The following is a 134604-nucleotide window of genomic DNA, read 5'->3' on the forward strand; positions in this document are numbered from 1 at the left end:
TAAACATCTCCCATTATGCTAAAATTTAAATAATCCCTAATGTCAATATTCATGTCTGACAGAGCTATGCAGGTATGTTTTTAAAGTCTTCTGTGTTAGTTGTTATTGCCTGTTCTTTGCAAACTGTATTAGGGATTTAAAGTCTTGTTCATTAATTAATTTTTTAGTTTGCGTGTTTGTTAATTTTACCAATTTAAAAATTTTCATTACAATAAATAAATAATTAATAGTAAACCCAAAAGTATTACTTTTTATTTAAGTCAGATCAGATACCACTGTTGCACCCCATCAAGCAAGTAGATATATATGAAACAATCAGTGATGGGATGATTGCCTTTTAGATTCTTAGAACTTCATAACTGTTTCTGGCAAAGTAAATTTAAAGTTTACATATGTTACTTATTTCTCTATATTCAATAACTCTGGTTAAGATGGCACTGTTGATTTCTGTGATAATGTTCCTAACTTTTTTTTATGCATTTTATGGTCTTGCATTATTTGGCAATTTGTCAATACTCATAATAAGAAATATGTGATTTATGAAATATATGTTATGCCATCTAATTCTAATAAAGAATTATGGGTAACTGGAACCTATCTTGGCAGCATAAGTCTCAAGGCAAGTACTGTGTCTAGACAGAATCCCACACCATCACAGGACACATTTGCTCTCACTGGACCAATCAAGAGTCTCCAAACAACCTAATCTCTATATCTTTGGGATGTGTAATAAAGCAGATAAAACTCTCAAAGACAGGAATGATGAATAAAAACATTTTATGATATTATAGCTTATTCAAGTTAATCACTTACCCGTAGATCATGGATGACCAGCTGAAGATCATATACAAAAAAGTTCTGATACTGAGGAAGTAACACAACTAATAGAAAGGCAAGAATTGTAGGCACAAGCAGCAAGCTTTTAGTCAAAGGAGCCTTATCTGAAACAAAAAAGAAAATAAGAGGTAAAATAACTGATTACATTTGAATACACTCTCAAAAAGATTGATCTTCATTGTCCAATCAACAGAATAATTAAAAGAAAATGCAAAGTATATGATAAACAAAAAGAGGAATACTGTATATCAAAAGAATATATTGTATACAGTGCATAAAACAATATTCATTTCCATGTTGGAACATGAATATGGTGGCATGACAGCTGTTTCAAAAACTAGATTACAGTGTGCTTGATTGTTAACTTTGAGAGTGTCATGATTTTAAGGTTTTTTATGTGCAGAATTGATTCTTGGTGCATTTCGTTTTACAATACAATTTATTTTTGTATAGCCAAAATCACACAAGGAGTGCCACAATGGGCTATGGGCAATGGGTTTTACTTTATTAATGTTATTATTTTGTCTACCCTCAACATTATTTTGTTACGTGTAGGCACACATTTTTAGACTCATTTTTGTTAGCAAAGCTGCCAGTTGGTACTATGTAACAACTGCAAGTCACAATGCATGACATCACATTTTCAACTGTACAAAACTCAGCATTGCAGATTTCCTGATTGTACAAGGTTTTGAACATTATAGTTAATCCAATGCAGTTTAGCTAGCAAGTCTTTCACTCAGATAGGGCTTTTTGCAAGTTTGATTTGACTACAGGCTTTGATTACCGCCTTGGGTTTTGACAATAGGTTGTTTTTGACTTTCGCACTGTTTTTTGAATATATTTTCCTAGACTCTCGCCTTTTTCAAATTCACATCATTTTCTAACTTTGGATGAACAAGGAGGAGTGATAGGAAGACATCATGGGATACTGTCAGGAGGCCACAAAACCACAAGATATGGAAATAGCATGGTGTTCTCTATTCTAGTATTCTAGATGAAATTTCTCAGAATCTTCCCAACTATTAATCTACCTATTTTGTTTTAATACCCTCTAAGGCACTCTTTCTGGTGTCAGGGCATAATGTTCTCTTGCAGACCTGCTTTCACATACTGCCATATCATGGACCTACTTTTTACAAGACTGAATCTATTTAACACTCAGAGGCTGGAGCTAGAATTCTCATTTAATAAGATCAGAAAAGACTGGGAAATTGCCCACTAGAAGTTCTCCCTTTTGGGTTTATGGAATAAACACTGTTTTTAATATATGTACCTTCTTTGGCATTATCCTGAGTGCAAAAAGCATCCCCTGTTACACTAAGATATCTAAAGATTAATTTTAATAAAAAAAGTGTTAAAAAATGTTATAATTTGGATATTACACCTCTAGCTTAAATCAATATATTATTTATTATTAAGACACATAAAAAAACATGCTTTACATCACGGCATGTTGAAGGATGGAAATTTTTTTAAATACAGTAAAAACCACCCAACAACTAGCAGCAGCACACAGGAAAAACATATGACTAACTGTAACCTCAGACTGTTAGAATAAAGCATTGACACCTACAACGTTCGTCACATCACTTATTCCCATAATATACCTTGCGAAGTGCGAATTTGAAGTCATCAGTCTAAATAACTTGCATGGCATTGTCAGGAAATCAGATGTAAAGTGAAACTGCACTTGGATTTTGGATTATGAATGTTTTCTGGCTTTATACAAGGCTAAAAGTACTTGTTCTGGTGTGGATACCGAGTAGTCACTCCTCAGCATCAGCTGTTCCTGATCAGTTTGGTTAATCGTGGCTTTTTGAATCACCCAAGAACAAAACATAGTCTTTTCATATGTAAAATGATTTCTGAATTTCACTTTCTAATGTAGATGAGGGTCTATTTTTAAAATGCTACTCAATTCTAATTGTTCTTTTTGTAGCCTTTCTACAGTATGACATTTACACTTAAATATTACATTTTTCATGAATTAATTTTAATTTTCTACCACTGTGTTCATAAATTGACAGATAAAGATTTTTATGAAGTTATCTTATTATGATTTTTTTTTCATTAAATAATGAACAGTTTGGTAATCAAAAACCACAATTTTGACATCAGCAGGCTTAGGCCATTCAGCTATTAATTACTACTAAGAAGACAAATAAAACTACAACTAAATCAATATCAGTATTTTACAATTTTGTTCTATTTTCAGCCTATGATAGAATCTCCATCCATCCTTTAATCCATTTTCAAAAGGCTATTTATCAAGTACAGGGTCAGGAGGAGCAATAGCCAGTCATAATAGCACAAGGAGCAAGACATGAAACTCATGTACACACTCTCACTCTTAATTTACTTAATTTAATGTTGTCAATGAACTTAATGTAAAGGCATCTGTACAAAAGACTTTTGCCCAGAATCAATAATGTTGGCCTGACTTGTGGTACACTACTGAAGTAACCAGGATGTGGCTGACAACAGGCAGATGAAACCTGCATTTATCTGGAACTTTATTTTTGTCTCTTTCATTATCAATTAATCTTAACTTTACTTTATTAAATCATCAATCAGTTTAGGGTAATATCTTTGACATGGGCTTTTATTTTAAATAAAATGATTAATGAAATGTCAGTGCCTGCTTCAACCTTTAAACATAAAACTGAAAATCTGTTTGCACATATTGGTTGTTCATTCACAGCCCAAATGAACAATGTTTTTCTAGTTTTAAGATATTTTTCAATTATACTTTTTATTTTGTTTTTTATTTTACTTTTTAGTTTTTATTTAGTTTCATTTTTTTTACTTTTTGTAAATCAAATTTTTATTTTAGTTTTTTGCTCTTTATTGTTAGTTAGTTTTAGTTTTTCTGCAATTAACTTTTAGCTTTGTCACATTTTATTAATTTTGCATTACTCAAGGTAGCACGGTGGTGTAGTGGTAACGCTGCTGCCTCGTAGTTAGGACACCCGGGTTTGCTTCCCAGGTCCTCCCTGCATGGAGTATGCATGTTCTCCCCGTGTCTGTGTGTGTTTCTCCGAGTACTCCGGTTTCCTCCCACAGTCCAAAGACATGCAGGTTAGGTGCATTGGCGATCCAAAATTGTCCCTAGTGTGTGCTTGGTGTACGTGTGTGCCCTGCGGTGGGCTGGTGCCCTTCCCGGGATTTGTTCCTGCCTTGCACCCTGTATTGGCTGGGATTGGCTCCAGCAGACCCACATGACCCTGTAGTTAGGATGCAGCGGGTTGGATGATGGATGGATGGATGGATGGATGGATGCATAACTCAACAAAAATGTCCACATTTGGAAACTGTGTTACAAGTGTAAAAACATAGTATTTTTCATAGTGGTCAAACTAAATATTATTATTTATGGCATACCTGTAAACATAATACATAAAATTGAATTACCTGTGACAGAACTGAATTTCCTCATGATAAAGTGATTTTTTTCCAGTATTGCTTTCTTTGCATTAATGGATTTGGATTGGAATTACTATGACAAAACTATTAATTATATTATGTTTTCAACGTTTATTTTGCATTGTGGAATTTTACTACTCAACTGTACATCAATCCTTCACTATCTGTAATGACGGCATACAAAAGTATTCTGCTATACTTGAATCCAAATTTCACTATTCACCTCACAATACAGTATGCCACAGGCACACATGTCTCAAGGCATTATTTGGTGTTCTCCCTGTTGAAAAGTGCTGTGATTTTGTTTTTTGGCTTTTTTTGCCATATTATTAATTGAAAAATGCTTACAAAGAAAGTGTGGAAAAAGACTGCAACTGCCCTTTCGCCATCCTCTCCTCTTGCCACCCAAATGCAGTTCAGTTTTTCACTCAGTAAGTAACTTTTTTGTTTTTATTTTAATTTGGAAAGCATTACATCCATTCGTGAAGTTGTTTAAAAATGTTCATTTATATCATATATATACCCCTTTGAGTGTAGAAGGAAACATAATTGGTTTCTGAAAATTATTAAAATCGTGTTTATATTTCTACTGCAACTAAACATTGTGGCATATGGCCGGTCGTTTATCCTGGCCAATACCCCCAAGCCGCCAGATGGAGCCCTCCCTGCAACATGGAGGAGCCCGGAAGACCAGCAGGGAATCCTGGACAATGGAGTTTTTATCCACAGCCCTGCTGGATGCCATGGGGGCCGCTAGAGGACGCTGCAGGAAGGGACAAAGACTATTAGCCCTACGCCCCGGAAGTACATCCGAGTCACATGGACAAGAGGACTGACGTGCTTCCGGGGTGAAGAAGAAGACTTTTTATCTGACCCGGAAGTGATAGGCGATCACATGGACTGGGGGATTGGAAACTCTTCCGGGTCAGGGACTATAAAGGACTCTGGGAAATTCCAGATGAGTGAGCTGAGCTGGGTGGAAGGGTGGCAACGTGTTTGGGAGTGGAGGATTGGTTTATTGTGTTTAATTTAATGAGTATTATTTAGAGGAGGGTGCTTTGTGAACTGTTTTTGAAGAATAAAGTCAACATTTGGACTTTTACCTCGTGTCTGGCGTCTTGAACAAGGGTTCAAGGGAGCGATAGTGCCCCCTATCTGTCACAACAATTATTGTACTATTGAGTTTATGAAGTGTTAAACAAATAGGCAATTTGTGGCTTAGGTTCTTCATATTATGCAGAAATTCTTAGTGGACTGTTTTCAATTTGTGTTGATATTTGATTAATCTGGTCAATAATTAACTTCCAAGAGCACTAAACTTTCTTGAAGTTAATACATGAAAAAATGAATTGGTTTTGTCCCCTTTTTGCCATATACATTTCAGGTTTTGGATTTGCTGAAGTACACCAATTTTTCTTGGTATTTGGCAAGCTATTCTTATACCTATAAAATCACATGTAACAGTTTGTGGAAAAGAAAAGTCATGAAAAATGTAAAAACTTATCTGAGGAGAAGTATGTTATAAGTATGTTTATTCAGCATGCATGATGTGTTCACCTAATTAATCTTGAGCATAAGAATGAGCTGTTAAAGTTATTAGCTGATTATATCTGTTCAAGCAGCAATGATCAAACCAGTATTAAGACACCCACTAAACACAAACATATACTCACAAATTATGTAAGTATTAACATCCCATTGGCAAATAATAAATCGGGTACAGGAATTAAAGTAGAAAAAAAGTCCATAATGTTATATTGGTTTAACCTTCCTTTTTGTTCATTTGTGTATTGCAATGAATGTAACAAACTGATAAATGTAACATCACTTCTGCTAGAATTCAACTTTTGTTTTGTTATCATAGTCAAAGGTAGGACCTCTTTGCTTGGAGGAATGTTAGACTCATTGACTCGGCATCTAATCTTTGCATGTGCGTGAGTTACAAAACGTAAACAAAGGCAAGATGGCATCGACATATCTTGAGGGAGCAAAGGAAGTGCAGAAAGCAAAATAAATACTCATCAGACGTATTTTCAGACTCTTAATTTGGTGAGAGTACTCAAGAGATCGAGTAGGAGAGTGAGGAACCGGCATCACCTGATGGAACCCCAGCCAATGAGCTGCCAGCTGAGTGCATTTGTGCAGCCAACACACTTATGGCAAGGTTCGCTTGGGAAGAATACCCAGACATCGATTCGTGGGAGCCAGCCTGGCTACCAGGCTTCACAAGATGGCATGGCTTGTTGTTGGACATGACAGATTACCAGCCGCTCGACTACTTCAGGCTGTTCTTTCCTGAGGCTGCCTTTCAGCTACTGTCAGACGAGACAAACAGGAATACCAAGCAATTTTTTGAATTGTGGGCTGTGCTTGCACCACATTCTCGTTTTTCAAAGTGGAAACACACAACGAAAGATGAGATAAAGGGGTTTGTGGCATTCAAAACAGAGATGGAACTATACTGGCTATATAACTTCAGGGAGCACTGGTCCAAATGTGTTTTTGTACCCTGGTGGCTTTGGACTGGTTATGCCGCATGATAGGTACGTGCTCCTGTCGTATCGAACATATCAAAGCAAGTGCGGACATGAAAAACCGTTGCATGTCCGCACTTTCTCGCGATGGAACGAGACAATGGATATTTAATATTAGCAGAATCCATCAGTCTTGTACGGTCATGCTTTCATAAAACACTATAAATTGGTTCGTTTGATGTGACATGTACTTATTTGTGATTTGAACTTTGAATATAATTATTTATTGAGGAGCAGTACTACGAAAAATAAAATCAGAGGACACAGTTTATTTATTCGAGTTTGAACAAAAAATCTTGTTTCAAGTAAGTACAGGTAGTCCCCAGGTTACGGACATCCAACCTACGACATACAAATGAGGCCGCAGCTGCGACTCATGCACCTCAGTAACTGCCGCTCCGTCATCTTCGGCCTGGGGACGCTGCAAGCGTTGGCTGGACAGAGGCTGGAGGGGGCAATTTTGCTGCTCGTGCAGTGTAGCATCCCTTGGGCAGCTCCCGGCGGCAAGTGGTTTCACTGCCCGCCCACCACACACGGCTGCCCGTTCGTTCTCGGTGGGCGGCTGGTAATGCTGCAAGTGGTGACCCGGTTGTGGCTGAACGGAGGCCATTAAGGGTGAACGGGGCAACGGTGTGTAGCATTGTAGTGTGCCTCGGATGGCTGCGTGTTCAATGGGGGCGGTGGTGCGGTAGACACTGCAGGCAGCATACTGTAGTGGAGGTGACTGTGAGGTCGGCTGGTGATGAATTGCCCCTCGCTGCCCCCATTCATTCTTAATAGCAAGCCTGCTTGTGCTGTTACGCACATAGCAGGAAGATGTCTCTTGTCAGTACAGGGTGGTCCACATCTAATTATGCAGATCCAGATCGTCTGGATGACTTTGATTTATGCAGGGACGATTTCAGTTCGGCATGAAGACGATTCTTCGTGTCGTCAGTTTGCACACTTCTTGATGGTCCGGGATTTTTCAGGTGATTTTCTATGTAATAAACTGAATAAGTTTTAGCGTAATGAAAATTGCATAATTAGATCTGGCCCACCCTATACATCAGACATGCTGACGACTGGCGCCTTCATGCTGTGATAGTGTGTACAGTGCTGTACAGAAGAGCTCATCAAGAATGTCTCTGAAACACAATTCTGATGCAAGTGCTGGTGATATAGTAAAGAAGAGAAAAACCATCACCATTGAAAATAAAGTAGAAATAATAAAAAGGTCAGAAAGAGGTGAAACGCCATCATTCATTGGCAGAGCACTTGGTTACAGTCGGTCAACAATAGCATTTATTAAAATAATGTACCTGTTCCGACTTACAGACAAATTTAACTTAAGTACAAACCTACAATCCCTATCTCTTACGTAATAATATGACTGAACCAAAAAAGAAATGCAGACAGTACAGCTAGGACTGTTTGTACTTATTTTGAATTTACATATTTATTTCATAAATGTCAGAAATGTAAAAGAACTACTCGTATTTTTTTGGTTTAATTTTCGTTAGTGCAGATTTCGATATTAAATGTTGCACAAGATAATGCCATATTCTGTAGTTCTTTTATCTTTTTCAATCATTATTTACAAGTGAATAAAATAAAAAGTTTGATATCTAGTGAAATTTTTAATATCGAGTACTGTACAAATGTATTAATTTGAGTAAGTAAAGTAAATGACTAGGAGGTCGACAGTTTTAAAAGTTTTTGGTAAAGGGGTCTGTGGCCGAAAAAAGTTTGGGAACTCTTGTGTTAAACCATTGCTTTGTGTTCTTTTTTTAAAAAGTGAGATTTTGGAAAAATAGTCAGCCCTGGGAGAAAAGAAACAAAAAAATAAATAACTCAACCATAAAAGAGTTAAAAATGTGTTTGCAAAAAATCTTATTGATCTAGCTTGATCTTGTTATTAGGATATTAATTGTAGCTTAATAATTGTAATTACCTGTGGTAATTATTTGTACTAATGAGACTAATGAAAAAAACAATTAAGGAAAACAGGTCTTATTTATTTACTTAAAATTGAAGTAAAATAACACAAAAACATTTAAAATCAAAGTAATACTGAGATCAAACAGTGCAAGTATGAGTAAACCATTTCAAAGTGGCCTACAGGATTTACACAAAAAAACTGCACTAAGACCAACAAAACTATTATAATGAGAGCATTTTAAACAGACACTTACCCTCAAGGTAAACAAGATATGAATCCACAGGGAATAAAACACTAATCATAACTGAACTATTGAGCATGAACATTACAGTCTGTACATAACATAAAATGCTCTGCTGGCACTTGTATTGTGCAACATAAAAGCAAGAACAAAATCTAATATACTGGACTATAGTGTAAAAAGTCAAAGTTATGTCAAATACTGCACAGAAAAAACAATAGTATTTGTAAACAAGTTCTGTCATATATTGCAGAAAACAATTTTATCCTCAGGCCATTTTTAAACAAATTACTAACTTCAAGCTCTCTCCAATATTGCAAAAAGATATCAGAAAAAAAAAAACTTTGACTTGAAATAACTTTCTAACCTGTTGCCACTATCTGAACTCCACAAGGACATCATATGGAATTTCTAATTCATAGGGTAAGATCTTCAGCATCTCCTGCAGGTGTCAGTGTCTCTCGCTTATTACCATATAAATTACATATAGGCACTCACTACATGTGCACACCCTCCAATATATCATATGGGATTCTGGTGCTACTGCTAATCCTTTTAAACCCTTACTTGTTGGTAAATGCTTCAAAATATATAGAGCACTGGTAGTCATACTCAATCCTGGGGAAACATGTGTCTGCAGATTTAGGTCAATCTGTGGAGAGGCAGTCTATTAATCTTTTCCTTCAGTAATTACCTCAGAAATTATGCTATTTATTATTTAATTCTATGTGGCAATGGTAAACATGCTCTATACAGAGCAGAAGTAACCTTGTTAGACATGCCTTGGCAATACACAGATGCATCCATTACCAAAACCAAAAGGAAAAACACAAGGTCAGAATTTGAAATTGTAAGCCAAAATTACCTTTAAATCTAGTCAAAGTTGTCAGTAATGTTTTGCTTAACTGTTGGCTAATGTCATGCTTTTTCTATATGGAACTGCAGAGTTTATGTATAGCATTTCCAAACAATTAAATGACAGAGAACAACCGGTAATGATGACATTTTAAAGATCGCATACCAATACTAATGGAAACACATGTCATGTCAAAGTAGCACCATCACAATGTTCATTAATAAGTTATCTCTGCAATTTATTACTCGAATAAACATTCCTAATTTAAACTGAGCTTCTAAGCTTGCTTTTTTCCACATTCTAACTGAATTATCCAACACAATTTTCTTGTTTTTCAAAGGCATTTATTAATTACTTGCGTGAAATATAAATGATGATTCTGGCACTTATTTATTTTGAAATATTTTGTTTATGTGTCTGGTTGTCTGAAAATAAGCCCATAGCTAGAAATAAGGGAGAAGGATGAGGCTAGGCTGGTAGAAAACAATTTTCAGTACTGTCTATCTTAGCATTTATTCGTAAGCTGCCATTATGTATTATTCTTTCTTTTCATCGTGTCAAAAAAAAAAAAATAGTAAAGCTAAAAAATACCTACAATGACTTCATGTTCAACACATATGTTCTTGTGGCTCTGCTGGTACTAGCCCCATTTGCAGGATATTCCTCCCTGCTTATTGTAGGTATGCACAATTAAATTATTTGTGGTACAACTCTCATAAGGGTATGGGTGTGCTAGGATAGTGGAAGGAAGGCCCGTAGGGGAAAAATGTGCCTTACTTTGTGATCTCTTCTGTGGATAGTGAATAGAAGTACTGTAGTTTCTAGGAAAAAAATTATGAGAAGACTGAATGTTTACTCATAAATTAAAGAACAGAAACCTTAATTCATTGCAAAGCACTGGCTACAGGTGATACATCAAATCTTAATCTCATAAAGCAAGTGTTTGTTTTTTCAACACTAGCATTATGAGAGCAGAGAATGAGAAAATATGTGAACTAAATCTATCCTTCTCTCCTTCTTATCTGAATTCTTCAGTCCAAATGAACAATTGTTTCCTGTGGGTCAACATAATTTATTTTTATTTGTTATCAACTTTAGTCTGTAAGTCACAATGGTGCCGACATGGACCATCTAAAGACAGTTTTGGATGGGAACTTAATTTGCATTTACTTGCATAAATATTTTTTGCATATATTTACATTAACCTGCCTTTTCCAAGTGCTTGCCTGGTTTATAATAATGTCCTGGTGTCTCTGTTGCTGCATCCCCTACATTTCTAACATCATTTTATGTTGTCTACAAATGTCAGGCTGTCAAGAGGGTATTGGTGCAACAGCATCATCAAGACAAAACAGTGCAGAAAGTTGTCCCAAGCAGAAAGAGAGTACAGTAATCCCTCCTCGATCGCGGGGGTTGCGTTCCAGACCCCCCCGCGATAGGTGAAAATCCGCGAAGTAGAAACCATATGTTTGTATGATTATTTTTTATATATTTTAAGCCCTTAGAAACTCTCCCACACTGTTTATAAATATTCTCCGCACAGTTATACAGTAAACCCTTGTTTATCGCGGTTAATCCGCTACAGATAAATGAATTTCCACGAAGTAGGATTCTTTATTTATAAATCTAATATTTTTGCAGTTAGAGCATAGAAAACCTGTTTACGACCTTCTAAATACGTTTTTTTAACATTATTAGAGCCCTCTTGACATGAAATAACACCCTTTAATCAAACGTTTAAACTGTGCTCCATGACAAGACAGAGATGACAGTATCTTCCTCTTCAAAGTGCGCGTAAGGAGCGGAGAATGTCAGAGAGAGAGTAAAGTAAACAATGAAAAATCAATAGGGCTGTTGCGCTTTTAAGTATGCAAGCACCGCGATAAAGCAGCGGCAATGAAGGGATCAATGAGAAGGTAGCCTTTCAGCATTTTTTACAGGAGCGTCCCTATCTTCTAAGCAAACAGCCTCTGTGCAAAAAGCCCCTCTGCTCACATCTCCTCCGTCAAGCGCAGAGAACGTCAGAGAGAGAGAGAGCGCGAGATTAAAGCAAACAATCAAAAAATCAATAAGTGTGCTTTTGGACGCACCTCGATAAAGCAGCATTTCTTAGAGGAGCATCTGTATCCACTAGGCAAACAGCTTCTGTGCAAACAGCACCTCTGCTCACAATCCCTCCGTCAGGCGCAGAGAATGTCAGAGAGGGTGAGATAGAGGCAGAGACAAGCAAACAATCGAGCAACGCGCAGGAGGCATATCTTATAGCAGTGAGGAGTTTTAGTTAATATGTAATACGTGCTCTGATTGGGTAGCTTTTAAGCCATCCGCCAATAGCGTCCCTTGTATGAAATCAACTGGGCAAACAAACTGAGGAAGCATGTACCATAAATTAAAAGACCCATTGTCCGCAGAAATCTGCGAATCAGCGAAAAATCCGCAATATACATTTACATATGCTTACATATAAAATCCGCGATAGAGCAAAACCGCGAAAGTCAAAGCGCGATACAGCAAGGGATCACTGTACTTACCACACTGGTGGTAACATGGACGGTTCTGCATATGCTACTGTAGTGTCTGATTGGGGATAGAAGAACCTGATGTGTGCTGCATGCCACAAAAGGGCATTTGGCAGGGGAACAAGAATAAGTGAAAGAAAGAAAGGTTCAGTGGAAAGAAAAAAGTTTCTGAACGACCCTTGAGAGCAACTGTTTCTGATGTTGACAGGGATACATGACCCTTCATCCAAAAATGTAAAGAACCCAGTGGGAGAATGCTAGAAGATGCATACCTTCAGGTCCCACACATAAATTTACTAGGCTGGTCTATCTCTTTTAACAGAACAGTCTCGCTGGAGACCTGAGACAAGTAAAGAGTTAGAGGTGCCGAAACATCAGGTCAAACTGCCACCACAGAGAAATTATACCTGTTTTCCCTTGAGTCCGTACTGGCCACCTACAAATTGTTAGAACTGGCCCCCACAGCTTCTCCACCCACACACTTAGTACCAGCTCCCCTCAGGGCTGTGTACTGAGCCCAGTTCTCTATGCCCTGTACACTTATGACTGTACATATAATTACTCTAGCAACACTATCATCAAGTTCGCTGATGATTCCACCATGGTACGTCTCATAACTGGCCAGAGGTTGATTCGGCTGTCAGACGGAAAGGACTCAGCTGGAAAACAGAAGTCAGGGTTGAAAGAGATACAGATGGAAGTTAAGATGTGTAATATTACAGCCTAACAAGCTGCAGAATTGTTGTTTTTATGTTTATTTGTTATTTGTAATCTCTATCAGGTTATATCTCTGTGTAGTTATTTCAGGTTAATAAATGTATAATTTTTGATACTTTTCAATCTCTCAAATAATTTAGAGCCATGTTCTTCAACTGGTGGTGAAATTTTCTGCTGGTCCGCGAAAAAATTTCATGTTGAGGGGTGAGCGGGACACTACACGCAAAAACGAGTATAGGCAAAGTGTGCAGCCACCAAATGCCAGTATTGTGTAAGCTCACCTGTCGACAACACGTTGCAAAAATTCTTATTTTTTTGATGTTATATATTATTTGAAATTGGGAAAAAATTAATTCTCACTTAGAGGATCTGTGCAGAAATTTTTCAAAACCTGGCAGGATCTAATCAATAACATTTTAGAATAAGCTTTTAAAGCACTGAGGAAGCAGATTCGCTCACCATTTTCTTTTATTTCTTTTTCTTCTCCATTAATCTATATTCACTTATTAATTTATCTATTTACTTATTTTTAATAGGTTTAACTTTTATTCTGCTGCCCATGCTCTCTTTCTCAGGGGTGGGGGTTGATTTGTTGCCAATCCTATTCTTGTCAAATTGATCTATTTGTATGGAATGTTGTGTGATTTCAATAAAATAAAATAAAAAATTCTTATTTTATCGCTCTTGTGCGTATTGTTTTCTAACATTGTGTTGTGGTATATCGGAAAACAAGTCATTTTTTTTGTAAAATTTGAAACCCTACAAAATGGAGACAAAAAAAGTCAAACAGCAAAACCTTTTAACCTCCTTTAGTAGAGGCAAGGACAATATTCAGGAGAAAAGTAGTGATGGTACCGAAAGTATACCAAGTACTAGTGTTGATACTTCGGAATGTGCAATACAAACCAAAAAGAGAAAAGGAAATTTTGTTAGGCATTACAATAAGAAGGAGTATTTAAAGCTTGGTTTCATTGTAGCCCCTGGCAGTGAACTATCGCCATGGCCTTTGTGTATAGTATGTTCCTAAGTTCTGTCAAATTACGCTATGAAATCTTCCAAACTTGCTTGTCATTTGCATTCAAAGGATAGAGATTTTACTGATAAGCCAGTGGACTTTTTTTGAAAGATTATGTGACCAGATGAAAATTTAGAAAAGTCAGATGAAAATGATGATGACTACCGATAAGTCGCTGCTTCAAGCATCTTATTTAGTTGCTCTTTGAATGGTTAAAATGAAAAAAAACATATAAGATTGGTGAGGAGTTAGTAAAGCCTTGCATTTCTCATACAAGAAATTTTGAGTCCTCAAGCCTCCAAAAAACTAGAGGCTACACCGCTTTCTGGCACCATCATTCAGAAAATTGTTGATATGGCCACCGATATTGAAAAGCAAGTTGTAGAGGGGATAAAGAAATCCAAGATGTTTCATGATTCACCTTGATGAATCAACTGACGTGAGTGACCATGCTAACCTACTTTGCTTCGTGAGGTATGGATCACTAGTTCAGAGATATTTAATGCTCTTGATGAGCATTTTCAAGCTGGAGCAAATGCGTCGGAGTGTGTATGGATAGTGCATTGCTCAGGAGTAGTTGCGAAAATGAAGTCACACACCCAGAAGTTTTGTCCACTCACTGTATGATCCACCAGGAGCACTTAGCTGCAAAGAAGCTTTCTACTGAACTAAACACTGTGATTAATGACACGGTGAAGATCATTAATGAAATTCATAGTCAAGCTCTGAACTCCAGGCTCTTCACAACACTGTGTGAGAGCATGGACTCACACTACCAACATCTCCTTCTCCATGCAGAAGTGAGGTGGTTATCAAGAGGAAGGGTTCTTGCACGCCTTTTCAAACTGAGGGAAGAAGTTAAGCGGTTTCTGCAAGAGCAAAAATCAGACTTAGTAGAGCCTTTGTTAAATGAGGAATGGATGGCTAAGCTTGCATACTGTATATATTCGTGTATACGTCAGGCCTTGAAACCCGAAAAATTGATTCTAAAATCAGACTCCAAGGTATAGGTCCATTCAAAAATGCGACACTTAATTTTTTTTACATCTTATTGCTTCCTCCAGCCTCGCACCAGTTTCTCAGACACATTGAATTCTGTTGCAGCAGCGCAGTTACCAATTTCTTTCATCACTTCAACGACTTTTAATTTAAAACCAGCTTCTTATTTTCTTCTGATCGAAAGCACCATCATAGATATGGGATGCTCTTACAATGAAGGAGTATGAGGGCGTGAGATACAAAAAAACCACAAAACAGTGCAAATGTCGCTTTGGAATAGAAAAAAGGGCAGTGAGCTCTGTGTTTACTCTCTCAGGTGGGCGTTAGCATATCATAATCTCTTGGACAAATGGCGTGAGTTTTCCGCATTCAACTTATACAACCGACATTATAAAATACAGGAAATTATACTGTAACATCAAGCACTGACTTATCCGCAGGAGAACATAAATGTAAGTATATACAGTATATGGCAGACATATTTAGCCTTCTTAACGAACTTAATATTTCTCTTCAGGTATCTTGTACAAATATTTTTACACTGAGAAATAGAACAGATGCGTCCAAAAAGAAGCTGGCTCTTTAGGATAGTCGCGCACAAGAGGAAGATATAGAAATGTTTCCACTTTTGGAAGAATTTTTGATTGCTGCTGATGTCAACCAGAAAGTCATATTCAACATAATAATCAACATTTAAGGGCATTAGATGAAAACTTTAAGAATTATTTCCCTGAAAATGAGGATCCTCATAAAGGTAACCTCTGGATTAATAATCCCTTCTTGGAAGATATAAAATCATGCGCACTTGATCATCGTGAAAAAGAAAAGCTGATCGAGTTGTCTTCTGATGTCACTCTAGTGTCTAGACATAAAATGCAATCACTATCTCAATTTTGAATATCACTTGAAAAAGAATATCCATCTCTGAGTTATAAAGCTATCAAATTGTTGGTCATTTTTCCAACATCCCATTTGTTTCAAAAGACTTTTTCAGTCTTGTCAGTAATAAAAAACAGAGAAATCGAATGGATGTTCATCTTTTAGAAACAACACTGCAGCCATGTACATCAAATTTTCTAATAAAGCAGCAGCAGCAGATGTTGCACTAAAAATTGTAATTTTATAAGATTAGCTTTAATAAATAAAATACTATCTATATTGGTTTTTATTTCTGCCTTAGCCATCAACCAGTCCGTGAAATATTTCTCCTATATTCGCCAGTCCACAGGTGTAAAATGGCTGAAGAACACTGATTTAGAGTATAGAAGACAGCTAAGAGTGTTCCCTGTATAACAATATCTAACTCTATTTTAAGGATAGCATTAATGAATCAATCCAGTGTGCATCTAAAGTCTTTTGCCTATTAAATATATAATCTAAATTTAAAAGATTGCGCTGAAGCCAATAACTGCTAGCTTCACAGACAATCTTCTTTGTAGAACAATTTCAAAGATATCCTATGAGTTAAAGAAAGCGAACTCGAAGGGCATCAGCTCCCTCTCCCTGCAGATCTAAAATTATTTTAAGCAGGTTCAGTGATCCCATAACTAAGAAAGTTTGAAAACTGATGGAGAGAAGGTTGGATGGTAAATGAGTATTTGTTTTTCTGACATTAAGACATTACTGAAGGCAGCCTGGTGGCTCACATGGAAAGGGCGTTTGACCGTGTCCCTCGGGGAATCCTGTGGGGGGTGCTCCGGGAGTATGGGGTCTTGGACCCCCTGATAAGGGCTGTTCAGTCCCTGTACAACCGGTGTCAGAGCTTGGTCCGCATTGCCGGCAGTAAGTCGAACCTGTTTCCAGTGAGAGTTGGACTCCGCCAGGGCTGCCCTTTGTCACCAATTCAGTTCATAACTTTTATGGACAGAATTTCTAGGTGCAGCCAGGGTGTTGAGGGGGTCCCGTTTGGTGGACTCAGGATTGGGTCACTGCTTTTTGCAGATGATGTTGCCCTATTTGCTTCATCAGGCCGTGATCTTCAGCTCTCTCTGAATCGGTTCGCAGCTGAGTGTGAAGCGGCTGGGATGGGAATCAGCACCACCAAATCCAAGACCATGGTCCTCAGCCGGAAAAGGATGCTTTCTCAGGGTTGGAAGCGAGATCCTGCCCCAAGTGGAGGAGTTCAAGTATCTCGGGGTCTTGTTCACGAGTGAGGGAAGAATGGAGTGTGAGACCGACAGGCATATCGGTGCGGCATCCGCAGTGATGCGGACTCTGCATCAGTCTGTCGTGGTGAAAAAGGAGCTGAGCCATAAGGCAAAGCTTTCAATTTACCAGTCGATCTATGTTCCTACCCTCACCTATGGTCATGAGCCATGGGTAGTGACCGAAACAACGAGATCGCGAATACAAGTGGCTGAAATGAGTTTCCTCCGCAGGGTATCTGGGCTTTCCCTTAAAGATAGGGTGAGAAGCTCAGTCATCCGGGAGGGACTCAGAGTAGAGCCACTGCTCCTCCGCATTGACAGGAGTCAGATGAGGTGGCTTGGGCATCTGATCAGGATGCCCCCTGGATGCCTCCTGGTGAGGTGTTCCGGGCACATCCACTGGGAGGAGGCCCCGGGGAAGACCTAGGACACGCTGGAGGAACTATGTCTCCTGGCTGGCCTGGGAACGCCTTCGGATTCTCCCAGAAGAGCTAGAAGAAATGGCTGGGGAGAGGGAAGTCTGGGCCTCTCTACTCAAGCTGCTGCACCCTGCGACCCGACTTCAGATAAGCGGAAGAAGATGGATGGATGGATGGATATCCAAAACACAATCATAAAGTTAGATCAAGAAAATGACTGCATTAATATTGTAGCCAGTCAGATTCAGTATGCATTTTATTTTTCTGAAAATGGAAAAAAAAATCAAATGCTAACTACTTCCCCAGCAATGCTACAAGATCTAGTATGTACAAAACTATTTTTGGTAAGGAAAATTTATGTTCTTTTTGAGATTAAAACTTTCTTAACAAGTGCATAAACAATACAATCTGTAGAATCAGAATGGATAGTTACAGTGTATCACCAAGTACAAGAAGAAAGCAGTAAATGTTTAAAATCTAAATTAAAATCACATCAAAAGCAATATGTTAAAAAAAAAAAAAAATCACACTGAAGTTGTTAGGTTAGCTTTTTCAAGCACCATATACAATGCAAATTCCCTGGCAAAGCACTTTGGAAAAGATCCGTTGTCTTATTCTTCAAAGCTGGCGTTTGCTAAAAACATAGCATTGGATAAACTATATAATGGAGTAAAGGCTAGTTAGTGAGAACATCATAAAAAACTGACAACTCCAAGTGGCAGAAATCAGTAAGGAAAAAAAAAAAGAGTAGAAAGGTAACAAATTTTTGTTACTTTGGGTTTTACACCTGTTGTTTTTTTCAATTTGTTACTGCTGCAAGAAACAAAGCGATTGCAGTATCTGTGATAAATATCTTGCTTTGTATGTATGTGGCCTCCACAAGAAATCTCAATAAATACAGTACATTAAAGATTTCAAACAGATTTGACTAGGGGCCATGCAACTTCAGTAAATATGAGCAACTGATAATGATTACAGAGCAGCTCAAATACTTACAAGATGTACGACAGACATTATATTTTTTTAGCCTTAAAACACTGCTTCTATATACAGTATAAGATCTGCCCTATAGTCATTTGATCAACTATGCACACATTACAGAATGCTCTTTGAAATATTTTGAGTAAAATCTTTGTAGACACACAGTGAGGACAGCATGTGTTCGCAGGGGTGGGCTCATTGAATTAAGTACAACATTCTTGGGTTCTCTGTAATTTGATCATTAAATATTTCTCTTACTAAACACTATTATGCATGCTGACTTTCGTCAAATATTAGGCTGAAACATAAAAAAAATTCCACTATCTTACTATATTGAAGACATCAACTATGTTTCCTTCTAATTATTTTAAAGTTCTGTTCTAAAATGCCACTTTCATAAAGTCATATGTCATAAAAAAAATATAGATCTCAAAATTCACTGATTATTTTATAAAGACAGTATGAATATTCCCAGAGCAGTGACAATGAGCACTTCTGGACCATACTGTCAAGGGTTTTTCTACTTTTATATCAAGATGGTAGCAGAACTTTCATGATCATGAACTATTCCAATGTACCTGATTAGCAGTACCTGGCCGCAATTACCAAGGTAACTGAAATGGAAACAGCAAGGGTGCTCTGACTTTTTCTAAACATTGATTTTGCATAGTGGTCAATAAATATTAACAGATACAAGTCTGTTATGTGTTTTTTGTCAAAAAAGGTTAGATTTTCACATCTACTTTAAGGATTTTGTGATAATAAAATAGTCCTGATGCATAAATCCATAGAACTGATCAGGGAGCATGAACATCACTAGATTGTACCCAGAAGCTTTCTTTAGAATCATAATCTTTCCAGTAAATTAAGTTTTCCCACATAGTACATCGATGACATGAATCAAGTACAGACTACATTTCAAATTCCTCAGAACCATGTGCCAAAACACCAGGGGCCTCATGCATAACGCCGTGCATAGAACTCACACTATAACATGACGTAAGCAAAAAAGCTGAAATGTGCTTACGCACAGAAAAATCAAGATGCATAAATCTGTGCGTTCGCTAACTTCTGCATTCTTCCGCTACATAAATCCTGGTCGGCGTGCGGTGTAACGCTCGTGCACGCGTCTGCTGTCCTGCCCCAACTCCTCCCAGAATTACGCCTCTTTGAATATGCAAATCAATATAAATAGCCCTTAAGCTCAGCATTCTGTGAAAAGACAATGGGAAAAGCAAGAGGGGAAAATGGAAGAATTTCAGCGAATACCAAGTGGAGGCAAGGAAAAACGTACTATTTGGAGGTTTAAACAGTGGTATAAACAACAAAAGGAAGTTGACTGAGTGACATAGCATGTCGGAGAAACTCAAAAGCTTGTTCACAAAGTCACACAGTGCCCGAAATAAAAAAGAAGTTGTCAGATATCAAAGCCGCCGTGAAAAGGCGAGTTGTAGCCCACCATCCGAGTGTCATATGAAAGCTTATTAGGGTACAGAGAAAAAAAAAAGGCACACAGTGGGGAAAAAGCACAAAATGTCAACTTCAATCTCGAAATTTCCACTTTAATCACGTAGTTTATTTTGTCATTAAAGTAGAACATCATAAACTTCACCTTAAAATAGTTTAATTAACCAGTTTCTCAAATCACATCATAATTAAAGTAGCACGTTAAATTCTTTGTTTTATATGTGTTCTTCTACATGCTCTATGTGTGTGAATCACTATGTGTTTCTTAAACCGGCTTTCTCTTCCTCCGACAGGACACAGAATCCACTATATTCATGATATTACAGCTCTCTGAATAACTAAAATACTGAGATGTATATGTGATATCATTTTCATGATGATAGGAGTTAAAGCACATTATTAAACATGGGAACACGGTGGCACAGTGATTGTGCATGACCTTCGATGAAATAATTTATTGCAGCAGTACTCAGGGGCGGCTCTAGGCTAGGGGCGGCCCTGGGCATAGAAAGAATCAGTGGCTCCTTCGCCGCCAATGTTAATATGGTATCTTATGCATGGCGGCTGGCCACGTCCGTTGCGGACACTGCATAGCCGCCTCGCACTCATGACACAAGCGTTTAACTTTTGCCGAAATTTGCCGCTGCGTTTTTAGCTGTGTCGTTATTTTCTCTTTCTGTTTTATATTCAATATATATTGGTGTGGTGGCCCCTGGGATTTGGTGGCGCTGTGCATGTGCACAGTTTGCACATGCCTAGGGCCACCCCTGCAGTATTGTCTCTTTCAAACACACTAACCTCCAATTCCTGTCCTTCCTTTTCTTTCTCCAAGTAACCGATCACCACACAGTCAGCTCTGTAATAGACATTAAGCCACCTGTACGCTTATAACGCCGATTCTTCAAAACTTTAAAGGAACATTGAAATATCTTCGTAGTACATGTTTAATTATTCTATCTTTCACGCCAGTCCCAGTGAAGCATATAGTACGAGGCAGGAACAATCCATGAACAGAGCACCAAATCCTTGCTAGCGTAGCAACACCGTGTCCTTTAATTATTAACAATATAGATTATTTAAATGAAGTTAAAGTTTTATCTGTATAATATTATAAAACATATTTTGCTGCATTTCATCTTAAAAATAATATTGTCATCATATGTAAATACGCGCTTTATAAAGTGGCTCAGGTTGTGCAAGATTATAACTGTGTGCAAGTTTACAGTGAGGTGATTGTACAAATAAGTACAAACAGTTCTACAAAGAGCAGTTGGTGGATTAATTGAGTGCATTTACAGCTCTTAGGATGAAACTCTTTCTGAACCGCGAGGTCCGTACAGGAAAGGTTTGAAGCATTTGCAATGTGATAAGCAGTTCAAATAGGAAGCATGGCTGAGGCAGCGTATGCTTGATGCTGTATACCAATAATTCTCTTTCCGATCAACTGCTCCGAGTGGTGCAGTGAGAGTAATATGGAAAAAGATGGTCCGATGTGGCAAGCCCTAACCGGAGCAGCTGAGAGAAGAACAAGATGATGCAGTGAGAGTAACAACGTTAAAGCAGTTATGGTATTTGGAATAGTTTGACCATTCCGTGGACCATTATATTGTTACCGGTTAATTACAATCTGATGCATTAAACAAATAAACAATATGCGGTTAATTTCAGTGTATTTATAAAGCCGAGGCAGGGACGTGGATCTGAAAAAGAAAGATAAACCACACAGGAACAGTAGTACTGTTTTGACGCTGGGTGCTGCTAGTCTGCAAAACCGAGCAGAGAACTAGCGTACAACAGGGTATGAGGTACCGTGGAAATGTGCGTGGCTTTGCACCAAGTTTAGGTTTTATATATTGCGATTTGAACGTGGAAACATTCTTACGCAACATTTCTGTGCGTACGCACCGTTTATACATGAGGCCTCAGGAGGTGAGGCCATAGGGTATAATAAGGAGTATAACTAACTGGCTTCAGACTAGACACTTGGAAAGTTAAATGTATCTTGAAGTGAACGGACAAAGTCAAACCATAAGACACAGATCCAAACTGTTTCCTAAGTACATAGAGGCCAATACAATGTAGTGCCAGTTTGTGAGACAGAACCCTAATGTTGTTATTGTGTGCAGCAAGCCACACTCTCTGCCCAACTCAAAAGACAGGAGTATACCTTCTCTTATGATGTGTAAACTTTTTTGGCAGAGTCACCCAACGTCCTTAAGTTCTCCCACATCAGCTACCATTTATCTCTTAAGTCTGCACGGTACTCAACCACATTGGGAATAGTTGAGTGAAGTCCAGTAAATGGGGCTTAAACCTACACAAACATTCAAATGGTGACATTTTTAATGCTGAGTGATGCAACATATTTCTAGTGAATTCAGCCAGCGGTAATAAATCATTGCAACCCGAGAAAGTAGAATTAAGGGTGAATTGAAGGTATTATTCTAAATCCCTGTTCACTCATTAAGTTTGACCATTAGAATCAGGATGGTATCCTGAAGTGAGATTAACTGTACACCCCAGAAAAATCTCCAGAACTGACAGACAATTTGGAGACCACTGTTAAAATAATAATAGAAGGAAAGCAGTGTAGACAGATAATAAGTTCAAGAAAAATGTCAAAAGTCTAAGCTAATGGTAGCTTTTTTGTGGAATAAACTGTGCACATTTTGAAAACCTTTTTTCTACTACTACTTATGAACCCATTTGAAGGAGGGAGGTACATGATAAAATTCATGGAAATAGCTTCTCATGGGTAATTTAGAACAAGAATAAGCTTTCAGTAGGCAAATTAGACACTGCCGAGACAACGTTTTTACAACAAATTTCACAAGCAACAATATAATCATGCATGTCTTTGTATATGTTTTTTCCACCAAAAATACTTTTTTAAGATTTATCAAAGATTGACTAACACCAGTATTCCAAACATAGTAGATGCATGAGCCCACATAAACTTATTCTTACTCAACTCTGTGAGATCATGCAGAAACATAATTCTGCAGGAACATAACTTTTTTCTTAAGGAATCTTCTCTGGATTAGGGGCTCTATTCTGCGGCAACTTAATCAACTCATCTAAATCATCTAAAGCCATGGTCAGAGTAATCCATAATATTTTCTCAGGAGGTAATATGGGTTCAGGGGTTTGTTGATACCTCATTTTGCTTGCAATATCTGGAAAAAACATCTGCCTTGCCTTGACAAGAAACTGTAAGATTGAAATTACTATAAAACTAAGCCCATCTAGTCTGACTGGCATTTTATAAATCATAAATGGAAAAGTGGCTCCCTCGCACCAAAGCCTTCACTCCTCCAAAGCCAGTTTTATTGTTAAAGGTTCTTGGTCGCCCATATAGTAATTGAGACACTATAAGTTTCTTTGAAAACAATGCTCAGGGATCATTATATCTCTGAGACTGATTAGCACTAATTTCTATACTAAAATTATCAAGACCTACTAAGAACTTTAAGTTAGGATCCAAATTTTGTATTATCAGTACACTAGTAAACGAAGACTAAAGATTCTCAAAGGCCTCTCAAGTACACTGGGTACAAATGAACCTCCAATGATTCTTCCTTTTTATTGATGTAACAGGGCATTAAAATGGCTAAAGTTTTTAATGAAGAGGCAATAATAATTAGTAAATCCTGCAAATCTTTGCTACCCGTTTCCAATTCAAAATAGTTGTCATCTCAGATTGATCTATTGCCTACCCTTTTTGATTAATCTAGTATCCAAATAAACTAAACTTTATCCTAATTGAATTCACACTTGTCAAATCTGACCAACCAGTGATTTTCTCTTGTCATAAAATCTCTTTGACATGTTGGACATATGTATCCAGAACTCTAAAAAAGTTAACTATGCCGTCAATATAATCATTCACCAATGACTGAAAAATCATCAATGGTGCATTGGTTAACCCATAGGGCATAACCCGGTATTTAAAACAGCCATTGGAGGTGTTACACATTGTATTTCATTAATCACTTTCCCTGATCCTGATTAAATATAATTTGGAAAGAATAGTGAACCCTGTGACTTGATTTAATAATAAATCTTTAAGAGGGATAGGGTACTAATTTTTCACTGTTATTTTATTTAATCCACAATGATTGATACATGGTCTTAACCCTTCATTAATTTTTTCCGCACAAAGAAAAAAACAGCTCCTATAGGACTGTTAGAAGGTGTAATAATAACTATACTCTAGATTCTCTTGAATATACTTTATCTCTCTCCAAAGCTTCACTCTGAGAAAATATTCTGGAGACACAATAATCACCTCACAAAACAAGGACGCCTCACAACCTACAAAACAGAAATGTCAATCATATTTTCCCTGCAAAATGCTTCTTTGAAAACAATAGAAAAAATGTTTGAAAAATGCTTAAAAAACGCCTGAAGAAAATGCCCAAAAAACCTTGATATAAAAATGTCAAAAGCATTCTCTCGTTTTCAGTTAAGGTTAGCTCACAATACAATACCTGGTCATATTTTCAATCACAAAAAATCAACTGTAGCATTTCACCTCCCCATTGCTGCAACTGAATCATTAAAGGATGATCATACCTTATAAACATACCTTATAAACCAATATATGATCTATACTAATAAAAGGCAAAGCCCTCACTCACTCACTCACTGACTCATCACTAATTCTCCAACTTCCCGTGTGGGTGGAAGGCTGAAATTTGGCAGGTTCATTCCTTACAGCTTCCTTACAAAAGTTGGGCAGGTTTTATATCGAAATTCTACGCGTAATGGTCATAACTGGAAGCAGTTTTTCTCCATTTACTGTAATGGAGATGAGCTTCAACGCCGTGGGGGCGGAGTTTCGTGTGACATCATCACGCCTCCCACGTAATCACGCAGTACATAGAAAACCAGGAAGACCTCAAAAAAGCGCTGAAGAAAACATGCATTATATAATTGAGAAGGCAGCGAAACAATAAGAAGCGAGTGAGTGACATATACAACCATATTCATGAGTTCTGCTACTTCGGAAACAAAGCACGATGTAAACCTACACTTTAAATTAATAAGTTCATAGACAGGCTGCCGCTGGCGTTTGTAATTTAGTGCCTGCCCATATAAGGCCGTCCGTCAGCGGCAATCCAATAGCAAACTGCCACGGGTAAATATTCACGGGTGAAGGACTGTGCTTATGGAGAGGAAGATGAGATGGTCAGGGTGGTGTTTGACACAAACTCAGCGAAACTGCGAGAGAAAGTTTTAAGTGCCAGGACTAAGGTAACATTAAATACAGCCATGGACATAGCACGAGATGGCACCAGCACAGCTGGGAACCTTCGATGCATGTACACCGAGTGGCTCACGTGAACTGACGCAGTGCACAGATAAAAAGCAACAGTTCCAAAAGCTGAACAAAACCGAATTATACAATTGAAAAGGCAGCAAAAATATGAAGGCGTCTAATACATACAAGCATATTCATAAATCCAACTACCGCGGAAACAAAGCACACGTTGGAAAAAGTCAATGTCCCGCTAAAGGAAGACAGTGTAAAAAAACCCGTGCATGCAGTGTGTCAGGTCTCAGATAAAGAAGAAGACGAGCTGTTTATTGATGCAGTAAGAAACGAATCGATGAATGAAACCTGTCATCTTTACAACGATTGACAAACACGGAATGTAACTTGAACACAACACATCCTACAAATACGAACCTGATTGAAAGAAATAATGATAATCAAATCCTTGATGACAGCAACACTCAGTAACACTCACAAAACAAATACTGTATATTGACAGTCATGTTACGTTATTTTTAAAATGTTCCCTTTTCTTTTCTAGCTTTTTAACACACTACTTCTCGCTGCGATATATGGTATATATATATATGTATATATATATATATCCCGATCTACATACTCGAATAATGGATACTTTATTCGCCATCAATGATTGTTTTGGTAAAGCCATACTCAGTGTATTCATTAGATGAGCGGTAAAAAGTAAGAGCGAGGGAGGATGACTTATTGAGGCATGCAGGCTGTAGTCTTGCGTCAACTCTATCTGAATTGCGATCACATTTGAAAAAATATATCTTTTCAAGTTCTATTTAGTCCATATGTGTCAAACTCAAGGGCGGGCCACATCCGCCCGGCATGTAATTATATCCGCCCCGAGATCATTTTATATACTGTATTATTGTTATTAATGGCCGGGTATATGAAGCGCTGGTAACACAATAAACTACAGATCCCATAATGCAGCGCTTCAGCTGCCTTGCGAACACTTACGCGTTAATCAAGTCTACCTTATGATGCTGCAAGTTATTGCGAAGCTAGCTCACACGATGCTGAAGAGAAAAGTTGATTCTGAAAATAGAGCCTTTAAAAACCGATGGGAGGCTGAGTATATGTTTACTGAACCCGTGTGTCTCATTTGTGGAGCTAATGTGGCTGTAATTACAGAATTTAATCTAAGACGGCACTATGAGACAAAACATCAGGGTAACCTGAATGCAATGCAGAAGATACAGAAAGCAGCATAATTAAATAAGAATCTGACACTTCAGCGGACGTTTTAACCCGTGCACAATCACAAAGTGATTTCAAGTGAAGCTGCTTTTATGGGAGACACAAATGCACCAGTGCACCTTGCCAAGTAATGTTGAACCAAGTCGTCACTACGGTGTTCCCAAATACGCACTTTGCTGATAAACTGAGCGCACTGCGCACTGAGTTTGCACGGCACTTTGGTGACTTTGAAGAACAAAAAAAGTCCGTCTACATGCGGCTCGAACCTTGTGCATGTTTGGTAGCACATATCTGTGTGAGAAGCTCTTCTCAGTGATGAAGACTAACAAAACAGCACACAGGAGTCGCCTCACTGATGAGCACCTGCAATCCATCCTGAGAATCTCCACAACACAGAACCTCACACCAAACATAAACAAACTTATTGCCAAAAAAAGATGCCAGGCGTCCAGCTCTAAAATGACATATGAGCAAAGACAACTGAATGATTTGATTTGTTATTGCTGAAAAGAACACATTTTATTTATATTTCCAGGTTTTGTTATGCAGCATGTTCATATTTGAATTTGTATAATTTTGACAGGATATATTTTTATGGAGAGCAAAATCTTTTGGGATATTTAAAATCTAAGTTTATTTTTATATTAAATTACATAAGAGTAAAGAAATTTGAATGTTTGTTCTTTTAACGTTTACTTTATTTCTAACTTGTATAATTTAGACAGGATATATTTTTATGGAGAGCAAAATATTATAAGTTGTTTAAGGTTTGAGTTGATTTATTCACGAATAATATTCCTGTCTGTTTTACCATTCCTACCAAAGATATTTCTGTCGACTAAATAAAACTTCCTTCTGTTTAAAATTTAAATAGAACTTGAACAAATACGATAGTTCATAATATCCACGCAGACTTGCACGTAAGAGCGGGAGTCATCCATTTTAACAAGCAGCGTATTGCACTGATACTGAAATAGCTGTGTGTGTATATATGTAGATATGTATGTATATGTATATATATGTTTATATATGTGTGTGTGTATGTATGTATATATATATATGTATTTGTGTGTATATATGTGTGTGTATGTATGTATGTGTGTGTATGTATTTATGTGTGTGTATATGTATGTGTATATATGTAGATATATATATGTATGTATATATGTGTATATGTATAGATATGTATATATATATATATATGTTTATGTGTGTGTGTGTAAATATATATATATGACAACAACACTCATCACTCACAACAGTGACAAAACAATTACATTGACAATCATGTTACGTTATTTTCAAAATGTTTCCTTTTCTTTTTCATTGCTTCTTTAACACACTACTTCTCCGCTGCGAAGCGCGGGTATTTTGCTAGTGTAAGATAAAAAAGAAATCTAGGACTGAGTCTGTACCTTTAAAACTCAGTATTGTACTGAGATACACAGAACTCACTCATACATCTTTAGCCATTCCCAAATCAGTATCACAATATAAAAAGGATTTTGCACATTTTTCACAATTTAAAATACAATAAAATTAAACCTAAGGGTGCATTTCATCATTATGGTGATAATACCAGAGTAGCAGTAAAAACATAAGGGGTATCATTTATAAACCTACTGTACACACAAAATAAGGCATGAAATGTGTATACATAATTTCTCTTTCAAATGCCAGGATTCATAAAAGAAAATTTGATTAGGAATGTTAGTTTATTTATGGCAACTCTGACCCACATGTACACAACAATTCGGAGAAACTAGGAAATGACAAGAAGTCATTGATCAAGTAGGGAAATGCAGGCAAACCAGCAGAATGACAACTCACATGTGTACCACTCCTAGAGCCGGCATGATTATATGTGCTGCCTTCCTAGTGCAGCAGCAAAGAAAGAAAAAAAAAAATAATAATAATCCGGGACGCAAGCAACTAACACTACTTTTCTACTACACCACCCCAAGTACAGAAACACACCAGTGAATGCAGAGTTCAGTTAAAAATGATTATTGGAAGAAATTACACACAGTTACTGAAAAAACCCCTATATACATATTATGTGTTCCCACCCAACACAAATCACAGCACAAAGCACTTAACCACATACGCCACTAGTACATAAATTTGAGAAAAAGAAAATGAAAATAATGTATTTGTATTCATTTAAATATTCTCTGTAAGAGATAACTATCTCAGTCTGCGGTGGGGAATGATTCGCCGAACCATACCTTCTGTTCTGGGAAACGTACAGACAGATCAACTGTCCCTAGTGCTGGCCCATCAGGTCCTCTCCCGAATACCTTCGCCAGAAAGGAAAAATAATTTGTCCTGAAATTAACCAAGGTTTACCTGACGTTTTCCATGTGGAAATCTCTTTCATCTCTTTCCCCCTTGCCTTTTCTTTTTATGGCGTCCACTTCTCTCTTGGCTCGGCACTTCTTCTCTCCTTTTTTCCGCCACCCATTTACATACTGTTGGCTCCTCCCCGTACAGTTTGTTGGGCCCTCCAAGCTAGCTCCCCTCCCCATGTACCATTGACCGGCCTTACAAATTAAGTCATTCCACCAATAACAGGAATGGGGAAAGGAGCAAACTCACAGTGACACACACACATATTCCAGACGGCCATTACAACCATAAACCAGTACAATCAATTAACATACATGTCGTCTGTGATGCCAAGATGAGACTCATCAGAAATGCTGTGGCATAATGCCGCATACAAAGACATCTCAAATTACAGATGCCATTCGCAAAATCGAATCAGCAAACATAGTTGTTTTTTCTCCTATGGTTGCATAACCACTCTGCTGGTGACTAGTGATCCACTTTAGCATTTTATTTTTATTTCAGGCATGGTGCAGCTGGAGCTCATGGCATTTACAGCAACAGTAACATGTTGCCATTCAACATATTTGCACATGCTGCTGACACCCGTGCTTAGGCCACCAAATTACGGTTCCTTCCCTGCCTCTAATTTAGACACAAGAAATTCTATCAGGCACTACTGGATGCATCACGTAGGAGGCCGCTCTACCAGCCAATGAACGTACAGCATCATGACTGCATACGTTTGAGGAGTTTTGAGGCACATTCACGAAAGCATATTTACATGATGATTGTGATTTATAAATGGTAAATTGCATAGAAATGTACATACGCCAGGTTTTATAAAACTGATTATTTTTCCATACGGATTTTTCTATTTTTTGCCGTATTAGTATTTTCACGCTTGAAACCACTCAAAGTTTTATAAATGAGGCCTAAGTTATGTAGGAGCTAAATTTAAAATCTCTACTCAAACGTTAAAGCATACAGTCTGGACAATTGCATGACGAGAGTGGTAGAGCCATCAACTGATCACCACTTGGTAATGAGTTACGACTACATAAAAGGGGTACAGGTCATATGAACCAGGGCATATCTGGCTGAGGATTCTGTTTGTGAGGAGTTGAACTCCTACCACTAAAAGATCATCTCCAAAATACAGAGTGAGGATAAGGACAATGAGTCCGAATGGGCCCTGTTCAAAACCTCAGTTACTGAAGTGACTGATAAAAGTTGTGGTCTTAAGGCAGTCAGGGCATCACATGGTGGCAATCCTAGAATCCAGGTGTGAGGGAAGCTATCAGACTGAAGGAGGTGACCTTCAGAGAAATATTGTCTGTGGGATCTCCCGACTCAGTTGTCAGGCACCGAAAGGCTAACAGGACAGTTGCAAAAGTGATTATGTAAGCAAAAGCTCCAGCGGTGGAGGAGTTTGAAGTGGTCTTGAAGAAAGACTACAGGCTGGCCTAGTGACTGTTCTGGCAAACTACTTGGCTCCTCAGCAGGGGAAATAGTGACCCTGTCCAGACTGTGTTAAGCAGGGATGGAAAGATTCTCTCCGCTTAGGGGGAAATTGTTAAGATGTGGAACAAACACTATGAGGAACACCTCAACCTGGGATACATGCCCTGCTACAAGGAGATAGCATTGGATAAATATACAGTAGTACTTTTCTCACTACTCAAAGTGCTTTATGTAGTGAGTGAGAAGCCACCAATAATGTGCAGCATCCACCTCAGTGATGCAACAGCAGCCATTTTGTGCCAGTATCCTCATCACACATTACCTATTAGGTGGTGTAGGGGTGAGAGATAGTTAGCCAGTTAGAGACAATGCATAACAATGGATGACTGGCATGTCAGAATAACTAGGTCGTTGTGGGCAATTTAGCCAGGACATCATATACACCCCACCCTTTATGAAGAACACAGCACGCTGTCAACATTACTGCACTGGGGCATTGGAATCCACATTCAGACCACAGGGTAAGTGCCCCCTGCTGCGTTCACTAACACTTCTTCCAGGAGAAACCCTACCTTTTCCTGGTTGGTCCCCTACCCAAGTACTGGCTGGGCCCAAACATGCTTAGCTATAGGTGGATGACCTGTTCTGAAGTGCATGTGATACGGCTGCTGGCCAATAAATAAGTACAAACGTGATTAAAATAAAATGAGCAAAAATATTAGCTTTATTGCATTTATAGCTCCCAAAGTATACATTAGTAATGCTTGCTTTGGCTGCTCTAACCTCTCTCTCTCTCTCTCTCTCATTCCTCCTAGGGCACGAAGCAGAAGCAGAAAATGGCCGACGGTGGGGTAACTCGCGTTGAAATCGTAGTTGAAGAACTCCAGGCACTCGACGAACAGATTCAGAAACTCCTGTCCCGACGGAGATACCTTAGAGATCTGAAGGCCCGGCTGTTGGATAAACCGTCCTTGCCATCTGGAACCGGCGAAACATCAACCCCGCGTTGTGCCGACCTCACCCCCGCGTCTCGTAGGAGCGACGCCGCTGATGACCTCGGTGGATTTCAGCTATGCAGGCGGGGGTTCAAGGCCAGAGCACCTCCATCGGCGAGCATCCTATCTCAGAACCGGTTTGACCCTCTCCGCGTCCCCAGTTCGCCTTCAGCCCCTGGTGATGTAATAGTGGTAGGTGATTCTATCGTTAGAAACCTTAATGTCGTATGCCCTAATGCAAAATCGTTTGTTTCTTGTTTTCCTGTTGCTCGTGTCCGAGATGTAATGAGACGTGCGCCACCAGTCTACGAGAAACACAAGGAGAGGGCAGTTGGAGCAATCGTTTTGCATGCGGCGTAAACAATATAAGGCACCGACAATCAGAAATCCTGAAGGCTGACTTTGCAACTTTGATTAAAGACATGAAGGAGAGGACCCCATCGGCAAAGATCTTTGTTTCGGGTCCACTACCTCTCGTCAGGCGATCCAACGAGTACTACAGTCGTCTGCTAGGGTTGAACAACTGGCTACAGGGTTTCTGCAAGAAGAAGGATGTCGGTTTCATCAACAATTGGAATCTCTTTTGGAAAGGCGCGTCTCTTCAAGCGTGATGGCCTGCATCCGAACAGTTTCGCCCGGGTCCTCTCCAAAACATATCGAAGGTAATTCGTTTTCTTGACTATCTATCTCTGCTCTTAACCCCTTTCCGAAATAATACTGTTGTGCTAGGACATGATGAATGTTTAATAGAGTCTTCCGTTAAAGTGCACACATTAATACTGTAATAAGCAATCTCAATGCACGTAGAAAACCTAGGAAATACGGCATAAACTCCAATAATCTAATTAAAATCACTATTTTAGAGGAACAATGTATTAAAACTATAAAACAGATCACAGATTAAACAAAAATACACACAGAGCGCTAATAAAATAATTTAGTTCCTATTCCAAATATCAATAACGCACATAGTATTCATCTCTGCACCTCGAAACATTAAATATGGCACTATTAAATGTTAGAGCTTTAACTAACAAAACGTTTTTATCAACGATCTTATTAGTGATAAAAAATAGATCTTATTGCACTAACATGAAACATGGCTTAATTCAGATGCGCGTGCTGTTTTAATCGAATCTGCCTCCGGATTACAGTTTTACTCATGCAGACCGCCAGGAAAAAAGGGGGGGCGGATTGGCTAACATTTACTCGAGCCGATTAAAATGTAAAGATGTCAGTTTTGGTAAGTTCAAGTCCTTTGAGTATCTCGCCGTTGTTATTCATGGAGATTCTCAAGTTCTAGTACTATCCGTGTATAGACCTCCTAAATATAAGCGTCTTTTTGAGGAATTCTCTGACTTAATGTCAATTTTAATTACTAACTATGACACACTCCTAATAGTTGGCGACTTTAATTTTCATATAGATAATCAGTGTGATCTAAAAGTAAAAGAATTTATGAACCTCCTGGATTCTTTTGATTTGAGACAACTCATAAATCAGCCTACACATAAAGCAGGTCATACATTAGACTTAGTGATTACTAAAGGACTGAAAGTTGATATAAAACAGATCATTGATATTGGTCTATCAGACCATTTTCTTCTACTTTTAATATAGAAATAATGATAAGAAACACCCATGAGAAGCATATTGTTAAAAACGCTTCTTTGACTCGCAGCAGCTTTAAAACTTACAAACATTTTAAGCAATCAGTCCGTTTATAGTGCCAGCTATAATAGCGAGGATAATGTAAATAGTAAGGTGGAAAGATTTAATACTAAAGTGAGAGCTGCTGTTGACATAGTTGCACCTGAAAAGACAGTGAAAAAATCTTCTAGCATTGTTATACCATGGAAGACCCAAAGAGTGTCTGATTTAAAGAGAACATGCCGAGAGCTGAGCGTCAATGGAGGAAGACTAAACTTACTATCCACCATGAAATATTAAAAGTCAAAATAACAGAATACAATAACACTGTCCGTCTTGAGAGCGCTGCTATTTCTCAAGATTATAAATAACAATGCTAGTAATCCCAGAGTCTTATTTTCTACAATTGATCGCCTACTAAACCCAGGTAGCTCAAAGGAATGCCTCCTAAGTGCTTCCAGTGAAACCTGTGAGGCTATCGCTGTATTTTTCAATCAAAAAATTAATGATATTAGAAATAACATAGTATATCTCCCCAACACTAAGGATCCTCCTAAACCCCAGCATCCTGTTATAAACAAATTAAACTCTTTCACTAGGATAGATTTACCTGATTTACAAAAAATAATATCTCAATTAAAACCCTCCACCTGTCCTTGACCCGATACCAACAAGGTTTTTCAAAGAAGTATCAGGCGTGCTAATTGATAATGTTCTGACATAGTAAATTCGTCACTAGATACTGGGGTCTTCCCAGACTGTCTTAAGACTGCTGTAGTTAAACCCCTACTTAAGAAACATAATCTTGACCCCTCGCTCTTGAAAATTTTAGACCCATCTCTAACCTGCCTTCTTAAGTAAAGTTCTGAGAAGGCAGTCATTATGCAGTTAAATGACCACCTAAATAAACATGCTATTCTTGATAAATTTCAGTCAGGTTTTAGAACAAATCACAGCACAGAAACTGCACTCGTTAAAGTAGTAAATGACTTGCGGGTAAATGCAGACAGAGGCCATTTATCTGTTCTCATCCTCTTAGATCTGAGTGCTGCATTTGACACCATTGATCACAACATTCTTAGAAATCGCCTTAGTCAATGGGTGGGCCTCTCTGGCAGTGTCTTAAATTGGTTTGAATCCTACCTGACAGGGAGAAAATTTTTGTTAGTTGTGGAATTACAACTCAAGACACATGATATCCATATGGTGTTCCACAAGGCTCTATCCTGGGTCCGCTGTTATTCTCAATCTACATGCTTCCGTTAGGTCAGATTATCTCAGGGCACAACGTGAGCTACCACAGCTATGCTGATGACACACAGCTGTACTTATCAATAGCACCTGATGACCCGATTCTATTGATTCACTAACACAATGTCTGACTTGTATCTCAGAATGGATGAATAGTAATTTTCTCAAGTTAAATAAAGAGAAAACTGAAATCTTAGTGATCAGCAATAATGGATACAATGAGGCTATTAGAAATAAACTGGATACATTAGGATTAAAAGCAAGTTTAGGGGTGATTGTTGACTGTAATCTGAATTTTAAATCACATATTAATCAGATCATTAGGACAGCATTTTTCACTTAAGAAACATAAGTAAAGTTAGACCTCTTATATCACTGAAAGATGCTGAGAAATTAGTTCACGTTTGTTTTCAGTCGACTAGATTACTGTAACGCACTCCTCTCAGGACTACCCAAAAAGATATAAATCGTTTGCAACTAGTGCAGAATGCAGCTGCTAGAATCCTAACTAGGAAAAGAAAATCAAACATTTCTCCAGTTTTGATGTCACTACACTGGTTACCTGTGTCATTCAGGATTGACTTTAAAATTCTGCTTATGGTTTATAAAGCCTTAAATAATCTCGCCCCATCTTATATATCGGAATGTCTGACACCTTATATTCCAAATCGTAACCTCAGATCCTCAAATGAGTGTCTCCTTAGAATTCCAAGAACAAAACTTAAAAGAAGTGGTGAGGCGGCCTTCTGCTGCTATGCACCTAAAATCTGGAATAGCCTGCCAATAGGAATTCGCCAGGCTGATACAGTAGAGCACTTTAAAACACTGCTGAAAACACATTACTTTAACATGGCCTTTTATAACTTCATTTTAACTTAATTTAACTTAATCCTGATACTCTGTATGTTCAATTCATCATAATAACTATTCATGGTGGCTCTAAAATCTACTGACCCTACTCTCTTTTCTGTTTCTTTTTCCGGTTTCTTTGGGGTGGTGGCCTGCGCCACCTCCACCTACTCAAAGCTTCATGATGCTCCAACAATGATGGATGGATTAAAAGGCAGAAGTCTACGTGACCATCATCATCATCAAGCCCTTCCGTGAGAACCCTAAATCCAAAGAGGACTGTTTCATTTATGTTAGGTAGAATGCCCAGAGGGACTGGGCGGTCTCATGGTCTGGAATCCCTACAGATTTTATTTTTCTCCAGCCGTCTGGAGTTTTTTTGTTTTTCTGTCCCCTGGCCATTGAACCTTACTCTTATTCGATGTTAATTAATGTTGATTTATTTTTTTTTATTGTGTCTTTTATTTTTCTATTCTTTATTATGTAAAGCACTTTGAGCTACTGCTTGTATAAAAATGTGCTATATAAATAAATGTTGTTATTGTTGTTGTTAACTTGTGTAGAAAAGCTAGAACATTTTTCCAATGTAAAAGAAGCCAGTTTCAGATCAGATGCACAGTCATACAGTCAATCTAACAGCTTATTTTTATTGACTGTACAAGGAAACTGGAGACATCAAATTAGATATTTGGTTCAACAGAAAAAGCAACCCTTTGGGAAATAAACTGCTCATTTAATAACATTTGGCAGCTAAAATTAAAGGTGCTTTATATAAATCAAGTAATTGGGACAAGCCACTTAAAAAATGTATGTTAACTTTGTCTAGTCAGTATTTTGTCTTGCCTAGTTAATTCAGAATTATTATACAAAATTCAAAGTTCAATACTTAATAGTATGCTTTTAACTTCAGTCTCATTTCCGCCTCGGGTTTTGGATAATAATAAAGGATATTCTTTAAGAGTAACAAACTTTCCATAATGATAATACAGGAAGGACCACTCGTCCATGTAGGACAAACTCACTCACAAACTTACATAACCTACACATAATCTGGTATGTTACAGATGACAAAAACAAAGACATAAGGAGAACCTGAACACTTGAAGTAAAGAGTGTCCATGCCAGGATTTAAATCTTGAGCTCTGAGGAATCAGAATCATCAGCTGTAACCATTTTAAAACCATGCCACCTAGCCTTTCCAAGCTATAGGAGAGAAGCACAGAGGAAGTGGCTGGGAAAAAAAAAAATCCTCACACATTGATACCAGAATTACATCTGTCTTATTAGTATGCACTACAGCAACACCACCTTGGATGTTTGCCAACACAGTTTTATCTGTGCACTGAACATCCACGGAGTAGCTACTAGTCAACTTGGACAAGATTTTTGAGCAATGTTAAATAATCCAAGCACCTATGATCCTGAATTTTAGCGTACTGCAATTTCTTCATCTATTTTATGTTACCTTCAAGCCTATGAAAATGCATGCCATGCTGCTTTGGGTTTCACTTACTAATAAATTTTCCATTTGATGATCAAAGTATTGCATAACTATGGAACAGCAGTTAGTACTGTTGCCTCATACCTCTAAAAGACTTTTTAAATAAGGATCAATCACTGTCTGTATGTAGTACTATCACAGATTTTGTGGGTTTAACTCCAAGTACTCCAGAATTCTTTACAGATGTGTAAATACATGGATTTTAGGTTGAATATCAACTAAGCTGGATCAGTGCGAGTATGACCTGGAATGGGACAGTCCCAAGTCCAGGTTTGATTCCTACATAGTACATGATGCTCCTGGATACACTTCAGCTCCTATCAATTATAAATTTGGATTAAACAGATTTAAGCAATGGATGAACAGAAGGTCCAATAAGTGCTTTACATTCTGTCAAACAAATTGTGGTATTCTGAGGAACTACTGTCTTCTACTGATTTTAGCAATTTAAAATGTTTCTCTCTGTTTTCAAAAATACTTAATCTAATCATAGGTTATGAAGGCTAGAACCTACCCCATTAGCATTCAGAGGAAAATTAGGAACAGTTTCTAAAGGGGCACCAGATTCATACTTAGTCTCAGTTAAAACTCTGAGTTACAGAATATGTTAAGTATTTTCAAGTTAAAGTTATTTCCTCACAAAAAAGATATATAAAAGTCAAATCCCATTATAGCAAATACCAAAGTAATACAGATTTCAAAATAAGAAATGCTTTTTGCAGGACCAGACAAACATTCGTATCACATGATGTTTAATGGATTTCATTAAAATGAAATGTACAATTCATTATAACAAATGTTTTTTCAACCAAAAATGGCCACAAATACTTAAATACTTAATACTTGCCAAAAACACTTAATGCCACATCCATACTTTTGCCAAATCTCAGGGACCCCACAACAGGTTGTCTCTTCCTAGTTAGACCAACAGGAAATGAGTCGGTTGTGAAATTTCTGGTCTCAGCAAGGCTCAGTTATAGTGTATGTGTGACATTATACAGCAGCATGGGTAATTGTGTTATGCGCAGATACTGTACTGTTTAAGTGTCTTAGCACTTCTCAAAATTTTCTTTGCAATGAAAAAAAAAACTGAGAAACTGTGTTAGTTTACTCTGAAAAAAGTTGCACCTAAACTCTCATTTTCAAATAAATACTTTTTGCAGTTTAAGAAGCATTGTTTTTTTATACAAGTATTGTCAAGCTTGGGTTACAGAGTTTCACAAGAGACAGGAAGTTGAGTCCAGGTTTCCAAGGAATATACAGGTACTTTATTACTGTATAGAGAAGGTAGGTACAATCTCAAGACTTCATTCAGAATAGGAGCTGTTACTTCAGTATCCAGGCACACAAAATAGGAGCCGCGACACAGGGGCCATCGTCCTGCTTTAGCTCTCAATTTCAGATTAGAAGGACACCAGCAGCTTGGAATCACTGCTGTGGCAAACTAGGAGACTGTGAGTAAGAGCAGGTGAAAGCCTTGTGTTAAATGTTCTGAACATTGTGCTACAAGCATGTTACACGGTAAGCCTGATCCTGCAGAGGACATCCAATTGTTTTGCTCTTGGTTTACTGCTTACCAGACTCAGCAGAACAGCTACACAGCTGTTCTTGTGTCATTGTCATCAGAGATGGTGAATCATCAGCGCCCAAGTCACAATAGTATACGTATTTTCCCAATATTAAATATGATGAAATTCCCATTATGACAAAATATTTTTATGGACCCATGAATTTCATTACAATGGGATTCCACCTGTATTAATTTGACACAAAAAATTGTGTTCTAAAGTAAAGTGTTTTTTTAATATAAATTTCAAAAATACATTGTCTGTTCTTGCAGCTTGCAATGGAGCTGAAGGGTACTGAGATCCATAGGTAAATAAAATAGTCTTAAAATTTACCAGACAAGTCCATATTTCAAGTCAAGAATGTTATCAATTATTGATCAGTGTCTTGAAACAATAGCATATCCATATTGTTTAAAGTAAAACACTGAATTAGTATAAGCTACCCTAATTCAGGTATTTACAAGATGTGCAATTATTTACTTCATGAAGTAGTTGTACATAGCAAACAAGAATAGCTGCATAACATATTTGAAATATTAAAATACATGCTTCAATGTAAATGTTTAATTCTAAATATTCTCAATTGTAATTGAAATTTGTCATGTTCCAATCTCTGACAGAGGTCCAAAGACTGCTAGATCCCCAGTAAAGGATCAGAAATTAAAAATAACATTATTCATAATCACTGATCATGAAGCAGTGTAAAATGTTCTCCCTCATGCTAATGTTTGAAATCTATCAATTTCAATCTTTTGAGAGTGGTCGTTAGAGGATTAGGACGATTGGCGTGGGGATTTATGTAGCAGAAGAATGTAGGAGCTGGTGAACTCATAGACTCATGCATCTTGATATTTTTGTGCGTACGCACATTTCCACTTTTCTCCATACGTCATGTTTTAGTGTGAATTCTATGGGCGGCGTTATGCATGAGGCCCCTGGACCTCCTTGTGTTAAAAATCCTCCTGATACTTGAGGCAGAGAAAACATTGCCGTCCACTACAGGGTTCACCCTCTGACGGCACAGCTTTTGTGTACTCTATGAAGAAATGCAGAAGTTCTTTAAAAACTGTAAGATTTCAGTTTCAAGTTTTGATTGCATGCTGCATCCTCCATTATTATCATTTTTATTTTGTTGATAATGTGTGTAAAGACACTCACAATCATGGGACACATCCAGTCCTCCAGAACATTAAATGAATTTAAGTAAATTCAACAAAATCGTTTTCTTCATACTCATATGGATTGTGGCAGAAATTGAAAAAGCTGCCATCTGAACGTGCATCCGACTGAACGCAAGTGGTAAAAGCCCATGTGGACAGTCTGATATGCTGCAATAGGCAGAAAAATGCTCAGTTCAGACGTGTGTGTGTGTGAACAGTGCCTAAACTATACTGCTAGTTTGCATGAATCTCACTCTGTAGAACATGTAAAATAACACACAGCTTAGGAAAAAATAAACACATGATTTGAGGGTGCATCTGTCTGTTATTACAAGACATGGCAGACAGAATTGCAAAAGCAGACTTATAAGCACTCCACCCATAACAGCAGCAGTGAGCAGGAAAGCAAACAAGAGATGTATTCTGACCCAAAGAAAATAAACTCAAAGAATCTATGATAAAAATAATTATTTCTGTTTTCCGTTAATTATTACAAAGATGCCTCATAAATATGGAGGACATATTTTGTTAAATTAAAAACTTTGCTGCTTCAAAGTGTCTGTATTTTTTTCAAGTTTCATTCACCTATGAACCCTGGTACTCTTTAGCACCATTGTAACCTGTAAGAACAGACAAGTTTTGTTTTTTTTTTAAATAATTTACTTTTTTACAATTTTATGTGGCGAGCTAATACAATGATTGTGAAGATAGATCTTCGATTTGAAAAATACAGAAACTATCCTTTAATCTTGATACTGTTAAAAACTCAAGGAGACACAGCTGATCATGCATACCACGCAGGATGGTAGTGGTACTCAAAGCCCGTCCCCGGCTATAACTACTGTCCGTCCAACTTAAAAATTAAATTTAAAAACTTACACATTTGAAAACTGGCCGGACCGAAAATAATTATTTTCACGTTCTCCTTCTGAGTGACTAATCTCTCACATTTGTCCGGCATTTGAAAAAGATAGAGAAAAGCTCACTCTTTTCCAGTCTTGTGCTTACCTGTATGTAATTGTTTTACTTTCTGTGAAACTAGTTAAGCCACTATTATTACATTTTATCCCCCTGTTCAAATTCGTGTCACATAATTCGTCGCAACTCTGAGTGTTAAGTCTGGGATTTTTTATCAGCGTGCCGTGCTGCAGCTCCGCCATCCAAAAGTGATCCCCAAACCCGGCGACTAACACAGAGCTTGACAGATCCGCGGAGAACGAGCCCAAGCTTCACTTACAAAGGCCGCTGGAGCCGGAAGTGGCGGTGAACATGGCGAGGACCTTCTGGGAAGCCAGTTAGTGCTGGAGCAAAGGCATCAGGTGAGAGGCAGCATACATTTAACATAAAAGTTCAATTAGCATTATGTGTTTTAAAAACCTATAACAAAGGGGAAAGGTTATAAAATAACGGCAGCCGAGGAGGTCCAAACTTCCTGCCGTATTAAGAAATCTCAACCTATCGGTCGGGGCGAAGAATGACAGAGGAATAGACAGAGGCTCTGTTTGTCGCAGTACGTTACACCTGTCTTGATGGATCGTGCTACACATGATCGTCATATTGTTCATTTTCGGAATCTTTATCTATTTATCACTTCGTCACAATGTGGTCAGGAGATGCGTCTCGGTTTCATTTTGCCACCCGCCTTTTCTTAACCTTTTTATCCAGTGCATTCTCACCCATTTAACACTAAATTTGTTATTTGACGCTTTCATTAACTTCATTTATGTCTACTCGGAAATTTCGTACAATTTTGGGGACGGCTAGTTTATCCTAACCCAAACAGTGTTGACACTTACATCATGGCATTGTGTTTTAATTATCACAGCTGTGTATTGAAAAAATAGTTTTCATTACTTCATGTGATTTTTATATTTTTGGTGCTGAATTAAAAAATGAAAAATGTCCTCCATCGCGTAATGTTTATTTTTACAAAATATATTTTTAAGCTGTCAATTATAGGTTTTTTTGTTTTCGTACTATAATTATATGTATGATTAATGATTAATTAAATAGCAATACTGTATTAATAAGAGTTATTTACGAACCAAGGTTATTATAGTTTTGCATTTTTATATTAGTGTTTATTTCTGTATTATCTCTGATCTTACATGGAAATTCAGTTTAGTTTTAGCTTTCCTTCATGATGTATTTTTAATCTAGCTTTTATTTCACAAAGACTTTTCTATTCAATTTTTATATACAGTATATTAGTTTCAGGTTTAGGTTTAGTATTGTGGTATGGTTAAAGAGCTACTATGGAGTTTAGTTTTGTGTCACAATCAGGGATTGGATACAATAAATGTTAGTGGTACTACACAGACTACTATCTGGTTTTGTTTTTGTCTGATTTCAACAAGCATAATCAAAACCAGATACTGAATATGAACAATTCTATCATTTTTAAAAACATGTTCTATGTCATTTGTGCTGAAAAAATGTGTGCTGACTGTTGGCACTTTTCATGTTTTCCTGTTTTTGCCCAGAATTGACCAATTTGTGATGAAATGTATGTGAATTTTAAGGTACTCTAAATGTCTGCAGCACAGAACATACTGTATCTTGCTCCAAAACAATGTGCTTACAATTGATGTCTTCAATATTGTATTAAAAACTCTCCCATACTGGGCTTTATTTTCTACCAACCATAATGATCTCTGATGCCTGGAAAGATGTAAAAAAAAATCAGAAAATATGTACTACTGTATTCTAACAGGTGTGGTCATGAAAATCAGAGGGGCTTAGGAAGAATAGGGCTCTTAGGGTTAAAGCAGTGTGCAGACCCCACCTAGCTCTATAGAGGGAAACAAAGAAAAACAAGCATGTAGTGTCAAGGTTAAGGGTAGTGAGACTTGAATAGCTCATGCACAAAAACAGTAAACCCATAATGAGCAGAATAAGAGCAGGTCATAGGAGTATGGACTGCCACAAAATGACAAAAATGGCATCTCAGATTAGGAACAACACTTTCTAAACCCGCTTAATCCAGAGCAGGATCGCAGCCTATCCCAGCAGATTTGGATGCAAGGCAGGAGAAATCCCTGGACAGGGTGCCAGCCTATTGCAACACTACTATATATATTCAATATGTATGACATGGCTGATATTAAAAACAAAAAGAATCTGATATTTCAACAATCTATTTTGAGAGAGAGGAATACTGAAAAGAGGGGGGCAAATTTGTTAAAACATAATTCTGTCAAAGATTATTTTCACATGGTCAGATATTTTGAGCTATGAATGTAAAACTAAAAAAGATAAATTAATAAATACAAAAACACATCAGTAGGTTTAGTTTTTCACCAGTTGGCAGACTCTCTTCATTGTTAAGTGGCCTTTTCAAAGCAAAGGGGGATTGGTCAGTAATAACATGCTGATCTTGTGATGACCTAGTCAGTCTCTCGATCAGTGCCTTTTTATTTTCAAAAACGATTTCTCCTATGTGAAGTGGCAGATGAGTTATTGTCAACAAAATGCAGACACCTGAGAAATAAACTGAAATGTTACTCTCTCGTGATTTTTCTGTCCATTAGTGCTTGCCAGAATGACCAAAATTCTATATCACGGTATTTTTCAAAATTGTACCGGTTTTACTGTATTCAACGGTATTTTTTTTCCACTGCAATTACTGTAGTAGACTGGCTAGGAATAACCCATTCCACTGTCATGAGAATTGTACTTGTACAAAAAAACATTTTAATGTGCACACAAGTATACAGGTTTGCATGGCCCCATAAAGTGATAGTTTTCAAGGAGGGGGGCACTAATGAAGAGAAAGAATCACATTGCATGACAATTGCAGTCAAAATATAGAACCTTTTTATTGAACAAATTTTGTAAACAACTTAAACTAAAATTTTGACAACATATTGTCAACCATCCAAAGAGGCATTTAGACTTAGTAAAATATCCAGAGGTGCTTGTCAAAATTGTATTACGCTGAACATGTCTTAGAAAAGGAATCAATAGTAAATATGCTTTGTAAACCAACTACATTTTCTGTTAATGTTAACAATCTCTGTCCACTGACACGGTAAAGTGACTTTTTAAACAACTTTGCCGGCATTAAAATGCATAATATTTAAACTAATACATAATAACAATAAAATAAATAATAGGGCAACTTCCAGTAATAATACCATTACTTCAAAACGCAATTGCACGACCGCGGGGAGTTGAGGTGATTAGGGCAAGTTGCACCCGATCGTTCTCTATTGCTTCATCAGCTTACTGCAGCGTGTGAATAAGGCACTGCGCCCACGGAGATGTATATTTATGGGCCGGCAGGATACGGGGAAGCAAAAAAGAACAGATAGAACACAAGGAGGTTAAAGAAGGGAAAAGGCAGTCATGGGAGACGATACAGACACCAGGAAGGTGAAGGCAGCGCAGGCTGAGAAGATCTTGGGGATGGTTCACCCCACTGACTAAGCGTGTAGAGTGGGGCAAGCGAAATGTAAGACCTCCCAATGGATCGGAGGAGCGACTGAGTGAGCGCGAAGGAAGACGGGGGAGGTGTGCCGACCTCGGACGGTCTGGCTGCGCAGTGTGTCTGCAGCCAGAACAGGTGTTGGCAGAAAGCAGTTTGTGCTGCAAAGGCTCCGACAGCAACGTCCGTAAAGGGTGAGACATGGAGACAGAAGGTGGTGTGCTGCGATCGGGCGAGGGGATAGACTGTATTTTAACCTCTATTTTAACGGATTTATTTATTATGTATTTTATCCCCACGTTTCACTAGTTTTATTGATTTGCTATTTATTTGGTTACTGTATTTTTCTGAACAATGGACACTTTTGGTTTTACTTTTGACTGTTTTTAATAAAAGCACTTGCCACCATCCTCTGGCTTTAATGAGATTTCTCAGCTCATCTCGGTTATAACTATCGATGGTGTTGGTTCAACAGACTCCCATGTGGGAAGAGGGAGTCTATTGGGGACCGGCATCGTCACACTATTGCACAGTAACCAGGTACATTACACGATATTGAAAAAAAATAAAATAAAACAAGTACTACTTAGCTTGCAGCATTATCCAGTAGCATAGAAACAGTAACGATAGATAGATAGATACTTTATTAAGCCCAAGGGGAAATTCACATACTCCAGCATCAGCATACATAAATAACAATATTAAATTAAAGAGTGATAAAAATGCAGGTATAACAGACAATAACTTTGTATGTTAACGTTTACCCAAAGTGGAACTAAAGAGTCGCATAGTGTGGGAGAGGAACAATCTCTTCAGTCTGTCAGTGGAGCGGGAAGCTGCTCTTCTGTCTGGAAATGATACTGTTTAGTGGATGCAGTGGATTCGCAATGATTGACAGGAGCCTGCTCACATGGTCCACATCATAACTTTTAAAACCAAAGTATCTTCAGACACGACACCTTATTTTCTTCAAAAGTTCTTCTGTGTCATCGTGTTCAACTTTATCGTCTGCTGCAGCTTCCGTTTAGAAATGTTCTCTGTCCATTTTCACTGCTCAATACCTCCATTAACGCATGTACTCTGTCCAATGCCTGTTTAGCGGTGCAGCAGTGAAAAAGGTCCCCCTTTAAACAGTTTCCAGCTGCGCCACGTTCCGAACGTTGTTTTGGCTATTTAAACCGGTTTCCAGGAATAAGAAAAATCCATATCATAACAAAGATAAAAAATGTTTTTTGGTATAAACCGGTATACCTCCCAGCACTACTCTCCATACGGTAAAGGTTTTGTTGACCAGCACATTCCGACTTCAGGCATTTGAATTACATCTTGATATAAAAGACGCACAAAGAAATGCAGCAGCTCATCGTAGCAGGCACCAGACTCATATACAGGCTGGAATTTGGCTTAGTGTGTGCTGCTGTATTAATTGTTGTGCACATACTGTATCTTGGGCTCAGTCAGAATCACAGCTAACAGACTGAAATTTTGTAAGGGATTGTCTGTATCTAATACTTCTCTCTTGAGACCCTAAAGATCCAGTGAACAGCAGCTTTGAAAGCTACCCAACACATTCAAAGAAAAATCGTTATCTTGTTATACTTAACTAATACTTGCACCAGAATCTATCATGCTGTCACTATCAGGTCCTGAACTGTCATTATTCTCATACAGTAAATCACTTTCTTCTTCACACACTTTATGCGCCCCTATTCCGCTTGCTCTGTCACTCCAAATGCTGGGTCAACACCCACCCTCCATCACCAGCCACCATTAAGTGGATGAATATATGCGGGTGGCTCGTAGTGGATCACTTTATGTTTTAGAGTTAAAATTTACAAGGGTTAAAGACTAACAGCAGGAATATTTATTCAAAAACCAAATATGAAATTCTTATTAATATATTTTGATTAATGTTGAGACCCCTGCAGCCCAGGTTAGCCCTTTATATAAGTTCAGTTGTGACAAAAACTAAAAATATTTTTAGTAAATTATTATTTTATTTCAGTTGGTCTTTTCAGCCACTTTAATTGTTTCATTTAGTTTTAGTACTTCATTTTGGTTTTGTTATTTTATTTCAGTTTCCGCAAATGTTTTGTTATTAATAGTTTCAGTTAATTTTAGTTTTCATTAACTATAATAACTTTGTTACGAACGTTTTGAAATCACCAGTACAATAAAACACAATCTTCAGACGGGCCATTTTTGGACCATATTTAATGCAGGAAATTACACCCTTATGATAAACAGGAAACCAAGAAGTGTCTTCAGAAAAGTACGATCAGAAAAAATTTGAAGTTTTCCAGACTACATCAACCGACCCCAAGCATTCACCCCCTAATGCAGGGTTGCCAAGACTTTTTCGGCTTGCGAGCTACTTTTAAAATGACCAGGTCAAAATGATCTACCTACAGTAAAAATGCTATATATATATATATATATATATATATATTTTTTTTATTAGTTTTTTTCATGGCATTTGTAGTTTGAATCAGAATCTGATTGTATGGGTGGTTACCTACCAGGTAACACTTGTGGTTGGTCTGCAAGTTGGCAAGTAGGTAACCACCCAATCATATTGTGATTCAAACTACGAATGCCATGAATGTAATTACCCTGATCTACATGCTGTCAAATAAATGAACCACACACCATGGCGCAACGTAAAGAGGCTTCGCCTCTTTGTAGTGAATGCTGTCAAGTTGGACACACATCTTCTATTGTGTCTCCAGCTCCGACGCAAGGTTTTGGATGTTCCCCAAATCAAGGCGCTGCAGCTTTGAGGACAGATGTTGCATTTTTCGTTTGAAAGCATTAACTGAGCAATCATATTGACCATGGTTTTCTCTTTTCCTTGCAGCTGTAAATTAAGCTCATTCAACAAGTTGGTCAGATCGGGAAAAAATGCCAAGTCTAGCAGCCATTGATCATTATTAAATTGCTTGTATTCTGCATGTTTAATGACAAGGAGAAACTCCTTTTTCTCCAGCCAGGGGTCTTGAAATCTCAGCAGGAATTTCTCTCTAGCCATTTGCGTCTTTTCATCTTTTATCATCTCTCCATCTTGGAAGGACTTCTTATGCTTAATGATCGAGTGACTCACCCGGAACAGTGCTTCGGTGTGTCTGCCTTTGCTTTTGAATTCAGCCGAGTGAAAAATAACGGCTGTCCGATTAGCTGCAATTTTAGTTCCCTCTCCTTTCTCTTTCTGAGATCGCTTTTCGGAAGGAAGTCAGTTTTGTGGTTTTTATGAACAGTTCAAAAGTGCCCTTCCACATTTTCCTTCTTTGGAATAGCAATGATAGATTGACAGATCAGACAAAGGCACTTTGATTGTGCCATTGTGAGAAAAAAAATCCTCTTTCAATTCCATATCCGGCCCATAAAAACAAAATTTTCTTTTAAATCCTTCTTTATTCGATATAAATTGGAAGGCTAACAAGATCACTTAGATAGCAGGAGTTTTGCAGTAGCTTGCGCATTTGATCGTGCGTGCGGGATGACCAGTGTGTTAGGAGATCTCAGACTGGCCGCCCTGTATGTCAATCAAGTGGAAGATGCCATAGGGAGGATATATGATAGACTAATGTTTAAAAAAAATTTTTTTTTGAATGCAACGCAATCTACCTGGACTACCTTTCCGATCTACCGGTCGATCGCCATCAACGTATTGGGCACCCTTGCCCTAATGGGATACGAGGAATCAAAGTTACTCTATTTCAAAAAATGTTGAAAAAATGGAAATCGGTAATATAAGCACGTGGAGTGACATTTTAAGCTATTTTGAGGTTGATGGTATTGGGTCATGAATAAGAACATATTTTTAATATTCAATTTTTACCAGTAGTCCTAGCCCTCTAAGAACAATTTCTAAAAGTTTAAAATTGAAAAGTTTCAAACAAAAGCGTGTGGGATATTATTTTAGACTATTTCAAGGTCTATGATTGCAAATATGTTATTTTAAATGTTTGATCCTTTACTAGGGATCTAGCCCCCTATGTTCTATCAGAGGAGGAAACATTACAGATTTGTATTAGAGAATATTTAGAGGTTTAAACATTTAAACTAAAGCACACATTCATAACTATTCAGATTTATTACTTGCTTCTAATCTTTACATTTCTTATGAAAAAATCCAAATTAGGGTGGCCTATGTTAATTCAGACATTTTTATTTTAATGATAATTTGTTTGAATTTAAGATTTTCTAGTATTAAATTTTATGTTTAAAGTAAAACAGTTATTTTATTTCAGCTATATTCTGACCTTATTTAAAAACACTGTATTGTGTTTAATATGGTTTCCTTTTGTATTATGCTAAATTTGTTTGGCAATCGGGAACAAGTAAGTGTTATGAATATGTAAAAATAGATGAAGTCAGGAATGGGCACATATTTTTTCACAGCACTGTATGTTTAAAAATATTAGATTGACAAAATATTTTCATGTAAAACTGATTTCAAACAATATTGTATACATGAATAAATTGTGTAGTTTAAGTTTTAATCAAATTTCTTTTTAATTTTGTACTTAAATGTGACTTGATAGAAATATTGTAATTATAGTTTTTAATTGTGTTCATGAATGCAAATAAAAATAACTATAATTAAAAAATTTTTGATGAGTTTAATTTTGCAGACCTGTGATTAGAAGAGACAACAAGAAAACATTTTCTATGGAGCATCCTTGCTGAAATGGTGATGCTACTTGTCATACATGTGTGATTAGGAGACAGTTTACTGGCTCAAATAAGTGCATTTGCCCGCTGGACCAGGGGTTGGTGCTGTCCTCAAACTCTTTCTCCTCTCATTTAAGTTAATAATTTCTAGCAAATTCTCATTTTGAAAGCTTTAGATATCTTTTGAATTCACAAAAATATCCACATGAAGAAATAAATACACAGAAGTGTGCCACAAAATTGTATGGCAGCAACTCAGACTTGGAGAAATTAGGTTAAAAAAAAAACCAAATAGATAAATGTTAACTTTTTTGTTACAGTCTACATGTATTCTTACCCATAGATCCTGACTGCTCTCTGCTGGAAATGAAGGGTATTGTAAAATATGTTTGTTTTCTTATGTAATTTACATACCACAGCCCCATTTACAAAATAATTACATTCCTCTGTATTATATTCCTATAAGCCTCTTGGACCCCCACAAACCCCAGACACAACCACACAGGCAACAGGAACAGTTCCTGATTCGAATAAGTATTTTTTATTATACAAAATACCTTTTCACTCCTCTCAGCTGAGCATTGTCCACCTCATCCCACCTCCAAGTCACCTGAAAGAGGAGGTGCAGCTTCCTTTAAGTAGGACCCTGGATTGCTTCCAGTTCCAGAACAGTGCACCCAGGAAGCACTTCCATATTGTATGATATTTCTGTGTGACACGGGAGTGTTCTTCTGGCAGTGCCCCCTTAGGAACTCAGCTGGGCTGCCTACCTGGACTATATGCCCAATGCAGCCCTGTGGGTGTCCAAACTGGAGCTAGACCAGAGGAGCACTGCCGACTATCATACTGTGGGAACAACAGCTCCTGACAGGCAGCTTCCCCCAGTCCATTCAATATCTTTTCTCCCTATCTGGGAAAGAGAACAGGACACATCCATTCTGGGATATGCATCCATCTGCGATGTCCTTTCCATAGTTGCCACCTGGCTGCGTAAGAGCTCTACCTCCATCCTAGTCAGGACTTCAGCCCATCTGTTATGGCTGTCACAATCTACATAATGTCAAGTTGACGTGACTAATTTTTTCACTCGCTCATCAACAAAAACACAATCTCCTGTTTAGTTTAAAACCAGCATGGCACATCTAGGCATTGGGTATCCACTTAGAAAGGACATACCAATATATCAATATTTATGGGTAAGTAAAACAGGAAAACTCTTTGACTGACTTGATTACAATTTGGTGATGTTATAGAGGAAACAGAATTAACTCTTTTTTTACTTGACAAATGTTTTATGTAATCAATATTTATGCTAACATGCATGCTCTGCACTGAAAAGGGGGTTTTATGTAAATGAAGCATGCAGCAGAAGCGATTGATATGCCATACAAATAGCATCACTTATCAACAGGGTAGATGGATGACTGAAGACAGAGTGGTGTCCTGGACAGGAAAGAAGAGACAAGATCATGTTATGAAATAGAAAGAGAAAGTTCTGCAAAACAGAAAAAAAAAATTTCAAATCTCAATGGTTAGCTAGCACTGTTTTTTTGCTGGTGCCTACCAGCTTTCAACTTAGTTATCCATTCCACTCCATTGACTTCCAGTCCCCAGTCTTGGCACTGAAAACTAAAAGAGGGACTATTTTGTCTTGGTAGAGCGATATATTACTCTACGTTCCCCTTTTGTATTATTAATATGTAGCCTTTGTCAGAATGCCTCAATCTCACAGACTTGCCACTGTTTATAAGGTACCATATAACATCTCCCAACCTCAGGCTATTAGGTGTAGTAAAAGACAAACAGGAATTAAGTTACAATTTAAATAATGTATTATTGATAATCATAAATAATAACAATAAACAAAGTACAAGTGAACACTGGCAACCATACAACCTGATAAATGCTGTTGTGTAGTTTCAGGCGGCACACATACTTGTAGTTACTTTAAATGTCTCTAGTTAAGGCAGGGGTCCTCAACCACAGTCCTGGAGGGCTACAGTGGCTGCAGGTTTTTATTCCACCTAGTTTCCAAATTAGAAAGTAGTCCATGCTGATAACTAAACTTGGTATTGAACTGTTTGGCTTTTTAATGCTTGCATTCATCCAAGAGCAATTTATATTGCATAGTAGTTTCCTTCTGTGAAAACATTATCAATGTGTTTTGTGGACCAAAACAAATTTAAACTTAATGGTTCTTCCAATTCCCCTCTCATTCATTTCTAAATATTTTTTTTTTTATCACAGATACTTCATGGTAAGCACGTTAGCTGGAGAGCTGCTGGTTTATTGGTTATCTGCATCTCATTATTCACTAAGTTCTAATTAAGAAAATAGGCAACAATTAAAACTTAAACGCAGCTACTAAAATCTAAAATATGCAATTAAAGGTTCTGAATGGTAACAGGCAAGAGAACTAAAATTAAGCCCAAAAATGTATTGCTTTAGTAGTAAATAAAAGGGGTCTAATTAAGAAATTGGTTAAAGTGAAAATGTGCAGCCATAGCAGACCTCCGGGACTGTAATTGAAGACCTCTGAGATACAAAGTAACTAAAATTTGTCTTTGATGAATAAAGGCACTAACAAGGCATAGAGTTAAACACCCACTATCATTATCAGCATGGACCGAGTTCTAATTAGGACACTGGCTGGAATGAAAACCCATAGCCACTGCAGACCTCCGGGACCGTAATTGAGGACCAGAGTTAAGGCATCATTTTTAGTCAGCTTTCTTCAGAACAGGCCTCATGCCTGTCTCAATATGGCTGCCAAGTTGTGCTCCTCATGACAATGGTGTGTGTGACAGAGAGAAGGTTCTTCATTGTGATATTTGTGAGAGAGGCAGGGGTGATGCAAGCAAATAATAGACTCTTTTTCTAAACCTTACTGACAATAGGGCATTGTGGTATTTAACAGCTTCAGGCAACTTTAGACTAGCAGAATTCTGGTGCAACACAATGGTTTCACACCTGCTCCCAATACCATTTGTTAAGATGGAGCTTGCCAGCTAGGTAGTTTGGCGTTCCTGTGGGGGTTGACTGAGAGAGTCCTGCAGAGGATCACTTGCCAAACTGGTTTAAGGCACTTCCCCCAACGCTGTCGTAAAATTACAAAGAGACTCAGTCCTAAAAGGAGGAGGGGTTCTTAACCATCAAACCATTGCTGTTCTTATCAATGATAGACATAAGTGTTAAAAGTTATGAATAAAAATATTTATCAACTTATATGCAAAATTTCATACAACAACAGGGGCAGACAATGGGTTTGGAGCATGGAAGCTCAAACATGCTGGGGGCCATGGCCACCGCCAAGGGGGCACCTGGATGTTTGCTGACTCCTGTTTGGCAGCATTTCCACCACACCAAAAAGCATTACCGGAAAGTGGTCGTTGGGGGCACACACACACACACACACACACACACACACACACAGCATGTACAGCAGACAGGTTTGTTGAATAGTTTTAGTTGTTGTTCAACTGGACATTAGCATAAACAAGACACATGATTTGAATGACTTTGAGTGTGGCAAGACTGTTAATATCAGACATGGCTTTGGCATCTCAAGCTGCTTTCATGCTGAGATTTTCACACATTAGTTTCAACAATTTGGAGTGAGAAGTCAAGCAAAATGACACCTTTTATTGGCTAATTAAAAAGATTACAATATGCAAGCTTTCGAGGCAACTCGGGCCCCTTCTTCAAGCAAGATGTAATACAGAGACTGGAATTCCGTGTTTATGTGGGCACTAGGGTAGTTACAGCATTGCAAAACCTTTAAGTGAGACATCTTCGATATAAAAAATAATAGACCTCTCTAGGCTAAGATTCATTTAGCAAGAGAAGAAAACAATATACAAGGGGGGACCCAAAAATAACCAGAATTTTGTTGTTGTTAGGTTAGTACTTGTAGTACGTGGTTGGGCCGATAGGGCGATCTAGTTACACTCCTCACAAGTCAGTCTACCAAGTGCCATCAGTCTGGAAGGCTGTGCTTGTGTTCAGTGAATTTTTTTGTAAAAGTAGTTTTGTGCAAGTGTCGTTTTTTTACGATGGTCGATTATCATGAGCAACGTGCGGCAGTGAAATTTTGTTTTCTTCTTGAAAAAAGTGTTGCAGAAACTATTGTTATTGAAACGGTATGATAACTCTGAACCACCCACCCTACTCACCGGATTTAGCTCGTGTGATTTCTTTTAGTTCCCTCGGATGAAAAAAGACTTGAAAGGAAGGCGTTTTGCTGACGTCGAAGAGGTAAAACAAGAAACGACCAGAGCATTAATGGGCATTACTTCAGATGAATTTAAAAAATGTTTCGAACAATGAAACAAACTGTTAGATAAGTGTATTTCCACCAATGGAGAGTACTTTAGGAGACTAATTGTAGTTTGTACAGAAAATTAAATTAAACATGTTTTAAAAATATTTCCGGGTTATTTTTGGGTCCCCCCTCGTATAGTAAATTTTTTTGATATGATAACTGTCCAACAGAGTCTTTTGAAGTTTTTAATTAGTTTTTCCATACAATGTGGATCTGTAGTGAGATTGTCTGGGTCAGTCCAAGAGATGCAAATAATCCTCATATCTGGCCATAAAACTCTTGTCTCTAATTAAACCATGTTGCTGAGTTGCCTTGAAAGCTTGCGTATTGTAATCTTTATAGTTAGCCAATAAAAGGTGTCATTTTGCTTGACTTCTCATTACATCCATAATGGCTAACACGGTACAACACCCTGGTACAGCAGTTTGCAGAGAATGGTGTGATAAACATCAAGTCACCAGCAATTTTGTGGATAAAAACACATTATTAATAAGATATGTTAAGATGAAAATGGCCATACTTATTCAAGCTAACACCATAAACATTAGAACACTCTAGACAAGAACAGACCTTTCAGCCCCAAAAAGCTCCCAAATCCTATCCAATTATTTGTAAATTATTTGTAAATTATAATAAATTATTTATAATGGATTCCAAATTATCTGCTAATCCACCTATCTTGGTATCATCTGCAAACTTAACCAGCTTGTGGCTCATATTCCTATCTAAATCATATATATTATATATATCGGGTTAGACGATGGATGGAGATATATATATAATCTCCATCCATCGTCTAACCCGATGAATCCGAATACAGGGTCACGGGGGTCCGCTGGAGTCAAACCCAGCCAACACAGGGCACAAGGCAGGGACCAATCCTGGGCAGGGTGCCAACCCACCACAGAGATATATATATATATATATATATATATATATATATATATATATATATATAGATATATATATATATATATATATATAGATATATATATATATAGATATATATATAGAGAGAGAGAGAGAGAGAGATATTATATATATGTTCCTCGCACCATCACCCTCTGCTTCCTGTGTCTGAGCCAATTCTGCACCCATCTAAAAACCATCACCCTGAATCCAGAATAACTCCTGTCCTTGCCATGTGTTGCTCAATTTTATCCATAATAATTCCTTCCATTAATTTTCCTGTGATGCATGTCAAGCTTACTGACCTATAGTTGCTTGGATCTGCCCGTCAACCTTTTTATATAATGGGATGATATTTGCCATTTTCCAGTCCTTTGGAATCTCTGCAGTGTGCAGTGACTTTCTAAAAATATGTGTCAAGGGTTTATATATGTACTCACTAGCCTCCTTAAGAACTCGAGGGTAAACATTATCTGGTCCTGGTGATTTGTTTGATTTCAGACTATTTAATCTGAGCAGTACTTCTCCCTCTACAATTTCTAAATTATTCAGAACCTCTTTAGTAGTCCCATTTATTGCTGGGAGGTTATGTACTTCCTCACCTAAGAAAAAGGGAAGTTTACGGCATCCGCTATTTCACTGTCTGTATCTTTTAATTCCCCTTTACTATTCCTGATGCACTTGACCTCCTCCTTAACTGTTCTTTTACTACTAAAATACTGAAAGAATCTCTTAGGGTCTTCTTTCGCCTTATCTGCTATATTCCTCTCCAACTGTCATTTAGCCTCCCTGATATCCTTCTTAATGGTTGCCCTCATGTTCTCATACGCTCTACGATTCACTTTGCAGTCATTAGTCTTATATGCAACTTCTTTTTTAAATCTTTATTAATCCACTGTGGAGTTTTTTTTATTTCCTATTAATTCCAAATTTAGGTATGTATCTGTCCTGCATTACATTTAAAACATTTTTAAACCTGTTCCACTGCTCCTCGACTGTCTCCACATTTAAAAGCTTATCCCAGTGTATCCTAAACACTCAAGTAATGGCTCTTTACAACAACGGTGTGCAGAAGGGAATCTGTGAAGGCATGAGTCAGACCTCAAAGCAAAAGAGGTACAGTAACAGATGACTATGCAAGGAATGAAGGAACAAAGCATAATCTCTGTTGTAAAATGCAGATGGCAGAGTTAGAATTGCCAAAAACAACAAAAGTTAAATCATCGTGCAGAATGTTAATCAAGACCTTTAAAGTTTATGGACCACAAGACACTAAAATAGAAAAAATAATTCTTTAATTAAAATATGATTTGAAAACAAAAATTACATATACTATAAATATTTATTGGTACACAGAGATATTTAATTTAGAAAATCCCAGTACTGGGTGACTACCTGCTAAAGGTTGTTAAAAAAAGCGAAGGTGATAAATATTATCATAAACTGCTGAAGACATCACATCATTGGAAATGTACAGAACCTTAGAAAATCTGAAATTCTTATTTGATTATTCTTTCTGTCAGTCTTGACCTTCACTGCAATGAAACTATTCTTAACATTCTGTACAATTTACCTATTTTTGAAGCTTTCAATGTATAATTTAACTAGAATATACAAGGTATTAAATTAATATTTAGGTGCTGTGTTAATAAAAAGTATTATTTATTCTTTCATAGGTAATTTCCCTATTACTCCAGAAAACAAAATTACAAGATTACAAAGAATGGTAGAATCACACTAAAGATACAACAGGATAACCAAGAAATTTCAAGGAAAATATTTTCTACAAGAAACTCATTAAAACATGCATTTTTGTATACTGACAGACATCTGGCCATAAAGAAGTCCTGACATAATGAGTTCAAATTGACTGATGGACAGATGTGACTATTCAACCGATATGGCCCAAGAGCACTAGCTACTGCATAGTGCACAGTAAAAATAAAGAAAGAAGTTAACACATCTAAATAAAACGTTACATTCTAAATACAAGTTTACTATCAATGAAGAAACATTATTTAGGTCAATTAATCAAATACATTAGGATAATGAAAGAAAGAATTTATGCAGAAGTGATACATTTAACATGTGGCCTTGTAATACCAAAAAAAAAAGTCTCCTTCCTCTGGTCACATTTTAAATGTGAATAAAATGTAAAATATTACTGTTATTACAATTTAGAGTTGTGCACTAACAAAATGAAGCAGAACTCCGTCTGTGACACTTTGCAAATTGTAGAGCCTCAGAATCCAGCTCTAGTTATATGCCATGCTTTCTGCTTTTCATGCAGCTCAGCAGTAGGGGTACTTTACTGTCAACAAAGGAAGTCATATATATATATATATATATATATATATATATATATATATATAACTGTACATTGAATAAAATTAAGTTCCACTTCAGCAAAATTGTGCTCTGTGTGAAGCGTCACGCTAACATACAATTGACAGCTGAAAGTACTACGTCTTTTTAAAGTATACATATATTTGAAGTTTTTGAGATGCACCAAGAATTTATCGGTTTTAAAAAAAGCAGATCATTAAAGTAGGAATTTCTTATGGCACTCATCCAATTCAATTCTTAGCCTGCTGTCCAACTTTGAACACTGATGTGTAGTAATGGAGTGGATAATGATAAGGCTCCATAAATCATCTTTGTATAAAAACTTAAAATGCCACCACATGGGCCTTCTTCCCTTGCATTAAGCTAAATTGCCGGGGTTTTTTTTAGGTCCTGATATTGGATTCATCAGGATCTGGTGTCAGACACTGACAGGCAGTTCAAAGTAGAGACCAAAATTAATTTGAGTTTTTTCTTTTTAATAATTGGTGGACATCATCGTATACGCTTTATGCACCCTTGACTGGTATAAACAAGATGTTCTACTAAAAAAAAAAACACTTGGTTGAATGAGATATCCTGCTTCAAAACAACTTAGTCAAATGCACCACGTCTGTATTTTATTAAAACGTATTTGTAATACAACATTTTAAAACATTCTATTATTTTTTAATTTATTCTATTATTAATTGGTAAATATGCTTAAACTCTTTATTTCTGTACACAATTTTTCAACATTTAGTTGCTCAGATCTTTACTCATGCTTAAATAGTGCAAGTCAGACTTGCCACAGAAATAACATGCAGCCACTATAACATTTCAATAACCATGGAGCAATAAGAAATATAAACACTATAATGTCAAAAAAGCCACAAACCATGACTGTCATATGAACATAAAACTTTCATTATATTAGCATCCAAATTGTAACCCATGTTTGAAAGGCTAAAAATTTCAGCTAGCACCAGATATTTTCTCTGGTGATATAAAAATATCAATGTTTTGACAAAGAAATTAAAATGGAAGAGCATCTCCATAGCAGATAAGGGAATTCTGATTCAGTTTAAATGATATGGTGCTCAGGCAATTCTCCCATTAAGAGAATATAATCGCTGCAGAATATTGGTGTAGTGCATGAAAATCAATCAGTTTTAGCTACACAGTTCTATTTTAATAATATATGCCACCAGAATTTCTAATATCTTGATATTCACAGTGTTTTAATAACAAATCAAAATCATTTTACAACAAATTAGTGCCTTAAGAAAACTTGAACAAAACATGTATTTTGATTATCATTGTCAATGTATATCTTGTTTATCAAAATGCACTTAACGAAACTGAAAAAATATAACACTGTATGTGTGAATTAAGGCTTTTACTTTTTGATGAATCCAGCTAGGCGGCACGGTGGCGCAGTGGTAGCGCTGCTGCCTCGCAGTTAGAGAGACGGGTCCTCCCGTGGAGTTTGCATGTTCTCCCCATGTCTGCGTGGGTTTTCTCCGGGCGCTCCGGTTTCCTCCCACAATCCAAAGACATGCAGGTTAGGTGGATTGGCGATTCTAAATTGGCCCTAGTGTGTGCTTGGTGGGTTTGTGTGTGTCCTGCGGTGGGTTGGCACCCTGCCCAGGATTGGTTCCTGCCTTGTGCCCTGTGTTGGCTGGGATTGGCTCCGGCAGACCCCCGTGACCCTGTATTCGGATTCAGCGGGTTAGAAAATGGATGGATGGATGAATCCAGCTACATTTCTGAAAAGGGTTTGAAGAGGGATGAACTCTTAGCATCACAAGCTTCAAAAAAAAAGTCTGAAAATCGTTCTATAAAAAAAATAGAAACTACAACCTTGCTTTTAATTAAAAAATTTGCAATTGAATTAAAAAATTGTTTAAAAATGTTTCAATCACTGCACAAAATTCTATAGACAAAATAATAAAAAAAACTTTCTAAATATTTCAAACAAAAAGAGTGTAATAGAGAGGTAGCATGCAAACAGTCTTGTTGTCCAAGTTAAGTTCATAAAAGCTGTATGCATATATAAATACTAAAACAATAGAGAAGGCATGCTTTTTCCAGGAGATACTGATTTCTTATTTTTTTTTTTATTTTATTTATATAAATCCACCAATTTAATTTAACATGTGCTTACTTACCAAGGAAGGGTCATTCCATTACCTGTACCTAAATTCATTTGTGCTCAATTAAGCTACCTGCTTGAGCTTTTATTAAAAAAAAAAAAAAAAAAGACTATTTGGAAGATAATGAAACTTCATGAAAAACGATGAACGCATTTATTGCCCAATGCAGTCAAAAGATTGGGATGGATAAAATGAGCAATGATTTTTGCTTTTTAGAAACAAAGAATTACCACAATAGATTTAAGGAAATGTTATACTTTTAAAAATGTTGTCAATATTCTTGCATAGTGTCATAGCATCCTTCAAGGGAGCTATAATGTTTGTTTTGTTTTGTATGAGGCTTAATGAAGCGCCAACATCTGAGAAACAGAAAGTGCAAGAAAAAAAAATTACAAATTACCATGATAAGAAATACAATGAAATAAGATGAATAGTACTGATTAGTCAGTTTTCAAAATGCAACAAGTACATTAATTAATTTTTACTGAACCATAATCAATTTAAGATTAAAAATATCTGTACTTCTCTGGTTATTATTAAAATATATCTTCAAGCAGTTCTGTTCTATGCCCTTTTACACACCACCTTCCAATTGCACTGATTGCAACACCGACTCTTCCATATGTTGTGGTTTTTCAGGAGTAGGAACAGTTTGCTGTTTATGGCAAGGAGTGTTTTCTCCCAATTCTGAAATGATCATTGAAGGATTGTCTGTTTTCTGATCAACCAGTTCTTCTGCCTCATCCAGCAATTGGACAGAGTTTAGGTACTGCTGAAGGAGGCTACTGTCTTGCTCACTGCGGGAACTTTCTCCACTGCTTTCCTCTCCACCCTCTGGGTTCTCTTTTTTATCAGTAATTTCTTCTATTAATGGTCTCACAGTTTCTACTGACGATCCAGTGTCTGAGCTTAAACTCTCCTCTGTAGTACAATCTCCAGAAAACAAAGTATCTTTAAGAATATTACGTTCATCTCCTCCAGAGCTAGAGTGAAAGCCAGAATCAGGGAAGGACTGTTCACAAAAATGGTGATCATCTTTGCTTATGCTAACCACAGGCTGCTTTGGATTGTTGTCACTAGATGGAGATAGTTCAGCTGAAGCCAATGTACTTGTTACAGGAAGTCCCTGATGAGAGAGTAATGGAAGCTGCTGGCACACAGACTGTTGCCACTGCTGAAGCGACTGAAGCTGTGTTTGGCAAGGGGAAAAGAAAAAAAAAAAAAAAAGTCAACAAATTTACATATTACAAGCATTACACCGCAGTTTATAATAACAGTACCAAAACAGCAGGGGCAAATAATAAAAATAATATACTGAAAAACAATACACTATATGCCTTCACGTTTTTTATTGTATATTAAATTGGCCTGGACACACCATTACTCTCAACCTCTGTATTTTTTTCCCCCAACTTTTACAAATAAGCGAGTCGTGTTTGATAAGATCATACACAATGGTATTTTCATAAGTGTAGGGTGCAGTGAGAGGCCTGATGGAAACACACTTCTAAACTGTCAGAAAGGTAATTTAAAAATATTAAGATGTACTTATTTTCTGTATAACAGTGAGAGTTAAAAATCTATTTATGTTTGTCATGAACCAAACTAGGAAAAAAAAGCTGCAAATAATGTAATAATGTTCTCTTAGTACACACCTTGACATGCAAATTAAACTAAAAATGCTAAAATAATTACTTTAACCAAAAGTAAATTAAAAGGTTAAACAAAAACTAAAAGTGGAAAAAGGCATGCAAAAATAAAGAATAAAATGTCTAATGTAACTATTACTATGATTTAGAAGATGGTTGGAAATATGATAATATTTTAACACCTGCTTAATTCATATTAAAGGATAAGAAGGAGGTGAAGCCTTGCAATTGTAAAAGAATGGCAGACAACCAGACAAAACTTAAATAAACTAAAGAAAAATCATTCAAACCTAGTTAAAAAAAACTCTGTTGATAAGAACTGCCTATGAACACTTTGAAAATCGGGTTAGTAAAACCCCCACATATGATATACTGTTTGACTCCTCTAGTTATGCAAGAACCAAGCTTTTTTGGGGACTTGCCCCTATTTTTGGCCCTTTAGAACCAAAACAAAACCCAATTTTTAGACCATTTTGGACTATATTTTTGCAGGAAGTTACACCCTTATGATTAAGAGTAAACCAATCGGTGCCTTCAACAAAAATGATAAGGACTTGAATTTCTTAATGCTTCATCAACCAACACCATGGCTTCACCCCCTAATGGGATACAAAGGGTCAAACTTCTCACAAAACATTGGAAAAAAGCAGTAATACTTTGGTAATACAGGCATGTGGAGTGTTGTCATACACCGTTTCAAGGTTGCTGGTCCTACCCCTCTAAGGGCCGCTCCAAGGAAGTTAAAAATAAAGTTCAAACAAAGGCATGTGGGGGATCATTTCAGACTATCTCAAGGTCAGTGATTAAGCATGTGTTAGTTTTGATTTTGCTAACACTTTAGTTTACATACTAAACAAAGTGCATCTATTACTCCTATACTGTCATGTAACAAGATCTAAACAAATTATTCTTTTGAACTTAATTACACTTACAAAGCATCAAAAAAAGTGGTTACGTTTCTCTATGCATGGTGGCCTTTGGATACGCTGCTAAACTTTTTAGTGAATATGAAAGATTCCCAAGTCCTAAACTGAAGTAGGCAATAACAAGAGAAACAACTCTTACTTATACTACCTCTGACCATTCCAAAGTTAAGATATTCTGGCACACCAAAATGAATAACCACTTTACTGATGATTTGTAAGTATTATTAACACCAAAAGAAACCAATGTTAATGTCTTGTTACATAACAGTATATAACTAATAGATGCATTTTTACAGTACCTGAACTAAAATTTTACCTTGATTTTTGATCCTTTACAAGGAACCGTTAAAATTGACAAACCTCAGACATATCACGGTGGTGCAGTTATACGGTGCCATATGTATCAGTTTCACTTTCCGTGTCAACATCTGGGGCCTCATGCATAAACGGTGCGTACGCACAGAAATATTGTATAAGAATGTTTCCACGTTCAAATCGCGATGTATAAAACCTACACTTGGCGTAAAGCCACACACTTTTCCACAGTACCTCATACCCTGTCGTACACAAATTTTTTGCTCGGTTTTGCAGACTGGCGGCACCCAGCGTCAAAGCAGTGCTACTGTTCCTATGTGGTTACCCTTTATTTCTTAGAACCTGTACAGTCACTTTAATACTTCTGCCAACCTGGCAAACTGTACACAACCATAAGAAAGCACATAAAAAACTGTCCCTTAATTAAATTATTTTTAAACAGGTTATAAGGTTACTCAACAGCCACTTTTACTAACAACTATATGATTATTTTATATTGCCCTCCATGGATGATGCTGTATTCATTGTCTATTGTTGTTAGCATCATTCTACTGTCTTTAACATAACTTTTATCTATGCTGTACCCAAGCTTTGGAATTCATCCTTTACATATCAGACCTTTAGTCCCAATTAAATAGTTTAAAAATCAACTTAAAACTTCTTTTGAAACTTGCATTTTCTATGTGTTGGACATTTTCCTGTTACTTTGATGATATGTTTAGGTTGTTTTATGTTAGGGCGGCACGGTGGCGCAGTGGTAGTGCTGCTGCCTCACAGTTAGGAGACCCGGGTTCGCTTCCCGGGTCCTCCCTGCGTGGAGTTTGCATGTTCTCCCCGTGTCTGCGTGGGTTTCCTCCCACAGTCCAAAGACATGCAGGTTAGGTGGATTGGTGCTTCTAAAAATTGGCCCTAGTGTGTGCTTGGTGCGTGGGTGTGTTTGTATGTGTCCTGCGGTGGGTTGGCACCCTGCCCAGGATTGGTTCCTGCCTTGTGCCCTGTGTTGGCTGGGATTGGCTCCGGCAGACCCGCGTGACCCTGTATTCGGATTCGGCGGGTTAGCAAATGGATGGATGGATGTTTTATGTTGTTTTATAATACACAATATAAATTTTATAACTTTAAACTTTTGTATTGTTATTACAAAGAATACAATTTAATAATATCATTTATGGGAAATAAAAAAGAACTAGATAATAATAAATTTAATATGCTAAAATAAATCATATTTTTGATCGTAAATGAAGGCCTGCAAGATTAACATCCCATGGCAGTTAAAACGTAGATATTCAATCTCATCGTTTTCAGAAGTATGTTATTTTGACTGTAGAATCTCACAGGAGAGGATGTCAGAAGAAACCCCTTAAGTCATGTGTCTGCCTATTTTTATTTTCTTCACAGCTCTGACATCACTGACCCAGAGAAAGATCAGTAACCCCAATCTGCTGCTTCCATCTCTTCCATAGTCACAGGAACTCCAGTTTACAAGGACTATAATCACACCCATACATTGTCCAAAGACTATTATGAACAAAACAGCATTACTCAATGTTGTAGTCATCACTTGTGGTATTCTATTGTGCACACCAATTCCTACTCCTGCAACCTTAGTTTGTTTATTTCACAGTGTATATACCTGAATAAAGCAAAATAACTAAATGTCTTAATGAAATATACATGTGACTATTTATATCAATTAGTATTACAGTATTTCATGTAGTTAATTTGATGATAAGCAATATCCCAGCTTATGTGTCATGGTTTCTGCAATTATCACATACATCTTACATAACAAGTTCAACACTGAGGAAAACATCATTAAAGTGCATACGTACCTGTTTCCACAAATATTTAAGGGCCTCTTCTTGTACCAATCTATTAATTCTTTCCTCTTCAAGTTCCTTTTTTGTCCTAAAATAGTACCATGTGGGTAAGCATTCATATATTCATATTAAACTAAAACGTTTAAATCATAAATACATTTACATGAAACACAGATCTTTTAAGCAAACAGTAAACTAGCACATAAGTAAAGAAAACTGATAAATGTCACCTCTGCATATCATAATTATTGCAATGCTATACTGTATATGGAAAAATTGTGTTTGGCTGTTAGACAAAAATAAACGAATAAACAACTGACAGCATAATATTAATATAAACTTTATGAATTAGAAGAAAGAAAATATTACTAGCCCTGAGAAATCTGTATACTCAGCTTTTCTATAAAATCCCTAGGCTGGGCAATATATTTGGGATTTTTGATTTGATTTAATAAAAATCAATATGCAAAAGCAAATACAGCAATGTTCCAAACTTTTATTTGATTTTATGGAACTTTTTGAACGTTAAATAAAATCTACATAGTCTACACTGCTCTTTCTAAGTGTGCTTATATTGACTCCACCCTTGTTGCCAGTACCAGCATACAAGGTATGCTTTTGGTTTGCCATCATCATACACAATCTGCACTTGCGCATGGGGCGTAGGTGTATAGTGTTCTAACATCACAACGTATGTGTTCATTTCACCACGTGAAAGTGGAAAGTACATTCTATACCTTTGTAAGAACCTTGCTACTGTATCTTACAAAAAAAAAAATAGTAATTGATATTTTTTTAATGGTACTCGATACCAAATAAGTATAGTTAAAGTATCGAAGTATTGAGTACTATGGTATCAATTTGCCCATCCTAGTTTGGGCCTTGGAGTGAGTACAATTAGAAATGGGCTAAAAAAAAAAAAAGATAATAATAATAATTTCACTGTAATGTTGATCCCTAGGCAGGAGGGATTATACTATAAATAAGCCCGCACATGCTTGCAACCCAGTCACTAAGACCCAAAAGTGGCAGAGAAACACTGATTTAGCTGTATGAGTGGGGTGTGTGTGTGTTGACTAGGGCTGCTTCCTGCCCTGCGCACAGGGCTGCCAGCACAGGCATTGTCCCCACCCCTTTAACCCAATACCAGATATGAAAATGTATGTACATTGTTTATTCCAGACACAACATGCAAAAAAAAAATATACATAAAATTACACTACAAGTTTGTGGGGCAATTGTACAGGAGATATGTAAATTACAGCACAAAAACTCTAATCTATTATACAAAATGTAATGTTTCTCTGTATCTAGTGGTTAACAGAAATAATTTCAAGAACTATCATGAAAACTAATTATGAATATAAATGTGTGGAAGAGTATATAATTATATGTACATAGTTATAAGTTGTTTACTTGTTGCTTAAGAGTAATATATGGTGTGTGTGTGTATATATTTTTTTTTTCTTTAAAAATGTAACTGCAGCTGCAATACTTGTTTTGAGAGATTATGTGCAATAGCGGTTTATTTTTGGTAATTTACACTCAATATAATTTACACACAATAATGTCAAAAAAAGCCTGTAGGGCAGTGTTTCAAAACCTTTGTGGTGTACTTGGTTTCTCACATACCAATGTGTCTGCAATGCACCCTACCTCCATGAATTTATTGCAATCATCAGAGCTGGTGGACTGGGGGTAGTCCCCCTTGGTGAATCGAGTGCAATGCCACCACAGTCTAACAGTGCGCCACAGCCCACAGATTGGGAAACACCGACTTATTCATAAGGGGTTAAACTTATGCCCAGAAAATTCTTGTACTTTTTCATTGGGCAAAAAACTACACTAACCACTACTTCACATCACACCAGAAGTTAGCCACCCATTCAGTTTGTAAGCCCTCATCCGTCCATTTTACATCATCTCCTCTAGTGAAACATTACAAGCAGGAATTAATATAGAAACCTTCAAAATTTTCTGTGAATTATTAAATGTTACATGAATCATTTATGGGGTAAACTGCATTACTGGCCATTTTATTTTCATTTTGAGCTTGTGTATTTGTTTAACAGGTGAATTGAGATGTGTAATTACAATAATACTATAGATAGTCAACATAGGGCACATTCATTGTGCACTAAACATTTAAAAATACGATGTGCCCTGTTGAACTTTGAATTTGTTAAAATTACTGGAGGAAACCAATTACACAGCCATATTACTTTAAGAATAATAATAGGATAATACAATATTAATTACTGAAACAAAAATCAGTGTGATTTTTTTATAATGCCAAATTGTATTATGGATGTTACTTCATGGTTCACAGGTATTAAAAGTGAAAGTAAAGCTTTGCTGGGTTTGTTAAAATGGTTCCTTTTCCACCAAAACAACACTGCCCTACTCAGAATTTCTAGCTCAACTTTACAGATTCGTCCCCAGCTCAAGCCATGTAAAGTACACATCTGTACCGTCCAGGAAGAATATTTCAACAAGAAGTCAAGAACACTGGATGCAAAGTTGCCATACCGCAAATACAGTATTTACTTTATAACATTCACAAGGCTAGTAAATACTCTACAGACTGTTAACAAAAAAGAAAAAGCATGTATATGCAGATGTATAATTTGGAACCATTACAAAACATGTCAATTGTAGCACATCTATAGTGATGTAATGATACCAGTATTTTAGCATTTAATACCAACACCAGTGAAATTTCACAATACTCCATACCTTTCGATGTCATGGCAAAAACAGAAATCCTATTCAACAATGTTTTTTATTAAAAGTACCTCTATCATTTACGTAAGTGAAAAATGTTATGCCTTTTTTGGCAATGGAATATAAAATACAGGGTGGTCCAGATCAAATTATGCAAATCCAGATCGTCTGGATGACTTTGATTTATGCAAGGACGATTCCAGTTCGGCACGAAGACGATTCTTCATGTCAGCTCGCACACTTCTCGATGGTCCGGGATTTTTTGGGTGATTTTCTATGTAATAAACTTAAGTTATAGCGTAATGAAAACTGCGTAATTAGATCTGAACCACCCTATATATAAATACTAATCTATTGTTTGACTGACACCTTTATCCAAGGTGACTTTCAACATTTGAGATATAACTGGTTCCATTTTTTTGTTTTTACAATTGGAGCACAGAAAGGTGAAGTGACATGCTCATGGTCACAAAGTGTCGTTAGCAGGATTTAAACCACAGGGATTGTTGTCTAAAGCCCTAAACATTAAACCACACTGCCTGCCAATCACTTGACTATGCCCCACTATCACAATAGTAAGTGCAAGTTTAAAATACTGGTATATTCATTAAGAAGAAGTTAAACAAATATCATTTAAGCAAACTAGCATTGGCATTTATAAATATCAAAGTACAATGCTGGGCTTGATTTTTAATGAAAGACATAGGGATTCAATCCACAGTGTAACAAAAAATGGGGGACATTTTATAATCTTGTGTAAATTCCAGCATAGGGTTTATAAAAGGATGACATCAACACGGACTACCCAAATTATCCTACCATGTTCACATTTCAAATTTATTCTGACATTTTCTCTCCAGTAACTTCAAACTACTGCTTACTAAATATAAAAGACAAACATTGTTATCTTTGTACTATTGAATTAGTGAATTCCAAAATAACTAGGATATTTTAACATAAAATGTATTGCTTGGTCAGAGTACTTGTCCTGAAGTAAAATACTAACTGGACCTGTAGTTCAACTGGTAGAAATTACACACTCACCAATGTACCTCTCAAAATTTATGATATGTGCTTTCACTACATTTGTCACATTTTGGGTAATATTTCAAATGTACATTAGTTTTCTTTCAAAAACCAAATTATACAACTTTAGTACAATATTTGCATTTAGTAATGAAGTCTGTTGTTCTGCCCGTCCTACTAGCTGGCATAATCGTTGTGATTTTTGCTTCGAATTAAATAGTTTTTATTTTGGTATTAACAAATAAAGCAGGTAATTTCATTGCCAGTGTAGGCAAGCCAAATAGCCACTTCATTTACAAGCTTGCCACAAAATTTTACTTGTTACAGCTGATCATACTTGCCAGCACACATTGTCCTACATGCATAACAGTGCATAGTGCCTACAACGTGTCCCTCACAACAGTGAACTGTATAAAGTGGTTATAAAATTGAGCAATGCTTAAATGCACACGTGTAAACATGTTCAATATAATCAGAGAAAGAATGCAAAGCCTCCATTCCTTTACAGGGTTTGTATAGAACAAGGTATTAAATATCAATTATTCTTGCCATCATTTCGTCTATTCTTACAACATCAACAATTAAAACTCACATCTAATCAATGACATCTTTGCTTTCACAAACCATGCCTGATGCTATTTATGAAATGACTCTATAAAGGAATAAAAGTTGTAATAAAGCAAGCAGGCTTTTAATTATTTATTTATTTATTTATTAATAATAAGCACAAAGCGGCTGGGATGGGAATCAGCACCTCCAAATCCAACACCATGGTCCTTAGCCGGAAAAAGGTGGAGTGCCCTCTTAAGGTTGGGAGCGAGATCCTGCCCCAAGTGGAGGAGTTCAAGTATCTCGGGGTCTTGTTCACGAGTGAGGGAAGAATGTTGCGTGAGATCGACAGGCGGATCGGTGTGGCGTCCACAGTGATGCGGGCTCTGCATCGGTCCTTCGTGGTGAAAAAGGACCTGAGCCGTAAGGCAAGGCTCTCAATTTACCAGTCGATCTACGTTCTTACCCTCACCTATGGTCATGAGCTATGGGTAATGACCGAAAGAACGAGATTGCGAATACATGCGGCTGAAATGAGTTTCCTCCGCAAGGTGTCTGGGCTTTCCCTTAAAGACAGGGTGAGAAGCTCGGTCATCTGGAAGGGGCTTAGAGTAGAGCCGCTGCTCCTCCGCATCGAGAGGAGTCAGATGAGGTGGCTCGGGCATCTGATCAGGATGCCTCCTGGACGCCTCCCTAGTGAGGTGTTCCGGGCATGTCCAACCGGGAGGAGGCCCCGGGGAAGACCCAGGACACGCTGGAGGGACTATGTCTCCCGGCTGGCCTGGGAACGCCTTGGGATTCTCCCGGAAGAGCTAGAAGAAGTGGCCGGGGAGAGGGAAGTCTGGGCCTCTCTGCTCAAGCTGCTGCCCCCACGACCCGACCTCAGATAAGTGGAAGAGGATGGATGAATGGATAAGCACGATTGAAGACAAAGAATTTCCAGCCACGGCTTTTCTTTTCAACATGTGGTTATGCAGTGCTATATGATCATCTCCAAGAGCCATTTTTATATGTAGTTCTTACTCCTGTTTTACTCACACAATACTTTGCTTTTTGGAGTAATTCATCTTTGTGCAGTTAAGCATAAGTGCAGTACCAACTGTCATTACATACTACCACAGTTATTTTTGAAACATTGGAATCAACTGATACTAAAAGCACAGGTTCTTTCAACATCCATATTTTATTATATATATATATATATATATATATATATATATATATATATATATATATATATATATATATATATATATAAACACACACACACATAAATATATACATATATACACACACACACACACACACACACACATATATATACACACATAGTTGTGATTCATTTTAATTTGCTTTACAAATATACAGTTATATATAGTGAAGCAGTATTTAGTTGTATGAAATTAAATCAAATATGAAAAACTGGCTGTGCAAAAATCTAGGTACATTTGTAATTTTGCTGATTTGAATGCATGTAACTGCTCAATACTTATTATTTGCAACACCAAATTGGTTGGATTAGCTCGTTTAGCCTTGAACATCATAGACAGATGTGTCCAATCATGAGAAAAGGTATTTAAGGTGGTCAATTGCAAGTTGTGCTTCCCTTTGACCAAGAAAAATACAGGAGCAGTATATGTGCAGGATTGTGAGAATGGTTACAGACAACCCACAGATCACCTCCAAAGACCTGCAAGAACATCTTGCTGCAGATGGTGTATCTGTACATTGTTCTACAATTCAGCGCAATTTGCACAAAGAACATCTGTATGGGAGGGTGATGAGAAAGAAGCCCTTTCTGCACTCACGCCACAAACAGAGTCGTTGTTGTATGCAAATGCTCATTTAGACAAGCCAGATTCATTTTGGAACAAAGTGCTTTGGACTGATGAGACAAAAATGGAGTTATTTAGTCATAACTAAAAGCACTTTGCATGGCGGAAGAACAACACCACATTCCAAGAAAAATACCTACTACCTACTGTCAAATTTGGTGGAGGTTCCATCATGCTGTAGGGCTGTATGGCTAGTTCAGGGACTGGGGCCCATGTTAAAGTTGAGGGTTGGATGAATTCAACCCAATATCAACAAATTCTTCAGGATAATGTTCAAGCATCAGTCACAAAGTTGAAGTTACGCAGGGTTTGGATATTCCAACAAGACAATGACCCAAAACACAGTTTGAAATCTACAAAGGCATTTATGCAGAGGGAGAAGTACAAATGTTCTGGTATGGCCGTCACAGTCCCCTGACTTGAATATCATCAAAAATCTATGGGATGATTTGAAGCAGGCTGTCCATGCTCGGCAGCCATCAAATTTAACTGAATTGAAGAGATTTTGTATGGAAGAATGGTCAAAAATACCTTCATCCAGAATCCACAAAACTCATCAAAGGCTATAGGAGGCGTCTAGAGGCTGTTATATTTGCAAAATGAGGCTCAACTAAGTATTTATGTAATATCTGTGGTGCCCAAATTTATGCATCTGTCCAATTTTGTTATGATGCATATTGCATATTTTCTGTTAATCCCATAAATTTAATGTCACTGCTGAAATACTACTGTTTCCATAAGGCATGTCATATACAGTGCATCCACAAAGTATTCACAGCGCAACACTTTTCCACAGCCTTTGCTCAATACTTTGTCGATGCACCTTTGGCAGTAATTACAGCCTCAAGTCTTTTTGAATATGATGCCACAAGCTTGGCACACCTATCCTTGGCCAGTTTCGCTTATTCCTCTTTGCAGCACCTCTCAAGCTCCATCAGGTTGGATGGGAAGCATCGGTGCACAGCCATTTTAAGATCTCTCCAGAGCTGTTCAATCAGATTCAATTCTGGGCTGTGGCTGGGCCATTCAAGGACATTCACAGAGTTGTCCTGAAGCCACTCTTTTGATATCTTGGCTGTGTGCTTAGGGTTGTTGTCCTGCTGAAAGATGAACCGTCACCCCAGTCTGAGGTCAAGAGTGCTCTGGAACAGGTTTTCATCCAGGATGTCTCTGTATATTGCTACGGTCATCTTTCCCTTTATCCCGACTAGTCTCCCAGTTCCTGCCGCTGAAAAACATCCTCACAGCATGATGCTGCCACCACCATGCTTCACTGTAGGGATGGTATTGGCCTGGTGATGAACGGTGCCTGGTTTTCTCCAAACGTGATGCCTGGCATTCACACCAAAGAGTTCAATTTTTGTCTCATCAGATCAGAGAATAGTTTCTCATGGTCTGAAAGTCCTTGGTGCCTTTTGGCAAACTCCAGGCGGGCTGCCATGTGCCTTTTACTAAGTAGTGGCTTCCGTCTGGCCACTCTACCATACAGGCCTGATTGGTGGATTGCTGCAGAGATGGTTGTCCTTCTGGAAGGTTCTCCTCTCTCCACAGAGGACCTCCAGAGCTTTGACAGAGTGACCATCGGGTTCTTGGTCACCTCCCAGACTAAGGCCCTTCTCCCCCGATCGCTCAGTTTAGATGGCCGGCCAGCTCTAGAAAGGGTCCTGGTGCTTTCGAACTTTTTCCACTTATGGATGATGGAGGTCACTCTGCTCATTGGGACCTTCAAGGCAGCAGAAATTTTTCTGTAACCTTCCCCATAATTTGTGCCTCGAGACAATCCTGTCTCGGAGGTCTACAGACAATTCCTTTGACTTCATGCTTGGTTTGTGCTCTGACATGAACTCTCAACTGTGGGACCTTTCCAAATCATGCCCAATCAACTGAATTTACCACAGGTGGACTCCAATTAAGCTGCAGAAACATCTCAAGGATGATCAGGGGAAACAAGATGCACCTGAGTTCAATTTTGAGCTTCATGGCAAAGGCTGTGAATACTTATGTACATGTGCTTTCTTAGTTTATTTTTAATAAATTTGCAAAAACCTCAACCTCAAGTAAACCTTTTTCACGTTGTCATTATGGGGTGTTGCGTGTAGAATTCTGAGGGAAAAAAAATATTTAATCCATTTTGGAATAAGGCTGTAACATAACAAAATGTGGAAAAGGTGATGCACTGTGAATACAGCCCAGATGCACTGTATTAAAAATGAAGTTTCTACTTTGAAAGCTCAGCTAATGATAAACAAAAATCCAAAGAAGAGGGATTCCCAAACTTTTTCATATGACTGTATATTGAATATAAAACACTTAAGTCAGCTGACCCAATATTTTTTTTAAAACAACTCAAAACTCTGTTAACAAATTTCAAACAACTGCTAACTTGTCCAGGCAATGTTACCTCAGCAAGTTCAGCCTGACAGCAAAACAGAAGATGCTGAAAGAAGTCTCCAAGAAGTACAGAATTTCACCATAGGACCTACAGATATCTCTTGCCACATGATGTCAAAGTGCACAAGTCTACTATTAGAAAGAGGCTGCACAAATTACACCTGCATATGAGGTACGCCAGGAGGAAATTTTTGCTGTCCAGAAAGAACATCAGAGTAAGGGTGAAGTTAGACAAACACCTAGGTAAACATTAGGACTTCTGAAACAATGTGGTCTGGACAGACAAGGCAAAGATAATTATTTGGCTTCAATACCAGAAGATGCAGTACGTGTAGCAAAAACCAAAAGCAGCATTTGACCAGAAGAACCAGACACCAACTGTGCAAATGTTATAGTTGGAGGCTGCTTTGCTGAATCACTGCATTACGGTCTGTGTAGCCTGCCATCACAGAATCGAATATGAAATATTCATTGTACCAGACAGAGCCTAATGGTAATGTGATAACATCGTTTAGAAGACTGAAGCTCAACCAAAAGTGTAACTTGCAACATGATCCTACACATACCAATAAATATAACAAAGATTGACTGAAAAGAAAGAAATAAAGGGTCCAGGAATGGCAAAGTCAAAGTCAGAATTGGATTCCCATCAGGATGCAATGGGGGAATTCAAAACAGACTTAGCATGCAAGACACCCCTCAGACATTCCACAATTGAAAGAATTCTGCTTGGAGGAGTGGGAAAACTTTTCCCCCAGATGATGTCAGAGACTGCTAGACAGTTGGAAATTTACACTTAAGGTTGTTTCTACCAGTGGGAGCAATACAAAATATCATAGTTAAGGGTATACTTACTTTTCCCACAGATGTATCACCTTTATCTAAAGGTACTGTTTAAATGAAGATAAAATCTTAATATGTCCCCATATATGTTTATACAAAGAAAAAACATTTTATGGGCTGTACTTACTTTTTAACAATGCAATACAGTCTTGTAGAGATCTGCATCATGCCACAAGTATTACGAGCTGAGTTACACAAATGTTTAAAGAATATGGATAATTTCAAGCACAAACTACAGTAAATAAATTTAAATTTTGGAATAAGCATATGGAGCAGCTCATTTCTTTAATTTTGTAGGACACATGTGAGGGTGGCACACCACCCAAATGTCCATGCCTTGCGTCTTGAGCAGCCAGAATATACACCCAATCACAGCAATCCCAAACTGATTGTAAATTAACAATAAATTAAGCCTCCATTCATGTACTTTGCTGAATTAAAAGGCAATTAATCTCATGATTATTTCAATTGTCTCATTCAAATTCACACCATCAAATTAAAATGAGTCCAACTTAGAGACAATTAGTAACATCAGAGGGCTCTCAAAGCAAGCATGAATTGGGGATTTTTTTTTCTACCCTGAACCACTTTCATAAACAGAAAAAAGTGTCACTAATGAAAGATTGGTTTGCCTTGAAAATGCAGATTTTCCCACTTTATTAAGCTAAACTATATGCATTTTTAGTAATAGGTACAAACTACTGCCCCTAAAATTCAGGCTTTAAGAAGTATAAGGTATTTTTTATTGTTTTTAAACAAACACAACACTTAAAACACTAGTTCATAATTGGAAAATGAAAGGCTACTGTGGCTGCTTATAAAAATAATCTTAAGTACAATCAGACATTTAAAATCCCAAAGCACAGTGACACAACAGAGGGCAGGCATGGAGCAAACCACAGAGGTGATTGTCAATACTAGTGTTTTCCAGGCACACTTGTAAGACAATTTACCAATTGTCTTTTTAAACCCAAGCCACCAAACAAATTGTTGAAGTTTTCAGGCTCTCCTTTATCATTTGGTTTGAAACCCAAATTACTCCAAACTGGAGGCATAATGCTTGGCTTCAATATAATACTTATATTTAATGTTGCTTATTTTTATTATTTTTACTCAAGCTTACTAAATGGGGCAAGCATCTTTGTGTAGATAATTATTTTGTTTATGCTCTAATGACTTGTTTTTACTGAACTCCATAGTTACTTTTATTTCCATTTTGCCCTTTCCTTCTGTACCAAAAAAATATTTAAGGCATTTATATTGACTTCAACTGCATATTTTTTAAATAAACAAAATGTAAATTTTGCTGCAAGAGTAAATTAATAGTCAAGCCACAGAAAAACCACTAGTACAGGAGATTATATAGAAACAGGTCATTTAGAATGAGGAGCTGTAATGCAAAAACTGGAAACACTAAGTGTAAAAGCAAAATCGATAAGAGAGGCGTAAAGAAAAGAGCTGGGTACAGATCTGAAGTCATTATCCCTCGCCAACGCAAACGTTTATAGTTCACAGTTAATTATAAAGGAAATATTAAAATAGTTCAAATAAATAACAAATATGCTTATATAAGGAAAACACACAAAAAACTTACTCTTTTAATTCAGATGACAACATTACGATGTGCTCTTGCATTCGACGGAGGCGAATTTCAGAACGCACCTCCCTAGCTCTGGGATTGAAGTTTCTTGTAAAATATCCTCTCCAGCATGCTTGAAGTTTAACAGCTGCCCTACTGAAACCTTCCACTATCTGTTCTTCCTTTCTGACATCTGAAATGACAGGTTCTTTTTCAGGATCCTCAGTCTTTAATATTCCTTGAAATGGTATTGGTATTGTTTTGCCCTTAGATCCACAGCTACCATCATACAACAGTCCATTACTGGGCTGCAAATTAGAACTCAGACCTGAAGTTTTTGCATCACTACTTGCTGTTGTTTCCATTTCTTTCCCACATGCTTCATTATATTCAAGATCTTTAATTTCTGAGTATTTTTTAAATTGTAAAACAGTAGTATCAGTACAACCATCATCAGAGAGATCACAATCTACATTTTGAAGCCTTAAATCCTGTGAAGGAAAAAGTGGACATGATCCTGCTGTGACAGGCATAAAGGTAGATTCGGAAGATAGTAAACTGCAGTTAAGCTTGTCCTCATCTGTCTGAACATCTTCCAGAAATAAGGAATCTCTGTGGGCCGAAGAAATTCGTGACCGATGTTCAACTGCATAGGAATGATTTGTAGGGTCATTCAAGCCTAACCATGTGTTAATCTGGGGTGTAACAGCTGAAACGACAAAAATTTTTAAACATTTTTAAACATTAAAGCAGAAAATACCCAAAAAATGTTTTGTATAAAATAACTTAATTAGGAAGCATGTATAATAAAGATCAATTTTAATTGGTTAATGGATATTAGAGAGATCAAAGTGATTTTTTTTTCACATAATAAAAAGCAAACTCCATCAGTTTGTTGTTTTATTCTTTTTGGTACAAATTACTTCATAATTAATATGCACTAGGTGTCCTACTGGTGGGACACCACCATATTCCAAAGATGTTTGCAACAAACCCACAAGTCAATCAAAAGCAATAATGGTATTTTTACATACTCAAGGATGTTCAGATAAATCATAACCTTTAATGCTGTCTGCCCTCATTATTCTTTATTGAAATATGCGAGTTGCACACAGATACCCTGAGACAAGCATCATAGCCGAGTTACTCTGTTCTTATCAAATATACCACTTACATCAAGCCACATACAGTGAAATACCCATTACCACTGGAAAGCTGAGGTTCGGAGGATTCTAATGATGCATAGTTGTCTAGGATTGGTTATTTGTAAAGGGCTGAAGTCTACCCTTGATTTGAAAGTACTGTTTAGTATGTCTTTGAAGTGTTACAGCAAGCAGTTTTACAGTTCAAGAGTCATGGGTTCAATTGCCATACCCGGAACTGCTGCAAATTCTCCCTATGTCAGTTTTTCTGGCGACATCTCTGGAGAGATCTTAAAATGGCTGTGCACCGATGCTTCCCATCCAACCTGATGGAGCTTGAGAGGTGCTGCAAAGAGGAACAGGCAAAACTGGCCAAGGATAGGTGTGCCAAGTTTGTGGCATCATATTTAAAAAGACTTTAGGCTGTAATTGCTGCCAAAGGTGAATCAACAAAATATTGAGCATAGGCTGTGAATACTTATGTACATGTGATTTCTCAGTTTTTTTATTTTTAATAAATTTGCAAAAACCTCAAGTAAACTTTTTTCATGTTGTCATTATGGGGTGTTGTGTGTAGAATTCTGAGGAAAAAAAATGAATTTAATCCATTTTGGAATAAGGCTGTAACAGAACAAAATGTGGAAAAAGTGATGCGCTGTGAATACTTTCCGGATGCAATGTATTTGCAGCTCCTTTATTACATAAGCACAATAACAGTCATTTATTTTTGGGCATGTAATTTAGGCACAATAATGCCATCCCTTTGTGTATAAAGGATAATGTCTGGTGCCAATTACTATTTTAGTGATCTAAAATTTCATATTGAATAGTTAAGATTTCTTGGGGACTTCTATGGGTCTTTCAATAATATAATAATTTCAAATTATGTTCTGACTAATGAAAATTCAAAATTAGACCTCTCTCTTCTTCTTTCAGCTGCTCTCGTTAGGGTTGCCACACCGGATCATCTGCTTCCATATCTTTCTTTTTTCTGCATCTTGTTCTTTTACACCTATCACCTACATGTCCTCTCTCACCACATCCATAAACCTTCGCTTAGGCCTCCTCTTTTCCTCTTCCCTGGCAACTCTATCCTTAGCATCCTTCTCCCAATATACCCAGCATCTTTCCATTGCACTTGTCCAAACCAACACAATCTCACCTCTCTGACTTTGTCTCCCAACCCGTCCAACTTGAGCTGACCCTCTAATGTACTAATTTCTAATCCTATCCATCATCACACCATCTTTAACTCTGCCATCTCCAGCTCTGTCTCCTGCTTTCTGGTCAGTGCCACCGTCTCCAGCCCATATAACATAGCTGGTCTCATTACCATCCTGTAGACCATTCCTTTCACTCTTGCGGATACCCGTCTGTCACAAATTACTCCTGACACTCTTCTCCACCCATTCAACCCTAACTGCACTCTCTTCTTCACCTCTCTTCCACAATCTCCATTACTCTGTACTGTTGATCCCAAGTATTTAAACTCATCCACCTTCACCAACTCTACTCCCTGATGTGGTGTTAGGGGTCCACAGCAAAGGCCAGTTGTTTTAAATAAATAATCACCGCGCTCACGGCGGCTTAGTGAGGGGGCATGGTGGCCGTAGCATATCTCGGTGCTATCTGTGGTGTGGGCGTTTCTCACCTAGTGCACAGGTGAGGGACTGCCCACATCCGTGATTGTTCCTGAGGCTGCTAATGTGCTGCAGCTGCTATGCCCCCCTTCTCAATATAAAGAAGTGTGAGTCAGTTAGGAGAGGAGAGGAGAACAAAAAACAGAATAAGAGTACAAAACGGGAGAAGAGAGAAAGAAAGACGGAGGTGGCTGAAGAAAGCAGGAGAAAGAGACGGTGCGAGTGGGCGAGCGAGCGAAAGAGCGCTCGGAAGCAGCTGTGTGGAAGCCTGGGTGTTAAGCTGACACCAGGGAGTCGAAGTAGAAGTCGCTCCTGCTGAGCGATCATGTAGCGGGAGAGACCAATGAAAAAGACTGTCTGTGTAAGGCCAGAACGGCAGCGGGAGTCGGGAGGCTTGGAGGTGAAGTCCTTGGTGTGGGCATCCTGGATGCCAAGGTTTCCAAGTCTCGGGCCTGGGATGAGTGCCAGAACGAAGCCAGGAATGGGAGGACTCCAGACCTGTGTGTGTATGAGAGAAAGAATGGACAGCTGCTGAGAGAGCGTCTTGCCTGCTGTAAAGCCCAACCGGGAGAAGGAGGTAAGACGTTAGTTTAAAAGAGGCACCAGGCTTGTAGTTGATTTTAAAGACTGCTTCCAGCGTTGTTTCAACCTCGTTATTAAAGGATTGTTTTTGTAGTGTTTTTAACCTCCACGTTTTCTTTTATTGGATTATTTATTGAAATTTGAATGAACTGCACAGCACTATTTAATTGAACACTTTGTTTTTGTTTTGATATTTTAAATAAAAGCACTTTTGCACCTTTTTACATCATCCCCTTGCTCAAATGTTATTGCCTCACTGTCTACCTCACCTCAGTTATAATCGACGGTGTTGGGTTCAAGGGCTCCTGAACAGCGATGGGAGCTTGAAGCAAAACCTGCATCGTCACACCTGCATCCTCACCATTCCACTGACCTCCCTCTCATTTACACACATGTATTCTGTCTATTTCCTACTGACCTTCATTCCTCTACACTCTAGAGCATATCTCCACCTCTCCAGGGTCTCCTCAACCTGCTCCCTACTATCACTACAGATCAAAGCAAACATCATAGTCCACGGGGACTCCTGTCTAATCTCATCTATCAACCTCTCCATCACTATTGCAAATAAAAAAGGGCTCAGAGTTGATCCCTGATGTAATCCCACCTCCACACTGAAGGCATCTGTCGCTCCTACCGCAGACCTCACCACTGTCACACTTCCCTAGTACATATCCTATACAACTCTTACGTACTTCTCTGCCACTCCAACTTCCTCATACAATATCATAGCTCCTCTCGAGGCACCCTGTCATATGCTTTCTCCAGGTCCACAAAGACGCAATGCAACTCCTTCTGGTCTTCTCTAAACTTCTCCATCAACATCCTCAGAGCAAACATTGCATCTGTGGTGCTCATTCTTGGCATGAAACCATACTGCTGCTCACTAATCATCACCTCACTTCTTAACCTAGCTTCCACTACTCTTTCCCATAACTTCATGCTGTGGCTCATTAATTTTATTCTCCTGTAGTTACTACAGTCCTGCACATCCCCTTTTGTCTTAAATATCGGCACCAGTACACTTCTTCTCCACTCCTCAGACAACCTTTCACTTTCCAAGATTCCATTAAACAATCTGGTTAAAAACTCCACTGCCATCTCTCCTAAACACCTCCATGCTTCCATAGGTATGTCATTTGGACCAACAGCCTTTCCATTTTTCATCCTCTTCATAGCTGTCCTTACTTCCTCCTTGCTAATCCATTGCACTTCCTGATTCACTATCTCCACATCATCCAACCTCTTCTCTCACTCGTTCTCTTCGCTCATCAGCCTCTCAAAGTACTCTTTCCATCTGCTCAACACACTCTCCTCACATGTGTGTATGTTTCCATCTTTATCCTTTTATCACCCTAACCTGCTGCACATCTTTCCCAGCTTGGTCCCTCTATCTAGCCAATCGGTACAGGTCCTTTTCACCCTCCTTATTTTCCAACCTCTCATTCAACTCATCATATGCCTTTTCTTTAGTCTTTGCCACCTCTCTCTTCACCTTATCTCTTTGTACTCTTCTCTACTTTCTGCATCTCTTGGACTATCCCACTTCTTCTTTGCCATCCTCTTCCTCTGCATACTCTCCTGTATTTCCTACTGTATATATTGTAGATAAAATTGAAATTCCAGATGTCTGAATTTAAATTCTGACTAGTCAGAATTATAATTTTAGTTATCTTTATTATTTTGAGGGTATGGGAAGGTAATTTTAAATATTTAAAATTCACTTTTACTGGTCAAATTAAACTTGAAGAGTCTCTGTAATTTAATTTTAAACTAGTTAAAATGTAATATGCGGTGGTCTGGCACCCTGCCTGGGGTTTGTTTCCTGCCTTGCTCCCTGTGTTGGCTGGGATTGGCTCCAGCAGACCCCTGTGACCCTGTAGTTGGAATATAGCGGGTTGGATAATGGATGGATAGATGGATAAAATGTAATAATTCATGTAAAAATCTGCACTTTTTAGGTTAAATGGTTAAAAAGTACTAACTGATATCTTAAACTTAAAAATTAGGAAAAAAAAGTCTCCTACTTGCATTTATCTCTAATTTGATTTCTATTTTGACTAATAAATACTGAAATGGAGACATCATTTTGAATAGTCAAAAAACATATGGTAGGTTGGCACTGACAGATAATACTTCAGCATGGATATATTGGGGCGATATTTGGTCTCTACACATGCATTAGTACCTTTTGAATCTACACTGATATGCTGTTGAAACTCTACCAAACAAAACTGTTATGTTGTTGTTCTAGTATGAAAGGCCTCAGACTGAAAAGCACAATTATAGTAACAAACAGTTAATTCCATGTTCTTCAAAATTCGAACCCGTAATTATCACCCCTGGAACTGATAAAAAGGCAAAGACTTAATGAACATGCATAAAGTCATCCATTTACTTACATCTGTGAAAAATGTTGGAGGCAGTTTTATGGAGCAATAATGCATGGCTACGAACAGAGGTCAGTCACAAGTGTGTATTGATGATATGACTGTTGGCATAAGTAGCACAATAAATTCTGAAGTGTATAGGGCTATAATATCTGCTCAGATTCCGCCACATGCTATAAAGCTGATAGGATGACACTTCACAGTACAGATGGACAATGAGCCAAAACATACTGCAAAAGCAAATCAAGTGCTTTTCAAAGAAAATAAGTGGAACATTCTTCAAAAGGCCAAGTAAATCAACCGACCTCAACCCAACCGGATATGCATTTCACTTGCTGAAGACAAAACTAATAGCAGAAAGTCCAACAAACAAGCAGCAATTGAAGGCAGCTACAGTAAAGGCCTGGCAAAGTATCACCAGGGTGGAAACCCAGTACTTGGAGATGGGCATATTCAAATACTGAAAATGATCATTATATTTATAATTATGTTAATTTGTCCAAATACTTTTGAGCTCCTGAAAATAGTGTGACCATGTATAAAAATGTCTGTCTTTTCTAAGCAGCTCAATATTTTTGTTAGACTCCCTGAATTAATGCCGAAAGTCTATGCTTCAATCTTCATTGCTTTGTTTCAAATCTATTGTGGTCGCATACAGAGCCAAAATTATGAAAATTGTGTCACTGTCCAAATACTTATGAATCTGATTGTATTTGAAAAAATGTCTAAGTTAAAAGTGCTTTTAAAAAGTAAGCGAATTGTAACACAATATATTTTAGACTCAGCGTAGTGAATGTAATTTAAATTTATACACATGCCAATTCTGATTAATCTTTTACTCTCCGAATCCCATAACAAGGGCTGAACATATTAAACATATAATAATGTCCACCTCTTTCAGAAGGCTCCACTGGCATATGTGATGGACTATGTTGTTCCACTGGGAGACTAGCAGGTCTTTCTGGTGTTGAGGAGGAGGCTGGATACCCTCTTTGAATCTGTTGAAGCAGCTGTTCCTGATGAAGTCTAGTGACAAAAAAAAAACAAAAAAAAAGATTTTTTTTAACTTGACCTGGTTTAAAATTTCAATGCAATTCATTCACCTAATATATAGCATAATATTTTCAAACCCAGTTAAACCAATTCAGAATCTAAATGTATCATGACAGCATAAATGCACATGGAAGGAACAAAACCTGGACAGGGTAACCTCACACATTATTCTTTGCATAAACACATGTAGCACACCCTCTCTCTTTATGGGGTATTAAGTGTAGACAAAAACATGAGTATTAAAATGGTAATCTTGAACAGAAAAAGGTGTGCAAGATAAATTGCTACATTTCTTCCACAAGAACTATTTATACACAAACACATAAATCTTGTGACAGACTGGTTATACTAGTCTGTGATAGTCTGGCATCCCATTAAGTAAAGGATCCATAAGCTTTGCACCAGCTTTAATTACCATTAACTATACTGGTTTATTTTTGAAAAAGCTTTGCAGCTACTTATGTGAAGCCAACAAAAAGTAAAGTAAAAGTACTACATTTGAGCCTAAGAATAAACACTGTCTTCAAAAGTTAAACATTTCATACAATGTCCCTCATTTTACCGATATGTTTATTAGGTTACTGGTTTGACTTGGTAGGGCTGAATAACATACCACTCATTATAAAAATGTGACTTTTGGAAAATATCAGTAGGAACACACCTTTGTTTGTTTAGTATTTTTTCTAATTTGGCATCCTCTGCAGATTGCAAAGCCGGAGATGATGTCAAAGGGCAGACAGATGCCAAGTATTGTACCAGTGGAATATGCTGGCCTGGCCTAAAGGACCTTCCTTTCCCATGACTGTAAAGCCATTCTGCCTTCAAACTAATGTATAAAAAGAAAAAACATCACACATCATACAACACAAAAATGATAGAAACAGATTTGAAAAGTAAAAGCTGAATGAAAAATTCAACAATCACTATATGTCTTTTAAAATACATCTTAAAAATAAAATACTATATGAAGAATTAATGATTCCACTGAACTTAAAACAACACTTGTTTCATCCACATTACTGTGAGAATGATGGTGTTAAGTAGAAGAAATTTTTTTTAGAAGGCTATATGGATTCCACACATTCAGGATGTATAATGAGCATACATACCTGCACTAAAACACAAAACATGCCTTTTACAGTTACTTAAAACACCATTAACAGTAATTTCTGAAATTTCTGAAATAGGATTAACAAGCAGTTTGCTGTTAAACGTTTTTGTTCACAAAAGACAAAAACATTAACAAAAATCACTATGGTCATCAATGTATAAAAATCAAACAACACTTTGTTGATAACTAAAACAAACAAAATTAACAAGTACATGAAAATAATTTACACTGAAGCAAATCACAGTTCAACAAAAATGAAAAACTGCACAGTATAAAATAGAATTCAGGACATACCCTTCCTTTTGTGACACTATATAACCATCCAGAACTTTCAGGTTGAGACACCAACTAACAATATAGGGCCGATAGTCATATCCAGGCAAGGACGGCGTGCTCATCACACAGGGATTACTCATTATAGACAGTTGTTCGAGTTCAGGTAGGGAGCCAAGGTAAGTCACCTAAAAGGAAAACAACACTACCATAAAAAATAAATTCAGTACAACAGGATCATCAACTAAGATAACACTGTGAAGACTAATAGTTTTTAAGTTGAGTAAAACACTACCAGCCAAAGCTATACTTGAAATTGTGGATGTTGAGGTTTGTTTTGTTTCAAAAAAGAGCAGTAAAAATTCTGGATGTCTCAGATATCATCCTCCTCTCTTTGCAGAAGTGTGCAAATAAGGCAATCACAGGTGGAGTGACCAAATTATCACACACAAATGTCATGGAGGAAAGATGTTGACTAGCAGAAAGAAAGAAGTCATGTTTAGTTTGCTTATCTTCACCTCCAGAAAATTAAGTCTGCATAAGAACTTTCCCCACTTCAAAAGACACTCACCACTGTGTTGAAGGATAAATAATATCATAGGTTAAAAAAAATCTTTAAAATAGCATAAAAACTGCCAATATATCTGTTTTTAAAGAATGTCTGCAGAATCAAGTCTCATGGTTAGCCAAGCATCTCTTAGATATTACATTATATAACATAATAAAAACATTCCCAGATCTGTTTATTCCAGTCTAGAGTGTGCGTTTGTAGATCTTTGGTACATACACATTCCCGCCCCTACCCCCATCACACCTCATACACACATATACCTGTATAGTTTCTGCATGATATTTATAGTGTAACCTATAAATACATTATAGCTTTTGAAAGTATAACAAAGCAAACCGAAATATATTACCTCATTAAGATCTCTTATTTCATTTTCTGCAAGTGAAAGAATTGACAGTCCTGTAGGTAAGTGAGTAGGCACCTGGCGTAGCGTTGTGATGCTATTTCCATGTAGCAGAAGTGTCTGTAGTAGATGATAAACTGTTATTATACAATTTCACGAATATAAAAATAAAAATGTACAGGCAAAATTACGATCAGAAGAAAATACATACTTCATAAATGTGATCACATAACACAACCTACATTAAAATATTTTACCAATGTATTTATAAAATTAAAACACAAGAAAATACAAGGTAATATAGAATTACAGTAAGGTAACTGTTTACAATTTATTATGAAGCACTTATATTTCACTTACTACAGTTCCTCCACCATCCATTAGTGAAAACGCGAAGATTAAAAAAGTATAGTAAGTTGTCAAAAAAAAGCAGCATCTAATGTTAATTTCAATTTTATCTTTACAGTGATAGTTAAAATGTTTGTATGTCAATTACTGAATAGGTTTTCCACAATTTTAAAGAATTTTTTTCATCTTAACTCTAAATCTAATCCCTATGTATGGATTTCTTTAAAAAACAAAAATCTATTAATTCAATTTTTAAATGCACTATGTGAAGAAGCAGTTTTAATTTAGAACTTATGAAATTTAGAGTTAGAAAACATTGAACCACAATCATGATATCATCCTAATAACTACAGTCATATAAAAAAGTTTGGGAACCCCTCTTAATTCTTTGGATTTTTGTTTATCATTAGCTGATCTTTCAAAGTAGCGACTTCCTTTTTAATATATGACATAACCTATGGAAACAGTAGTATTTTGTCAGTGAAATTAAGTTTATTGGATTAACAGAAAATATGCATCATAACAAAATTAGACAGGTGCATAAATTTGAACCCCAACAGAGATATTACATCAATAGTTAGTTGAGCCTCCTTATGCAAATATAACAGCCTCTAGACACCTCCTATAGCCTTTGATGAGTGTCTGGATTCTGGATGGAAGTATTTTTGACCATTCTTCCATACAAAATATCTCCAGCTCAGTTAAATTTGATGACTGCCGAGCATGGACAGCCTGCTTCAAGTCATCCCATAGATTTTCAATGATCGGCCATTCCAGAACATTGTACTTCTCCCTCTGCGTGAATGCCTTTCACACTAGATTTCAAACTGTGTTTTGGATATTTGTCTCATTGGAATATCCAGCCCCTGCATAACTTCAACTTTGTGACTGATGCTTGAACATTATCCTAAAGAATTTGTTGATACTAGGTAGAATTTATCCGATCCTCAACTTTAACAAAGGCTCCAGTCCCTGAACTAGCCACACAGCCCCACAGCATGATGAAACTTACACCAAATTTAACAGTAGGTAGCAGGTGTTTTTCTTGGAATGCAGTGTTCTTCTTCCGCCATGCAAAGTGCTTTTTGTTATGACCAAATAACTCAATTTTGTCTCATCAGTCTAAAGCACTTTGTTCCAAAATGAATCTGGCTTGTTTAAATGAGCATCTGCATACAACAAGCGACTCTGTTTGTGGCATGAGTGCAGAAAGGGCTTCTTTCTCATCACCCTGCCATACAGATGTTCTTTGTGAAAACTGCGCTAAATTGTAGAACAATTTACAGATACACCATCTACAGCAAGATGTTCTTGGAGGTGATCTGTGGGTTGTCTGTAACCATTCTCATAATTCTGCGCATATGCCGCTCCTGTATTATTCTTGGCCTTCCAGCAGCAACTGTGCCTGTGGCCTTCCATTTCCTGATTACATTCCTTACAGTTGAAACTGACAGTTTAAACCTCTGAGATAGCTTTTTGTAGCCTTCCCCTAAACCATGATACTGAACAATCTTTGTTTTCATATCTTTTGAGAGTTGCTTTGAGGATCCCATGCTGTCACTCTTCAGAGGAGAGTTAAATACCTTTTCTCATGATTGGACACACCTGTCTATGAAGTTCAAGGATTAACGAGCTAATCCAACCAATTTGATGTTGCAAGTAATCAGTATTGAGCAGTGTCGCATGCGGCTGGGGGTGGAGCCCAGCCGGAACGTCCAGGAGGACCGCAGGAGGGCTTGTGCGCAGCCCTGAAAGGGCCCTTGGCCACCGCCAGGTGGCGCCCCGGTACCTGAAGAACCCTGGGGAGAAGAAGATTGGGGACACCCGGAGGGCTTCTGGGTGAACAGCCGGCACTTCCGCCACATGAGGGTGTATCCACGTGGGATTGCCGGGAAAGCATCTGGAGCCCATCCGGGTTTCTATTTAAGGGACCGCCTCCCTTCTGTCATCAGCAAGAGTCGGGTGGAAGTGGACGGAGCTCGAAAGTGGAGTGGAGGCGGCCAGAAGGAAAGGCATTTGGTGACTGTGAGGCCTGGACTTTGGGGGATCGGTGCTGGAGGCACTGGGACGTGCACTGAACTCATTAGTAAATATTTGTGTAAATAAACGTGTGTTGGGTGAACTAACGATGTCCGTCGGTCTGTGTCCGGGGCCAGTTCCACAGTGGCGTAGTCGGCAGGATGCCCCGTCTGCTTCAAGAGAGAGACCTGGAGAAAAAAAATTAGTCTGTGGACGGCCCGACGCAGCAGCGGACCCCACACACTCACCGCGGGAGCGGCGTTTGCACAACCCCGCGGGAGCGGTTCTCCGCACGAACCGCCGCCGGTCCGCAAAATGGCCACGTTCTCCATGTTTTGGTTGCAACCTCCAAGTCTTCTTGAAACACAAAGAAAGTGAACAGGCAATATTTGTATGGGTAATTCTCACTGTAACGAAGGGGAAGAAGGTAGAGGACTACTTTGTTGATGGTACTACCAGCAATTTATTTCGAATTTAAAGCACTCTCACACACGTGCACTTGTAAGACAATATCTGGGCTTGTCATATGGTGGCGAAAGTGTAGCGTGTAATGATTTTTCTCTTAATCTGTTCATAAATCTGACGGGTGAAGAATCTAAGATGTTGGATGTTACTACCAGGTTCCAGTCACCTGAGAGCACCCCCTTCCGCATTTGCCACCTCAACCTCCATCTTGGTTTAATCTAATCTTGGACTAACGCCTGAATAGACGGTCTCACTTCAAATTGTTATTTCTCCAACAATTATTTTTTTATGATCTTCTCTGTGGTTCATTTACAGACATATTTAACCATAATGGCTACCACAGCATTCTGCAGCAACAAGCCATCCCAACTGGTTTGTACCTAATTGGGCGGTCATTTGTATTTCAAGCAGGTCAATGACCCAAAACTCATCTCCAGACTGTGGAACAACAATTTAGAAGAGAGAACTGCAGTAGGTAACTGTTAAAAAACTACCCAAGGTGACAAACTCACACTGGTTAAGAAAATGCCAAGAGTATGTAATACTGTCAAACAAGGCAAAGGTGGTTACTTTGAAGAAGTAAAATATAATACACTTTTAACACTTTTCTGATCACTACATGTGCTGTGTAGGAGTGATGTATTCATGGCATGTGCATGTATGCTTTCTGTTTGTAGGTGTCTCCAAAATTTTGACCACTGTAATATGACGATGATGATTGACAGAAAAGGAATATATGACAATAACAAGGTGTCTTTGAAAAATATGTGCATGTATTAAATTAATTCTAAACACCTGCTTATTCTAATACAAGGTAGTTGAGGCTGAAGGAAACTGGCTTTCCATCTACATTTTAAAGACATAAAGGTCAGGCTAATTTGTGACCTTAAAATATACTGTAGTTATAAGAGTGACTGCATGAGTTCAATTTAAAGTTTATTGTTATGTCTACAGTGTATATCCTGCAATGGCACCTCGCTATCCAAACTAAAAAAAACATTTAAGCAGGTTAAAAAAGGTTAGTTAATTAGTTAGTTAGTTAGATAAGATAGATAAGATAAAAAAGACAAAATAATTGAGTCTTAAACAAAGACAGACAGCAGTAGAATCATATTTAAAAATTGAGCATTTCCTATCAATGTACTACCAAACTGTTGCACTTCTGCTAAAGGGTAATGTGTTCAAAATTTACCTGAATATTTTTACAATACATGTTTACAGCACATATCAAAAATTAAATGAGAACATTTTCACACTACATTGTTTAAAGCAGGTATGCCTCACCTTGAGAGATGAAAGCTTTGAAAGGTCTCCTATTTGTGAAATGTTATTGTCTGACAAGTCCAGATGCTTAAGAGCCACACAATGGTTCATTTGTTCAATAACCTAAAGATATGAATAATATATTTTATTACACAATTCAAAACAGAACTTGCTGATGAATAGATACAGTGACTCTAAACAGCCAGTAAATTCTTTTAAAAAGTTTCACATTTCTAGTCTAACAGTCTGAACCTTCAAAACATTTTTAACCTGTATACATGCACTTTAAAATTCTTAACCTTAACTAAAAATGAAAATGAATGCATTCATTCTTTAAAAGTACCAGTTGTAAACTGTCTATGGAAAACCTGTTAGCTTATCCAACCAATAAGCTGGCTAAGTTTGGTGGATAATTGATAACAAAAACTGCTGTTTTAAGGTGGTATACATAACAGTTTTCCAAAGATCAAGGATATGTATATTAAAACATTATAAAAACATTCAATATTTGTTTCAACACAGTCAAGGCTAATTAAGAAGCAGAAGGTAACAGCAGCAACAGGAAATCTCTCAGATCATTAGATCAAGTTCTCCTAAATCTAATCACCAGACAAAGAGTATATTGAGAGGGCAGAGAGAATCAGGTGGCAACTCTAAAGGACTTGCATGTCTCAATATTATTATTATCGTCTTGAATTGAGCAAGCTATGCTAAAGAATATAACCATTAGGGAGCACCAAGCTTATAAGCATTAAAAGTTAATACAAAGCAACCCTCAATATGTTAAATGATGTTAGCAAGATTGTTTTCATATAATAAAAGACCTAGGCATAATTAGAGGACAGAATGCTATCCTATTCAATTATACTTGGATGCTCTAATCTATTGCTAAGCACAGCCAATCTGTGCTTCATCTGTCCTTATATATTATATGGTGCTCAAACCATGGATGTGCAAGAGTACCATGAGCCACTAGAGGGAGTTATAAACTAACAGACTCAGTGCTTCTACACTGTACAGTATCTGGAATACTGCAGTAAGGTCCTTTCTGGCTATATGGCAAATTAGCTCATCATTAAGGTGCTAGTGACTGACAAAGACTCAACTGGCTGAAAGAAAAGAGTCCAGGGTATGAGTGTTGTTCTCATATATATATTATATATATATGAGAACAACACTCATATCAATGACAAAACAATTACATTAACAATCATGTTACGTTATTTTTAAAATTTTTCCTTTTCTTTTTCATAACTTCTTTAACACACTACTTCTCCGCTGCGAAGCGCGGGTATTCTGCTAGTTAGACATAAAGGACAGTGACCAGGGACCTCATGTATAAACGGAGCTTACGCACAGAAATGTTGCGCAAGTATGTTTCCACGTTCAAATCACGATGTATAAAACCTGAACTTGGCGTAAAGCCATGCACTTTTCCACGGTACCTCATACCCTGCCATACGCAAGTTCTCCACTCAGTTTTGCAGACTGGTGGCACCCAGCGTCAAAGCAGAGCTATCGTTCCTGTGTGGTTATCCTTTCTTTTCCTGACACGGATATATAAATACACTGAAATTAACCGCATATTGTTTATTAGTTTAATGCATCTGATTGTAATTAACCTGTAACAATATAATGGTCCACAGAATGGTCAAACTATTCCAAATACCACAGCTGCTTTAGCGTTGTTACTCTCACTGCACCTTCTTTTTCTTCTTTCAGATGCTCCCATTAGGGGTTGCCACAGTGGATCATCTATTTCCATATTACTCTCACTGCACCACTCAGAGAAGCTGATCGGAAAGAGAATTATTGGCATACAGCATCAAGCACACGCTGCCTCAGCCATGCTTCCTATTTGAACTACTTCTCACATGGCAAACGCTTCAAACTTTTCCTGTATGGACCTCGCGGTTCAGAAACAGTTTCATCCCAAGAGCTCTAAACGCACTCAATCAGTCCATCAAGTGCTCCTTGTAGAACTGTTTGTACTTATAAGTACAATTACCTCACTGTAAACTTGCACTACAGTTATAATATTGCACAACCTGAGCCACTTTGTAAAGCGCGTATTTACATATGATGACGATATTATTTTTTAAGATGAAATGCAGCAAAATATGTTTATTATATTATACAGATAAAACGTTTAACTTAATTTAAATAATCTATATTGTTAATAATTAAAGGATACGGTGTTGCTGCGCTAGCAAGGATCTGGCGCTCTGCTCACAGATTGTTCCTGCCATGCACTGTATGCTTCACTGGGACTGGCGTGAAGGATAGAATAATTAAACATGTACTAGGAAGATATTTCAATGTTTCTTAAAAGTTTTGAAGAATCGTTGTTATAAGCTTACAGATGGCTTAACATCCATTACAGAGCTGATCGTGTGGCGATCGGTTACTTGGAGAAAGAAAAGGAAGGACAGGAATTGGAGGTTAGTACGTTAGAAATAAACAGTACTGCTGGGGCGGCCTTAGGCATATGCAAACTGTGCACCTGCACTGGGCCACCACGCCAATATATATTGAATATAAAACAGAAAGAGAAAATATGCAGAGGCAAATTTAGGCAAAAGTTAAACGCTTGTGTCATGAGCACAAGGCGGCCCAGCAGAGTCCGCAACAGACGTGGCCATCTGCCGTGCATAAGATACCATATTGACATTGGCGGGCGAAGAAGCCACCGATTCTTTCTCTGCCCAGGGCCACCACGAGCCTAGAGCTGCCCTGGAGTACTGCTGCAATAAATTATTTCATCGAAGGTGGCGCACAATCACTACGCCACCGTGTTCCCATGTTTAATAATGTGTTTTAACTCCTATCATCATGAAAATGATATCACGTATACATCTCAGTATTTTAGTTATTCAGAGAGCTGTAATATCGCGAATGTAATGGATTCTGTGTCCTGTCGGAGGTAGAGAAAGCCGGTTTAAGAAGCACGTAGTGATTCACACACAGAGCACATAGAAGAACACATACAAAACAAAGCATTTAATGTGCTACTTTACTTACGATGTGATTTGAGAAACTAGTTAAACGATTTTAAGATGAAGTTTATGATGTTCTACTTTAATGACAAAATAAACTACGTGATTAAAGTGGAAATTTCGAGATTGAAGTTGACATTTTGTGCTTTTTTCCCCACTGTTTGCCTTTTTTTTTTTTCCTCTGTACCCTAATAAGCTTTCATATGACACTCAGACGGTGGGCTACGACTCGCCTTTTCACAGCGACTTTGATATTTAATTTCATTTTTATTTCAGGCACTGTGCGACTTTGTGAACTTGAGCTTTCGAGTTTCTCTGACACGCTATGTCACTCGATCAGCTTCCTTTTGTTGTTTATACCACTGTTTAAACCAACAAACAGTACGTTTTTCATTGCCTCCTCTTGGTATTCGCTGAAAATCTTCCATTTTCCCCTCTTTCTTTTCCCATTGTCTTTTCACAGAATGCTGAGATTAAGGGCTATTTATATTGAATTACATATTCAAAGAGGAGTAATTCTGGGAGGAGTTGGGGCGGGACAGCAGATGTGTGCACAAGCGTTACTTTTCATGCTGACCGGGATTTATGTAGCGGAAGAACGCGGAAGTTAGCGAATGCACAGATTCCTGTGTCTGCATTTTTCTGTGCGTAAGCACATTTCGGCTTTTGTGCTTATGTCATGTTATAGTGCGAATTCTACGCACGGCCTTATGCAAGAGGCCCCAGGAGAGTTGTGTAGGACCACATGGTAATAATAAAGCTATGTTTATAGAGAAGCCATTAAACATGAGGAAATATTTTCTCGTTTATGTTTGCTCACTGTGTTCCACCTGTCGTCCCCCCCAGAACCCTGATTAAGGGAGTTTGACAATATTATATTATTATTTCCATTATATTATCTTTCCAGTATAAAATCACTTCTATTTCTTGCATCCATAGCCAATATAGGATTGTCATGGCATATACTTTTACCACACCTAGAAAATTTTTTTTTTCCTGTCAAATATCAAATCCCAAAAATTAAATTCAATCAATCAAGATTTGTATTTTTGTTTTTCAACTTACTTTTTCATAATTGTGACATGCCTTCATTTGTTTATGCAATTTGCTTTGTTATGCAAAGGCATTTTTAGCAATTGTACAAAAAATCTCCAAAGAACTGTAGACAATAGAAAACTAAATGAAGTGAGAAACAAAGCCCAAATTTAACCATATATGTCCACTTTGAAGCAAAGGTTATTCCTGCAAGTAACAATGAAAGTGAATACATAATTGCCAGGGCTTTTCCAAATCCTTTTCACTGTGTTTTTTTTTTTTATTTGCGAGACATTCCATTTCTAAGGCTGGGTTTATACTTCACACAACATGACCCATGCTCCTGCGGATGTTACCGCTACACAAGTGTTCTACTATTTATACTTGTGTGCGTAATTTACATAAATCTGGGAGATTCCACCAAGTGGCAGTGTGAGATACCTTTACGGTGAGAAAATGTTCGGTTTCCTTGTGTTGTGAATGGCCTGAAACATCTATTAAATTCCAAGGACACCTTGCCACAATATCTCTGAAAAGGATGGATGTTTAATGATTACATCTGTCAATCCAGGAACACACCTATTCCAGCATGCATCGGGTGTGAGGCAGAAACAATCTATGGATGAGGCATCAATTCATCACAAAGTGAACACAAGCGCACACCCACACACTCAAGCATCATTTTAGCATCACCAAATCCCCAAATGTTCATGCCTTTGGAAGTAACGGGAGCACACTGTGGAAACCCAATAGGAAAACATGCAACTTCCAGGCAGTGAACACCAGGGACATGACTCCCTGAAAGGCAGCAGTGCTACAGCTCCGCCACCATGCTACCCTGATATGTGTAGTTGTTAAAAGTATTCCTTATTTAAATCAAGTTAAAAATTTATCTGTAAAAATGTAATATACATACTTTAATGTATTTCATCGAGATTAAAGCCGAATTCTCCACTTTAATCACGAATGCATTTGTATGTGTGCTTCACCACATTGAACCATTCCTCAAACACTGAAACATGCACATCAGTCCTGTAGAATCTGCAAAGCGCCTTTTTGTCACATGTTGATAGTAAAGAGAGACTCTGACATCACTTGATCACACTGCACCCCCCGATTTTTTGCTGATAACTGCAACTAGCACATGGATCATGTTAATTTCTGAGAACATTCTTGGAGGATGCGTCAAATGAATTTTGGGAATGCGTGACAGCCATAAAGCATCCAACATCACTTCATTCCATTACATATAGCATTGCAATAACATCTCATCTAAAAAAGTATGGTTATTAGTAGCTAGCCTCTTAAATGTCTAAATTGCTAATTCTGTGTATGCCCTTCTGTACCATTTTATCAAAAAATGCCATTTCCTACTAAACAGCTACAGACACAAGTTTTACTTCTGGACTGTTCTGCTCAACATACTCCCACAAGCACTACCAACTGGCTCCTTAACGTATACCATATAGCTTTTTGTTTACATCAAAACACAATATATGCTAGCCATCTTGACTGGAGTTCAGAAGAAGTATTGCTCCACTAGAAAAGCTGTGATAAAAGATTATTTAAACTGTAAATTGCATGTTTGGTCTGGTTCCATATTGTAAGCATCTCTGGGAGACACTGTTGTAGATCCTTCTTTTGTTTTTTTGTAAAATACATCTTCAATTAACCAAGTAAATGCCTATGGTTAATAAAAGCACACTTCAATTGAGAAAAATGCATTAATTGTAATAATAATCTTTTATAATAATATTTTATAATAATAATCTTTTATTTAGATCTTTATTTGTCTTAAGGAGTAAATTTTGCCTTTTACAGATGTTCAATAAATAAATACAACACAGCTCCCCTCAAACAAACACCAGAATTACTAAAAAGAAGAAAATTTCAAACTTGGCGAAAGTTAAAAAAAAAGAGAAATTTTGTTGTTAGTATATTGCCGATAACGTGCATTTATTGGGACACAAAGCAGGGAATATAAAGAAGTACTGCAGGATTTTACTTCTATTGCGGACCAGGCCTTTGTATGTTCATCTATTTGTGTCCAAGTTTTTATAGCTTGTATGTTTGCTGCCCAGTAATAAAACTGAAAAAGTTAGGTAGAGCCATGCCACCTTCTGCCTTTGGTCTTTGTAGGGTCGCTCTTTGGATACGTAGATGTTTTGAGTTCCAAATAAATGAGGTTATTGTTGAATCTAATTGCTTAAAAAATGATTTATTGATGTATATTGAAATGTTTTGAAATAAAAAAAGAAGCTTAGGAAGAATATTCATTTTAACAATGTTAATTCTTCCAGCTAGAGTGAGATGAAGGGTTGACCATCTATTCAAGTCTTGCTTAATTTTTTCCATGCAGACTGCAAAATTTTGTTGATAAAGAGTTTTGTGTTTACTTGTAATGTTTACCCCAAGGTATTTAAACTGTTCTGCAATGATAAAAGGTAGGGTGTCTAATCTAATATTATATGCTTAGAATTCACTGGAAAGAGTACATTTTTATTCAGATTAATTCTGAGACCAGAGATATTTTGAAATTCTGTAAGTGCTGTTAAGACTGCAGCCACAGAATTTTGTGGGTCTGATATATACAGTACCATATCATCTGCATATAGAGAGATTTTCTGTTCCAGTCCTTCTCTGATAATCCCTTTTATCTGATCAGCATTTTGACATTAAACCACCAGTGGTTCAATGGCAATTGCAAATAACATTGGTGACAATGGGCATCCCTGTCTGGTACCTCGTTCTAGTTTAAAGTAATCTGAACAAATGTTGTTGATACAAACTGAAGCTTCTGGATTGGTATACAGTAGTTTGATCCATGAACAAATGTTCGGGCCAAACCCAAATTTCTCTAATGTAGTGAAAAGGTATTTCCATTCAGTCATGTCAAATGCTTTTTCTGCATCCAATGATAATAGTATTTCTGGGGTTTTTGACTTTGTTGGGGAGTACATTACATTAAACAGGCGTCGAAGATTGGAAGATAAGTGTCAACTCTTGATAAGCAAATTGTATATTTTACTTATAAACCTGATAAACAGGTTAGTCTTGTGTCTTGATAAACTAGTTATGAACATTTGATACATTTGTACTTTGTTTTTTTTGTTGCTGTGTTTCATACAGCTCAAAATTTGGTAAGAAATAAATACTACATAATTAAAATGGTAATCCATATTTATAATTATACCTCAAGAATAATGAATGTCCAGCAACAAAGCTGTAGTGTATCAAACATTTCCCGGATCTGCCACTTGCGATGAATTGTGCTGTGCTTTTGGATAAACATGAATATCAACTCTGTCTTTGGTATCTCCACCTTTCAAAACTCATATCACTAACAACTCATCACATGTTGGTATTATTATATATGCAAGTGTGATCTTTCAGATTCATATAGAAATCCAAGAAAACTTCTTTTTACGTGTTTTGCAGATAAATTTCATGTAAAGTGCAATATTTTTGGATGTATGGATTTGTATCCATTATTGGCTGTAGAATTTCTAATACGTTTGATTGTTTAACTCTTTCGATTCTATGTTGCATCGCTTCTTCGTGATCATAAATATAAACCAGACCGAATTGTCATTTCTTTGAAATTAAACTTGTAGTACCTTTAATTGTTGTAGGACCACAGATTCTCATAGGGTATGGTCCTGACTCCTGTAAATCTACATTTTGAGCATTGAATGATGTGAACACGAAAAGATTATTGTGGATTCGGATATTTTGCCTGTAGTGTTTGTGGATTTCACTTTCATCCAAATAACATATCTTTTATTTCTTACAGATATGCCTCTTCATTTGGAAGAAACACTACTTTTCCCTGATGGAAACACGAATTAGACGAACTACAAGTCTCAGACTTAAACTTTTAGGGCCGAACAATATCTACAAACTTCAGCCATATTACCTACTGTATGTCCATATATTTGATCTCTTTTCGCTGTTCCGTTATTTTATGGAGTAATTTCCATTTGTTAGCGCTAATGCGATCTTTACTATTTGTTTTTTGAGACTATTGAATTTTAGTACTTTCATAATCATTAACCTGCTCTGCATGTGTATCACGCCAACATTTTTGAACCTCTTTACGATGTTCTACTTCTACTCTTTGTCTTTTCTTCTTCTACTGTTTGTCTTTTCTTTCCGCCCCCGCTTGGGCCTGTTAGGTTTCAATTCATCTCTTAACACAAAGTCTCATCTCACGGGACTTGAAATTATCTCTCTGAAAATGTCTCGTCTCATCTCTCTGAAAAAGTATTGTCCGAAGATTTTTTTTTTTTTATACAATACTAGGGGCTCCACCCCCAGCTCGCTTCGCTCGCCCTCCCCTGTGTTTGGTTTATTGGATATACAATTTAAAGAGATTGCTATTTTCATGGGAATTGTTACATATGCATTATATTCACTTTTACTTTAAAAACTTTTGTAAAAACAATACTTGTCCTTTATTTCCGGCCCCGTGCGTGGTTATATCTCTTTCTCGCCAGACATATAATGTTGCTCACGTTGTGAAGGGGGGGTGGCTGAACACATGCTAAGGATATGCCGTTGAATCATCTGCTATCTTTTTGCTGCTTGCGAGCTGCCTATTCTGCTTGTCACATGTCGTTGTTTTAAGAGCTGGGAGCACATGATGCTTGTCTGCCAAATGCAATCCAACAACTGCTTGGTTAGATGTCTGTGGACTTATTTTAAATGATGGCTCACTGCCTTGTCTTGCATGACATTGTAAAAACAATAATTGTCCTTTATTTCCGGCCCCACGCGTGGTTAGTAGTAGCTGCTCCTATACTGCTCCTTTGATCATTTTAAAGCCTGTATAGCCTCTCTCCTTTTTGCCACTTCGTGTCTCTGCTGCTCGCGTTGTGCTCGATTCTCTGTGATCATAAATATACACCTCACTGAATTGTGTTTTCTTCGAAATTAAACTTATCATTGCTTTAACTGTTGCGGGACCACAGATTCTCATAGCAAATGTTCAATTATTGTGTAAATCTAGGTTTTGTGCATTGAATGATGCAAATGCGAAAAGACTTTGTTTTCGGCTCTTTGCCTTTTATTTCTAACCTCACTTTGTCCTGCTATTTTTTCAATTACACCTGGTCCTGATGATTAATTTCCTTTTGTTTGTGCCAACGCAATCTTTTAATTGTCGACGTTTCATTTATAACGTATTGTTCTTTATATGCTTTATATGCACTGAGACACCTGTATCTGTGTGTGCTGCTTCCCTTTACACTACTGATTTTTTTTGCCGGCCATGCTCTGATATTGCTTGTAAGTAGGGCGTGTCTTGGAAGAATCTCATGTTCTATATCCCTGCGATCTTTCGTCTCGCAGGTCTTTTATTTGTCTTCCATGATCTTAAAGTGAAGATCACGTATCGTCTCCTAGTCATTCTCTCCCACAGGATTTTTTTTTTATAATAGAGAGACAGTAATATAAATATAAGCTTAAGAAAGATCTTATATAAACTGGCTGATTGTCACATTTGCATTCATTCATTCATGAATTGGCTCACAAATTTCTTAAATTTAAAAAAATTCTCAAGTTTCACAAATGAGAAGTGACCTTTTTGTTCATCAAGTTCAATGGCTATCTTATCATCACATATTATCCAGATACTTCTGAAACGCTGTCAAGATTACACTTAAACAAAATTGCATGACTTAGTACCAATTTGTTCCATACGTCCAGGACCCTTTTGGGAAGAAATTAATTCTACAATCAACATAATTTAATGCATTTTCCCTTAACTTTGGCCAGTGTCCACAATCACACAATTATCTACTTAACTTGAAGAATTCAAATAAATCAACTTTATCAATCAATATTTTTGAGAATTTAGTAGCCTAAATTAGCTCTCCAAGTAATCGCTTTTGTTCAATGCTAAGAAAGTTCAATTTCCTTACAAGACAGGACAGGGTCTTTAGCTTTTAGACTAGAATTGCACAAAAAAATCTCCATATGCAGTTTCACTATTACAAAGTGCATGTCTGAGAATAACACATGTTTCATATACAACAGTTTAAGAATAATATCTAACTTTTTCTTTGCCTTACAATTGCTTCTGCTCATTTCACGAATCATAAGACTATTGCTTCAAAAAAAAAAACTCATACATACGTTTCCCATATCTTTCACTTATATCAAGAGTTAACTCTGCCTTCCTGTAACTCTGTCAAGTTGTCTACAATAAATTGCATAAATGGTGGAAAATATACCATGACTGATGAAATGCGACCTATTCTTTCAGACTCGTTTGTGTAATTAGTTTCTGGATCAACTAAGCCTTACTATTTAAAATTTAGAATATGCAGTAATTCAATAATCTGAAAATATACAAGTTAGGCTGAAAGCAAACTAGCACAAATCTGCTACAGTTTAGACTGCTCTAACCCAGCACCAATCCAAATGCAACTGGCCAAGGAACAGTTCAAAAATAAATGATATAAAGAGTGCCATGAACAGAGTCCTATCAAGTCAGTGGCTCTGATGCATTATCCTGCAATCCGTGGAGGTCACAAAATCTCTACATATGGTAAAAGTAATTGACATAGGAGCTAGGACAACCTGCCGTTGCATGACCCACCATCCCTTCCTTGGTGTTGTTCCTCTGGCTCCCCAGATCTTTCCTCCTGGGTGGAACAACCTTACTGCAACCAGCACATGATCTGTCTGTCATTCTGAACACAGTCTGAAAAAGTTATATCCAAGCAGCCAATATATTCTGTGCCAAACTGGGCTGAGCACCTGGCAATAATTCCTGTGCCTATAAAACATACTTAATTACACTATTTCTATAACTGAAAAAATCATGTAATTGAGGAATTTTTAGTATTCTACAGCAGCAGAATAAGCATCCAGAGGTCACAATGACTTGACTCTTTAACTATGTCTGGCCATTATTACCTTTTATTTTTAGCCTGATATTCTCAAGACTGCCACTAGAATGCTTCTATGAAACAAATATAGAAAATAATTATTATAAACCTGACAATGCTGGCTGGTTTTAGGCAAATCAGATTAATACATTGAAGTGTGATCTTTTTGGCATGGACTACATATGCCCGAGAAAACTTGTTATTATTAAATGTTTGGGAATGCACTCACCTTGATATTATTCCCACCCAAATTAAACCACTCCAAATGAACTAGATCCTTCAAACCTTCAATAAAGCCAATACTATTGTTAGGTAAATTCAGGACCCTGAGATTGGTTAATCTACATAATCCCATCAGTCGTACAATCCGATTGTTTGCCACAGACAACTATACAAAAAGATGGAAAAGAAAAAGAACATTAACATGAAAAATGACAATTTTATTTACTTCAAATTATTATCAATGAAATACACATCACAATTTTTAGATAATTAATTTCTTTACTTGAGATTTGCAGAGAATATCACAATGTATTTAACGCTGACACAAATTGTAATGCATTTAATTTTTAGTTATGTGTTAGAATATTCAACAGAAAATGCACAAAACCACAGAAGGACAGAAAAACTTGCTAATAACAGAAAGAATGTAAATATAGTAAATATTTTTTTGCATAATACCTGCATTAAATCTTTGCATTTTTCCAGATGTTCTAGTTTTATTATCTGGTTTTTGTCGAGGATTAATGTGTGACAGCCAGAAGGACATGGAAATGAATCATCCAGTTTCTGGATTCCCTGACCCGACAGATCCACCACAGCAGCTTAAAATAATAGACAATTGTTATACATCACCAAAACATATCATCAGCTATAAAATGAGTTTGTTTTGCTTACCTTTATTTCATTTTCTTCACTGATCAGACTTAATATGTTAAAGTTTACTGTACAGCTCAAAGCTGGTAAAATACCCATAATAAAATGCATTATTACAATTTTGAGCGAACAGAAATATTAAAAAGATGTCCCTTAAACTATATGAGAATGAACAACAGCTCTCATGGACAACTGTATTTTCAACTAACTGTTTTTCCAGCTATCACCAGTGTTATAGTGAATTTAAAAGTGAAAATTTTGAAATGCTCAAATTATTATGATTAGCTGTGAGAAATATATTGCTTTATTGTTTATATTTTAATAACTCTTTAAAAGTATACAAAACAAGTATACTTGTACTCATGTCCATTATTTCTCTGTTCTGATCTATGGTAAACTGTAAAACATTATTAACTTACAGCTGATTTTAAAAGATTATTTCAACCTATGCATCATCTTTGTTGGCTGAAGAGAATCTGTTCTTGAGGAGTACCTCTGTAGAAGTTTTTAAAAGTACCATTTCTAAGGTCTCCAGTTTCTACAAGACTTGTTAACAAGGCTAATGCCTGTACCATTCCCAAAAGAAAGAAACAAGTAATACCAAGCACCTAAAATCAAGCTATTTGTTCCTTTTACAAATTTCATAATTTGCTCTTCTGTTTCTTCAAAGTTGGTGATGTAATCATTTGAAATACGTATTCTTCTATAGTTTTTTTTTTTTTTTTAAGTGAACACGTATCTGCCTGCTGACTGTTTTCATTATATTGCTAAGTAGTTTCAGAAAATTGAGAATTGTGTTGTTCCTTGTTATTTGTTTAGCAGTAACAGCCTATAACACACTCGTTTCATTTGGCGTTATGACAACATCACCTAGCAGTAATGTCAAAAGTGGCGCAATTATGAAAAAAACTTAAGAATAACTAATAATTCAATAAAACTCAATCAACTTACTGGCATTGTCTGTTATATTACAACGAAAGATATGTGTTCAATTCCGGTCGGTGCGAAATAAAATGAGGTGCCGACTTTAAAGCAGGGATAGTTATCATGTTGGTATAAAAAAAAAACTAGTGATATTTAGCTATTCTACAACATGAAAAATATATGCGAAAAGATTACATTAAAATACCTACCGTTTTTGTCTTGTGTCAAGCCGGAGATTACCATCGTGGACGGTAAAAAAAACACCGAATTTACTCGCTAATTTTAAATAAGTCGTATCAAACTTTTAAAACTAAATGCACAGACAACTTTAATCAACGTCTACTTTAAAAAGGAGCCAGCATTCTTCGAACTTAAATGTTTGTCTATTTGCCTCTAGCAGCACTGCGATTGACCATTTGCTGTATTTTAGGGACAACTGCGGTGGACCGAAGAATTCAGTAAAATCGCGTAGGAAACTAAGAAATAGTACATATTTAATCTGAAATCTAAAATACAACTGATCCAGCCTCGATCCTTAACGTGGACAAGAAGAGTACTCCGCCGTGTACAACTGCATCCTTGCTACTGTCATGTTCCAATCTGCCCGATGGCAAAAAGATACGGAAAGTGGCGCAAAGCACAATGTGATTTGTAGTTCTCATCTGTTCAAAAGCAAATCTGTCCAAATACACACTCGTCCCCAATAAAACTACATTGACCGTGAGGCATTGCCTAGTTACCCTGTTTGCACTCAAAACAGAATTGGGTCAAGCTTTGTTTTATATTTTGGTCGTGGAATTCTGCAGTATAACAAAACTTAAACTAATAACACCGCACAGTTATACTCCGTATTAAGGTGATATATGCGAGTCATATATTGCAACGATAACTCTACGCACCTTTCCGGAATGCCATTTTCGCTTCTGTTGTGTCTTCAATAGCCGCCATACTTCCCGCTTGTCTAACGCCAGGCAACGGCTTTAGCTGCCGATTGGTCGTAATAATTCTACTTCAAAATAATATTACTAATAGTTTTCTGAATATTTAATGATGAGAAATAACATTTTATATAAGTTATTTATATTTCTAATAATTATTTGAGTAATTAATTATTTACCGGAAGGTAGATACGGAGATCCCATGATGCTCTCTTCCTCTTCGCCATTTAGCCGTAGACATGAAGTGAGTGATTCTTGTTATCAGCAACCATCCTCTTGTAAATCCAGTATACAGTCATTCATGAGATATATATATCATGTCTAATTCATTTTTATTTTTTCCTCCTTTATTCTTTTTTAAATGCAGGGTCGAACTCTGCAGCTTTAGCGGTTACAAAATCTACCCTGGCCATGGCAGGCGATACGCCAGGATTGACGGGAAGGTAAAACTAAAGTCGCTCCAGATTTGATTTCGGCTTGTTTAATAAATATATTTTTCATAAATGTATTGTTCTCTTTTTTGTTTTACTTAATGTGTTATGATTTAAGTTTGGTACAGTATATTAATGTGTCTTTAAAGTTCTATTCTTCTGGCTCCGGTGTTCGGAGTTTGCCCGAGCAAGTATGATGCTCTGTTGCTTATATTTTGTGTTAAAGCGTTAGCTGATGGGTGGTTTTGGTGAATCCATGTTACGAACGTCAAATGGCAATCAATAAGTAGCCTGTCCTCAAAAGTGTAGAACAGGCCTATGTTTGTAGTTGCTGGATGTCTTCTCCCTTAACTCCGATCGCGGGGTTAAATCGCCCGGGTTCGGTTAGTGAGCCACGTTTGTTTGACATTTTGGGGGTCCTCACATTTACTGTAAATCTTGTTATAAATAAAGGATTCCTCCTCCCCCAAGTGGCGTTGGAAAGTAAACTACTATTGTCTGCGAATATACTTAATAGTAAATAAGGTGAACCGGAAGTTAGGTTAAAATTTGTACGCATCAGTAATTGGAGAAGCTTGGAGTCGCCTGCTTGATGACTTCTCTTTCTAAACGTGCCTGAAGGGAAATAAAGACTGTTAGCACATTACAATTTCTTCTTTTTGCTATTTTCTACTTAATTAACCTTTGTTCTTTTAAAGGTTTTCCAGTTTTTGAATGCAAAATGCGAGTCGGCATTCCTTGCAAAGAGGAATCCTCGACAAATCAACTGGACTGTCTTGTATAGACGTAAACACAAGAAAGGCCAGTCTGTAAGTATATTTCTTGAGTCAACCAAGCATGGAAAATATGGTTGTACTTTAACACACATTTTTGGTGTGTGGAAATAATTTATTCATTTTTGTTCTTCATCTAAAAGTATTTCATTGTATAAGCTGGTGTACATGTCTTCTAAGACACTATAATGTGGTTTGGGAGATTTGATGTTTTCACACATAAGCAAAAAGACACAGCTTTAAATATACAAGTAGTGACATTATAAGCAATCAGACACAGCTTTAAATCTACAAGTAGTGAACTGTCACATTGACATGGTGGTGATTCATAGTAAAATGTGTGCAGATCAGAATCTGTTTTCAATTCTCATGTTACATGAAAATGTTTATAAACCCTTCTCACTCACACCAACCTACGTTTGATTTGTCATGTTTGGTAGGAAGAGGTGCAGAAGAAACGTGCCCGTCGTGTTGTGAAGTTACAAAGGGCTATTACTGGTGCCTCACTGGCAGAAATTCTAGCCAAGAGAAATCAGAAGCCTGAAGTGCGCAAAGCCCAAAGGGAACAGGCAATCCGGTGAGTCTTGTGTTTTTGTCCACAGAAGATTAATTGTTTAAGCACCTTGAAATTATTTAAGTAGTTATGCCTAACTAATAGCAATGTAGTCTTATTAGTGAATTTTCTGGCCATTCCAAAAATGTATCTTCAAATTACCAAATGTTATCCTGCTGAAAAAGTATATTTGCAGTTCAGCACATGGAAGATATGAAGGGATATGCCTGATCAGTAACTTTTTATTCAGATGTCATATTGTGTTTAAATGTTACGTATATCAAGGCTTTTGTTGCGTCATGTTAACTAGACTACCAGGTGTTCATAGCCTTGTTTGTGTTTAAATTTTTTCTCAAAGAAACGTACAAATGTTGCTTTTTTGCTTGAAAAATGACGTACTGTAAAATGTGCAAAATACTAAAAGTACAAAGTCGGAAGTGTATAAAGTGTAACTATACAAATCTCTCTATTATAATAATAAAAAAAATCCTGCTTTGTGGCGAGTTTTTCTGGAAGATTTTTTTCAAGTCACGTGAGTTGAGACCTTGGCCATGAGATTTATTCAGGTCACAGCCTCCTGTCAACCATTTTCAACCACGCACATGGTAATCTCACCTTCCATTCTTGTGAATGCTTTTGACAGACATGTTTTCTGCTTTCTCAGCTCTTATAAAGTTTATAATGTTTTCCTTGGTTTAAGTTCCCAATTAAAGAAGACGTATTATATCCATATGTTGTTGAAGAATTTCATCACAAAGGGTCATCAATAGAAAATATAGAAAGATATGAGGCTAGGACAAGATGTGTCTGCACCATTGCCTGCGTAACACTCAGGCCTGTTGCTTACACCTACATAGTTTCCCAAGCAATGCTCAGCACTAATGCTGTTGACACACTTTTATAGCCCAGGTAATTCTCGGGTGTAACGTTTACACAAGCCGTGTCTGTACGGTTGGCCCTGTTGACACTTAAGCACAGTTTTTACACCCCGAGTGATGCTGAGCTCTAACGCTTTAAGGAGGTGAGGACCCAAATTTGAAAATCAGCAGTGTACTGGGATCCAAGAAGATGATTATCGTTATGTCAGCAGAATAATATAGAGACATATAACAATGGCCATACAATAAAAAAAGTAAATGTTTTCTTTCAGTCATATTTTTTTGAAGTGAATATTAAGAGAGCAAATTTCTGTTTATTTATATACCAAATCTGTTTATTCAGAGCCGGGTGATGGGGCAGCTTACCCCTAACCCAGAAACCATGGTGTTCGAAGCAGAAACAACACCTGAACAGGATGTCATTCCCATCACTGCAGGAACACACACACGATATAGGGCCAGTTCACCTACGCTGCATGTGTTCAGACAGTTGGTGGAAAGCCACGTGCACACAGGAAGAATATGCAGACTCCATGCTGGGAGCACCTGTAGCTTGTGCTTAAAACAACTATCATTCAAAAGGAGAACAGAATTTAGGTGTGTCCCTGCTTGAGGAAGTGCTTAGCTTTTAGCTTGGTAGGAATACGTAGATTTTTGAAGGCATAGGTGACACAGTGACCTTTCATACTGACACCTGTTAAATTGTATAATTAAAATTTTTTTAATTTGGCTGCATTGATTAACAGCCTTTAAAATACATTTTTTAAATGAGCTCCACTATTAAGAATTGATTTTTTAATGAGTTCACAAATAGTTTCAAATAATACAGTTTCTATTTAACAGTTTAACCAAAAAGTTAAGTTATTCCTAAAATAAATATGCACAATTTCCGTACAACTTACAGGTGAAAGGATAAGTCTTGCTGAATAATTTAGTGAACAATCCAATTTAAAATGTTTTCTACTAACGTGCTGAATGATTACTGCATGTCTCACTTTGATATTTTGAAGTGTTCTTGCTGTTCTCAGTTGGTCTAACATACATTTCATATTACCAGTAGATTATTTGTAGAACTACTTTAAAATAGTGTGATAAGAAGGAATTTTTTCTCATTGAGGCATGTTTGACATAAAACAAAGTACCTCCTTTGCCAATTTAAGTTCAGTGCCTGTTATAAAGCAAACGCATAATGAGGAACCAATCAGTTGTCCATGACCACTGGAACATCATTTAGTATAAAACATGACACAATAAATACTCTCAAACATGACACAATAAATACTCTCACTCTGTTGACTCACCTCTCACAAAACACTGAAAATTGGCACATTCTTGAGTCGCACCTGCATTTTTCTTTTCAACATTTCAGACTACTGTGGCGGTCTCTCTTCCCCTTATAAGCTCGTCCGTCATTTCTTCCTCTCTCTCCCTTTTTTATTCAAGTGTTTGCAGCCAGTCCTGGCTCACTGGTGAAATGCAAGGTGGGAATGTTTTTTTTTTTTGGTTTTTTTGACACAAAAACAAAAGCGGTCTGTGGTGCGTCACCATTGTTTCACATACTACACTGACACGAATAGTATGATAAATAGGTGGTTTATCACTTGTTACAGAATTTGCACTTGGACAACTTGCTTAATTTTACCACACAATTAAATGGAGACCCACAGTTTAAGAAACACTGGCCTATACCATTATATAGTTACTTCAGCCTGTATTGTTTACCCTGGCAGAATAGATCTATAGTTAAGATTTTTTTTTTTTCTTGTACTTTTTCTTTGAGTCGGCATGAATTGGCAAGAACTAGTTGAAATTCTCTAGCCTTTTGCCTCTGTGCTTTGGTTTTTGCCTTTTTACAGTGCAGAGTTGAGTTGTCACCTGCAAAATGAGTTGCAAATTCAGATATCTCTTCCAGAACTGCTGCTGTGCACTGCTGATATTTTACTGATTTTTGCCCATTTGTTGGCACCTTTTTAATTAACCTTTTTTTTTTTTCCTAACAAAAGAATTACTGTTAGCTGGGAGATGTTGGTCTGTACATAGTAACCTTTGACACTGTAGTATGTGAAAATTCTACCAAAGTTGTTTTGAGTTATACCCATGGTGGTATAACTGGCAGCCAATGCTATGCCATACAAAAAGTAGTTATATTTTAATATTTTTGTGTGCTCATGAATGTTGATTTTAACAATCCACTGTTTACATTTTTGATCAAATTTTATTTACATAAATGATATATACCAATTAGAACTGTATAAAGGATAGATCTATTTAACCAATAGCATTTCTTTGCAGGTTTTCAACTGTTTACATTCAAAACAGATTTTTAGTCACCAGTAAAGAAAATTATCATGTAGGTTTTTTTTTCCCCTTCTGGGAACATACTGTTTGTATAGGTTAAATAGATTTTAAAATGTTTATTTACAATCCTACATTATTGCCAAATGCAATGGTATGTTTTAGTCCAGTATCAAAACAGTGTTTCTTGCATTTAGTTTGTAAATATTCACCTTCATGAATCGTTGCATAGTTCTTTGCCAAATGTTTTAAATTGGCATGCATCATTTCAAACTGGACACACTAAATTTTACGCATATGTAGTGCTCATAGAGGAAATAATTTAGGCAAGCAACCCACTCTTATCATTAGCATTTCCAGGACTTTGAATGCTGGCTAGTTTTCTAGAAGTTGCTATTCAAATAGACTAAAACAATTGTGTTTTGTAGTTATGCACATTTTGTGAGTCCTAGAAAGTTTTGGCTTTTGTAAAAAAAACTTGCGCATTCCTCCAGGCATATATGGTGCTTGATACTTGGTGAATCAGTAAGTTGTGGTTTTATTCATTTAGATGAAACCATTTAAAACGAACTTTGAGCAGATGCTTGACTTCTTTTTTAGACTAACTATTTTGTCAAGTAAGTGTTGATTGTGCCTGGTTGTTCGTTGTGGAAATCTTTGTACATGCCATTTTGGTATTCAGATGTGTATAATTACAGTCGCGTGGCACTGGTGCCTATCCTTACAACATTGATTAAAAGTCAGATACCAACTCTTGATGGAGAGCTCATAGTGCCTTCTGTCACACACACATCTTATCACTATGCCTAGTTAGAATTGATACCCTGATAGACACATCTTCATGGTGTGAGAGGAAAGCCAGTTGTGTGTAAACTAAGGAAAGATGTGAAGACTTCACATAAGCAGTGGCTATTGATGGGATTCCTTTCTTTCTCAACCTCAGAGTGGCGCATTTAATTTCAAGGCGCTAAAATAATAAAATGTTATTCTCACTGCCAATGTTGAGTTTAATCAGCTGCTTAACTTGCAGAAACCCAGCCAGTCCTAAGTCCCCTTCCCCTGCACCCTAAGCAGTGTGGCTCATCTCCAGAAGAAATATGTATAACAAGGATGCTCAAGCATAGTTCAACAAAATAGCATGTATTTTTTTATCCTTAGTCTGACTGATTTATTAAAATCTATATATTGATCAGGTGTAAAAGTAGTCAGAATGCCTCTTGAGTTGTTTATATTCTCTTGTAATAATGCTGCAGAAGAGAGAGAGATGAAATTTTGAAATTGTTTTTCATACACTTTTCAAACTATTTACGGTGGTTTCAGGGGTGGAACATTGTAGGAGCTAGTGTTTAATATGTCCTGCACAGATCTCTATTGGAACGTCACCTTTTGTAAAGCAGCACTTCAGCTCACTGCCACAGGCTAGAAGACCACTTCCAGCTACGTGTCGAACATCACATGCAAAACGAATGAAAAATGCTTATCTCTAGCAATTCAGTTCGGAAAACTTGTGATGTTTACTGGGCAGCGGGGGTTCTTTTCTCACATGATGGATGGATTAAAAGGCAGAATTCTACGTGACCATCTTCATCAAGCCCTTCCGTGAGAACCCTAAATCCAAAGAGGACCGTTTCATTTATGTTAAGTAGAATGCCCAGAGGGGACTGGCCGGTCTCATGGTCTGGAATCCCTACAGATATTTTTTTTTTTGTCCAGCTGTCTGGATTTTTTTTTTGTTTATGTTCCCCCCTGGCCATTGAACCTTACTTTTATTCGATGTTAATTAATGTTGATTTATTTTGTTTTCTTATTGTGTCTTTTATTTTTCTATTCTTATATAAAGCACTTTGAGCTACTGTTTGTATGAAAATGTGCTATATAAATAAATGTTTTTGCTCACATGGCACATTAAAATAACTTAGTATTGAAAAAAGTGTTAATGTGTTGAATTTGATTTTGATCTAGTAATCTGTATTTATAGGGCTGCTAAAGAGGCTAAGAAGGCTAAGCAAGTAACCAAGAAGGCTACGACCCAGAGTGCTAAGGTAAATAATTGGACATTTTATTGAAATATACTCAAAACACTTCAAAAGAATTTTTGAAAAATCCTACTATAGATACAATTCTACTTTCATATGGTATTAGTGATTTTTGCTTTTCTATCATTCTAAATGTCAACAGAATGTATACATTCTGAAGAGATTTAGACGTGCAGTCTTGACAATCAATCAATTTTGCATTGCTTGTCTACATATGGCATCAAGTGCTTCAAAATGTTTGTCAGTAGAGTTGTGTTGTGGAGTCCTATGCCATTTCTACATTATTTAATCTATGTAGGTTAGAGATGTCAAAAACCATGTCTTCAAAGACTTTGGTCCATTTCCATTCTTTGCTGTCTGTTTGAACAGGATTGTGGCAGTGCAAATTGATGACAGAGCTGGGTGACATAGCCAAAAATAACAATTTTCACTGTTCAATTTCTATCATGATAAATTCATATTACTGTAAGAGTGCATCTTAATACTGCAGACTGAGTAAGATGTTTTTATAGTTTGAAATATTTGTCAAAAAACACATGCAAAAATATATATACAAAATTTTCTAAACAAATGTTTTATTTGAAATACCACTTACGTAGCCCAACCTAACAAGCTGTGCAACAGTTCAAATATATTTAAATGTAAACATCACAGTAATATAAGCTTTATACATCAACTGTATTATAAAACACAATTCCGTGTGTCCAGTACCTCAACAGTTTGATTGGTCACAAAGTAAAAGGAAGTGTGCGTGGGAAATGCATGCGGAGGAATAAAGGTGCATGTTGAGAGAGTCACCTTCAAAGACTGAGTGTATAAAACTGGACAGGAAGTGAGAAAAGCACCTCAAAAATAATGAATCTTGGTGAATGTCAATGACTATATTCATAATGTCCTGTTGGCTTTTTGATCCTTTTTTATATGCAGTGATTTGCAAACATTGCCACAACAGACCGAGGTCTACATATTGCTCATCACATTAGTTGAGTGTTTCTTCTGACAAGCATCATATTCAATTGGTATCTTTTGAGATGGAGGAGTAGATTTTTTGAGAGTATTTGTTGGTGCCATATCTTGCATATTGGGTTTGTTGTTTGGTCTGATTTATGTTAACCAAAACATTATTACATAACATCTCTCCTCACATTATTTAAGACCATGTTAACTGTCGCATTTCTAGTTTATAGGAACATGCAATACTGCAAAGTGCCAGAACTGGTTGCTGTTCTGGTGTTTCACAAAGACTATATGTTTCGTGATAAGCCCCAAGCTTTGTCTATTTCTTTTAAAATAAGACAGATGAAAAATGTTCAAATTTTATACGTTAATCTTGTCTTCGTTTTTCATGATAAAAAATATTGATCAATTTATAGCCCATTACTAATTCATAATTAGTACTAATTCTGTTTTTGCTTCTTTAACAACTAACTGTGATTAGAATAATTAAGATCTCTGGTATGTGGAGATTTTAGTATTATAGGGGTATTTAACTGATAAAAACAGTAGATTTAGGTAGCCTCAGTCAATGGTCTGACTCCACTCTATCATCTATTACTATTTTTCTATTTATGCAGTTAGTATTTACACATTAATATTATCATACTTAATTTTTACCTTTCCTGCTTCTCTTTTCCTTTTTAGGCTACTTCTAAGGCTGCCCCTAAACAGAAGATTGCCAAGCCCATGAAAGCTCAGGCTCCTCGTGTTGGTGGAAAACGCTAATGTGGAACCACTGTTTAAAATAAATTTGATTTGTGTAAGAGTATTTGGTGGTGGTGTTTTTAAGAAAAACATCCAGCTGATGCTTCAACTTAAATACACAAGTTTACTACGGCAGAAGACTTATTGGGTACAAGCAAGCTTCAGAATCATCAGTTAGTCAGTTATACACTTCCACTTACCTGAAGTTGTTGTCAGTATTCAGTAATTATATTTGACATTGGTGTAAGAACAAATAGTGTAAACAAAACCCTAATCTCACTTGTTTCCTCCCAAAAGGTTTATGCTTATTTCATGGAAGTCAAAGAATACATGTGTAGTCTTTAAATATTAAATCAAAGCTTCTTTAAACCACAAAATGAATGTCTTTACAGTTGATAACCTGCTTGAAGATTTAATTTTGGATTAAGTAGATCATTGCACATGGCTGCAATGTGCTCACCCGTTGCCTGTTTTTATGCATTGTAAGTGCTACTTGCTATTTCATAACTATGGATTAGTATTGATGCAGGATATTCCAGGAGAAATGCAATTTTAATATTTACCATCATCAAGAAGATGTCCTGAAGAGATCAGTTTAAGGAGAGAAGGCTTTGGCACCCATAGTCTATTCTGCACCCAGGTATGAAGGGGGAAAAAGTTCTCTGGCATTTTTAGAAATTGCTGTGTGTTGGGTAGAGCTATTGTCAAGTCTTTATTTGTCAAGTCCAAGGCTGCAACTAGTCGAGATTGAGTTCCAGTAGAAGTGAGACATAGTCCAAAACCAAGTATTAACTATAATTTTAACTAATTACAGCCCAAATTTACTAATTCTGATGGTGCAATTAAGACTTGATTCTGCAGAACCCCTGCAGATTCATTTCAGATAATGGATTAAAGCAAGGAAAATGGATCTCGCTAGTCACTGAGTGGGCGTGTACACGACAAGACACAAAAATGTGGTAGGGAACATGTTGCTCCAATCCCAAACAAAATGCGATCCTTCTTCAAATTATAGAAATTAACAAAAACATTCTTGAGAGTTGATGCTTTTTGAATATGTTATAGCTTAGTGTATGAGAGTAAATGTATGTACAGGTGCTGGTCATAAAATTAGAATATCATGACAAAGTTGATTTATTTCAGTAATTCTGTCCAAAAAATGAAACTTGTATATTAGGTTCATTCATTACACACAGACTGATGTATTTCAGATGTTTGTTTCTTTAATTTTGATGATTATAACTGACAACTAATGAAAGTCCTAAATTCAGTATCTCGGAAAATTAGAATATGAGTTAAGACCAATGCAAAAAAAGGATTTTTAGAAATGTTGGCCAACTGAAGGGTATGAACATGAAAAGTATGGGCATGTACACCACTTAATATTTAGTTGGGGCTGCTTTGGCCTGGATTACTGCAGCAATGCGGCGTGGCATGGAGTCAATCAGTCTGTGGCACTGCTCAGATGTTATGAGAGCCCATGTTGCTCTGATAGTGGCCTTTAGCTCTTCTGAATTGTTGGGTCTGGCATATTGCATCTTCCTCTTCACAATAGCCCATAGATTTTTTGTGGGGTTAAGGTCAGGCGAGTTTGCTGGCCAATCAAGAACAGGGATACTATGGTCCTTAAACCAAATACAGGTAGCTTTGGCACGGTGTGTAGGTGCCAGGTCCTGTTGGAAAATGAAATCTGCATCTCCATAAAGGTTGTCAGCAACAGGAAGCATGAAGTGCTCTAAAACTTCCTGGTAGATGACTGTGTTGACCTTGGATCTCAGAAAACACAATGGATCAACACTAGCAGATGACATGGCACCCCAAACCATCACTGACTGTGGAAACTTTACACTGGACCTCAAGCAACGTGGATTTTGTGCCTCTCCTCTCTTCCTCCAGACTCTGGGACCTTGATTTCCAAAGGAAATGCAAAATTTACTTTCATCAGAGAACATACCTTTGGACCACTCGGCAGCAGTCCAGTCCTTTTTGTCTTCAGCCCAGGCGAGACGCTTCTGATGCCGTCTCTTGTTCAAGAGTGGCTTGACACAAGGAATGCGACAGCTGAAACCCATGTCTTGCATACGTCTGTGCGTGGTGGTTCTTGAAGCACTGACTCCAGCTGCAGTCCACTCTGTGAATTTTCCCCACAGTTTTGAATGGGTTTTGTTTCACAATCCTCTCCAGGGTGCGGTTATCCCTATTGCTTGTACACTTATTTTTCTACCACATCTTGTCCTTCCCTTCACCTCTCTATTAATGTGCTTGGACACAGAGCTCTGTGAACAGCCAGCCTCTTTAGCAATGACCTTTTGTGTCTTGCCCTCCTTGTGCAAGGTGTCAATGGTCGTCTTTTGGACAACTGTCAAGTCAGCAGTCTTCCCCATGGTTGTGTAGCCTATAGAACTACACTGTGAGAGACCATTTAAAGGCTTCTGCAGGTGTTTTGAGTTAATTAGCTGATTAGAGTGTGGCACCAGGTGTCTTCAATATTGAACCTTTTCACAATATTCTAATTTTCCGAGATACTGAATTTGGGACTTTCATTAGTTGTCAATTATCATCAAAATTAAAAGAAATAAACATTTGAAATACATCAGTCTGTGTGTAATGAATGAATCTAATATACAAGTTTCACTTTTGAATGGAATTACTGAAATCAACTTTGTCATGATATTCTAATTTTATGACCAGCACCTGTATATTTTAGGTGTTCATTTTACACTTATTTTATCAAAAGTGAAATAACAGTATAGGGTCAACTTAGACCACATTATTTCAAGTATGGTTTGTCACTTGGCATTACTCTTGACATTCTCTATGCATAATGTGTAACCTCCCAGTCTCATGAAGAATGTTGTGCTGCATTGAACTTGAAGTCACATTAAGTCAAATTCTCTCTGTTGGTAAATACCAAGTTAACAGGCTACAAAGGTAACAGCAAAATATGGAAAGCAATGTATTAAGCTACTTAAAATACGAAGACTGCATAAACTCAACTTTAGGAAAGAACTGCTTTTCAAAGAGGTACCTGCTTTAAACAGTTCATATAATTAACTTTCTAATGTGTTGTGAATTTTTCCCTTGTAGATAATGTGTGTGTGCACATCAGTCCTAAAATGCCAGTCAGTGCTCATTGGTCTCCCATACAGTTACTACAGCAGTCTATGGTTGTATGTGACATATAGGAATACATGATTTCATTTTATATTTTAAATATTGAAAAACAGTGAAATATATGACTTTTTTTATTATTCTGGACAAAAATCTGATTTTGGACAAACAGCTTGACTTTTAATCTGCAAAATTGTAAACAAGACGTTGACTTTACAAGCACATTTTTCAACAGTTTTATAACACACACAAACTTCCAGCTCCATTCTTAAAAACTGTTAAGTAATACTAACGGGACAGACAGGTTTTACATGACTAACTGAATAAAGCATTGTGTCTGCATAACCCTTTTGTTTTCTGGTTTAATATTGCAGTAAGGAATGGGTGTAGCCGCTGTAAATAAGGATATGAGGAAAATGTGTCATTTACGACTGAAAATGTAGTGAAATAAAAATGGAAGTTGACAGAGAATTTTAAAATCAACTAAAGCAGAAAAAGTCTTCCAATTTTTAAGCCATATTCAGATTGAATTGCTTTTACATGGGGGAGGGGGTCATGTAATTTTTAAGATCTATTCTGACAGGATTGTTTTTTACAGGTGTAAAGTGAGTACTTAAAATGGGGCAGTGACACAGTGCTAGTCCAAATCGGTATTTCACCATAGTTAATGTACAACCCCAATTCCAGAAAGCTGGGACGCTGTGTAAAATGTAAATAAAAAACAAATGCAAGGGTTTGAAAATCTCGTAAACCTATATTTTATTTATAATAGAATATAGGGAACATTAAATGATTAAACGTGAAAAGCTTACAGCGTTTAAAAAAAAAATAATGTAATTTTGAATTTGACAAAAGCAACTTTTCTCAGAAAAGTTGTGACAGGGCCATGTTTACCATTGTCTGTATACATCAGGGAAATGAGGAGACCAGTTGGTGGACTTTTGGGAGAGGAATGTTGTCCCATTCTCTCTGATATAGTATTCTAGTCCTAGGTCGTCTTTGTTGTATTTTTTTGTTTCATGATGCACCAAATTTCTTCAATTGGTGAAAGGTCTAGACTGCAGACAGGCCATTTCAGCACCCGGACTCTTCCACCACAAAACCGTGCTGTTGTAGTAAATGCAGCATGCGGTTTAGCCTTGTCTTGCTAAAATATGAAAGACCTACCCTGAAAAAGACATCTGGATGGGAGCATATATTGCTCTAACACCTGAATATACCTTTGAGCATTGATGGTGCATTTCCAGATTTGAAGAATTTCAAATTATGATTCGTAAGACCACAGAACAGTGTTCCACTTTGTCACAGTCCATTTTAAATGAGCTATGGCCCAAAGGAAATGGTGGCATTTCTGAATCATGTTCACGTATGGCTTCTTTGTATGATAAAACCTTAACCTGCATTGGCTAACTGTGTTCATAAACAATGAGTTGTGGAAGTGTTCCTGGACCCCGTTGATTGATTTCCATGACAGAATTATGCCTGTTTTTAGTGGAGTGTCACCTGAGGGCAAGAAGATCATGGGCATCCAATTTTGATTTTCGGCCTTGTCCCTTGCGCACCGAGATTTCTCCAGATTCACAGAATGTTTTGATGATATAATGTACTGTAATTTATGAACTGTTCAATGTTTTCACAAGTGTACTTTGAGGAACATTATTCTGAAGTTCTTCCACAATTTGTAGGCAGTTTTTTGCAGACTGGTGAACCTCTACCCATCTTCATTACTTCAGACAGACTCTTCCTCTGTAAGATGTTCTTTTTATACCGAGTCATATAGTATTACTGACCTGAATTAGTTGCAAAATGTTCTTCCAGTTTTTTCTTTTTAGTACCACTTACTTTTCCAGCCTTTTTTCGTCCCCATCCCAACTTTTTTTGACACGCATTGTTGCCCTCAAATTCTAAATGAGCTAATATTTTTCATGAAATAGTAGTCTCTTTCATCATCTGGGGCCTCATGTATAAACGGTGCTTACGCACAGAAATGTTGCTTAAGAACTTTTCCATGTTCAAATCGCGATGTATAAAGCCTACACTTGGCGTAAAGCCACGCACTTTTCCACGGTACCTCATACCTTGTCGTACGCAGGTTCTCCGCTCAGTTTTGCAGACTGGCGGCACCCAGCATCAAAGCAGTGCTATTGTTCCTGTGTGGTTACACCTTATTTTCCTGACGCGGCTTTATAAATACACTGAAACTAACCGCATATTGTTTACTAGCAGAATACCTGCGCTTCGCAGCGGAGAAGTAGTGTGTTAAAGAAGTTATGAAAAAGAAAAGCAAACATTTTAAATATAACGTAAGATGATTGTTAATGTAATTGTTTTGTCATTGATATGAGTGTTGTTGTCATATCTATCTATTTATATATATATATATATATATATATATATATATATATATATATATATAGCAAAATACAAAATACCTGCGATTGGCAGCGGAGAAGTAAAAAGAAAAGGAAACATTTTAATAATAACGTAACATGATTGACAATGTAATTGTTTTGTAATTGTCATGAGTGTTGCTGGTATATATATATATATATATATATATACATATATATATATATATATATATATATATACACATACTGTATATATACACACACACATATATACATACTGTATATACAATATATACAAATCTACATATATATATATATATATATATTAGGGGTGGGACTCGATTAAAAAATTAATCCAATTAATTAGAGGCTGTGTAAGAATTAATCTTGATTAATCGTATGTAATCGACACGTAAATTTGCCCCAAATCGCAAATTTTTTTTTTATTTAAAACGGTTTTAGTGGGCTTACAGAATCAAATAATAGACATGGACATGAATATTGTAAACTGAAGCTGTTTTAATTTCTGAAAAAAAGCTTTTAAACTGCATTTGAATTCAAAACAGAAACAAAAATATCATCCCTGGTTAAAATTGGGCAGACTTAAAAATAAAGTGGTAGTCTAAGTACTTTAAGTACATTTTCAGAATAGTATTGTCTTTAAATAATAATAACCAAAATTTCACCATAAAGTGCAGTTTTTCTTCTTAAAAAATAAGTCAGAAACATAAAAGGTAATTTGACCAGCTTACTCTTTAAACTCTGAGTAACATTAGCCAAAATTATTTTGTACATTAGGCTAAAACAGTGTGATCATTGAACATTTTGTAATTAGATGTATTTAGAATTACTAACGGTCACGGAAGTCCAATGATCCCCAGTAAGAGCCACAAAGTCCGCTTTCTGTAATGCATCTAATTTTGCTTGCTTTTCAGTGTGCACAAAACCATGCTTTTATCAAGGCTTCGCCGGGTAGTCGAAATGATCAGTCGTAGGAAGCGCTTTATTCCGACTCTAACATTTTTGTAGCTGTGATGTGTGCATCAGTGTAATGGATGTACCAGGAAATCATGCATTGACAAAAGTTCCCGCTTGCTTGGAATTGAAAGTGTGATTAAATGCGCTATTTTTAACGCGCTATGGAGTACATGCATCGAAGCTTCTCAGCTGTGCTTGTGCTAAGAAAGGGAAAATTTTAAAAATAACGTAACATGATTCTGCGTTAACCTAATATTTTTCATACGTCCCAAACCAAGGAGATGCGAAGGTAAAATGAATCAGGTAGCGCGTACATAGTCAGTACACCCTCTCGAATCGAACCTCAATGTCGGCGTTAGAGGCTTAAGACTCTACAATTAGCCACAGCGTGTGGCTTGTCTATGCTAAAGTATGTATTGTAGATCGGGTATATATACATATATATATATATATATATACCCGTGTACGCAGTGGAGAAGTAGAAGTTATGAAAAGAAAAGGGAACATTTTAAAAATAACGTAACATGATTGTCAATATACAGTAATTGTTTTGTGAGTGTTATTGAATGTTGCTGTCATCAAGGATTTGATTATCATTATTTCTTTCAATCAGGCTCGTATTTGTAGGATGTGTTCAAGTTACATTCCGTGTTTGTCAATCGCTGTAAAGATAAGAGGTTTCATTCATCGATTAGTTCCTTACTGCATCAATAAACAGCTCGTCTTCCTTTTATCTGTGATGTGACAAACTGCATGCACGGGTTTTTTTTTTTTTTACACTGTCTTCCTTTAGCAGGACATTCACTTTTTCCACCGTGTGCTTTGTTTCCGCAGTAGCTGCACTTATGAATATGATTGTATGTATAAGACGCTTCATATTTTTTTGCTGCCTTCTCAATTGTGTAATTCGGTTTTTGTTCAGCACTCTTTGGAACTGTTGCTTTTTGTCTGTGTATTGCGTCAGTTCACGTGAGCCGCTTGGTGTTCTTGCATCGAAGGTTCCCAGCTGTACTGGTGCCATCTCGTAATGTCAGCTAAGACCCGCACTTAAAAGTTTCTCTCGCAGTTTCAATGAGTTTGTGCCAAACACCACCCTGACCATCTCATCTTCCTCTGCATAAGCACAGTCCTTCACACGTGAATATTTAGCGGCAGTGTTTGTATTGGATTGCCGCTGATGGACGGCCTTATATGGGCAGGCACTAAATTACAAACGCTAGTGGCAGCCTGTCTATGAACTTAATTTAATATAAACTTACGGTTCACGCCGTGCTTTGTTTCCGCATATGCATCATTTGCTTCATAATGTTTTTCTGCCTTCTCAATTGTGAAATGGCGTTTTGTGCTCATCGCTGGAGTTCTTCCTTGTTCTGTACGTACTTACCTAGGAGGCGTGATGATGTCACACGAAGCTCCGCCCCCCGCGGCCATCTCCAACTCAAGACTCCATTACATTATATGGGAAAAAATAGCTTCCAGTTATGACCCTTATGCGTAGAATTTCGAAATGAAACCTGCCCAACTTTTGTAAGTAAGCTGTAAGGAATAAGCCTGCCAAATTTCAGCCTTCTACCTACACGGGAAGTTGGAGAATTAGTGATGAGTCAGTGAGTGAGTCAGTGAGTGAGGGCTTTGCCTTTTATTAGTATAGATTAGTGTAACACATCTGATTGTAATTAACTTGTAACAATATAATGGTCCAGGGAATAGCCATAGTATTCCAAATACCATAACTGCTTTAGCGTTGTTACTCTCACTGCACCACTCGGAGTATTTATATTACTGTATCTGAGTGTGAATCACAGCAGCAGCTGATCAGAAAGAGAATTATCGGTATACAGCTTCAAGCACACGCTGTCTCAGTCACGGCAAAACGTTTCAAAGCCTTTCCTGTATAGACCTCACGGTTCAGAAACACTTTCATCCCAAGAACTATAAACGCACTCAATCAAGTGCTCCTTGTAGAACTGTTTGTACTTATAAGTACAATCACCCCACTGTAAACTTGCACTACAGTTACAATATCGCACAACCTGAGGCACTTTATAAAGCGAGTACTTACATATGATGACGATATCATTTTTAAGGTGAAATGCAGCAAAATATGTTTATTATATTATAGAGATAAAACTTTAACTTCATTTAAATAATCTATATTCTTCACTGGGAGTGTCGTGAAAGATAAAATACTTAAACATGTACTACGAAGATATTTCAATGTTCCTTAAACGTTTTGAAGAATCGGCACTAAGCTTACAGATGGCTTAACGTCTATTACAGAGCTGATTGTGTGGTGATTGGGTATTTGGGGAAAGAAAAGCAAGGACTGCAGTGGCGGCTACGCCAATATATGTTGAATATAAAACAGAAAGAGAAAATAACAACACAGCTAAAAACGCAGCAACAAATTTCGGCAAAAGTTAAATGCTTGTGTCATGAGCACAAGGCAGCTATGCAATGTCCGCAGCGGGCATGGTCATCCACCGTGCATAAGCTACCATATTGACATTGGCGGGCTGAAGGAGCCACTGATTCTTCCTCTGCCCAGTGCCACCACAAGCCTAGAGCCGCACCTGAGTACTGCTGCAATAAATTATTTCATCGAAGGTTGCACACAATCACTGCACCGTTAAACTCATGTTTAATAACATGTTTTAATTCCTATCATCATGAAAATGATATCACGTATACATCTCAGTATTTAAATTATTCAGAGAGCTGTAATATCACGAATGTAATGGATTCTGTGTCCTGTCAGAGGAAGAGAGCCAGTTTAAGAAGCACGTAGTGATTCACACACACAGAGCACATAGAATGTCAAATACAAAACAAAGCATTTAACGTGCTACTTTAATTACGATGTGATTTGAGAAACTCGTTAAACGATTTTAAGATGAAGTTTATGATGTTCTACTTTAATGACAAAATAAACTACTGTACGTGATTAAAGTAGAAATGTTGAGATTAAAGTTGACATTTCGTGCTTTTTCCTCACTGTGTGCCTTTTTTCTCTGTACTCTAATAAGCTTTCATATGACACTCAGACAGTGGGCTACAACTCGCCTTTTCACGGCGACTTTGATATGTGACTTCTTTTTTATTTCCGGCACTGTGCGATTTTGTGAATGTGAGCTTTCAAGTTTCTCCAACACGCTATGTCACTCGATCAACTTCATTTTGTTGATTATACCACGGTTTATTTGAACAAATAGTATGTTTTTTCTTTGCCTCCACTTGGTATTCGCTGAAATTCTTATATTTTCCCCCGTGCTTTTCCCATTGTCTTTTCACAGAAGGCTGAGCTTAAGGGCGATTTATATTCATTTGCATATTCAAAGAGGCGTAATTCTGGGAGGAGTTGGGGCGTTACATAAAGCGCGTGCACAAGCGTTACTTTTCACTCTGATCGGGATTTATGTAGCGGAAGAACGTGGAAGTTGGAGTACGCACAGATTCCTGCATCTGGATTTTTCAGTGCGTAAGCACATTTGAGCTTTTGTGCTTACGCCATGTTATAGTGCGAGTTCTACGCATGGCGTTATGCATGAGGCCCCTGATATGTTTTCAATGTTCTATTGTGAATAAAATATGGGTTTATGAGATTTCCCAATAATTGCATTCTGTCTTTATTTACATTTTACACAGTACTGCAAATTGTTTGGAATTGGGGTTGTATACCGATGGTTCAGACCACATTAGCAACCCTTATTTTTAAGAACAATACATATGTTTGTACCTCCAAGGAGGAAAGGCCACACCCCACAGTGTATGACAGTGCACCTTTTCTGACCCCCAGGGGACATAACACCCCTGCAATGGAAAGCCTTTTTAGCATTTAATCACTTTGTTTCATGTTAAATTATAAAATTGCTCATATCGTACACTTTGAAATTTGATAACAGCAAGATATGTTTTAAATGTTACTTTAAAATTTTATATTGAAGTTTTGAAATTTGATATCAACCTTTTCAAATTTGATCTCGGTTTTTATTTTTGTTATCAACATATTGAAATTTGGTATCAAACAAACTTTACAATTTATGCAATATGCATAACAGTCACACATTTTAACCAGTTATGGGAAGGAATGACTTATGGGGTTCTCTAGTTCCTCCACTTGAGACACTAGGTAAAATGATTATTACCAGGGGACCTTTTTTAATGTTAGTCTTATTCGAAGGGGTCAAATGACGGAATTTCACTGACAAGTCGATTTGCCTGGGACTCGCTTAATCCATGTTTATTCTTGATGGACTTTTTATAGAAGGTAAAAGTCACCATAATTTTTACAGAGACGTGAACGCACAGTCTGTGAAAAGTTGTTGACATGAGCGATTCAGACAGGACTGAAAAATAGAAAGGCCCTCCAGTAAAAAATAACTTTACCCCACCACCTCATATAAAGCTAATCCCGCCCAAATAGGTTTTTTAGTCAAGTAAAGTAACAAAGTAAATAAATACTGCTCCTGGCTAACATCTCCGATGAAAGACAGCGATAAGAATCTGTAACAAAGAAAATGAGAGTGCCAACAGGGATGTGTGGTCAGGGGAGGCAGGTGAGGCAGAGCATTAAATAAAATACATTTGTCCACTGGTTTATGCTATAAATTTGTTTCCTGTATGATTCCAATAATTTTGATAATTTTTATAGTCAAAATCGTTTAATTTCCGCATTGCCTGTTCAAATACAGGGGAGAAATGCAAGTTGTGGCAGTGACAAGCCTTGCCTCACTTCAAACTGCACCATCTCTCACACACTGGGTTTATGCATGCAGTTGTCACGTGCCTATTACTTTCTCCATATGTCACCAATATAATGTTTGCAGACATGTTTATTGTAATCCCTGACTTTCCACACTCTGGCTAATATCTTTAATGAATGTGTCTGACATATGTAGTCTTGCTGATCGGACATAAAACCACAGTGAAAAGGCATAAGGTGAGGCAGACAGTACCATGCCACACCGAAGGGGGCATATGTGAGCCCAGCAGGTGCTTGTTCTTTGCAGACGCTCTAGGCACCAATAAGTTAGTGATATCAGAAAGTCAAGGGCACAGTCCGTTTGTTTTTATTTTTTGTTCTGACTGACTGCCAAAATGGAGATTAAGACTTTTAAAAGTAATGGAAAATAAGGAGGACCGATGCAAGAAAGTGGTGGAGATTTTCATGGAGAAGGATAGGGGCATGGACTTCATTTACAAATAAAGGTAAGACAATAGACGGTTTTCAATTTTGTAAAAAATGAGAACAGACTAAGAAAGAAACAATCCAATATTTAAAAACTAAACTTTTACCATAAATAAAATAATCTTTTGTTTTTCTTGTTATCCTTTTGTTGAACAGTCTGTATTATGGGATTAATAAAGTATCTATCTATCTATCTATCTATCTATCTATCTATCTATCTATCTATCTGTCTGTCTGTCTGTCTGTCTGTCTGTCTGTCTGTCTGTCTGTCTAAAGTTGATTAAAGCATCAGAATTAAAAGCTTTTAAAAACAACTAAATATTTCAATTAAGGTTGAAATTGAAATCTGTTTTTTTGTATACCACTCTTTCATTTGTATTGAATGAGTATGAATTGTGAAGTTACAATGGCAAATTTAGAACACATGGAGGGTGCAGACTAAATGAGCTCTCTCCGCTCACTCTCTCTCATCGCTATAAATGTAGCATTCTTTCCTAGCCAAATATGTCCCTTACCTATGTGTGTGTAAAGAAGGTGTTTCATCTTTGTGTCTTGGTCTGCTACTAATAACATGGGGCCTCATACATAATGCCGTACATAGAATTCACAATAAAACATGGCGTAAGGGCAAAAGCGGAAATTTGCATACGCACAAAAAAATCCAAATGGATAAATCTATGCGAACACCAACTTCCACATTCTTCCGCTCCATAAATCCCAGTCAACGTGAAAAGTAGCACGCATGCACGCGCCTGCTGCCCCACCCCAACTACTCCCAGAATTACACCTCTTTGAATATGCAAATCAATATAAATAGCCCTTATGCTCATTGTTCTGTGAAAAGGCAATGGCAAAAGCATGGGGGGAAAATAGAAGAATTTCAGCGAATACCAAGGGGAGGCAAAGAAAAACATACTATTTGTTGGTTTAAACAGTGGTATAAACAACAAAAGGAAGTTGATCAAGTGACATAGGTGTCAGAGAAATTCGAAAGCTCAAGTTCACAAAGTCGCGCAGTGTCTGAAATAAAAAAGAAGTTGTCAGATATTAAAGTCACTGTGAAAAGGCGACTTGTAGCCCACTGTCTAAGTGTCATATGAAAGCTTATTAGGGTACAGAGAAAAGAAAAAAAAACAGGGACTCAGTGAGAAAAAACCTCGAAATGTCAACTTTAATCTTGAAATTTCTACTTTAATCACGTAGTTTATTTTGTCATTAAAGTAGAACATCATAAACTTCATCTTTAAATTGTTTAATTTACTAGCTTCTCAAATCCCATCGTAACTAAAGTAGTACATTAAATGCTTTGTTTTGTATGGTTTCTTTTATGTGCTCTATGTGTGTGAATCACTATGTGCTTCTTAAACCGGCTTTCTCTTCCTCCGACAGGACACAGAATCCATTACATTTGTGATATTACAGCTCTCTGAATAATTTCAATAGTGAGATGTATACGTGATATCATTTTCATGATAATAGTAGTTAAAGCATGTTATTAAACATGGGAACACGGTGGTGCAGTGATAGTGACGAGCTGGCGGCCTGTCCAGAGATTGTTCCTGCCTCCCGCAAGATGCTTGCTGTGCGTGTGTGACCTTTGATGAAATAATTTATTGCAGCGGTATTGTCTCTTTCAAATGTACTAACCTCCAATTCCTGTCCTTCTTTTTCTTTCTCCAAGTAACCAATTGCCACACAATCAGCTCTGTAATAGATGTTAAGCCATCTGTAAGCTTAGAGCGCCGATTCTTCAAAACGTTTAAGGAACATTTAAATATATTTATAGTACATTTAATTATTCTATCCATCTATCCTTCCAGTGTCACGCCAGCCCCAGCAAGAATACAGTATGAGGCAGGAACAATCCCTAAACTAGCCAGCGCTGTGACACCGTGTACTCACATGTTTAATTATTAACAATATAGATTATTTAAATGATGTTAACATTTTATCTGTATAAAATAAAATAAAATAAGTAGAAACAGTTCTACAAGGAGCACTTGATAGACTGATTGATTGCATTTATAGTTCTTGGGATGAAACTGTTTCTGAACTGCGATGTCCCTACAGGAAAGGCTCTGAAGTGTTTGTCTTATGAGAGCCGTTCAAATAGGCAGCACGGTTGAGGCAGCGTGTGCTTGATGCTGTATACCGATAATTCTCTTTCTGATTAGCTGCTGTAGAACTGTGATTCCACACTAAGATACAGTGGGATAAATAGTCTGAGTGGTGCATTGAGAGGAGCAACGCTAAAGCAGCTATGGTATTTGGAATAGTTTGGCCATTCCGTGGACCATTATATTGTTACAGGTTAAGTACAATCAGAAGCCTTAAATTAATAAACAATATGCGGTTAATTTCAGTGTATTTGATAAAGCCGCGTCAGGGATGTGGATCTAAAAAAGAAAGAGAAACCACACTGGAACCAAAGCACTGCTTTGACGCTGGTTGCCGCCAGTTTGCAAAACCAAGCAGAGAACTTGCGCACGCCAGGGGCCTCATGTATAAACGGTGCGTACGCACAGAAATGTTGCGTAAGAACTTTTCCACGTTCAAATCGCGATGTATAAAACCTACACTTGGCGTAAAGCCACGCACTTTTCCACAGTACCTCATACCTTGTCGTACGCAAGTTCTCCGCTCGGTTTTGCAGACTGGCGGCACCCAGCATCAAAGCAGTGTTACTGTTCCTGTGTGGTTACACCTTATTTTCCTGATGCGGCTTTATAAATACACTGAAACTAACCGCATATTGTTTATTAGTGTAATGCATCTGATTGTAATTAACCTGTAACAATATAATGGTCCAGGGAATAGCCATAGTATTCTAAATACCATAACTGCTTTAGCGTTGTTACTCTCACTGCACCTTCTTCTTTCAGCTGCTCCCGTTAGGAGTTGCCACAGCAGATCATCTTTTTCCATATTACTCTCACTGCACGACTCGGAGTATTTATATCATATATATATTTATATCTGAGTGTGAATCACAGCAGCAGCTGATCGGAAAGAGAATTATCGGTATACAGCTTCAAGTACACACTGTCTCAGCCACGGCAAAACGTTTCAAAGCCTTTCTTGTACGGACCTCGCGGTTCAGAAACAGTTTCATCCCAAGAACTATAAACGCACTCAATCAATTGCTCCTTGTAGAACTGTTTGTACTTATAAGTACAATCACTCCACTTTAAACTTGCACTACAGTTATAATATCGCACAACCTGAGCCACTTTATAAAGCGCGTATTTACATATGATGACGATATCATTTTTAAGGTGAAATGCAGCAAAATGTGTTTATTATATTATAGAGATAAAACTTTAACTTCATTTAAATAATCTATATTCTTCACTGGGAGTGTCGTGAAAGATAGAATAATTAAACATGTACAACGAAGATATTTCAATGTTCCCTAAACGTTTTGAAGAATCGGCGCTCCCCAATTCTGATTCGGTATTTGGGGAAAGAAAAGCAAGGACTGCAGTGGCGGCTACGCCAATATGTATTGAATATAAAACAGAAAGAGAAAATAACAACACAGCTAAAAACGCAGTGGCAAATTTCGGCAAAAGTTAAATGCTTGTGTCATGAGCACAAGGCGGCTATGCAGTGTCTGCAACGGACGTGGCCATCCACCGTGCATAAACTACATTACTTACATTGGCGGGCGAAGGAGCCACCGATTCTTCCTCTGCCCAGTGCCACCACAAGCCTAGAGCCACCCCTGAGTACTGCTGCAATAAATTATTTCATTGAAGGTCGTACACAATCACTACGGCGTGAAAGCCATGTTTAAAAACGTGATTTAACTCCTATTATCATAAAAATGATATCACATATACATCTCAGTATTTTAGTTATTCAGAGAGCTGTAATATCATGAATGTAATGGATTCTGTGTCCAGTTGGAGGAAGAGAGCCGGTTTAAGAAGCAAGTAGTGATTCACACACATAGAGCACATAGAAAATCAAATACAAAACAAAGCATTTAACGTGGATCCATCCATCCATCCATCCATCCATCCATCCATCCATCCACTTCCGCTTATCCGAGGTCGGGTCGCGGGGCAGCAGCTTAAGCAGAGAGGCCCAGACTTCCCTCTCCCGGCCACTTCTTCCAGCTCTTCGGGAGAATCCCAAAGGCGTTCCCAGGCCAGCCGGGAGACATAGTCCCTCCAGCGTGTCCTGGGTCTTCCCCGGGGCCTCCTCCCGGTTGGACGTGCCCGGAACACCTCACCAGGGAGGCGTCCAGGAGGCATCCTGATCAGATGCCGAGCCACCTCATCTGACTCCTCTCGATGCGGAGGAGCAGCGGCTCTACTCTGAGCTCCTCCCGGATGACTGAGCTTCTCACCCTATCTTTAAGGGAAAGCCCAGACACCCTGCGGAGGAAACTCATTTCAGCCGCTTGTATTTGCGATCTCGTTCTTTCGGTCACTACCCATAGCTCATGACCATAGGTGAGGGTAGGAGCGTAGATCGACTGGTAAATTGAGAGCTTTGCCTTACGACTCAGCTCCTTTTCACCACGACAGACCGATGCAGAGCCGCATCACTGCGCACGCGGCACCGATCCGCCTGTCGATCTCACGCTCCATTCTTCCCTCACTCGTGAACAAGACCCCGAGATACTTGAACTCCTCCACTTGGGGCAGGATCTCTCCCCCAACCCTGAGAGGGCACTCCACCCTTTTCCGGCTGAGGACCATGCTCTCGGATTTGGAGGTGCTGATTCTCATCCCAGCCGCTTCACACTCAGCTGCGAACCGATCCAGAGAGCTGAAGATCACGGCCTGATGAAGCAAACAGGACAACATCATCTGCAAAAACAGGACCCCTTCAACACCCTGGCTGCGCCTAGAAATTCTGTCCATAAAAGTTATGAACAGAATCGGTGACAAAGGGCAGCCCTGGCGGAGTCCAACTCTCACTGGAAGCGGGCTCGACTTACTGCGGCAATGCGGACCAAGCTCTGACACGGTTGTACAGAGACCGAACAGCTCTTATCAGGGGTCCGGTACCCCATACTCCCGAGCACCCCCACAGGATTCCCGAGGGACACGGTCGAATGCCTTTTCCAAGTCCACAAAACACATGTAGACCGGTCGGGCAAACTCCCATGCACCCTCAGGACTCTGCTAAGGGTGAAGAGCTGGTCCACTGTTCCGCGACCAGGACGAAACCACACTGTTCCTCCTGAATCCGAGGTTCACTATCCGACGGACCCTCCTCTCCAGAACCCCGAATAGACTTTTCCAGGGAGGCTGAGGAGTGTGATCCCTCTATAGTTGGAACACACCCTCCGGTCCCCTTTTAAAGAGGGGACCACCACCCCGGTCTGCCAATCCAGAGGCACTGTCCCGATGTCCATGCGATGTTGCAGAGGCGTGTCAACCAAGACAGTCCTACAACATCCAGAGCCTTAAGGAACTCGGTATCTCATCCACCCGGGGCCCTGCCACCAAGGAGTTTTTGACCACCTCGGTGACTTCAGTCCCAGAGATGGGAGAGCCCACCTCAGAGTCCCCAGGCTCTGCTTCCTCATTGGAAGGCATGTTAGTGGGATTGAGGAGGTCTTGAAGTACTCCTCCCACCGACCCAGCGTCAGTGAGGTCAGCAGCGCACCATCCCCACCATATACGGTGTTGACACTGCACTGCTTCCCCTCCTGAGACGCGGACGGTGGACCAGAATCTCCTCGAAGCCGTCCAAAGTCGTTCTCCATGGCCTCTCCAAACTCCTCCCATGCCCGAGTTTTGCCTCAGCAACAACCGAAGCCGCGTTCGCTTGGCCTGCCGGTACCTATCAGCTGCCTCCAGAGACCCACAGGACAAAAAAGTCCTATAGGACTCCTTCTTCAGCTTGACGGCATCCCTCACGCCGGTGTCCACCAACGGGTTCGGGATTGCCGCCACGACAGGCACCGACCACCTTGCGGCCACAGCTCCGTCAGCCGCCTCAACAATAGAGGCACGGAACATGGCCCATTCGACTCAATGTCCCCACCTCCCTCGGGGCGTGGTTGAAGTTCTGCGGAGGTGGGAGTTGAAGCTACTTCTGACAGGGGACTCTGCCAGCCGTTCCCAGCAGACCCTCACAACACGTTTGGGCCTACCAGGTCTGACCGCATCTTCCCCACCATCGGAAGCCAACTCACCACCAGGTGGTGATCAGTTGACAGCTCCGCCCCTCTCTTCACCCGAGTGTCCAAGACATATGGCGCAAGTCCGGCGACACGACCACAAAGTCGATCATCGACCTGAGGCCTAGGGTGTCCTGGTGCCAAGTGCACATATGAACACCCTTATGCTTGAACATGGTGTTCGTTATGGACAATCCATGACGAGCACAGAAGTCCAATAACAAAACACCGCCGGGTTCAGATCGGGGCCATTCCTCCCAATCACGCCCTTCCAGGTCTCACTGTCATTGCCCACGTGAGCATTGAAGTCTCCCAGCAAAACGAGGGAATCCCCAGAAGGTATGCCCTCTAGCAACCCCTCCAGAGACTCCAAAAAGGGTGGATACTCCAAACTGCTGTTTGGTGCATATGCACAAACAACAGTCAGGACCCTTCCCCCCACCCAAAGGCGGAGGGAGGCCACCCTCTCGTCCACCGGGTAAACCCATATGCAGAGGCTCCAAGTCGGGGCAATAAGTATGCCCACACCTGCTCGGCGCCTCACCGGGCAACTCCAGAGTGGTAGAGAGTCTAGCCCCTCTCAAGGAGATTGGTTCCAGAGTCCAAGCTGTGCGTCGAGGTGAGTCCGACTATATCTAGCCGGAACCTCTCGACCTCGCGCACTAGCTCAGGCTCCTTCCCCTTCAGAGAGGTGACATTCCACGTCCCAAGAGCCAGTTTCTGTAGCCGAGGATCAGACCGCCAAGGTCCCCGCCTTCGGCCACCACCCAACTCACACTGCACCCAACCTCCTTGGCCCCTCCCATAGGTGGTGAGCCCATGGGGAGGAGGACCCACGTTATCTCTTCGGGCTGTGCCCGGCCACCAGGCGCTCGCCATCGAGCCCCACCTCCAGGCCTGGCTCCAGAGGGGGCCCTGGTGACCAGCGTCCGGCAAGGGAAAAGCGTTGTCCAAAGTTTTTGCTCTTCATCGGAGGTTTGTTGAACCACTCTTTGTCTCATCCCTCACCTAGGACCAGTTTGCCTTGGGTGGCCCTACCAGGGGCATAAAGCCCCAGACAACATAGCTCCTGGGATCATTGGGACACGCAAACCCCTCCACCACGATAAGGTGACGGTTCAAGGAGGAGCTGCTGTTGTAACATATGCATTTCTAGTCAAATTTCTCTCTGGCTGTTAAGTATAATGCTTTAATTAAATCCATCACTGCAAACAAGGGATTCCTGTAGCTCCCAATGAGACCCCTACACCCATCATCAGGTAGTTTGGCCCCGTCTTCCTGAGCAAACAGTACCAGCTGTGTCAGGTATGAAGGGTGCCTTCTCCAGATTGCATATTTTGGTTCTTTCCATTGATGTTTGATAGGATTCAAATAAGGGCTCATAGAAGACCAGTTCAGAAAAGTCAGATGTTTTGTTTTTAGCCATTATTCAGTGCTTTTAGCTGTGTGTTTTAGGTATTTATCTTGTTGGGAGATCCATGGCTTATGACAGAGACAGAGCCTTCTGACACTGAACAGTACATTTTGCTTTTGAATGTTTTGATAGCCTTGAGATGTCATTGTTCCCTGCATAGACTCCTCGTGCCAGATGCAGCAAAGCAGCCCCAAAACATAACTGAGCCTCCTCCATGTTTCACAGTAGATATGGTGTTGTTTTCTTTGTACGTTTGATTTTTTTTTTCATCTGTGGACAAAGAAATTGTATCGTTTTTCAAAAAGCTCCAGTATTGTCTCATCTGTCCAAAGGATATTCTCCCAGGAGCATCAAGGCTTGTCAATATCCATTTTAGCAAATTCCAGTCTGCCTTTTCTATGTTTTTTTTAACAGTGGAGTCCTCCTGGAGCTTCTTCCATTGAGCCTACTGTCACTAAAAAAGCAAAGCATGGTCTGATCAGACACTGATGGACCATGACCTTGTAGCTCAGCATGTATCTCTTTGGAAGTTGTCCTGGGCTTTTTGTCTACCATTCTCACAATCCTTCTGCCTATTCTGAGGTATTTTTTTCTCCTTGCTAGCATGTCCAGAGAGGTTTGGCTACAGTCCCATAGATTTTAAATTTCTTAATAATATGTGTAACTTTTGTCACAACAACATCAAGCTGCTTGGAGATGATTGTATAGCCTTTGGTATTAATATACTTGTCAATCATTTTCTATTTGTTCTCCTAATACAACTATCTCCTTTGCTTTCTCTGTTCCTTCTTCAGTGTGGGACACACTTGGGACATGCCATACAGCAGTGTGATTACATTTCTCCATTTAAATAAGACTGGACGACTGATTGCATGATTGAAGATGAGTATACTAGCTAAGGTTTGAAAAAAAAACATTTGAATCCAGTTATTTATAATCTTTTTGATGGGCACCAACAAATATGTTCAGGCCATTTTAGAATATCTTTGTAGAATAAGCAATACACTTGCCTTGCTTTAATTGATGATATATCAAAGGCGTGCAGGTATACATGGGCCAACTCCTTTTCATGTAATCACTTTTCAGGAGGCATACTATGCCTTTTCAATGAACAGTAAGGGTGCCAACCAATCTGTCCACATCTGAAATCAAAATATCTTTTTTTTGCTTGTCAAATAGATGAGAGAGTAGACATTTCATGGTGGGCATAGTTGTCCATTATAATAAGTTATGTGGATATTGCTTGCTGAATTCAGGAGTGTTTTACTCAGGAGGGTGAGTTGCAAAAACCAATAAAAACTCTTTGTATGCTGACAAGATTATAAAAGTAGTTTTTAATATTAAGCAGTAAAGTACATACATTTTCCTTACATTTGGGATCTTATTAGATTTAGGAGAGACTAATTGGACACAGTTGAGAGGTAGTATAAGACTAGCAGATAGTGGTAAAGAGGCAGATTTTGATTATTGCCTGATCATTTGGTAAAGTGCAATTTTGATGGCTGGTATCTGGGAGATAGAACTAGAAGACATCTTAAAAGTTTTTTTTTTATTATTTTGTTATGCAGTTCACATTTAAGTTGTTTTTCTTCCTTTGGTTTGTCGACTGCTGCTTTTATGCTATTACTAAGCTGACCCGCCTTTTAAGGCGACCGACTTTTAAGTTGACCACTTCTTAAGGCAATTCAATATGTAGATCAATTTGATATTTTATACAAACTCATTAATTTGGTTATATTGCATTTGAGCAATATTACTTTAATACTCGTAGTTTCTCTTATTTTTTTGATGAAATGTAAACGTTTTTCTATATTGAGGTCGCCCTTTTGAACCCCCCTGACATTAACTACGCGGTGAGGCATTTGTACTCCATCAACATTAATTATTTCCAGAGACATAATTTTGTCTATTTTTCCAGTGCATCGCGCACAAAAGCAAGGGAACGATGAGAGCACCAGAACTCTGCTCACATCATGTCGCTTCGTACCGCAAGCTGCAAGTAGTAAGTCTGTAATAAGTGGAATACCGCTACGCTTTCCACTGACAGGACGGAAGGACAATCCCGACCGCATTTATATAGTAAGAAAGAAGAAGAAGATATCGCACAGGCTGGAGTAGAAAATCATCTTTTACCTGGAAAAAACGAAACTACAAATCCCATCGTGCATTGCAAAATGGACGGGGCGTGTGTGAAACTCCGCGCCTGCGTAGCACTCACGGGACGGAAGGACAATCCCGACCGCTTTTATATAGAAGGATTGTTATATTATTTGTCAGCTTTCAAATATTGTTTTGTGCTCATCATTTAGTATTGTTTTGCCATGATAATTATGGTATATTCTAATCCTGTATGATAAAAAAGAATGATTGTGCTAGGGGAACTGGTAATATTTTGTTAATTTTTCTATTTTATATATCTTTATATTTTACTTTATTTTGACATCACTTATTCATTTATATTCATTCTTATCACTAGCATATAACTTGACTGATATGGGTTTTTTGTTTTTTTTGTATTGTTTTCGTTCTATTAATGTTGTTTGTTTTCAGGTTCCCCCATAGCAATCATTGTGATTTAGGTTTATAGCCGGAAGTAATAAATAATTGTACAGTATTTTATCCTTTGGTGTTCCTTTTGTTCTTTCATTCTTTTGAAAGGGACCTGCTCTCGGTAGAGTAATTAGTTAATCCTGCACCCACCTTATTACACTATTACTTATGCATTTTCTTTCCATTAATGACAGCCACATAGTCAGTGTGTGATAATGGACAAAGTAGTTGATGTACTTGTTAAAGTTCATAGAAACAGAAGAATCATCTTAGCATAACTGTATAATTTTCTGAAATAAGGCTCTTCTGAAGTTTCATGAAGTACACAGCAAGTTTGGCAACATAAAATGTCGTTCCTTCTATTGAATCATAGAACAATGCTGTTCCATAACATTGCTTTCATTCTGTTTTTAAAGTAAAAATCCAGCAGCATAAAATGAACGTATTTAGGCAAAGCTTTTAAGTTATACAGTTAGGTCCATAAATATTTGGACAGAGACAACTTTTTTCTAATTTTGGTTCCGTATATTACCACAATGAATTTTAAATGAAACAACTCAGATGCAGTTGAAGAGCAGACGTTCAGCTTTAATTCAATGGGTTGAACAAAAAGATTGCATAAAAATGTGAGGCAACTAAAACATTTTTTTAACACAATCCCTTCATTTCAGGGGCTCAAAAGTAATTGGACAATTGACTCAAAGGCTATTTCATGGGCAGGTGTGGGCAATTCCGTCGTTATGTCATTATCAATTATACAGATGTGAGGTGTGGTTCTTGAATGTGGAAGATTTTGCAGTGAACAGACAACATGCGGTCAAAGGAGCTCTCCATGCAGGTGAAAGAAGCCATCCTTAAGCTGCGAAAACAGAAAAAACCCATCTGAGAAATTGCTACAATATTACGAGTGGCAAAATCTACAGTTTGGTACATCCTGAGAAAGAAAGCAAGCACTGGTGAACTCAGCAATGCAAAAAGACCTGGACGTCCACGGAAGACAACAGTGGTGGATGATCGCAGAATCATTTCCATGTTGAAGAGAAACCCCTTCACAACAGCCAACCAAGTGAACAACACTTTCCAGGGGGTAGGTGTATCGATATCCAAGTCTACCATAAAAAGAAGACTGCATGAAAGCAAATACAGAGGGTGCACTGCAAGGTGCAAGCCACTCATAAGCTTCAAGAATAGAAAGGCTAGATTGAACTTTGCTAAAGAACATCTAAAAAAGCCAGCACAGTTCTGGAAAAACATTCTTTGGACAGATGAAACCAAGATCAACCTCTACCAGAATGATGGCAAGAAAAAGTATGGAGAAGGCGTGGAACAGCTCATTATCCAAAGCATACCATCATCTGTAAAACACGGTGGAGGCAGTGTGATGGCTTGGGCGTGCATGGCTGCCAGTGGCACTGGGACACTAGTGTTTATTGATGGTGTGACACAGGACAGAAGCAGCCGAATGAATTCTGAGGTGCTCGGAGACATACTGTCTGCTCAAATCCAGCTAAATGCAGTCAAATTGATTGGGCGTTGTTTCATGATACAGATGGACAATGACCCAAAACATACAGACAAAGCAACCCAGGAGTTTATTAAAGCAAAGAAGTGGAAAATTCTTGAATGGCCAAGTCAGTCACCTGATCTTAACCCAATTGAGCATGCATTTCACTTGTTGAAGACTAAACTTCAGACAGAAAGGCCCACAAACAAACAGCCACTGAAAGCCGATGCAGTAAAGGCCTGGCAGAGCATTAAAAAGGAGTAAACCCAGCATCTGGTGATGTCCATGAGTTCAAGACTTCAGGCTGTCATTGTCAGCAAAGGGTTTTCAACTAAGTATTAGAAATGAACATTTTATTTCCAGTTATTTAATTTGTCCAATTACTTTTGAGCCCCTGAAATGAAGGGATTATGTTAAAAAAATGCTTTAGTTGCCTCACATTTTTATGCAATCTTTTTGTTCACCCCATTGAATTAAAGCTGAAAGTCTGCACTTAAACTGCATCTGAGTTGTTTCATTTAAAATTCATTGTGGTAATGTACAGAACCAAAATTAGAAAAAAGTTGTCCATGTCCAAATATTTATGGACCTAACTGTAGTGTTAGGCTATGATGTGAAGTCTTGCTCTTAAGGTGCATTTGGTATGTCGTGTAGCTAGATGGGAATTCCATTATTTGCTATTTTGTGTCTTTAAGACGTGTTATAGAAAATAAAAGGGGGTTGGACAAATGTTTTGCCAATGCATTGAAATTTCTAGTTAAATTAAAAATAGAAGTAAAGGAGGGCACTACTTGTGTACAAGATTAAAATGTAAAAAATCATGTCTTTTAATAATTCCCTTCTCCCCTTTGTAAGCCACTGCCTACCAAAAGGTCTGTGCATATCACCAAGCAGAACACAACTGTCAGTAAAAGAAAGCCAGAGTGCACACACAGACAAAACATGGTGCCTTAATTCTGAGGTTTACGCACATTTCAGATTAACACGGGATGGACAGCTTTTCTTTAGGCCCACTAGTTGTTTACACTTATATGAAAGTGTATCAAATGTTGGGGGGGAAATCTTTACTTACATACTGCAATAAGTTTCTAACACAAAAAATATATTGATAAAACGATCATTTAATCAAACAAGACGTACTGGAGTTCCTGAGCTTTGTGGTAGAGAAACAGTTGAGTACAAAATTTTGCAAGAGCACCTGGCTGCAGCCACTGTGGAGCTCCACAGTAAGCGGAAACACGTGACCTCCACAGTCGGCGGAGACCGCCTTCAAGCATTCACACATGCGTTAAACAGATTGGGCTGCACCGTAAAGTGTGATGACGTAGCCTTTCAATACGCACGCGCACGCAGATCGGGCAGGCAACGAGAGGGATCTGGCTGCAGCCACTGTGGAGTATGGAGGAATATTTCGGACAAAATGAAATAAATAAATAAATGCGTAAATAAATAAAAGTACTGTGAAATGTGAGCATAAATAAATAAATGTGTCATGAAATGAGAGCATAAATAAATAAGTCACGAAATATGTTTTCGTTGGTGAATCGATAGCACAACAATTAATTAGAAAAATACTTACTACTCCCGATGAAATGGATTCTGCCGAATATATTACGTATTTCAGAGAGAATTGAAGATTTATCGGAAGAAATGACAATGTTGGCGGCCCTTTTAGACTCCGGTATAGATGAAACTATTTTTGAAATTATCAAAGAACAGGTGGAACAGACTCTACTACACTCCAGGTCAGGTGATGCAGTTCGCTGCTCTGGACGTCCATCCTTTGACATTCCAGCTGAGTCAATAGACCACCTTCTGTTATGCGGTTTAAAAAGTACGACAGATTGCAGATCTATATGGTGTATCGGAGAAGACGATCACAAGGCGAATGAACCAGTTTGATATACGGTAAGCTGCACCGGCTGTATTAGTTTAGGTACTTTGACATGGAATACCCAAAGCAGCGTCAACTAATATTTTGAACTGAGTATTTGACCCTTGTTGTACGAGTATAAAGTC

General features: G+C 37.7%; 3 protein-coding genes across 5 annotated transcripts in view; 1 reads left to right on the forward strand and 2 right to left on the reverse strand.

Annotated features, from left to right (window-relative positions):
* Positions 1-40818, reverse strand: part of ubac2 (UBA domain containing 2) — a 311947-nt gene extending 271129 nt beyond the window's left edge. Inside the window, exons 1-2 of the mRNA XM_039744818.1 lie at positions 40591-40818; positions 814-941 (exon numbers count right to left, since the gene is read on the reverse strand). Of these exons, the coding sequence (XP_039600752.1) occupies positions 814-941; positions 40591-40624 (162 nt within the window). The 5' untranslated portion in view covers positions 40625-40818. The remainder of the gene's footprint in view (positions 1-813; positions 942-40590) is intronic.
* Positions 40819-58291: 17473 nt separating this feature from the next.
* Positions 58292-100693, reverse strand: cep97 (centrosomal protein 97). 3 transcript variants are annotated; one of them, XM_039744822.1, is made up of 11 exons: positions 99952-100693; positions 98624-98766; positions 98172-98330; positions 87040-87141; positions 82930-83043; positions 82031-82197; positions 81287-81451; positions 80465-80598; positions 73834-74527; positions 62884-62959; positions 58292-59350 (listed from the first exon to the last, which is right to left on the reverse strand). In XM_039744822.1, exons 1-11 carry the CDS (start codon positions 99983-99985, stop codon positions 58736-58738), a joined length of 2403 nt encoding a protein of 800 aa, XP_039600756.1. In that variant the 5' UTR covers positions 99986-100693; the 3' UTR covers positions 58292-58735. The 3 variants fall into 3 exon arrangements, with proteins under 3 accessions (XP_039600756.1, XP_039600754.1, XP_039600757.1); XM_039744820.1 differs by having other exon boundaries at positions 100642-100690; XM_039744823.1 differs by lacking the exons at positions 98172-98330; positions 98624-98766; positions 99952-100693 and adding an exon at positions 97971-98016.
* A 157-nt stretch (positions 100694-100850) lies between these two features.
* Positions 100851-109411, forward strand: rpl24 (ribosomal protein L24). The gene is made up of 6 exons (XM_039744824.1): positions 100851-100924; positions 101048-101123; positions 101810-101920; positions 102325-102461; positions 107589-107652; positions 109288-109411. The coding sequence occupies exons 1-6, from the start codon at positions 100920-100922 to the stop codon at positions 109366-109368; spliced, it is 474 nt and encodes a 157-aa protein (XP_039600758.1). The 5' UTR covers positions 100851-100919; the 3' UTR covers positions 109369-109411.
* Positions 109412-134604: the final 25193 nt, after the last annotated feature.

This window comes from Polypterus senegalus, chromosome 2, assembly GCF_016835505.1.
Source record: "Polypterus senegalus isolate Bchr_013 chromosome 2, ASM1683550v1, whole genome shotgun sequence".
Classification (NCBI taxonomy): Eukaryota; Metazoa; Chordata; class Cladistia; order Polypteriformes; family Polypteridae; genus Polypterus; species Polypterus senegalus.

Bases quoted from the DNA above. Each gene is read 5' to 3' on its own strand.
- cep97 (XM_039744820.1), bottom strand. From the start codon at position 100,690: ATGGCGGCTATTGAAGACACAACAGAAGCGAAAATGGCATTCCGGAAA. The intron at 74,528-80,464 runs GTGGACATTATT...TTGTCGTTTCAG, and splicing joins AGTGGAGCCTTCTGAAAGAG to CTGTTACACCCCAGATTAAC. The intron at 59,351-62,883 runs GTACGTATGCAC...TGCCAAACACAG, and splicing joins TTAAATATTTGTGGAAACAG to CTTCAGTCGCTTCAGCAGTG.
- rpl24 (XM_039744824.1), top strand. The intron at 101,124-101,809 runs GTAAAACTAAAG...GTTCTTTTAAAG, and splicing joins ACGCCAGGATTGACGGGAAG to GTTTTCCAGTTTTTGAATGC. The intron at 101,921-102,324 runs GTAAGTATATTT...CATGTTTGGTAG, and splicing joins AACACAAGAAAGGCCAGTCT to GAAGAGGTGCAGAAGAAACG.